At 41.2% G+C, this 144,179-nt stretch overlaps 3 protein-coding genes across 4 annotated transcripts in view; 1 reads left to right on the forward strand and 2 right to left on the reverse strand.

Annotated features, from left to right (window-relative positions):
• Positions 1-26,406: 26,406 nt before the first annotated feature.
• igsf5a (immunoglobulin superfamily, member 5a) lies at positions 26,407-65,843 on the reverse strand. The gene is made up of 7 exons (XM_077547256.1): positions 65,798-65,843; positions 56,593-56,904; positions 55,551-55,841; positions 39,638-39,757; positions 39,434-39,458; positions 29,462-29,556; positions 26,407-26,423 (listed from the first exon to the last, which is right to left on the reverse strand). The coding sequence occupies exons 1-7, from the start codon at positions 65,841-65,843 to the stop codon at positions 26,407-26,409; spliced, it is 906 nt and encodes a 301-aa protein (XP_077403382.1).
• Positions 65,844-113,216: 47,373 nt separating this feature from the next.
• The window catches only part of LOC144036314 (glucose-6-phosphate exchanger SLC37A4-like), a 46,856-nt gene continuing 15,893 nt past the window's right edge, over positions 113,217-144,179 (reverse strand). Inside the window, exons 5-11 of one of the 2 annotated variants that reach the window (XM_077546846.1) lie at positions 120,504-120,656; positions 120,339-120,424; positions 120,148-120,261; positions 117,471-117,536; positions 117,258-117,396; positions 117,102-117,172; positions 113,217-113,742 (exon numbers count right to left, since the gene is read on the reverse strand). In XM_077546846.1, coding sequence (XP_077402972.1) covers positions 113,731-113,742; positions 117,102-117,172; positions 117,258-117,396; positions 117,471-117,536; positions 120,148-120,261; positions 120,339-120,424; positions 120,504-120,656 — 641 coding nt within the window. In that variant the 3' untranslated portion in view covers positions 113,217-113,730. Of the gene's footprint in view, positions 117,173-117,257; positions 117,397-117,470; positions 117,537-120,147; positions 120,262-120,338; positions 120,425-120,503; positions 120,657-144,179 lie in introns of both variants that reach the window. The other variant, XM_077546845.1, reaches the window with a different exon arrangement.
• Positions 140,578-142,191, forward strand: LOC144036315 (uncharacterized). Its single transcript, XM_077546847.1, has 4 exons — positions 140,578-140,845; positions 140,922-140,972; positions 141,059-141,130; positions 141,200-142,191. Exons 1-4 carry the CDS (start codon positions 140,579-140,581, stop codon positions 141,293-141,295), a joined length of 486 nt encoding a protein of 161 aa, XP_077402973.1. The 5' UTR covers position 140,578; the 3' UTR covers positions 141,296-142,191.

A 144,179-nucleotide genomic window follows, 5' to 3' on the forward strand; every position in this document is an offset into this window, starting at 1 on the left:
GTTGATCACACTTAAGTGAGTGCTGTTGTGTGTTGTGCTCTATAAGCGGCCTGTGTTGATCACACAAGGCGTCTGCTGTGTTGAACACCCGTATATTAACGGTGTGTGGTGTAATATTAGCCGTCCGTAAATTTTTACGTTCGAGAGCTGTGTGGTTTAAGCCGCCCGTGAAGATCCTGGATATATTTGTTGAAGTCGCGCAAAAGGTATTTAATATCTGTTTCGTTTTCGTCTTGTTTGTGTTTGTCTGAAAAAAAAAAAAAAGAAAAATATTTTTTTGGGGGGATTAATGAGAATACTTTTGATCTGTTATATCGCAGTATAATAAGTGAGACGTCACTGACTTTATAAATATTAAAAACGACTAATTACTACATATTATGGACGAAAAAATTGACCGTAACTAAGGAGGTTTGCATAGACTTCCGGTCGAGAGTCAGAATTGGTCGCTAAGCGAACAGTGAGTTCATGATGCTGGACGCATTTCCACCACGGCGTCAACGTAAGTATGAAACTCTTTTAAATGTATGAATGCGCACGAATTGTGATCGTGGTTGGTTCTCACCGTTGTAAAATGTGGTGTGTTTGTGGAATTTGATTGTGTAAACAGCGCCAGACGCTGATTACCTCCGTGAAAAACACTTCTATAAGTTTCTTCGAATGGAAGAAAAGTTAGACGGTGTGGGGTCGTGAGCCAAATGTTGGTTTGTGCTAGAATGATTAGCGTTGGATAGCTCTGTGAAAGTTGCGCAGATGGCGGTGTTAAGTGATTTTGAGAATGAGGAAACTGATGCTAAGCTAGCGGCTCTGACAGCGTACGAGTTTTGCGCAGGAGATGAGTTTTTGGTAAGATGCTACCGTACGAATCTGTTTTAAGGCTAAGGATGAGTTAGCTGCGGGCAGCCGCATCTGTTAAGAAATTGGAACATAAATTGGATGAAGTGTTGACTGTGAAAGATGACCCGGGGGGAAATTTTGAACCAAGCGAGAGCTCTTGGCTTAGAAATGAATTGTTGAGTGTACGCGTTTGTTTGTTTGTTAAGCTCCATGGTGTGTTGTGGCCACGCGTTTTTTCGTTGTTTGTTTTAAATTGTGCGCGACGTGTCTGTGTCGCAGCCGTAACGTTGCGATGGATTGTGCGCGAATAAGTCGACATTTGAGCTATAAGTACGTGGTGAAGTTATTATTAGACGAATAAACGGTGTATTTTACAAATGAGTGCGCACTTCGGAGAGGTTTGTGTTCGTCTGTGGTTCAACAACTGAGACGCCACTGAATTAAGTTGAGGAGTTTGTGGTGTGTGTCAGTGTGTTCTGGGTCTAGTTTGGTGAGTTGAAACTATGAATATGTGAAGCATGTGTGAATTGTGAGTTTAAAGGGGGGATTTGATTTCTTCTTGTTTTTGTGTTTTTTCTCCTCAATGCCTTTATGACAAGGGAGAGGAAACTGAAGTTACAGTAAGTGAAAGAAGGACTGAGTTTGTTGGAAGGCAGGTATTTTGTGTCTCCAAAAATGAGCGAGATAAGATAGGATGTATATGAATGGCGTTTTGTAGGAAGAGGAAAAGAGTAGATTTCAATGGAAAAGAGGTGGAAAAAATTTCCTCTCTCTCCAGTTTCTTTGTCCTCAAAAAAGGGTGAAAAAGAATGGTAGCAGGAAATCTGCATATTTTGAAAGGATGGGGGTCGTGAGCTGCTGTTTTAAGAAGGTGGTGATTTGTACTGTTGTCTGTTAAAATTAAATCAAACTAAATAAAAAGGACAGGGGGTGTGATAAATTTAGTCCTCTCTCCCATTGTCTCCATTTGGGAGACTTGTAGTCTGTTGTGTGTGAATAGCAGGGGTCTTCTAATGCTAATCTGTTAAGATCAAATTGGTCCTGCTATGCGGAAGGATATAGAGGTCTAGGTGTTAACTCTTTGACTGCCAGACGTTTTCAGAAAAGGGATGCCGTGGGTGCCAGCCGATTTAAGCATTTTGACTGATCTTTTGACTGATCTTTCAAGGTCCACAGAAAATTATGTGTTTGGACTATGGAAACACCCATACTACCAAATGAAAGATTGGACTCTCATCTTTCATCAGAAAAAAAATGTTTGTTTCTACCTTATTCCGTTTTTGAGTAATCAACAATAGAATATGGTTAGTTTCACCTTTTTTTTGAAACAAACGTTTTTTAACGTCTTTGGCACGCCTCCATAGGATTTTACTAAACGTTATTTAACGTTTTTGGCAGTCAAAGAGTTAACTACAGGCCACTATCATATTATTTTTAAAATCAGATCTGTGTTTTTATAGTTGAATGAGTAATAAAACCAACTTTTAATATAGTTGAATAAGTAATAAAACCAAATTTTAATTGAAATAGACTTTTCATTTTTGATTTTTATATTTCCCCTGCATCTCTGATAACTTATTCATAGGTGTGAAAATGATTTAACCTTTGTCTTTATCTGAGTCCCATTCTAGAAGTCTGGAAAGGACTTCCATCCAAGTGGCCAGGGTGACTGACAGCTGTCACATTTTCTTAAATTTGAGGTAACACGTAATGAAGATGTCTATGGTAGACATATGCGTAAATATAGTACTACTACTTGCTATAGTGTAGTGATCAAATTCAAATAAAACCACAAAATAAATAAATGAATAAATTAGGGGTTTGAAAAACAAAATATTTTGGGGGAATTTTTTATTTTATTTTTTCTTGGAAATTGAATGACAACAAGCAGTGTTCTCTTGCTATGACAACAAGCAGTGTTCTCTTGCTATGATCTCATCTCCCTCTGTCTGTTCCGAGTGTATAAATGTTTCAAGCAGGTTCAATCTTTGACTGAAAGGTGTTTCACTTGGGTGACTCAACCAAAAAGTGCTGGAAATGGAATGAACAGCATTCTCCTGCTATGCTTGATGTTCAGAGTGGACGGCGAACTGAACAATGGTCACTTTCGGGGGGGAAGTGACCACACGGACTGCAAAAAGGATGGTACACTGTAAATCCGCTCGTCCTGTGACTGTTCAATGACTCTTATGCATTGTTTGAGCATAATGTCCAGCAACTTTTTGAGCCGACAGGATTATCATCGATTCTGCCATGATGAACTTTTCCTGAGAACTCCAGTACACAAAGCCCAGTGCCCGCTTTGAACTATGCTCTGCATAAACTGCTATCGACAAGGACAGGAAGGAATATGAACTACAGTTGTGGACTCAAAGTTCTGGAATCATCTGAGTTTGGTGCCTGAGGTCGTATGTTGTATTCTGTTTGTAGACATTTGCACTCTGTACTATGTCAGAGAGGAGATGTGATCTATAGCAACGCAGTTTCGGAAATTGAGAACAGCTTATGTGAATTAGGGAAGTATAAAATTTATTCTAATCCTTAAATACTATATTTTCCGTTGTTCGATGCTTGTTGAATTTGGCCTTCTAGTTTTTTTCCCATTTCTCTTTTATAACTTTGGCTTCTCAGAGTGGACTCAGATATGGAACAATTACGGCGAATTTGCTGGTTAAATTTTTAATTTTTGATTTAGGTCGCAGCACTGATTTTTAATTGGGTCATGATCTGCAAAGTTCCCTGCTGTGTTTTTACAAGCCCCCACTACTCTGTAGAAGAGGTGAGGTTAGTTGGCATTTTAAGAATACTTTTTGGTTGGTGTAAAGTAGGGATTTTGTTTTGTTTTTCTGATTATAACTCGTTTCTTTTACTAGTTGAGATGGCAGATATTTGGAAGATTTGTGACCTGCAATAGATTAATGGGGTTATTTTAAATCTTTTTCTCATCTCTTCCTGACCCTAAAAGTCCTCCGCTGCAGGATCTTAATTTACATCTGCTTAAGTTGGTGGTTTTTCTAATCTACAGGATTCAAATTTACATTACAAACTCTTGCCTCAAAGGCTTTTGTTTTTATGGCTCCTGGCTAGCTCAGCTGGAGATCTTTTTATAGTTCTGGTGTTGGCCAAATTGTCACAATTTGGTTGTTTTTTAATCTACAGGACACAAGGTGTCTGTTTTTCCTCTTTGAAGCAGCAATTTGGAAGCGGCTGCAGTTTTCACATTCAGGTCTGAAATGATCAAAATTGATCTTTATCAGATGGGGGAATGATTGGTCTGTCTGAGTTTGTTGAAAAGGAAGTCTGATGTGAGAATGATTGGTCTGTCTGATGTGAGAATGACTGGTCTGTCTGTGTATCAAAAGGAAGTCTGATGTGAGAATGAAGTTTGGTGTGAGGAATTTACAGGCAGCGAATGGGGAGGATTTGACTTGGAGGAAAGTAAGTTCTACAAAGATGACAAAAGACGACCCTTATAGCAGAAATACGGTAAGTATGTTCCATCTCAGAAACGATTGAAAAGTATAATTTCTAGAGCCCATGGAATATGCCATTTAGGTGTGGAAGGAACATTGACACACCTGGGTGACATTTTTTCATGAGACAAGTTGTTAAAAATGAACTGCAGTGTTTATTTAAGGTTTGAGTATAAATCTCTTCTCAGACTGTTCATGGCCCGGCCGGACATGAATGGTTCTGAGTTAAGATGATGTTGTTTTTAAATGATTTACACTGCTATAATAAGAAACCAGCATTAAAAATACAGAAATTTGATGTACGACAAAGAGCACATTTATGCTAAAATCTACAACAGTAAATATCATGGTAAAATATTTGATTAATCATTATCTACCATCATAAGGGTTTCCTAGGAAGATTGGATCAGACAAACCCACTTGAAAAAACAAAACTTCATAAGATATAGAAAAGGCATTGAGATTAAAACATATTTGATTTAGTATATTATCTCTGATCTCAAGGACATTGAAGAAAAATAGAAATATTAAACAATTGGCCTCATAAAGTTTCAATGGCAACAAGACTTTCATTATTATGCCATTGAATGTACAAATGTCATTAAACGGATTCTGTTTGAATGCCACAACAAAAATAACTTTTTCCGTGTCCAACAGCATGTTTCAGGACCTACAGAACTTAAACAATTAACATTTGCTAAAAAATACCAGGTGCTCTTTTCAAAGTAAAGAATGAAGACTATGTATGTTATGAGTGACTAAATGAAAATGATTTTGCACACAGATTGGTTTGCTGATCATAATGGTGGGGGCCACATCCACCACATGTGAGCCAAGAGGTCCCAGGCTCATCAAATCACATCAATTGAAACCGACTGAGGGGGTTGACTAAGCTGCTGATCTGCGTCCACACCAATTGGAGCCATCTAACGGATCCCACCACACCCGGTTCCAGTGTCTACCTGACAAGCTACCCAAGGACGCGGAGGAAAGAAGATTCATTGGAGTGCCTTTTCCATGGGCAAAGATGGGCACAGTTGATTCGCCTGGAAAAGCTGATCAAGTGTCAATCTGCTGGTGAAAGGGGGAAATCACTCAAATCCTTTTCATCAATTCACAAGGATTGAGTCACACTGGGAATGAAGTCCCGTGACCTTTCCTGCGATCTCTGGCAGTGAGCCAGGGTTCGGAAATAGGCTGACAAACGCCTCTTTTTAAAAAATTGACCAACTGTCGAACGCACTTTTCATTCAACAAGACCTTCACCAGGAGATGGCTTCGAGGGACAGACACATCTGCTATTGCGTCGTGACACTTAACCACATCACATAGTGTTTGTTATGCCTCACATTTATTATGCCCCTTCCACTGAATTTTTTAATGAATCAAACTGAATTTTGACTGCTAAGCCCCTCTATCTATCTTTCTTTCTCTCTCTCTCTCTCTCTCTCTCTCTCTCTCACCTGCTATTCTTATTTCTAAACTCCACACATAAACATTGCTTCATTTTTGCGACGATCAAGATTCGCGCTGGACTTTCTCTCTAGACTATTGTGGGATTAAATGTCCGGTTTTTGAACTTATAGAAGTTCAATGGTAGGACTGAAGACATTTAATATTTTCAATTTGATGTTTTACTGTTTTTGAGTTTACTTATAGGCATATCAATGTGATATAATCATGAGTGTTTAAAATAATACAGTGGAGTAATGATTTTGTGAACTTTATTTTATCCTCTCACCCTCAAAGCTATTGAAGATAGGAATGTGCATGATGTTATTTAGAGCCTTTTGGCATTAGAGACTAAAAGTCTGGGGTTAGATCCTAATTGCATTTCTCCCCCAGTCAAGAAGGGGAACTGAATGTAAATGTCTATTTACTAATAAGATTACACCTTTGTTCAACATGTCTGTATGTAAACTTCTGCTTACTAATAACATCACGTCTGCTTGCTAATAACATCAACATTTGGTCACTAGGAGATGACATGTCTGCCCTTTGTTCAATCAAGAGCCGGGAGGAGGAACCTTTTATCTTTTTTGTATAAATGAGTCGATGTTCTGTAAATTGTCACACACTTGGGATCATATCGTTGCATTCTGATGTGATGTCCTGACTGTGTCTTTAGAGGCCTCTAAATAAATTCTTGCAAGAAAACTTATTCATCAGATCCTGAATACAATTATTTTGGACACGCAAAGATTACACTTAAAATAGTAATCATAAATTCCTTCACTACAAAGGCTGCCCCCATTGCAGGCGCGGGGGGGGGGGGGGGGGGGGGGGTCAGAATTGGCTGAGGTCTGCAGAGGGAGGTGATAGGTCAGATCTTGACAGCGGGGGATGAGCGTGCATTGTTAACGCAGGCGTGTCCGCTCTCTCAACTTGAAGTGTTAATGTCTAATTCTGGGATGCCTTCTCTACTGGATGGTGAAGCGCTAACACGTGATAATTATTTGTCACTTTTTGAAGTATTAGGTGAATTGTTCCCTATTCCAGAAATTGTCATTTCCGATTTGTTGTTCACTCAAAAAATTGATGAGGACGCTGCTACATTCATTGATCGGGCACTTGTCGAATTCTCATTAAAGACTGGACACTTGCCGACCGATACTGTATTGTATTCACAAATTTTTCGGTCTGCAATTTTAAAAGGAGCTCCAAAACCAATTGTGCAAGCTATGGAGGCCAATCCGGACTTGCCAGGCGCCGAGCATGTAAGGTGGTTGAGTCATCTTAACTCTTTTACTGCCAAAGACGTTAAATGACGTTCTGCAAAAACCTACGGAGGAGCGCCAAAGACATTAAAAGACGTCCTCCCTTTTTTTTTTTTTTTTTTTTGAAACGGGTGCTGGGAAGGCTTGCGGAGCTCTCCTGAAAGTTTTAAGCAGGTTTTTTGAGCCTAATGACTATTTTTGGCCCCTAGAGGGCAGCGATGACTCTCTTTTGACAAGATCGGGTGGGCGTCAGTAGAGGCGGAGCTAGAGCGTTGAGCAGGACATCAGAATGGAAAACAAAGGAAAAATGGCGGCCGGTCGCGAGGAGCTAACGCCAGAGCCGTTTTTTTCAAAGACCAAAAGCATCGCTAAAAAAGCACATTGTTGATGACGATGATCATCATCGATGATGAAGATGATGGTGACTCCGTGGTTGGAAAGCATTGACGCGGCAGTAGAAGACGTTAGATGGAGCTAGATGGAGGAGGGAACGGGCAAGCAGCTCTACACTTACAAGACAAAAAGCATCGACCAACGCTAAAATAGTACATTGATGACGATGATGATGAAGGTTAATCCGAGCTTGACGGCGAAATTGGAACCGCTGACGCGGCGGCTATGACGGTGTCGTAACGCGGAGCGCAACCGAGCACGCACAGGCGGACGTTCGATCGGACGACGGAGAGTGCCCCGAGTCCAATGCATATTCATCGGAGGGAGTGTGTACAGTCTGCTACTTGCTTTTTATTCCCCGGAAAAAAAGGCCGTCAAGAAAGTGTAACGTTTGCACGCAAAACGGACCAATGTGAAAGTGAAAGTAAACTGTTGTGCGAGTCCTGGCGTCTCCTTGCACGCAGGAGAGCGTTACAAAAGGAAAAACTGTATTTGAAACATCCACATAATTGTAAGTAGTACCACAGTTGCACACATTTGTAAATAGTTTGCGAAATTGTTTTGTCAAATTGTTACACTGTTGAATGGAAATAAACGGATTTTGCAATCAAAAAACACTTTTTCATTGTTGGTGAAAGCGTTTTACAGAAGTAAAGCACTATTTAGGTGTTTGTGGCATCATTCATGGACAAAAAGAAGTGTACAATTCACTAGAGTGCATGAAATAACATCGTTTCACAAAAAGCTCTTTTTCTCCGTTTTTTGTTTCAAAAGAGAATTTCGGTGAAAGTAACCATTTTCTATTGTTGATTACTGAAGAACGGAATAAGGTAGAAACAAACTTTTTTTTCTGATGAAAGCTGAGAGTCCAATCTTTCATTTGGTAGTATGTGTGTTTCCATAGTCCAAACACAACATTTTCTGTGGACCTTGAAAGATCACTCAAAATGCTTAAATCGGCTGCCACTGGCGACAACCCGTTTTTGAAAACGTCTGGCAGTCAAAGAGTTAAACATCATTTGAGAAGGTATGCAAAAGATATCGAATCAAAAAATGAAAAACGTAAGAATACTGAATTACAATTGGCAATGCTACAATTACAAACTTTGAAGAAAAAAAGAGGATGACTTTGTGAGTTCGGCTTCTGTGAACATGTCATCACCTAATACTGTTGGATCAGATTTGATTATGTTTCAGAATGGAGCATCATATGATCAGAATTATTGTTTCAACTGTGGTCGGCCTGGCCACTGGGCAGACACTTGCCAGGAGGAATCAGGTGTCATCAGGGGCAGAGGTCGGCGTGTGCAGAGTGGAAGGTGGAGAAGCCGTGGCTTCTTTCACCAGAGGGGGCGTGGTGCTACACGTGGCTTGTCATCGCCACAACAACAATATCCCTCTGTTCCTAACCAGGAGTTCCTGCCGCCACCTGGTGGACAATATCCGCAATGACTCAGCCCTGAATCTGCCCTCGGAGAACCAATGATTGATATCACGGTAGGAGGCACGACGTTATCATTTATGGTGGACACAGGAGCACGACATTCTACCATAATGACATTGCCGCCAGAATGCAAGCTCACAGCAAATGGCATTTCGCTGGTTGGATTCAAGGGAGAAAAAACTGACCTGAACTTGACAAGCCCTATACAAACGCAATGTTACACACAAACTTTCCTACATGAGTTCGTCTATGCACCCAATTGTCCTGTGAATCTAATGAGACGGGATCTGCTCATAAAAACTGCGCCATTGATACAGTGTGGATCGAAAGGAGTCTCGCTAAAATTCCCAGATGGAAATACCTTCTACTGCGGCGAAGCTACTACCTCTAAAGTCTCCTCCTAGTTGCCTGTGATACCTCAACACGCCATGTCCTGCGTCTCGGCTGAGATCTACTGGGCAAAGATTGACACTGATTCCTCCGGCTGGAGGGATGCTGAGAATTTTTGGTCAAAGTGGACCGGTTGGGTTAGTAACCTCCGGTCATATGATGTGGTTTCAGATTGTATGCATTGTACTCATTATGGCAGGACGGGAGATGACATGTACAGTGAAGCCTTCCAGAAAGTTGTTGGCGACAAATGGGAATTGCGGGTAGGTGATCTGTTCGCAGTTAGGCCCGGTGTTGCATTTTCTGTGAATCTGATTGAGGAACAAGCTCAATGGTATGTGATGACAGAACCACCTGACAAATCTGTGCTAGCATACCATCCTCATATATCACTGAGGGTGTCATCCCAGCACACAGTGAAAGATTTGGGTCCATTTGTCCTCGCATGCACAAAAGCAACTGATTGGCAATGCTCAATACACTCGGATTTGCTGTATTCAAAATCACTTGATGCCTATTGGATTAAATTTGACATGTTTGCTTCAATGTCTGTGTTAGAGCATCAGCTGTTGGATCGGCATCACAGAAGAGAGACGTCTGACAGTGACTTTGCTGGTGACATGTTAAAAACCTTGCCTGATGCACTCTGGTCCACGGACTCAACTGATGTGGGCTTAAGTGACGTTGCTCCGGTATTTTTTGAAGTGACACCCGACTCCGTTTGGTGCCGCAGTACCAAATGAAGCCTGACGGAAAAGCTGGCATCTCAGAAACAATTGATGGATTGCTAAAAGCGGGAGTTCTTTGCCACATTGATAGGTCTAACTACAATACTCCTATTCTCCCAGTAGAAAAAAAGAATACTGGTAAATTTCGCATGGTGCATGATTTAAGGGCTATTAATTCTAAAGTTTTGACACCTGCCTTACCGGTGCCAAATCCTCATTCTGCGCTGTCACAAATCAGTCCTTTGCACACTCATTTTACCTGCATTGATCTGGCGAATGCATTTTTTTGCATCCCTCTTGACGCGTCTATGCAAAAGTATTTTTCATTTACGTGGAATAACGAGTGTTATTCATATACCCGTCTGCCTCAGGGATTTGTCTCCTGGAATTTTTAATGCTTCCCTAAGACAGCTGCTGTCACATTTACAACTCCCTAATGATGTTCTCTTGGTGCAGTATGTAGACGATCTGCTCCTGGCTGCGCCGTCCGAGGAGTCCTGCCTTCAAGCTACACAGCTCCTTTTGAGCCACCTGGCTAAAGTCGACTTGAAATGCTCCGAGGACAAACTCCAAATTGCCCGACCGCAAGTCGCATTTTTGGGACGTCTCATATCAAAACATGGAACAGGTATTTCTCCATCACACAAAGATGACATCTTGCACCATCCCAAACCGACAAATGTGAAACAAATGTTGTCTTTTTTGGGATTGTGCAATTACTCTCGACATCATGTTCCGGATTTTGCGGAACTGACTCATTCTCTCAGACAGTTGGTGAATGAAAAAGGAATGAGAAACCTGTCACATGTTCTTGATTGGACCCAGGATGCTGAGACTTCTTTTGTCCTGCTAAAACAATTTTTGTCATCAGCCGCGGCTCTTGTCGTTCCTGATTACACTAGGATGTTTTTTTGGGACGTCTCTGAAAAGTCTTCAAGTGTGTCAGCTGTACTTTTCCAGAAAACAGTGGATGGCAACAGACAGGTCTGTCTGTACGCATCAACACCTCTTGAAAAATATGAGAAGCGTCATCATGTGTGTGCGGCGTTTTCTTCCGCATTAGCACGCTTGATTCAGAAAACGTCTCATATTGTGTTACATCATCCGTTAACGGTACGTACATCACATAGTACGGTACAATATGTGACTAGTCAAGCTTTCACGATGACGGGAGGGAGGCAGAGAAAGATTGAGTCCGTTTTGTCATAGCCTCACATTCTGTTTATACACGAAGGAAGAAATATGGCTGATGGTCTTCTCGAAGGTCAACTGCACTGCTGCGCTCAGCGAACTCTTGAAGACAACTCACTGAGGGATGACTTTTACGACATCCCACTAGACAACCCAGACTTGACGTTATTTACGGACGGCTGTTGCTTTAAGGGCGATAAAGGACTTCAATCAGGTATTGCAGTAACGCAGATGACAGGTTCAACTTTTGAACTGAAGGTGGCAAAAAGACTCACAGGACAACAGTCGGCTCAACGTGCAGAAATCATCGCTGTGACTTCGGCATTAAAACTAGCAAAAGATGGAGAAGAGGCAGGGGGAAAGGCTGCGCAGGGGGAAAGGCTGCTTTCTGAGGAGACGCATGCGCGAGATGCTGTGATTATCGCGAGACCTACAGCGAGACCGGGACACCCCAACATGGCAGCGCCCTGCTGCTAAGATAGAACTAGCTCTATTATGCTAAACTAATTCGAGTTTAACCATCATATATCTTGGCTTTTCTCTTTTCTCTTTCATCCGACAGATTTGGAATACCATCCAACGTGGAGGACCTCGAACGCTTCATTGACGGTTATTTTTACAACTGCGCGATGGAGGACTCTTCCGTCGAGAAACCGTCTAAGAAACCCTCTAAAAAGAGAAAGAATGACTCAGCGACGGACACGGACGACCTAACTACTACGGAGGTCTCGGTCAGTATGCTGGAGTCCATAAATAAAAAGTTAGAGGTCCTCTCCCTAATCTGCGAGGAGGTGAAAGGATTTAAGGTAAGTATGGAATTCTTCAGCCAACAAATAAATGATCTCCAACGCAACAATGCCGAGATACACGCTACACTCGTGACTGTTTCAGCCGAGTTAGAAACCATTAAAAAGGAAAATAAAATGCTAAAAGAAACTATTCTGGATGTTCAATCCCGTAGCATGCAGGATAATTTAATATTCTCAGGTATATCCGAGAACACCTCTGACAATCCAGAGGTTGAGATAAAAAAATTTATGACGACATCGTTAAAAATTCCTCAGGAGACAGTAAATAACATCTCCTTTCACCGGGTACATCGGCTTGGAGCCCGTAGGGGCAATAGACCCCGTCCTATTATCGCCAAATTTGAGCATTTTAAACAAAAAGTATTTGTTAAAAGTAAAGGACGGGAGCTTAAAGGGACCTCATTCGGAATGAATGACCAATTCCCTAGAGAGATTAATGAGCGGCGAAAGGTACTGTTTCCTATAATGAAACAAAATAGGCAGGAGGGTAAACGGACTATGATGGTCGTTGATAAACTATACATCGATGGCCAACTATTCCGGAACCCCAACTCCACTCCCTGGCTGTTCTAATTAGCATCGATGGAACTAAACTTTGTTTGATTATTAGATGTATACGTATACATATACATATACATATAATGTATATGTGGTTATAAAACCTAAAATATGAATACTCATTATGTTTACGCTATATTATAAATATAATAATAATACATAACTATATCTAAAAGTAGATTTAAACAAAAAAAAAAAAATCTCGCTTGGGTTACCAGTTACTGGTGTATTATAATGTTGTTTAACTCCCCACTAACGTCCTTCACTTTCACATCCCTACCCGTTTTTTCACTGTTATATTTACTTACACATTTCCTTATATTTTACACAAATTATATAAATCACCTAACTACTTTGATTCTATCCTATAACATGCCAGTATTGACAAATGGCCTATGCAGATATTTACACAGGACTGAGCCTATATTGTTTGTATGCATAAATTAGTTCTGGTTTCCTGGAATGTTTGTGGCGCTCGCTCACAGGCAAAAAGAATAAAAACTTTAGACCATCTCTTAAAATTAAAAGCAGATATTTGCCTCCTGCAAGAAACCCACCTACAAAAATCTGAAGAAAAATTACTTATTGATAAGAATTTTAGCCAAGCATACTCTGCCCCTTATAACAGCAGACAAAGAGGAGTCTGTATACTCATACATAAGAATTTACTCTTTACTCTAAATAATACAATAACAGACCCAGAGGGCCGATACATTATTATTCAGATAACTATATTTAATAAGATATATACACTTGGCAATTTATATGCCCCTAATAATGATGATCCGGCCTTTTTCCATGAATTTTTCTCTCAGCTGTTTGATTTAGCAGCGAACTCTACTATTATTATTGGAGGAGACTTTAACACAGTCTTAAATCCATTAATAGACCGTTCTAATAACACAACATGTATAAGGCGATTACAATCTACTAAAGTAATAGGGGAATATATGGATGATTTTGGCCTCGTCGACAGCTGGAGACTTAAAAACCCAAATAAGAAGGAATTTACCTTCTTTTCCGCTGTACACCGGTCTTTTTCAAGAATTGATTATTTTCTTACAAATAACTCTATTGCTGATAAGACTGTTACAAAAATACATCCTATTATTATTAGCGACCACGCACCAGTCTCACTTTCCCTACAAGTTGATTTTACCTTTAAACCACCACCAACATGGCGTTTTAACATCTCTCTGCTAAACGATGCAGAGTTTGATAAAATTATAAGGAAAGAGTGGGCAGACTTTTTGGAAATAAATGACTCTCCAGGCCTATCGCCATCTCTTCTCTGGGAAGCTGGGAAAGCAGTAATTAGAGGTAAAATTATATCATATTCATCTTATAAAAAGAAACAGGATCAAAAATTTGAAAATGACTTGGAAGATAAAATTAAACAACTGACGGATGAGTACGCAATAAACCCAAATGACCAAATATGGACTGACTTACAAAATACAAAAATACAGTTAGACGATATGCTAACTAAAAAGACAGAGTTTATAATACAACAATTGAGATACAACAACTTTGAATATAATAACAAATCAGGTAAATTTCTTGCAAACCAACTTCAACGCAATCGGGAAAAATCTCTTATAACGGCTATTAAAGGGACAACTGGTGAATGTACACAATCACCAGAAGAAATTAATCAAATTTTTTATAACTATTATCGCAACCTATACTCAGAAACTAACAAACCTAACCCTGAGCATATTGAGGCATTCCTCAGTAGCTTAAATATGCCTCAGTTAACTACTGAATATAAAGATATGTTAGAAGCGCCACTTACTATAAACGAGTTGTACAGTGCTCTAGATAGTATGCCTAATGGCAAGGCACCTGGCCCAGATGGTTATCCGGCTATATTTTTTAAGCACTACTGGTTAATGCTTGCTCCGCTATTCTTAAGAGTAGTAACAGAAATTAAAACTAATGGTTACATACGTCCACACATGAATACAGCAGCAATTAAACTTTTATTAAAGCCAGAAAAAGACCCCACCCTTCCATCAAGTTACCGTCCGATTTCACTAATTAACACTGATATCAAAATTATTACTAAGGCTTTCACATCTAGATTAGAAACAGTAATCTCGACAATTATTCATAACGACCAAACAGGCTTTATTAAAGATCGCCACTCTACTAATAATATTAGGAGGCTCTTTAACCTTATTAGCATGTCACAGCGGCATGATAAGAAGGCAGTTATTATATCGTTGGATGCAGAAAAAGCTTTTGACAAAGTTAACTGGTCCTTCCTCTTTGCTGTTTTAAATAAATTTGGCTTTGGGAAATCATTTATCCACTGGGTGTCAGTATTATATGATTCTCCCAAAGCTACAGTTACTACTAACGGGATTATATCTAAGAGCTTTATTTTACAGAGAGGCACAAGACAGGGATGCCCACCTTTATTATTTGCAATATTTATCGAGCCACTTGCAATAGCCATACGCCAGGAAAGAAGGATTCAAGGAATTCACTCTGGGGTAACAGAACATAAAATTAATCTATATGCCGATGATATTTTACTTTATCTAGAAAACCCGGCGATTTCGTTAGGGGAAGTATTTAACTTAATAACTAAATTCTCACAGTTGTCAGATTATTCTATTAACTGGACAAAATCAACACTTCTACCTATTACAGAAAATTCATGGAACCCTGCAAGCCAGGACCCACATTACTCATTTCCTATAGGTAATTTAAAATACTTAGGCATAAAAATCTCACCTAAATTAACTGATTTAATTCATTTAAATTTTTCTCCACTTCTGGATAACATTCATAGTGACTTGGAACGCTGGAATAATCTTCCTATTTCTTTAATAGGACGAATAGCCACCGTTAAAATGAAAGTTTTACCTAAAATAAACTATTTTTTCTCAATGATTCCATTTAAACCTACGGCTAAATGGTTCCAGTTGTTGGACTCAGCCGTTACAAAATTTTACTGGAAAAAAAAAAAAGCAAAGATTAGTCTATCTACTCTTCAGAAAAGTAAATCCAAAGGTGGCCTAGAGGCACCAAATTTTATGTACTACTATATAGCTAACCAGCTACAATATATCGTTCTATGGGCACAACCCAACAGAGATACTAACTGTTGGCTGGAACTAGAACAGAAGGATTGTAATAACCTCAGACTTCTAGATTTACTCTTTATTACAACATCGATTAAGCGACATAATTGTTTTAAAAACCCAATGATCTCCGCCACCCTGACTGCTTGGTGGAAGGCATTAGAAATTACAAAAGCCCAAGTGGAGCCCTGTGGGCTTTCTCCCCTATGGCATAACCCTGACTTTCGAATTAACAACCAAACGTTTTATTTAGGTGTGTGGGAGCAGAAAGGAATCACACATCTTCACCATCTCTTCTCAGATAATATGTTTATATCATATACATCTTTGCTCCAAAAATACAAAATAACAAACGGAATTTTTTTATTTTATCTGCAAGTTAAAAATATGATAAAGAAACAAATTCCAACACTTCAGGGTACGCTCCAACCGCCTGGCTTAGCTAAAGATATTACCAAGCTTTCTCCGACAACAACAAAAAAACTTTCAAAAATATATAAGTTACTTTCATATACGGATAAAATGTCTTTACCCATCTTAAAATGGGAGACAGACTTGTCTATAGCTCCGGAATCTGACTTTTGGATTCAAGTTTGTGAAAATGCATTTAAAATGACAAAACACACAAATTTACAACTTATCCAATACAAAATAATCCATAGAACATACATTACTCAATATATGATGAAGAAAATGGGCCTCTCCGACTCCGACATTTGTCTCCAGTGTTTACAAAACACTACAGACACTTATTTTCATGCTTTATGGTTATGCACCCCGGTTATGTATTTCTGGACTAAAGTCTTAGAAAAACTTTCCGCTATCTTGGACTATAGGATACCTTTATCTCCAAACTTGTGTTTGCTAGGTGACCTAACAACAACTGACCTACCACATAAACAATTTCAATCTACACTTGTAGCCCTTACTATCGCTAAAAAAACAATTCTTGTTAACTGGAAAAATAAACAAACTCTGAATATCGACCAATGGTCTAACCTCCTCATAAATCACATTTTAATGGAAAAAATATCGGCCTCAAATAAAAAACAAATATCAAAATTCATAGAAATATGGTCTACGTATATAGAATATTTTAACCTAATTCTGGTTATTTAATTCTGCCTGTTAGCGAGAGCCACCACATCGTGATAACTTACATTGATGTCTCTGCATTTGGCAGTTTGTTACTAATGGTTGTGTTTTTATAGTCAGGAACCCAGTTGCTGCCAACAGGATCGAACAGATTCACCTCCAATGGGCACTAAAGGCTAATATTCGGATTCACTGCATGCCAGGGGACTAACGCTACAGGTGCTGTCCCCCCTGGCTGGGCGTGGGCGGGTCTGCCCCTCTGTTGGCTGCTGGGTGGCGGCTGCGTCTTGGTCGTTCCCTGGGTCTCGTGGTGGGTGCTGTGTTGCGGGGCTCTCCCTGGTGTCCGGGGCGGCGCCGCCCCGGCGCGGTCCGTCGCTCTGGGTCCGGCGACGCGGGTCGGGGCCTGTGGGCCGCCGGGGTGCCCCGTGGTTCCCTCTCCCCTCCCACTTCCTCCCCCTTGCTTCCTCTCCCTCTTCACCTCTCCCCGCCCGTCCTCCGCCTCCCTGTCCCTTCTCCCTCGTCGCCCTTCCTCCTCCTCTCCCCCTCTCTCTGCGGCCCTGCTGCTGCCTCCTGCCCTTCCTGTCGTCTCCTTCCCCCGTCCCCTCCCCCTCCCCTGTCCGCCCTCCTCCCCCTCCCCTAGGCCGGGGGTTCCGTCCGTGGCCCGGGTCTCGGCGCTCCGGGGGCCGGGGGAGTGGGCGGGATTGGTGTTGTGCCCGCCCCACTCCGGTGGGCCTCCGGGCACTTCGGGCGGGCCCCGGTATCCGGGGGGCAAGCCCCGCCGGGGTCCCGGTGGGGTGGGTGGGGGTTTTGGTGGGCGGGTGCGCCTCCCCCCCCCCCCGCCCGGTTGGGGGGGGCCCAGCTGGTCGCTCCTCTTAACTCACTGCACTAGTTTTGCACAATACATTTTAGGGCACATAACACACTTTGGGGGGGAGTGGGGTGGGGTGGAGACACCGTCGCGGGGGGAGCGGGGGTTGTGGGCCGGTGGGGTGCCTGGTGGGCCTGCAGTGCCCCGTCCTGCTGCGTTGGGTTGGGGGCGCGGGCCGCGTTGGGGTGGGGGGCGCTCCTGCTCCGGGGTTTGCTCTCCGGCCGGTGGCCCCTGCGGGGCCCGGGGGTCGTCCTTTGGCGCGGCCGCGGCCTGGGGGGCCCTGAGGTGTTGCGCTTGCTCTGTCCTGGCGGGGGTCGACGGCTCCCCTCTTTGGTGGAGATTTTCATGCATGCTAGATCCACCACACCAGCATCTATCGAGACTCAGACACAACTTGTTTCTCCCTCAGGTCATTGATTCGGTGGAGGCTGGTGTCTGTGGATCTCACTCTGCTTCGTCTGTCCTTTCTACCTTTCCTCAGTTTCTCCTTTGGGCCCTTGAGGTTTCCCTGATTTGTTGGAGTTTGGATGTCTTTGGGGTTGGTGAAGGTTAGTGGCCCGGTGGGTGGTGTCTGGTCGGTGCTGGGCTTCGCTTTTCTTTCTTTTCTTTGGTCCCCCTTTGGGTCTCCTGGCGGCCCCACGACTCTGGCTGGATTTTGAAGTGTTCGGTTTAGGTGAACGGTATGGGAATTCTTATTTATTTTTTTTTTTTTTCGCACGCACGCACACACACACGCACGCACACACGCACACACGCACAAACACACATACAAAAAAAAAAAAAAAAAAAAAAGGGAGAACAATGATGATGACATTTCAAATGATCAATACTGAGATCCCCCCAAAAAAAGAAAAAAAAAAAAAAACTAGCAAAAGATAAGACTGTGAACATTTATACTGACTCAGCTTATGCACATGTTGTTTTGCATACTGCCATCAAAGAATGGCTAAGAAATGACTTTATGACTGCGTCCGGGTCCCCTATTAAACACCAACAAGACATTTTTAATTTGATGGATGCATTATTGCTGCCAAAAGCCCTAGCTGTGATCAAATGCAAAAGGCATTCAAAAAATGCTGATTTTGTCTCAGTAGGGAATGATTCCGCAGACAGGGCTGCAAAATACGTGTCCGGATACAGCCCAGAACTTCAACTTATGGTGAGTGAAGGTGAATTAGGAGACAGACAAGAAATAACTCCGGAAACAATTAAGCAGTGGCAGCTGAAAGCAAGCCCAGAAGAGAAGAGTGTTTGGCTTGCAAAAGGAGCGAAACAAGATGATGCAGGTATCTGGCTGAGAGAAGGTAAATATATCCCACCACAGACACAATTAAAAATCCTAATTTCTGAAGCCCACGGAATATGCCATGTTGGTATAGATGAAACTTTGAGGAGACTACAAAATTGGTCACATCCCTACATGAAACAGATCGTGAAAAGTGAACTGCAGGACTGCAGTGTTTGTAATAAATCCAACTGTATGTTTACAACTAAACCTCCTCCTGGCACTCACGATCCAGAAGTGACAGCTCCGGGACAAGTAATCTCAATGGATTTTACTGATATGTTAAAGCCAATAGAAGGTTACCGGTATTTACTGGTAATTGTGGATTCCTTTTCCGGGTGGCCGGAAGCATATCACTGTAAGTCTGAAACAGCAGAGGTTGTGGTAAAACATTTAATTAATCATTACATACCGTCACATGGGTTCCCCAAGAAAATTCAATCGGACAATGGATGTCACTTTAAAAATAAACATCTCCAGGAAGTAGAAAAAGCATTGGGGCTAAAACATACATTTGGCTCTGTTTATCATCCTCAATCACAGGGACAAGTTGAACGAATGAATAGAAATATTAAAGAAAAGTTGGCTAAAGCACTGGCCTCATCAAAATTGAACTGGCTGCAAGCTCTTCCTGTCGGTTTGATGAATGTGCGCATGTCATTAAATTCGGCTAAAGGCTGGACACCTTTTGAGGGTCATAAAAACAGGCCTTTTCCAGCTCCTAATGCTCCGCTGGGAGAGTCACACGTTGCGAGGCCTCCAGTAATTAAGGAGATAGTATCTACATTCTCCAAGCTAAGAACTAACCAAACAGATGTTCCTTCAAAAATAAATGATTGTGAATATGTGTTACTAAACGAAAATGGTGTGCTCCTATGTGGTTGGGACCGTTCAAGGTGAAAGCGTCTACCTGACGAGCTGCCCGCGGAGGAGGTCGCTCAAAGGAGATTCATTCAAGTGCCTTTTCCCTGGGCATCATTTCACAATTGATTCGCCTGGAAAAGCTGATCCAGTGTCAATCTGCTGCCCGAGGAGGAAATCACTCAATGGAGATTGAGTCACGTGCCCTTTTCATCAATTCACAACGATTGAGTCACACTCTGGGAAGATAATCCCGGTGACCAATCCTTGGATCTCTGGCAGTGAGCCAGGGTTCGGAAAGAGGCTGACAACGCCTCTTCTTCTTCTAAAAAAAAAAAATCAACCAACGACTGACAAACGTCCTTCTCCTTCGACAAACAAACTTCTTCTCAAGATGGCTTCGAAGAGGCAATCTGCTACTAATTTCTACATTGCGACGATTTTACTCATATTAATTGTTGTGCCAATCTGATTTTTCATGAAGCCCCTTGACACGAGTTTGAATACAACACACCGTGATAAAAGAAATGTTGTTTCTCCTCGAATTCCATGTATAATGTCCTGGGCTTATAATAACTCAATTGTTCTGACAGTTGCTCCTAACACAAACACGTCTGTTAAACTTCCCATTAAATCTTTGAGGGGATTTAGTGGTGGAGGGCCGACGAAGGGGGGCCTTTGGCTCAAGTACTGGTGGTATTTGACAGGAAGTGTTTTACGACTAGACTGGAGTTCCCTGATTACCACCCAAAGTGGACGATACTGGCCGTCAGGTTCAAGCGTGGAGGCAGTTTTCTTTAGCAAAAGAGTAACATTGCGTAGAATGGGAGGTCAATTTTTGTTCTTCCTGAAGGTAATATGCGGCCACTTAATGTAACCATAAATAATACCTCTTGTTTTGGGCTAATGTTATGGGCATGGTTCTCCGGAACTGATCCCTATTTTCCAATTTTTATTTGCATTGATAAAACTATGAGTAAATCAGAACAACCAAAAATGACTAAATACACAATGGAGCCTGGGGCGGAAGCTTTTAGTTTCCAAATTGATGGTGTAGTTGAATGGTTTCGGGCTACAACAGGTCTGTCTGGTGGCAGTAATAATAGGCTACTGTTAGCAAATGAGGCAGCACGTGCTTCGGGGGAAGATTGCGTCGTATGTGTGGGCCCAAGACCTTTATTGAGGGTAATTCCTGCTAAAATAGAGGATAAATGTGTAATGGAACTTATGAATAAAACTGTCCCCAATGTTAAATGCTCTCAATGGGATAAAGTATATCCACTTGTTGATTGGCAAACAACTAAACCAATATTTTCAAATAAAGTTGTGGATGGTGATTTTTCATGTATTAAAATGTCAGTTACTGGGGAAAAATTAGGAAAACTAAATCACACCACTCACTGCATTTCAGCAACAGATGTGGGTCGTAAATTCCAGCCTCAATCCAGGGCAGACATATGGTGGTGGTCCGGAGACAGCCAGATATTTGATAAGTTACCTCTGAATATGAAGGGATATTGTGCTCCCATCACCCTCCTTCTGCCAGTAGCTATTTTCCCTACATCGGTTGATAACCTTCTGCAAATTGTTAATACTTGTCAACCAGAATTTTCTCATTCTTTTCAGAGGGTCAAAAGATCCACTTGGCAGGATCAAAATGTTCCCACATACATAGATGCGATTGGAGTACCACGTGGGGTCCCTGATGAGTATAAAATAGCTGATCAGGTAGCCTCAGGTTTTGAATCGCTAATTTGCTGGTGGTGCACAATTAACAAAAATGTAGATAGAATTAATTATGTACATTACAATGTTCAAACGCTAGGAAAATGGACTCAATCTGGTTTTGAGGCTGTACACGGCCAGTTGTCTGCCACATCTTTAATGGCATTTCAGAATCGTATCGCACTTGATATGTTGCTTGCAGAAAGGGGTGGTGTTTGTTCAATGTTCGGAGAACAATGTTGTATTTTTATTCCTAATAATACTGCATGGAAGTTTAACCATTGCAATTGAGGGACTCCGAACACGTAATAAAAAAATGAAAGAGCATTCCGGTATCGATACGTCAATTTGGGACCTGGATGGATGCTTTTGGTAGATATAAAACCTTAGTTTCATCAATTCTAATTTCTGTGTCTTTTTTTTTTTTTTAACTACTTGTGGGTGCTGCTGTGTACCGTGTATCAGATCTTTGTGCCAAAGACTTATTACCACAGCCATTGAAAAACAAGATGTTCAAAACAAGTCGTCTTATATGATGGTAGAATCAGTAACTTCTAAAGCTATGACCGCTGTTGCGACACCCGATGTAGATCCCGCTGGAATTTTTCTCTAGACTGTTTTTAAGGGTTAAATGTCTTTACTAGTTCAATTGAGGGCCTGTTGACATTTAACATTTTCAATTTGTATTTTTACTGTTTTTGAATTTACTTATAAGTATATAGATGCCATATAACTATGTGTAGTTAAATGAATAACACTGTGGTAATGTTTTTGTGAAATATATTGGAATCTCTCACTCCCTTCCAGCTCTTGAGATAAGAATGTGTATGTTTTAACTCTTTCACTGCCAGACGTTTTCAGAAACGGGTTGTCGCCATTGCCAGCCTGATCTTTCAAGGTCCACAGAAAATGTTGTGTTTGGACTATGAAAACACACATACTACCAAATGAAAGATTGGACTCTCATCTTTCATCAGAAAAAAAAGTTTGTTTCTACCTTATTCCGTTCTTCAGTAATCAACAATAGAAAATGGTTACTTTCACCGAAATTCTCTGTTTTGAAACAAAAAGCGGAGAAAAAGAGCTTTTTGTGAAACGATGTTATTTCATATACTCTAGTGAATTGTACACTTCTTTTTGTCCATGAATGATGCCACAAACACCTAAATATAGCTTTACTTCTGTAAAACGCTTTCACCAACATTGAAAAAGTGTTTTTAGTTTGCAAAATACGTTTATTTTCATTCAACGGTGTAACAATTTGACAAAACAATTTCGCAAACTATTTACAAATGTGTGCAACTGTGGCACTACTTACAGTTATGTGGATGTTTCAAATACAGTTTTTCTTTTTATAACGCTCTCCTGCGTGCAAGGAGAGGGACCACGATTCGCACAACAGATCAGTTTCACTTTCGCTTTGTCCGTTTCGCGTGCAGACATTACACTTTCTTGACGGCCTTTTTTTCCGGGGAATAAATAGCAAGTAGCAGACTGTGCACACTCCTCTGATGAATATACATTGGACTCGGGGCACTCTTCGTCATGCGTTATGCTCCGTGTTTTCCGGTGTCAGCATCGCTCGCCCGTGAACCTTTATAACGTCGCCATAGCTGCCGCGTCAGCGCTTCCAACTTCGGCGTCAACCTCGGAGTCACCATCATCATCATCGATGATGATCATCGTCGTCATCAATGTGCTCTTTATCGTTGGTCGATGTCTTTGAAAAAAACGGCTCGACCGTGAGCTGCTTGCAAGCGGCCGCCATTATGGCTTCTTCAGCCAATGTCCCCTCAACACTCTAGCCCCGCCTCACGTCTTCTACTGACGCCCACCCAATCTTGTCAAAAGAGAGTCATCGCTGCCCTCTAGGGGCCAAAAATAGTCATTAGGCACAACAGACTTGCTGGAAACTTTCACCACAGATGCGGAAGGGTTCCCTCTACCCGTTTCAAAAACAAAACAAACAAAAAAATTGGATGACGTCTTTTAACGTCATTGGCGGCCCTCCGTAGGTTTTTACTTGACGTCTTTTAACGTCAGTGGCAGTGAAAGAGTTAAAAGTGGTCAAGTTCTCATGTCATTAGTCATTTGGTCGTAAAAACTGAAGGTCCAAGGTCAAAGCCTGTCTACATAATTTCTCCGAGGCTGGTGGGGAGCTGAGATAATCGTATCAGTATCATCATGTCTGCTTATTAAGAACACTAATTCTTTGTCAAGTCTAAGGGCGGAAGTATTCTTTTTACAAGTATAAAGCAACTGTATGTTTTCATATTCGTCACACTGGAAGCTTAACATCACCTTCGAATGTAAGCTATTCTCCTGTGTCTTTAAGAGCTCTTAAATAAACTCCTTAAAGGAACTTTTTCATACGATCTCAATTCTGCAATTTATTTGAACACGCAAAAGATTACACTTAATAAAGTAATCAAATAATGCCTTCACTATATACAGAGACATATAGAGATAGATAGATAGATAGAGAAATAGCTATATAGAGAGACAGACACAGAGAGAGATACCTATATACAGAGACAAGAGACAGACAGACAGAGAGAGAGAGATACACAGAGAGTGAGACAGTAAGCGATAGCTATATAAAGAGAGAGGGAGAGAGAGATTGCTATATAGAGAGGGAGAGAGAGATAGATAGATATATACAGAGACAGAGAGAGAAATAACTATATAGAGACAGATTGAGAGAGAGACAGAGAGACGGATACCTATATACAGAGACAGAGGCCGAGAGAGAGAAATAGCTCTATACAGAGAGAAAGATAGAGAGAGATAACTATATACAGAGAGAGAGAGAGAGAGATAGCTATACAGAGAGGGAGCGTTAGATAGCTATATACAGAGACAAGAGACAGAAAGAGGGATAGCTATATACAGAGAGAGAGAGAGCTATATACAGAGACAGTGAGAGAGAGAGAGCGATAGCTATACAGAAAGGGAGAGAGATAGCTATATACAGAGACAAGAGACAGACAATCAGAGAGAGAGAGAGAGAGCTATATACAGAGAGTGAGACAGAAAGAGATAGCTATATAAAGAGACAGAGAGGGAGACAGTGAGAAATTGCTATATACAGAGAGAGAGATAGATCTATAGAGAGAGGGAGATAGATATATACAGAGAGAGAGAGAGAGCTATATACAGAGACAGACAGAGAGAGATAGATACCTAAATACAGAGAGAGAAGCAAAAAAAGAGAGAGAGATAGCTATATACAAAGAGAGAGAGAGAGCAAGAGAGCTATATCCAAAGAGAGAGTGCTCTATTTACAGAGGGGGGAGAGAGAGACAGACAGACAAAGAGAGAGAGAGAGATAGCTATATACAGAGACAGACAGAGAGAGAGAAAGAGAGAGCTATATACAGAGACAGACAGAGAGAGAGATACCTATATACAGAGACAGACAGAGAGATAGCTATATACAGAGAGAGAGAGAGAGAAATAGCTATATATAGAGACAGATTGAGAGAGAGAGAGAGAGAGAGAGAGAAAGCTATATACAGAAAAATAAAGATTACTATATACGAAGAGATGGAGAGAGAGATAGCTATTTACAAAGAGAAAGAGTGAGAGAGATAATTATATACAGAGAGAGAGAGAGAGAGAGAGAAAGATAGCTATATACAGAGACAGACAGAGAGAAAAAGAGAGATAGGTAAATACAAAGAGAGAGTAAAATAGTTATATACAGAGAGAGAGAGAGCTATATACAAAAAGAGAGATAGTTATATACAGAGAGAGGGAGAGAGAGATAGCTATATATACATATATATAGAGAGAGAGATTACTATATACAGAGATGGATAGAGAGATAGCTATTTACAAAGAGAGAGAGTGAGAGAGGTAGCTATATACAAAGAGAGAGAGACAGAGAGATATAGCTATACAGAGACAGACAGAGAGAGAAAGAGAGAGCTATATACAGAGACAGACAGAGAGAGAGAGATAGCTATTTATTGAGACAGAGAGAGAGCTACAGTATATACAGACACAGACAGATAGAGAGAGTGAGCTATATACAGAGACAGATAGAGATAGATAGATAGATAGATAGATAGATAGATAGATAGATAGATAGATAGATAGATAGATAGATAGATAGATAGATAGATAGATAAATAGCTATATAGAGAGACAGACACAGAGAGAGATACCTATATACAGAGACAAGAGAGAGAGAGAGCTATACACAGAGTGAGACAGAAAGCGATAGCTATATAAAGAGAGAGGGAGAGAGAGATTGCTATATAGAGAGGGAGAGAGAGGGAGATAGATATATACAGAGAGAGAGATAGCTCTATACAGAGAGTGAGATAGAGAGAGAGATAGCTATATACAGAGACAGAGAGAGAAATAACTATATAGAGAGACAGATTGAGAGAGAGAGACAGAGAGACGGATACCTATAAATAGAGACAGAGAGAGAGAGATAGCTCTATACAGAGAGATAGAGAGAGAGATAACTATATACAGAGAGAGAGAGAGAGATAACTATTGTTATACATTATTAACATTTTTAATTCTTTATTTCATATTTTAACCATGTTGAAATGTTTTATAGATGTGTAGAGCAGGTGAAATAATGTTGAACTCAGTATAATTTGACCTTAACCTAGCTGGTACCTTGTTTTGTCTAAGATTCCTTCCCAGTCCTGCGCGAAAACATATTCTGTTCGTGAGAGAGAAAGCACACACACAGTTCCCACAACTATACTTCATTAGGAGCTGTCGAGTTCAATCTGTTTGTGAGATTCTGTTTTGGGAAAAAGTACGAAAAGTACCCTGAGAGTATATTTTGTCTACAAAGGGAACACAGGTGCGAACTGTGTACTAAAATTCTGTTATGTAACATATTGTGTGAGAACCAATCTGTTTTACTTATTCATGATGGGAGGAGAAAAGGCGTTTTACTTTCAAACACGATTCTATAAAGAGCTGTCTTCTGCAAGGGAGGGGACACGCGCACTCTGGAATTCCACTCTTTACGTGATGTTCAGTGTGTGTGACCGGAGATTCTCTGTAATAAATCATCCTTGCAAGGAGTCTTTCTCACAAAGAAGTTTATCTCCAATTTTTGGAACACGCAAAAGATGACAAATTATATCAGCATTTAACACTATACAGAGAGGGAGAGATAGATAGCTATATACAGAGACAAGAAACAGAAAGAGGGATAGCTATATACAGAGAGAGAGAGAGCTATATACAGAGACAGTGAGAGAGAGAGAGCGATAGCTATACAGAAAGGGAGAGAAATAGCTATATACAGAGACAAGAAACAGACAATCAGAGAGAGAGAGAGAGCTATATACAGAGTGAGACAGAAAGAGATAGCTATATAAAGAGACAGAGAGGGAGATAGAGAGAGATTGCTATATACAGAGAGAGAGATAGCTCTATAGAGAGAGGGAGATAGATATATACAGAGAGAGAGAGACAGAGCTATATACAGAGAGAGTGAGCTATCTACAGAGACAGACAGAGAGAGAGAGAGAAAGAGAGAACTATATACAGAGACAGACAGAGAGAGATAGATACCTAAATATAGAGAGAGGCAAAAAAAGAGAGAGATAGCTATATACAAAGAGAGAGAGAGAGCAAGAGAGCTATATCCAAAGAGAGAGTGCTATATACAGAGACAGAGAGAGATCTATTTACAGAGGGGGGAGAGAGAGACAGACAGACAAAGAGATAGAGAGTGAGCTATATAAAGAGACAGACAGACAGAGCGATAGATAGCTATATACAGAGAGAGAGAAATAGAGAGAGCTTTAAGAGAGGGAGAGAGCTATAAATAGAGAGAGATAGCTATTTACAGAGAGCGAGAGAGATAGCTATATACATAGAGAAAGACAGCTATAAACAGAGAGAGAGAGATAGTTATATACAGGGAGCGATACACAGAGAGAGATAGCTATATACAGAGAGAGAGAGATAGCTATATACAGAGAGAGAGAGACAGAGAGAAAAAGAGATCACGTTGGATCTACAATACAACTGTTTGAGAAATATAGCTTTAAAAAAAAAAAAGTGGTTTTGTGGCACAACTTGTCCCCAGTTTAGGGGTAAGTTGTGCCATCAGTCAGAATCCAGTGGGGTAAATTGTGTCATTGATAATTGAAGTAAAAAAAGATCATTTTAATCTTCAAAAACAATAATGCTATATAAATGGAAGACAAATTCAATACAAAATTTTGATTTACAGCTTTCAGAGGCCTTTTTCTTCCTTCATTCTTTTTATTTTCCTGTTGAGCCTTTATAACCTTCTCTTTCTTTGTGAGCCTTCTCCAACTCCACCTTCTCAGGTGTGTCAGTCACAAATCGTGTTTTCTTCTTTTCTTTTTTTACAATTCTGTTATTTCTTTTTGTGGATTTTGGCAAGGCAAAAATTACCTCTGAAGACACTTAACCCAAGTGAGCATAACAACCAGATTTGTCACTTGGTGAGTGCTCGGGAGGGTAAGCCTGAGCCTATTTTTTATATATTTATATTATTTTTATGGCCATCCTTCAAATTATTATCTCCTTTCCAATCAGACGTGTGGTCTTCCCCTCTGTCACTGCTCTTTCCAACTCCTCAAAAGGAATTGAAACCCTGTCTGTCTTCTTTTTGTATCTGGTGACATGATGAATTTTGGTTAAAAATGAAGAATGGCACATACTTCATGTGATAAAATGTACGAATGAAATGTAAGAATACAGTTTACAACAACAATAAAATACAATAAAGTAATATAGAGTAAATAATAATAAATTAGGGTTAAGTTGTGTTACCTTTTGCACAAATTATCCCAAACCCACGATTTTGAGAAAGAAAAAAAATTATCCCCCAGCTGTTTTGAGCCAACATCATGCTAACCATATAGACTCATGATGTAGCTTACTAAAGCACTAAAACATTTTAAAAACGGTTTTCAAAGTTGTTTATTATTGTTCAAACACAGCCATAAAAAAAACCTTAATTATAGAAATGTAACTTTGGAGGGCAAATTATTATTATTTTTTTTAATTTATATGGGCTTAACTCTCAGCCATGTGTCTCCCTTTTTCACCTGATGAGCAAAATGGATCTCTCTTCAAAAATATGTGGTCATCAACTTCTATGGTTTTCTTAATAACAGGGGGTGGAACTACTTGCCCCTTGGGACAAATTACCCCACTCTTCCCTCTATATGGACAGAACTCTGTGGAATAAATAATTAATAAATATCAGTGGAAACGAATTACACCAACACTATACAAGCTCACTGGAACAATTAAAGAAGCAGTTTATACTACATTCACACCAAAATAGGGGGAACCGTTCCGCTGTTGTGCTAAAGTAGCCTAAACTTGCTCTGGAAGATGAACTCTCACAGTATGTGTGAGTTCACAAACTCCCGAGAATACATCTTGTACCAAGCCCGTAGATAACAAAGCAACATTGTGTTTGGGGTGTGATATGCAGCTGTGACGAAACCAGGAAGCGCAGACGCCGGGGAAAACAATCAAACCTAACATGGACGCTGCAATTAATTTTGTTCTTGCAGAATTACTCACCGTTTCCTTTTTGAATGTTGAACAGTAAGAGGTGCTTCATGCTTTTTTAGCTTCTAAAGATATACGTGATTTCGCTGCGCCGCACCATATTTTGGGGAGCAAAGCACCATACCGGATCCTTCCGGCCCCAAATCATATACCGGTACAATAGTACCGGACCATTCCGACCCACTTTCTCCCCTGACTAGTATTGGTACCTACCTCAGAAAAATTGGAGCGAGTTGTCTGGCAATATTCACTGTTTGTCAGGTCACTTGGAGTGACACCTGCGAACCAGTGGAGGTGTGGAAAGAGAGGGAAGGGGGTTGTAGATGTGATTGAACTGTCACACAATGGCAAGTACTACATTTTAAGAAACTCTTGTTGATAATAATACAAATAAAAGTCATGTTTGTGGAAAGTTTGTTTGTGTTTTGTAATCACCAGGCTTAATTGTTTGACCATCTGTCACGTAACCCGCATTGACTGTCACTCGACCTTGTTTCCTTCCAGGTGGTCTCAGACCGCTCAACTGGCTCTGTGTCCTCACTCTTTTACTAGGTACAGAAATGGGAGAAGATATGTCACTATATGTTAGTTGTGCAACTACAGGTGTGCTGTTATAGGACGGTATAGAACAGTGGTCTTTAGGGATGTACAGTAACTAATAAATAATGGCAATATCGTGAACTGCCACAATATCATTGTCACGAATGGAGGACCAAAACTGCTAAAATTAAAAATAAATAATAATAAATAAATGAATGACTATATAAATAAATGATTAGAAGTAAAAATAAAAACGGATGTAAATAATAGAATTCAAAAAAATTAAGTACAAAAAAACTTATATAAATGGAAATAAAAACGACAAAAATATATACATATCCCTAAATAAATAAAGTAAAAAATAAATACAGAAATACAAAAACAGATTCAAAAAAATAAAAATAAAATAAATAAATACGCAAATATATAAATAGAATTAAATATCCGTCCGTCCGTCCGTCTTCAATTCCTCTTATCCGGGGTCGGGTCACGGGGGCAGCAGCTTTAACAGGGAAGCCCAGACTTCCCTCTCCCCAGCCACTTCACCCAGCTCCTCCGACGGGATCCCAAGGCGTTCCCAGGCCAGCCGAGAGACATAGTCTCTCCAGCGTGTCCTGGGTCGTCCCCGGGGGCCTCCCGCCGGTAGGACATCCCCAGGGAGGTGTCCAGGAGGCATCGGAACCAGATGCCCGAGCCACCTCAAATGGTTCCTCTCAACGTGGAGGAGTAGCGGCTCGACGCTGAGTCCCTCCCGGATAACCGAGCTTCTCATCCTATCTCTTTTTTTTTTTTTTTTCCCCAGGAGAGCTCAGTATTGTTCATTTGATTTGACATCATCATTGCTCTCCTTTTTATTTTATTTTATTTTTTTTATTAAAAAACAAATAAATTAAAAAAATTGAATAAATGGTTTTTTTTTGGTTGTTTTTTTTTAAATATATATACATATATATACATACACACACACACATATATATATATATATATATATATATATATTTTTTTTTTTTTGTATGTGGGTGAGTATGTGTATGTGCGTGTGTGTGTGCGTGCGTGCGAGCGGGTGTGTATTCATCAGTTCACCTAAAGCCCATTAAAAAAAATCCCATACTAATAATATAATATAATAATAAATTGCCAAATGCAGAAACATCAATGTAAGTTATCACGATGTAGTGGCTCTCGCTAACAGACAGAATTAAGTAACCAGAATTAGGTTAAAAAATTCTATATATACGTAGACCATGTTTCTATAAATTTTGATATTTGTTTTTTATTTGGGGCAGATATTTTTTCCATTAAAATGTGATTTATGAGGAGGTTAGACCATTGGTCGATATTCAGAGTTTGTTTATTTTTCCAGTTAACAAGAATTGTTTTTTTAGCGATAGTAAGGGCTACAAGTGTAGATTGAAATTGTTTATGTGGTAAGTCAGTTGTTGTTAGGTCACCTAGCAAACACAAGTTTGGAGATAAAGGTATCCTACAGTCCAAAATAGCGGAAAGTTTTTCTAAGACATTAGTCCAGAAATACATAACCGGAGTACATAACCATAAAGCATGAACATAAGTGTCTGTAGTGTTTTGTAAGCATTGGAGACAAATGTCGGAGTCTGAGAGTCCCATTTTCTTCATCATATATTGAGTAATGTATGTTCTGTGAATAATTTTATATTGGATAAGTTGTAAATTTGTGTGTTTAGTCATTTTAAATGCATTTTCACAAACTTGAATCCAAAAGTCAGATTCTGGTGCTATAGACAAGTCTGTCTCCCATTTCGAGATGGGTAAAGACATTTTATCAGTATATGAAAGTAACTAATATATTTTTGAAAGTTTTTTTGTTGTTGTCGGAGAAAGCTTGTTAATATCTTTAGCTAAAACAGGCGGTTGGAGCGTACCCCGAAGTGTTGGAATTTTTTTCTTTATCATATTTTAACTTGTAGATAATGTAAAAAATTTACGTTTTTTATATTGTATTTTTGGAGCAAGGATGTATATGATATAAACATATGATCTGAGAAGAGATGGTGGAGATGTGTAATTCCTTTCTGCTCCCACACAGCTAAATGAAACGGTTGGTTGTTAAGTTGAAAGTCGGGGTTATGCCATAGGGGAGAAAGTCCACAGGGCTCCACTTGGGCTTTTGTCAATTCTAGTGCCTTCCACCAGGCAGTCACGGTGGCGGAAATCATTGGGTTTTTAAAACAATTATGACGCTTAATCGATGCTGTAATAAAGAGTAAATCTCGAAGTCTGAGGTTATTACAATCCTTCTGTTCTAGTTCCAACCAACAGTTAGTGTCTCTGTTGGGTTGTGCCCATAGAACGATATATTGTAGCTGGTTAGCTATATAGTAGTACATAAAATTTGGTGCCTCTAGACCACCTTTGGATTTACTTTTCTGAAGAGTAGATAGACTAATCTTTGCTTTTTTTTTTATTCCAGTAAAATTTTGTAACGGCTGAGTCCAACAACTGGAACCATTTAGCCGTAGGTTTGAATGGAATCATTGAGAAAAAATAGTTTATTTTGGGTAAAACTTTCATTTTAATGGTGGCTATTCATCCTATTAGAGAAATAGGAAGATTATTCCAGCGCTCCAAGTCACTATAAATGTTATCCAGAAGTGGAGAAAAGTTTAAATGAATTAAATCAGTTAATTTAGGTGAGATTTTTATGCCTAAGTATTTTAAATTACCTATAGGAAATGAGTAGTGTGGGTCCTGGCTTGCAGGGTTCCATGAATTTTCTGTAATAGGTAGAAGTGTTGATTTTGTCCAGTTAATAGAATAATCTGATAACTGTGAGAATTTAGTTATTAAGTTAAATACTTCCCCTAGCGAAGTAGCCGGCTTTTCTAAATAAAGTAAGATGTCATCGGCATATAGATTAATTTTATGTTCTGTTACCCCAGAGTGAATTCCTTGAATCCTTCTTTCCTGGCGTATGGCTAATGCAAGTGGCTCAATAAATATTGCAAATAATAAAGGGGATAGTGGGCATCCCTGTCTTGTGCCTCTCTGTAAAGTAAAGCTCTGATATATAATCCCATTAGTAGTAACTGTAGCTTTTGGAGAATCATATAATACTGATACCCAGTGGATAAATGATTTCCCAAAGCCAAATTTATTTAAAACAGCAAAGAGGAAGGACCAGTTAACTTTGTCGAAAGCTTTTTCTGCATCCAATGATATAATAACTGCCTTTTTATCATGCCGCTGTGACATGCTAATAAGGTTAAAGAGTCTCCTAATATTATTAGTAGAGTGCCGATCTTTAATAAAGCCTGTTTGGTCGCTATGAATAATTGTCGAGATTACTGTTTCTAGTCTAGATGTGAAAGCCTTAGTGATAATTTTAATATCAGTGTTAATTAGTGAAATCGGACGGTAACTTGATGGAAGGGTGGGGTCTTTTTCTGGCTTTAATAAAAGTTTAATTGCTGCTGTATTCATGTGTGGGCGTATGTAACCCTTAGTTTTAATTTCTGTTATTACTCTTAAGAATAGTGGAGCAAGCATTAACCAGAAGTGCTTAGAAAATATAGCCGGATAACCATCCGGGCCAGGTGCTTTGCCATTAGGCATACTATCTAGAGCACTGTACAACTCGTTTATAGTAAGTGGCGCATCTAACATGTCTTTATATTCAGTAGTTAACTGAGGTATATTTAAGCTACTGAGGAATGCCTCAATATGCTCAGGGTTAGGCTTGTTAGTTTCTAAGTATGGGTTACGATAATAGTTATAAAAAATGTGATTTATTTCTTCTGGTGATTGTGTGCATTCACCAGTTGTCCCTCTAATAGCCGTTATAGACTTTTCCCGATTGCGTTGAAGTTGGTTTGCAAGAAATTTACCTGATTTGTTATTATAATTAAAGTTGTTATCTCAATTGTTGTATTATAAATTCTGTCTTTTTAATTAGCATATCGTCTAACTGTATTTTTGTATTTTGTAAGTCAGTCCATATTTGGTTATTTGGGTTTATTGCGTACTCATCCGTCAGTTGTTTAATTTTATCTTCCAAGTCTTTTTCTGATTTTTGATCCTGTTTCTTTTTATAAGATGAATATGATATAATTTTACCTCTAATTACTGCTTTCCCAGAGAAGAGATGGCGATAGGTCTGCAGAGTCATTTATTTCCAAAAAGTCTGCCCATTCTTTTCTTATAATTTTGTCAAACTCTGCGTCGTTTAGCAGTGAGATGTTAAAACGCCATGTCGGTGGTGGTTTAAAGGTATAATCAACTTGTAGGGAAAGGGAGACTGGTACATGGTCGCTAATAATAATAGGATGTATTCTCACCCTATCTCTAAGGGAGAGCCCGGCTACCCTGCGGAGGAAACTCATTTCGGCCGCTTGTTCTTTCTGTCACGACCCACAGCTCGTGACCATAGGTGAGGGCAGGAACGTAGATCGACCGGTAAATTGAGAGCTTTGCCTTTCGGCTCAGCTCCTTCTTCACCACAACGGACCGATACAGCGTCCGCATCACTGCAGACGCTGCACCGATCGGCCTGTCGATCTCCCGCTCTAACCTACCCTCACTCGTGAACGAGACCCTAAGATACTTGAACTCCTCCACTTAGGGCAGGATCTCATCCCTGACCCGGAGAGGGCACTCCACCCTTTTCCGACTGAGGACCATGGTCTCGGATTTGGAGGTGCTGATCCTCATCCCAACCGCTTCACACTCGAACCGCTCCAGCGAGAGTTGGAGATCACGGCTTGAAGAAGCCAACAGCACCACATAATCTGCAAAAAGCAGAGATGCAATGTTGAGGCTACCAAACCGGACCCCCCTCAATGATTGACTTTGTAGTCGTGTCATCGGATTTGCGGCCGTATGTGTTTGACACTCGGGTTAAGAGAGGGGCGGAGCTGTCAACTGATCACCACCTGGTGGTGTGTTGGCTCCGATGGCGGGGTAAGATGCCGGTCCGACCAGTCAGGCCCAAACGTATTGTGAGGGTCTGCTGGAAACGTCTGGCAGAATCCCCTGTCAGAAAGAGTTTCAACGCCCATCTCCGGCAGAGCTTCTCCATTGGCCCAGGGGAGGCGGGGAAATTGAGTCCGAGTGGACCATGTTTCCGCGCTTCCATTGTTGAGGCGGCCGATCGGAGCTGTGGCCGTAAGGTGGTTGGTGCCTGTCGTGGCGGCAATCCTCGAACCCGCTGGTAGAATTAAATATCAATCAATAAATAAAAACGGTCTGCTCTCACATTTATTTATTTTATGCTGCAGACACTCTGTCAGGTTGAAATGTTATTCAAATGAGGGAGCGGTCCTAAGCGTGTCTTGGGTTGGGCTGTGCCATTGCAAACTACTTTTCAATGGTCGAGTGAACGGGAAGTCTCGCCGGCTTGCATGGAGAGCTCCAGCAATCGATGACTATCTTGTCCACTGCCACCACGACTTGTTGTCGAGCAACTCAAGTCGCAAGTTGTGGTGACAGTGGACAAGATAGTCGTTCTTTGCTGGAGCTCTCCATGCAAGTCGGCGACGGCGGTGAGACTTCCTTGTTCACCGACCCACTCACTCACTCAGTCTTAATAACTAAATTCTCACAGTTATCAGATTATTCTATTAACTGGACAAAATCAACACTACTACTTATTACAGAATATTCATGGAACCCTGCAAGCCAGGACCCACACTACTCATTTCCTATAGGTAATTTAAAATACTTAGGCATAAAAATCGCACCTAAATTAACTGATTTAATTCATTTAAACTTTACTCCACTTCCGGATAGCATTTATAGTGACTTGGAGCGCTGGAATAATCTTCCTATTTCTCTAATAGAACGAATAGCCACCATTAAAATGAAAGTTTTACCCAAAATAAACAAATTTTTCTCAATGATTCCATTTAAACCTACGGCTAATTGGTTCCAGTTGTCGGACTCGTCCGTTACAAATTTTACTGGAATAAAAAAAAAATGCAAAGATTAGTCTATCTACTCTTCAGAAAAGTAAATCCAAAGGTGGTCTAGAGGCACCAAATTTTATGCACTACTATATAGTAGTGCATAAAATGGTAGCTAACCAGCTACAATATATAATTATATGGGCACAACCCAACAGAGATACTAACTGTTGGCTGGAACTAGAACAGAAGGATTGTAATAACCTCAGACTTCTAGATTTACTCTTTATTACAACATCGATTAAGCGACATAATTGTTTTAAAAACCCAATGATTTCCGCCACCCTGACTGCCTGGTGGAAGGCACTACAAATTACAAAAGCCCAAGTGGAGCCCTGTGGGCTTTCTCCCCTATGGCATAACCCCGACTTTCAACTTAACAACCAATCGTTTTATTTAGGTGTGTGGGAGCAAAAAGGAATTACACATCTCCACCATCTCTTCTCAGATAATATGTTTATATCATGAACAAAAATATAAAAATACAAAATAAAAAACTTAAATTTTTTTACATTATCTGCAAGGTAAAAGTATGATAAAGAAACACATTCAAACACTTTGGGGTACGCTCCAGCCGCCTGTTTTAGGTAAAGATATTACCAAGCTTTCTCTGACAACAACAAAAAACCTCTCAAAAATATTTAAGTTACTTTCATATACTGATAAAATGTCTTTACCCATCTCGAAATGGGAGACAGACTTGTCTATAGCTCCAGAATCTGACTTTTGGATTCAAGTTTGTGAAAACGTATTTGAAATGACAAAACACAAATTTACAACTTATCCAATATAAAATTATTTATAGAACATACATTACTCAACATATGATGAAGAAAATGGGACTCTCAGACTCCGACATTTGTCTTCAGTGTTTACAAAACACTACAGACACTTATTTTCATGCTTTATGGTTATGCACTCATGTCATGTATTTCTGGACTAAAGTCTTAGAAAAACTTTCCGCTATCTTGGACTGTAGGATACCTTTATCTCCAAACTTGTGTTTGCTAGGTGACCTAACAACAACTGACTTACCACATAAACAATTTCAATCTACACTTGTAGCCCTTACTATCGCAAAAAAAACAATTCTTGTTAACTGGAAAAATAAACAAACTCTGAATATCGACCAATGGTCTAACCTCCTCATTAATCACATTTTATTGGAAAAAATATCTGCCTCAAATAAAAACCAAATATCAAAATTGATTGAAACATGGTCTACGTATATAGAATATTTTAACCTAAATCTGGTTACTTAATTCTGCCTGTTAGCAAGAGCCACCACATTGCGATAATTTACATTGATGTTTCTGTATTTGGCAATTTGTAACTAATGGTTGTGTTTTTTACAGTCAAGAACCCAGTTGCTGCCAACAGGATCGAGCAAACTACATCAAACAACACCTTAATCACCAACACCTCAAGATTCACCACCAATGGGCACTAAGGGTTAATATTCGGATTCACTGCATGCCAGTGGGTTAATTCTATAGGTGCTGTCCCCCCCTGGCTGGGAGTGGGCGGCTCTGCCCCTCTGATGGCTGCTGGGTGGCGGCTGCGTCTTGGCCGTTCCTTGGGTCTCTTGGGGGTTGCTGCGTTGCGGGGCTCTCCCTGGTGTCCGGGTCAGCGCCGCCCTGGCGCGGTCCGTCGCTCCGGGCCCGGCGACGCGGTTTGGGGCCTGTGGTTCCCTCTCCCCTCCCCCTTCCTCCCCCTTGCTGCCTCTCCCTCCTCGCCTCTCCCCGCCCGTCCTCCGCCTCCCTGTCCCTTCTACCTCGTCACCCTTCCTCCTCCTCTCTGCCTCTCTCTGCGGCCCTGCAGCTGCCCCTTGCCCTTCTAGTAGTCTCCCTCCCCCGTCCCTTCCCCCTCCCCTGTCCGCCTTCCTCCCTCTCCCCTGGGCCAGGGGCTCCATCTGTGGCCCGGGTCTCGGGGCTCCGGGGGCTGGGCGGGTTGGTTGTTTGGTGTAGTGCCGGTTGGGGCAGACCGCAGTATAGAGCAGTGCTGCGATCCCCGGTCCGTGTCCTGGATGCCCCCCTCTCCCCCTATTTTTTTTTTTTTAATGCACCACTGACATGCCTGGGAGGCAGGTGGATCAGAGCAGGGGGATATCATTTCCCTCTGCTCTGGTTCACCTGCTCCCAATTTTAATGCACCACACACACACACTTGTATATGCACTGGGTGGGGTCACATTCAAGGTGTAGGGGTAGAGTTCGCCAGTTGGCGAGCTGGCGAACTCAGTAACAGGGTCAGCTTTCACTAAGAACGCTGGAGTGACGCCCGGGGCCTTTCCCCGCTGGGCCTGGGGTTCGGGGGTGCCGCCCGTCCCCCGGTTCCCCCATCTCCCCTTCTGCCCTCGTTGTTCCGTCCCTCCACGCGGCGGGAGGTGGCGGGTGCACCTCTCCTCTCGCTGGAGGTGGGGGATGTCTGGGGGTTTGGGGGCCTGGGGGCGGCTGGGGCTGGGTTGGGGTGGGGGTGGGGGTGAGGGGGGTCGCGGGGGCTGTGAACCGGTGGGGGTGCCTGGCGGCCTGCAGTGCCCCATCCTGCTGCATTGGGTTGGGGGCGCGGGCCGTGTTGGGGTGGTGGGCGCTCCTGCTCCTGGGTTTGCTCTCCGGCCGGTGGCCCCTGCGGGGTCCGGGGGTTGTCCCTTGGCGCTGCCGTGGCCTGGGGGGCCCAGAGGTGTTGCGCTTGCTCTGTCCTGGCAGGGGTCGACGGCTCCCCTCTTTGGTGGAGATTTTCATTTTTAGGTGAACTAATGAATACACACTCACACGCACGCACACACACACATGTACATTCACATACTCACCCACATGCAAAATAAAAAAAATAATAATAATAAAAAGAATAATAATAATTTTAAAAAAGAGAGCAATGATGATGACTTGTCAAATCGGTAAAATTACCGAATGAACCATACTGAGCTCTCCAGGAAAAAACAACAACCAAACAATCAGAAGAAAAGTCAACCGACAAGGCTTGGACATGGAAGGCTTGGTAGGTAGAAGTCTCTGCTCGCAAAAAAAGATCAAAGCTGCCCATCTCAACTTTGCCAGTGTGTACCCTCAACTTTGCCAGTGTGTACCTGGACAACACTGTAGCATTTTGGAAGTCCCTTCTGTGGACAGATTAGTCCAAAATGTTTGGTCACAACTAAAACAGTCATGTTTGGTGAAAATACAACACTGCATTCCAGCAAAAGAACCTTCACCCTAGATGGGGTGAGAATGTTAAATTCTGTTCTGGCTTTTCATCTTCAGGACCTGGACAACTCCACATAATCCCGGGAATCATGAATTCAGAGGAATATTGTGAAATCCTGGAAAATAACCTGAAGCCGTCCTTTGTGAAGTTACAGCCTGGTAGATGATGGATCATGCAACATGACAACAATCCAAAGCATTCCAGCAATACAACCACCTGAAGAACAACAAGACTCATGTTCTGGATGTGCCCAGTCAAAATCCTGATTTAGATTCTTTCAAACAACTGTGGCGGGACCTGAAGCGGACTGTTTATGCTAGACGCCCATCTAACCTCTCTCAACTGGCTGCATTTTGCAAGAAAGAGTGGCAAAAATTCCCCGAAACTAGATGTGAAAAACTGATAAATCACTAAAGAAAGTGTTTGGATGAAGTTCTCATTGCAAAATGAGGTGCAACGTCTGATTAAGTAAGATGTTCACATACTTTTGCACCCATGAAATCTGAGTTTTTCTTAAATCAACAACTTTTATTCAAGAATAAATTACAATATTATCATTCTTTTTGTTCAAGTCCATTATTTTCAATGTCAGCATTGTAGATTTGGGTATGACTGAACATTTAATAAGGTTATTATTTTAATATTTTATACATAAAGTCTGACCATGCCTGCAGAGTTGACAAACTTTTGAGCAGCACTGTATATGTAATTTATTTACTGTACAGTAAGTAGAGAGGGTCCTTACGTCATTTCATCTTGGAAGTTGAGCTCTGAAATAAGAAATAGACAATTTTATTTGTAACAGTTAATTTTGCATTGTGATAAAGTGCATGTTTTACCATTGCCTATTTTGTTTCAAAATATACAGTTACAGTATGATCTGCAACTAAGCAAATCAGTTTTTCAGACATCCACTGAGGCCATAAGCATTTTGAAAAGCTTTAAATACCTTTTTCTTTCCTGCATTTGTAGCAAAAGAACATCCCAAAGATGAGTAAAAATAGCAGAGCAAAACCTCCAAAGGAGCAAAGCACAGCTATCAGGACAGTCCAGTCTGGAGGCTTCGGCACTGTCAAAAGGAAATGCCAGAATTAGCACTAAAAAGACTTACAGCTATAAAGTTAATATTTTGTAAAGAGAAGAAAATATGTTGTTTTAGCTTACACCAATCAAAATAAATAACTATTTCACAAAAGTGCAATGTCAGCAATTTCCATAATCAAATGTTTATACTTTAAACACAATCCTCTAGAAAAAGAATATTGTTCTGGGTTGGCAGGCTTTGCTCTCAGGCATTGTTTTGTTTTGCAGTAGCAGACCATCGCATTGATCCGGTCCATCTACGGCTCTGAGGGGACAACGTCAGGTGGAGAGCTCAGCGGCCAGTTCTAGCAGCAGTCCATAGTGTGAGTACTCTGAAGACAGTTCCGAACTGGTCGACCTGATTGCCATTTCAAATGCCAGAGACCTGAACTGCCCGCTGAAATTTCGGGTTTCGGGCACATGGCAAAATTAATGGCATTAATAGACACTGGGGCAGATGATTGTTTTGTCAATCCAGAACTCGTGGGGTTTCTTAAATGTCCTACTTTCACCCTTCGTAAACCTCATCGGGTACTGGATCGTGGACCTCCTGTGGGTGTCATGTTTTGGTTCTGTGGGGTTGGGATTTTGTTTGTTTTTGGGTGTGATTTTTGTCTTTTGTCTGTGGTTAATGTTTTTATGTGTTCTTAGTCCCTCCCCTCGTCTCGTCATGTCCAACCACATCACCTGTGTGTGTTTTCCCCTCCCCGTGTGGTCAACCAATCAGTGCCCTCAGCCACTTGTGTCTTCCCCAGCTGTGTCTTGTCAAGTTTTGCCAAGTCTTGTTAGCGTAGCCACATCTTCAAGTCAAGCTACAGCCAAGCTACAGCCAAGCTACAGCCAAGCTACAGCCAGGCTTCAGCCAAGATACAGCTAAGCCACAGCCAAGCCAGCCAAGTCATAGTCACTCCACAGCCAGACAAACCTCAGCCACTCCTCAGCCAGTCAAGTCAAACCAAGTCGCTCCTCGTTAAGGCAAGTTCGGTCCTGTCAAGCCATGCTTAGTGCAGTCCCGTCCAGTCATGTCAAGTTCAGTCACGTCCAGTCTAGTCAAAGTCTTGGTTTTCCTGCCCATTTGTCTTGTCAATAAATCACCCTACATTTACTCATTACCTCTTTTACCCCTGGTCCTGGCGGCGCATGACTTGCTGCTGTCTCTTGCTCCTGGTCTGGCGGCGCACAACTTGCTGCCATCTCCTGATCCTGGTCCGGCGGCGCACGACCTGCTGCCGCTTTCTCATTATCCTCCGGTGACGCACGACCTGCGGCCATCTTCGTATCCTGCTCTAGCGGCATGAGCACTGGTGTGGCCACTTTCTGCTCTTCGTGCCGGGGTGGCGCGGTCCCTGCCGCAGTTGCCTGCTGCAGTTTGCATTCCAGCAGCGCGGATCCTGACATGTGTCTTCCCCAGCTGTGTCTTGTCAAGCAATTAGCAGAGGTGTATTTAGTTTGTGGGGCTTGTTCAGTTAGTGTGGGTGCTTTGTTGGTGTTACGTGGGTCATGTTGTCTGTCTTGTCTATTAAGTTTTGCCACGTTTATTAAGTTTTGCCTCATCTAGCAAGTTTTGCCACATCTTCTTAGCATAGTCACATCTTCAAGCCAAAGCCACTGCCAAAGCCAAGCTACACCCAAGCTACAACCAAGACACTGCCACCTAAGTCATAGCCACAGCCCCAGGTCGCCAAGTAATAGCCACTCCACAGCAGGCCAAGCCTCAACCACTCCACAGCCAGTCAAGTCAAGCAAAGTAATTCCCTGTTAAGGCAAGTCCGGTCCTTTCACACCACGCTTGGACCAGTCACGTCATGTCCAGTCAAGTCAAAGTCTTGGTTTTCCTGCCCACTTGTCTTGTCAATAAATCACCCTACGTTTTTCATGACCTCTGTCACTGAATCTCCTCGCAGTTCTTGGGTCAACATCTCTCACTCGCCTCAAAACCATATCAAGGGGAACTTGGGAAGTGACTTGGATTACGGCACCTCTTCAAGTTATGCTCTCAGTTAACCACAGTTAAAAGCAACATTTTTTTTAGTTATTCCACCTGTCATTTTGGGTCTACTGTGGCTCAAACTGCACAACCTCGATATAAATTGGGACACTCCCGCCATTGAGAACTGTAGCGTTTTTTGTTTTTTTTTGTCACTTACATTGTCTGAACTGTGTTGACATTTAACATTTTCAATTTATATTTTTACTGTTTTTAAATTTACTTATAAGTATATAGATGCCATAATAACTATGTGTAGTTAAATGAATAACACTGTGATAATGTTTTTGTGAAATATATTGGAATCTCTCACTCCCTTCCAGCTCTTGATAAGAATGTGTATGTTTTAAAAGTTGTCAAGTTCTCATGTCATTAGTCATTTGGTCGTAAAAACTGAAGGTCCAAGGTCAAAGCCTGTCTACATCATTTCTCCGAGGCTGGTGGGGAGCTGAGATAATCGTATCAGTATCATCATGTCTGCTTATTAAGAACACTAATTCTTTGTCAAGTCTAAGGGCGGGAGTATTCTTTTTACAAGTATAAAGCAACTGTGTGTTTTCATGTTCGACACACTGGAAGCTTAACATCACCTTTCGAATGTAAGCTATTCTCCTGTGTCTTAAGAGCTCTTAAATAAACTCCTTGCAAGGAACTTTTTCATACGATCTCAATTCTGCAATTTATTTGAACACGCGAAAGATTACACTTAACTCTTTTACTGCCAAAGACGTTAAATGACGTTCTGCAAAAACCTACGGAGGAGCGGCAAAGACGTCCTCCCATTTTTTAATTTTTTTTTTTGAAACGGGTGCTGGCAAGGCTTGCGGAGCTGTCCTGAAAGTTTCAAGTAGGTCTCGTGGGCCTAATGACTATTTTTGGCCCCTAAAAGGCAGCAATGACTCTCTTTTGACAAGATCGGGTGGGCGTCAGTAGAGGCGGAGCTAGAGCATCGAGCAGGAGACGAGAACGTTAGACAAAGGAAAAATGGCGACCGGCTGTGGCAGCTCACGCCCGAGCCGTTTTTTTCAAATTCGAAAAGCATCGACCAACAATAAAGAGCACATTGATGACGACGATGATCATCATCGATGATGATGATGACTCCGTGGTTGGAAAGCATTGACGCGGCAGTAGGAGACGTGGGGGGGAGAGCTAGGTAGCTGAGGAGGAGCACACGGAGAATGGCGCCCCGTTTGCAAGCAGCTCTACACTTACAAGACTAAAGGCATCGACCAACGCTAAAAGTGCACATTGATGACGACGATGATCATCATCGATGATGATGAAGGTGAATCCGAGCTTGACGGAGAAATTGGAACCGCTGACGCGGCGGCTATGACGGCGTCATAAACGCGGAGCACAATCGAGCACGCACAGGCGGACGTTCAATCGGACGACGGAGAGTGCACCGAGTCCAATGCATATTCATCGGAGGAAAGTGTACAGTCTGCTACTTGCTATTTATTCCCCGGAAAAAAAGGCCGTCAAGAAAGTGTAACGTTTGCACGCGAAACGGACAAATGCGAAAGTGAAAGTAAACTGTTGTGCAAGTCCTGGCGTCTCCTTGCACGCAGGAGAGCGTTTCGAAAAGAAAAACTGTATTTGAAACATCCACATAATTGTAAATAGTACCACAGTTGCACACATTTGTAAATAGTTTGCGAAATTGTTTTGTCAAATTGTTACACTGTTGAATGGAAATAAACGTATTTTGCAATCTAAAAACACTTTTTCATTGTTGGTGAAAGCGTTTTACAGAAGTAAAGCACTATTTAGGTGTTTGTGGCATCATTCATGGACAAAAAGAAGTGTACAATTCACTAGAGTGCATGAAATAACATTGTTTCACAAAAAATTGTTTTTCTCCGTTTTTTGTTTCAAAACAGAGAATTTCGGTGAAAGTAACCATTTTCTATTGTTGATTACTGAAGAACGGAATAAGGTAGAAACAAACTTTTTTTTCTGATGAAAGATGTGAGTCCAATCTTTCATTTGGTAGTATGTGTGTTTCCATAGTCCAAACACAACATTTTCTGTGGACCTTGAAATATCAGTCAAAATGCTTAAATCGGCTGGCACTGGCGACAACCCGTTTCTGAAAACGTCTGGCAGTCAAAGAGTTAATAAAGTAATCAAATAATGCCTTCAAAATGGTGACCTCCGACGGAAACAAATTTGGACATTTTTTGCAAAAGCTGTGACGATCCTGGACGCATTGAATTTCTAAAGGCGCCAAATATTAATAAGGTGAGTGGACAATTATCCACGTAGAGAAATTCTGTTTGTTTGGGATTACTACAGCTGCAATTACGTCTTTACCAAATTGTATTATAGATCTGTGTGAACAAGTATTAGTGGGTTTGAAGTCGTTTTTGTTACGAAGGGACGCAAAAGTCCTCGATTTTGAAAATTACTACGACATTGAACTATGCATAAGAAATGATGCCCGTTGTATACGGAAGTGACGTCAAGTAGGATTTTATTTATTTATTTATTTTATTTTTATTTATTTATTTATTTATTTGTCGCAAAAGCGATATTTCATTTCTGTTTCATTTTTATTTTTTAGTATTTTTTGAGAAAAAAAACTAAATAAATAATAATAATTTTTTGGGGGGACTAATGAGAATAGTTTTGACCTGTTGTATTGTAGTACCATAAGTGAGACGTCACTGACTTTATAAATATTAAAACGACTAATTACTACATATCATGGACGACATATTTGACCGTGATTCCGGTTGGTTTGATTTGCATACACTTCCGGTCCATAGTCAGAAATTGTCGCTAGGCGCACAAGTCGAGGCTGCATCCATTGTGATGGTCGAAGCGCTCCCGGCACGGCGAAGACGTAAGTTGAAGACTCTTTTAAATGAATGGATGCGCTCTAATTGTGATAGTGGTTGGTTTCCACCGTTACTATCTACGACGTGTTTGATTGCATTGATGAAGTCCGTGGAACTTTCTTGTGTAAAAAAGCGGCAGGCGCTGGCTGGATAGCTCCGTAAAAAATACATCTATATTTTCTTCGAAGAAAAGTTAGACGACAATGTAAGGTGGGGGATCGAATGTTGGTTAACGCTAGAATGCTTGCTTTGGGCAGCTCTGTGAAGGTTGCTCGTAAAGCTGTGTTAAGCGAGTCCACTAGCCACGACTTGGTTAACGAACACGAGGGTGATGGCCGCGTGGCTGATGCTAAGCTACCGGCTCCGCCTGCTTATGCTGAAACGAGCGCGGGTGAGGGATTTGGCCCTAAGACCCCGTTTACTGAATCACCGTATAGTACGGCTATTCAGATGCTGCAGGATTTGCAGGCACTTGTTTTAACAGTAAATGGTGGAAATCTCGATGTAAAATGGGATTCGGGAAACTGTGATGAGACGCTAACTGCTGACTCTGTTGTGAAGGCTGCTAATGCGTTAGCTGATGGCGTACATGCTTCTGTGAAACGGCTGGAGTTGCATTTGGATAAACTGTTAGCCATTAGAGATGAACCGCAGGAAAGATTGAACCAGGCGAGAGCTTTCGGATTGGAATTGACTCGGCATGCGGAGATTCCACAGTCAACTCGTTCTAGATGGCGTGCTATTCTGGATCGTGTTGAAAAGGCCGCTGAAGGTGAATTGATTGAACAAAATCGTGTTTTGAGGGCCGAACGTGATGAATTGTTCAGACAACGGGACCGTGAAATGACCGGAGAAGCATCTGTTGTTGCTAATAGCTATCAAATTGAAGAGATACATAGGAAATTGGCAGAGCTAACGTGCGGTGGAAGATGTTTCTGGGTCACGTGACTTCAGCGTGTCAGACAGACTTTTAGACAGTGCTTCTAATCAAATAGCGACTCGCTCTAAGACAAGTTTGCAAGCACCCATGTTGCCTAAAGTTGATCCGGCCACTGGAAATTCTGCCACTCTGTATAAGCCTTATTTGCCTTCCGATCTGAGCGTATTGCTACAAAGGCTGCCCCCATTGCAGGCGGGGGGCAGGATTGGCTGAGGTCTCTGCAGAGGGAGGTGATAGGTCAGATCTTGACAGCGGGGGATGTGCGTGCATTGTTAACGCAGGCGTGTCCGCTCTCTCAACTTGAAGTGTTAATGTCTAATTCTGGGATGCCTTCTCTACTGGATGGTGAAGCGCTGATAATTATTTGTCACTTTTTGAAGTATTAGGTGAATTGTTCCCTATTCCAGAAATTGTCATTTCCGATTCGTTGTTCACTCAAAAAATTGATGAGGACGCTGCTACATTCATTGATCGGGCACTTGTCGAATTCTCATTAAAGACTGGACACTTGCCGACCGATACTGTATTGTATTCACAAATTTTTCGGTCTACAATTTTAAAAGGAGCTCCAAAACCAATTGTGCAAGCTATGGAGGCCAATCCGGACTTGCCAGGCGCCAAGCATGTAAAGTGGTTGAGTCATCTTAAACATCATTTGAGAAGGTATGCAAAAGATATCGAATCAAAAAATGAAAAACGTAAGAATACTGAATTACAATTGGCAATGCTACAATTACAAACTTTGAAGAAAGAAGAGGATGACTTTGTGAGTTCGGCTTCTGTGAACATGTCATCACCTAATACTGTTGGATCAGATTTGATTATGTTTCAGAATGGAGCATCATATGATCGGAATTATTGTTTCAACTGTGGTCAGCCTGGCCACTGGGCAGACACTTGCCAGGAGGAATCAGGTGTCATCAGGGGCAGAGGTCGGCGTGTGCAGAGTGGAAGGCGGAGAAGCCGTGGCTTCTTACACCCGAGGGGGCGAGTTGCTACACGTGGCTTGTCATCGCCACAACAACACTATCCCTCTGTTCCTAACCAGGAGTTCCTGCCGCCACCTGGTGGACAATATCCGCAATGACTCAGCCCTGAATCTGCCCTCGGAGAACCAATGATTGATATCACGGTAGGAGGCACGACGTTATCATTTATGGTGGACACAGGAGCACGACATTCTACCATAATGACATTGCCGCCAGAATGCAAGCTCACAGCAAATGGCATTTCGCTGGTTGGATTCAAGGGAGAAAAAACTGTCCTGAACTTGACAAGCCCTATACAAACGCAATGTTACACACAAACTTTCCTACATGAGTTCGTCTATGCACCCAATTGTTCTGTGAATCTAATGAGACGGGATCTGCTCATAAAAACTGCGCCATTGATACAGTGTGTGATCGAAAGGACTCTCGCTAAAATTCCCAGATGGAAATACCTTCTACTGCGGCGAAGCTACTACCTCTAAAGTCTCCTCCCAGTTGCCAACACGTCAACACGCAATGTCCTGCGTCTCAGCTGAGATCTACTGGGCAAAGATTGACACTGATTCCTCCGGCTGGAGGGATGCTGAGAATTTTTGGTCAAAGTGGACCGGTTGGGTTAGTAACCTCCGGTCATATGATGTGGTTTCCGATTGTATGCATTGTACTCTATATTATGGCAGGACGGGAGATGACATGTACAGTGAAGCCTTCCAGAAAGTTGTTGGCGACAAATGGGAATTGCGGGTAGGTGATCTGTTCGCAGGTAGGCCCGGTGTTGCATTTTCTGTGAATCTGACTGAGGAACAAGCTCAATGGTATGTGATGACAGAACCACCTGACAAATCTGTGCTGGCATGCCATCCTCATATATCACTGAGGGTGTCATCCCAGCACACAGTGAAAGATTTGGGTCCATTTGTCCTCGCATGCACAAAAGCAACTGATTGGCAATGCTCAATACACTCGGATTTGCTGTATTCAAAATCACTTGATGCCTATTGGATTAAATCTGACATGTTTGCTTCAATGTCTGTGTTAGAGCTTCAGCTGTTGGATCGGCATCACAGAAGAGAGACGTCTGACAGCGACTTTGCTGGTGACATGTTAAAAACCTTGCCTGATGCACTCTGGTCCACGGACTCAACTGATGTGGGCTTATGTGACGTTGCTCCGGTATTTTTTGAAGTGACACCCGACTCCGTTTGGTGCCGCAGTACCAAATGAAGCCTGACGGAAAAGCTGGCATCTCAGAAACAATTGATGGATTGCTAAAAGCGGGAGTTCTTTGCAAAATTGATAGGTCTAACTACAATACTCCTATTCTCCCAGTAGAAAAAAAGAATACTGGTAAATTTCGCATGGTGCATGATTTAAGGGCTATTAATTCTAAAGTTTTGACACCTGCCTTACCGGCGCCAAATCCTCATTCTGCGCTGTCACAAATCAGTCCTTTGCACACTCATTTTACCTGCATTGATCTGGCGAATGCATTTTTTTGCATCCCTCTTGACGCGTCTATGCAAAAGTATTTTGCATTTACGTGGAATAACGAGTGTTATTCATATACCCGTCTGCCTCAGGGATTTGTCTCCTGGAGTTTTTAATGCTTCCCTAAGACAGCTGCTGTCACATTTACAACTCCCTAATGATGTTCTCTTGGTGCAGTATGTAGACGATCTGCTCCTGGCTGCGCCGTCCGAGGAGTCCTGCCTTCAAGCTACACAGCTCCTTTTGAGCCACCTGGCTAAAGTCTGCTTGAAATGCTCCAAGGACAAACTCCAAATTGCCCGACCGCAAGTCGCATTTTTGGGACGTTTCATATCAAAACATGGAACAGGTATTTCTCCATCACACAAAGATGACATCTTGCACCATCCCAAACCGACAAATGTGAAACAAATGTTGTCTTTTTTGGGATTGTGCAATTACTCTCGACATCATGTTCCGGATTTTGCGGAACTGACTCATTCTCTGAGACAGTTGGTGTTTAGAAAAAGGAATGAGAAACCTGTCACATGTTCTTGATTGGACCCAGGATGCTGAGACTTCTTTTGTCCTGCTAAAACAATTTTTGTCATCAGCCGCGGCTCTTGTCGTTCCTGATTACACTAGGATGTTTTTTTGGGACGTCTCTGAAAAGTCTTCAAGTGTGTCAGCTGTACTTTTCCAGAAAACAGTGGATGGCAACAGACAGGTCTGTCTGTACGCATCAACACCTCTTGAAAAATATGAGGAGCGTCATCATGTGTGTGCGGCATTTTCTTCCGCATTAGCACGCTTGATTCAGAAAACGTCTCATATTGTGTTACATCATCCGTTAACGGTACGTACATCACATAGTACGGTACAATATGTGACTAGCCAAGCTTTCACGATGACGGGAGGGAGGCAGAGAAAGATTGATTCCGTTTTGACACAGCCTCACATTCTGTTTATACACGAAGGAAGAAATATGGCTGATGGTCTTCTCGAAGTTCAACTGCACTGCTGCGCTCAGCGAACTCTTGAAGACAACTCACTGAGGGATGACTTTTACGACATCCCACTAGACAACCCAGACTTGACGTTATTTACGGACGGCTGTTGCTTTAAGGGCGATAAAGGACTTCAATCAGGTATTGCAGTAACGCAGATGACAGGTTCAACTTTTGAACTGAAGGTGGCAAAAAGACTCACAGGACAACAGTCGGCTCAACGTGCAGAAATCATCGCTGTGACTTCGGCATTAAAACTAGCAAAAGATAAGACTGTGAACATTTATACTGACTCAGCTTATGCACATGTTGTTTTGCATACTGCCATCAAAGAATGGCTAAGAAATGACTTTATGACTGCGTCCGGGTCCCCTATTAAACACCAACAAGACATTTTTAATTTGATGGATGCATTATTGCTGCCAAAACCCCTAGCTGTGATCAAATGCAAAAGGCATTCAAAAAATGCTGATTTTGTCTCAGTAGGGAATGATTCCGCAGACAGGGCTGCAAAATACGTGGCCGGATACAGCCCAGAACTTCAATTTATGGTGAGTGAAGGTGAATTAGGAGACAGACAAGAAATAACTCCGGAAACAATTAAGCTGTGGCAGCTGAAAGCAAGCCCAGAAGAGAAGAGTGTTTGGCTTGCAAAAGGAGCGAAACAAGATGATGCAGGTATCTGGCTGAGAGAAGGTAAATATATCCCACCACAGACCCAATTAAAAATCCTAATTTCTGAAGCCCACGGAATATGCCATGTTGGTATAGATGAAACTTTGAGGAGACTACAAAATTGGTCACATCCCTACATGAAACAGATCGTGAAAAGTTTGTAATAAATCCAACTGTATGCCTACAACTAAACCTCCTCCTGGCACTCACGATCCAGAAGTGACAGCTCCGGGACAAGTAATCTCAATGGATTTTACTGATATGTTAAAGCCAATAGAAGGTTACCGGTATTTACTGGTAATTGTGGATTCCTTTTCCGGGTGGCCGGAAGCATATCACTGTAAGTCTGAAACAGCAGAGGTTGTGGTAAAACATTTAATTAATCATTACATACCGTCACATGGGTTCCCCAAGAAAATTCGATCGGACAATGGATGTCACTTTAAAAATAAACATCTACAGGAAGTAGAAAAAGCATTGGGGCTAAAACATACATTTGGCTCTGTTTATCATCCTCAATCACAGGGACAAGTTGAACGAATGAATAGAAATATTAAAGAAAAGTTGGCTAAAGCACTGGCCTCATCAAAATTGAACTGGCTGCAAGCTCTTCCTGTCGCATTGATGAATGTGCGCATGTCATTAAATTCGGCTAAAGGCTGGACTCCTTTTGAGGGTCATAAAAACAGGCCTTTTCCAGCTCCTAATGCTCCGCTGGGAGAGTCACACGTTCCGAGGCCTCCAGTAATTAAGGAGATAGTATCTACATTCTCCAAGCTAAGAAATAACCAAACAGATGTTCCTTCAAAAATAAATGATTGTGAATATGTGTTACTAAACGAAAATGGTGTGCTCCTACGTGGTTGGGACCGTTCAAGGTGAAAGAGCGTCTACCTGACGAGCTGCCCGCGGAGGAGGTCGCTCAAAGGAGATTCATTCAAGTGCCTTTTCCCTGGGCATTATTTCACAATTGATTCGCCTGGAAAAGCTGATCCAGTGTCAATCTGCTGCCCGAGGAGGAAATCACTCAATGGAGATTGAGTCACGTGCCCTTTTCATCAATTCACAATGATTGAGTCACACTCTGGGAAGATAATCCCGGTGACCAATCCTTGGATCTCTGGCAGTGAGCCAGGGTTCGGAAAGAGGCTGACAACGCCTCTTCTTCTTCTAAAAAAAAAAATCAACCAACGACTGACAAACGTCCTTCTCCTTCGACAAACAAACTTCTTCTCAAGATGGCTTCGAAGAGGCAATCTGCTACTAATTTCTCCATTGCGACGATTTTCCTCATATTAATTGTTGTGCCAATCTGGTTTTTCATGAAGCTCCTTGACGCGAGTTTGAATACAACACACCGTGATAAAAGAAATGTTGTTTCTCCTCGAATTCCATGTATAATGTCCTGGGCTTATAATAACTCAATTGTTCTGACAGTTGCTCCTAACACAAACACGTCTGTTAAACTTCCCATTTAATCTTTGAGGGGATTTAGTGGTGGAGGGCCGACGAAGGGGGGCCTTTGGCTCAAGTACTGGTGGTATTTGACAGGAAGTGTTTTACGACTAGACTGGAGTTACCTGATTACCACCCAAAGTGGACGATACTGGCCGTCAGGTTCAAGCGTGGAGGCAGTTTTCTTTAGCAAAAGAGTAGCATTGCGTAGAATGGGAGGTCAATTTGAATTAACTTTTGTTCTTCCTGAAGGTAATATGCGACCACTTAATGTAACCATAAATAATACCTCTTGTTTTGGGCTAATGTTATGGGCATGGTTCTCCGGAACTGATCCCTATTTTCCAATTTTAATTTGCATTGATAAAACTATGAGTAAATCAGAACAACCAAAAATGACTAAATACACAATGGAGTCTGGGGTGGAAGCTTTTAGTTTCCAAATTGATGGTGTAGTTGAATGGTTTCGGGCTACAACAGGTCTGTCTGGTGGCAGTTATAATTGGCTACTGTTAGCAAATGAGGCAGCACGTGCTTCGGGGGAAGATTGCGTCGTATGTGTGGGCCCAAGACCTTTATTGAGGGTAATTCCTGCTAAAATAGAGGATAAATGTGTAATGGAACTTATGAATAAAACTGTCCCCAATGTTAAATGCTCTCAATGGGATAAAGTGTATCCACTTGTTGATTGGCAAACAACTAAACCAATATTTTCAAATAAAGTTGCGGATGGTGATTTTTCATGTATTAAAATGTCAGGTACTGGGGAACAATTGGGAAAACTAAATCACACCACTCACTGCATTTCAGCAACAGATGTGGGTCGTAAATTCCAGCCTCAATCCAGGACGGACATATGGTGGTGGTGCTGAGACAGCCGGATATTTGATAAGTTACCTCTGAATATGAAGGGATATTGTGCTCCCATCACCCTCCTTCTGCCAGGAGCTATTTTCCCTACATCGGTTGATAACCTTCTGCAAATTGTTAATACTTGGCAACCAGAATTTTCTCATTCTTTTCAGAGGGTCAAAAGATCCACTTGGCAGGATCAAAATGTTCCCACATACATAGATGCGATTGGGGTACCACATGGGGTCCCTGATGAGTATAAAATAGCTGATCAGGTAGCCTCAGGTTTTGAATCGCTAATTTGCTGGTGGTGCACAACTAATAAAAATGTAGATGGAATTAATTATGTACATTACAATGTTCAAAGGCTAGGAAATTGGACTCAATCTGGTTTTGAGGCTGTACACGGCCAGTTGTCTGCCACATCTTTAATGGCATTTCAGAATCGTATCGCACTTGATATGTTGCTTGCAGAAAGGGGTGGTGTTTGTTCAATGTTCGCAGAACAATGTTGTACTTTTATTCCTAATAATACTGCACCAGATGGAAGTTTAACCATTGCAATTGAGGGACTCCGAACACTTAATAAAAAAATGAAAGAGCATTCCGGTATCAATACGTCAATTTGGGATACCTGGATGGATGCTTTTGGTAGATATAAAACCTTGGTTTCATCAATTCTAATTTCTGTGTCTGTATTTGCAGCTTCTTTTTTTTTAACTACTTGTGGGTGCTGCTGTGTACCGTGTATCAGATCTTTGTGCCAAAGACTTATTACCACAGCCATTGAAAAACAAGATGTTCAAAACAAGTCGTCTTATATGATGGTAGAATCAGTAACTTCTAAAGCTATGACCGCTGTTGCGACATCCGATGTAGAGCCCGCTGGAATTTTTCTCTAGACTGTTAAGGGTTAAATGTCTTGTTATGAACTTTTACTAGTTCAATTGAGGGACTGTTGACAGTTAACATTTTCAATTTATATTTTTTACTGTTTTTGAATTTACTCATAAGTATTTAGATGCCATATAACTATGTGTAGTTAAATGAATAACACTGTGATAATGTTTTTGTGAAATATATTGGAATCTCTCACTCCCTTCCAGCTCTTGATAAGAATGTGTATGTTTTAAAAGTTGTCAAGTTCTCATGTCATTAGTCATTTGGTCGTAAAAACTGAAGGTCCAAGGTCAAAGCCTGTCTACATCATTTCTCCGAGGCTGGTGGGGAGCTGAGATAATCGTATCAATATCATCATGTCTGCTTATTAAGAACACTAATTCTTTGTCAAGTCTAAGGGCGGGAGTATTCTTTTTACAAGTATAAAGCAACTGTGTGTTTTCATATTCGACACACTGGAAGCTTAACATCACCTTTCGAATGTAAGCTATTCTCCTGTGTCTTAAGAGCTCTTAAATAAACTCCTTGCAAGGAACTTTTTCATACGATCTCAATTCTGCAATTTATTTGAACACGCAAAAGATTACACTTAATAAAGTAATCAAATAATGCCTTCAACTTCCAACACTTGACTGAAAAAGTCCTGAGTATCATGATGTAAAGAAAGCATTTAGTAAGGCTCGAGCCCAGTCGTTGCCTCTTCCTTATGATTGTGCAATAAACCTTGTCCCGAATACACCCCTAAGTAACTCCAAATTATACCAAACAGCAAGCCCTCCATGAATAAATTTCAAATTTGCTAGCTGCCGACCTGATCCGTCCTTCCTCCTCACCCGTAGGTGCCAGATTATTTTTTATTGATGATATAAAAGACAAGACCATGTGTGGATTGCCGGGGTCTAGACGATATATCCATTAAAGATATATACCCACTACCACTGCTAGATTCTGCTAGAAGTTGGATTTACATAGTGCCTATCACCTGGTGAGAATCAAGGAGGTGGATGAGTTGAAAACCTCGTTTAAGACTCCTCTCAGCCACTTTCAGTACAGTCATTTCTGAACTACAAACCACTACTTTTTTCACTTGCATTCGACCCTGCGGTGAATACAAAGGTGTGGCTTATCCACCAGGGAGCGTACTATAAAGGAAGTGCAAGAGCGTCAGGCAGAGCAAAACAAACCAAGTGAGCTCAAGTACAGTAGGAGAGACAGAATGAAAGCAAGAACATTTGCGCCCTCATTATGGAAAAGAAAGTAGAGGGAACCCGGTACGGTAACATTAAAACACCTTGGCTTACAGTCGGGTGCAGCTAACATGTGTAACAAACTCGAATATTTCCCAAATTTAGCTAGCACGGTTTATAGTAAGGTGCGCCTAGTAGTCCAGAAATTACTGTATCTTGTTATGCCTTTTGGACTTACCAATTGCCCCGCCGTGTCTCAGAGGTTAATTAATGACGTTTTGCAAGATATGTTGAATCATTTCTGTTCCGTCTGTTTAGATGATATCTTAGATGAATTTCTCAAAAGATCTGAACAAACACCGCCACCATGTCCATATGGTTTTACAGCGCCTCCTAGAAAAATGACTTTATGTTAAAGCCGACTGCATGACTTCCATACAGACTCTGCAATTTTTGGGGTTTATTGCAGAAAAGGGCCAACTCTGACCCTACCAAGATTCAGGCCATGGTCGACTGGCCCACCAACCACCAGAAAACAGTTACTACGGTTCTTGGGCTTTGCCAATTTGTCCGTCGGTTTATCCGTAATTACAGCCAGAGGGCGGTTTCACTAACAATTCTTACATCTAACAAGATAGCTTTTAAATGGACCCTGTAAGCTTAAGCAGCTTTTGTAAAACTTAAGCAGTCGTTTACTTGTGCCCCTGTTACGCTACCCTAATACTGAAATGCCTTTTGTTGTCAAAGTGGATGCATCGGACTCTGGAGTGGGAGCCGTTTTGTCTCAGCGCTGCCCAGCTTCACCGCTGTGCCTTCTTTTCTTGCCGCCTTAGCTCAGCCAAAGCCAATTATGATGTTGGAAACCTAAAGTTGCTGGCTATAGTATTGGCCTTAGAGGATTGGCTTACTACTCTCAGGCATTGTTTTGTTTTGTAGCAGCCTGACCTCTGGGTGGCGCCATGGCGACACACTCACCTGAGGCAGCTGAGGAAGAAACCTGTGTTGGACTATTCACTTGCTCTCTTTAGTAGCCCAAGCATAGTTTCAACTCCTCACTCTTGTACCACGTTTGCCTTGTTCCTCGACCATCCTTGCATTTTGTAAGTGGTTTTATATAGGGACTTTGAGTTTCTGTTTACTTGCCCCTTTTTGTGCAAGCTCTTTTTGTTACTGTTACTTCTGCAAATTGTACGTGCGCCTTTTGTTAATCATTTTTCTCCTTGCTGTGTGCAATCAATTTCTGGGATGTAGTCAGTGTAGTGCTTGTATAACAGTTTGGATTTACTGTCCCCTAAAAAATAGCCAAATGTCATTTTGAATATAGCAATACATGGCCATTTCCAGCCATCTATTTTGTTTTTTTTTATAACTTCTTTTTTTTTTTTTTTAAGGGTCACAGGTTAATGAAGCGTATCCCAGCTGGCTTGGGTTTTAGTGTAATAAAACATTTAAACATTGTGAAAGAATTTCTTACCAACTACTAAATGGACCGTGCTGGATAGAGGCTTTGTTAGTGTCTGTACAATCGCCAAACACTCCACGGTCAAATTTTTGATAGCTTTAAACGTCAGGACACTGGAGGAGTTGAAGGAGTCTCCATGAGCCACATGAGTACTGTTGTATAAGCTGTTATCCACAGTGCCACCATTCAGGTTCCAGCTGACTACAGGGCTAGGGAACCAAGCTGAAGTCACGCAGTTGAACTCCACCTCCTCGTCCTGGGCCACCTTTTTATCACCTTCCTGGATCTGGACTGTACCACTCTCTAATTGACAAAAACAGAAGATAACTGAAATCATGTTGGACTCATGCACCTTACAAAGTACAGTGTGCCCTTTAGTCTTTACCTATTTTTCCAGAAGGATGTAGCATTCACTATTGTATGTCTTCATAAAAATATTCATGTACACTCTTTATAATTGTGATTGATTGTGATTTATGTTCGATAGTTGTATAACACGAGACCATTTCAACAGTAACAAGCCACAGGAAGTTAGGAGCTACTTCAGTTGTCTCATGTTACTCAATTAACACGTTTCACTGTATGAATGCACGGGTGCCACAATAACATACTATATTGTTAAAATCCGTCTGTGATTTAAACGAACCAATATTAACTATCAATAAGCCAAATTTAGTATAGAAATCTTAACTTTTTTGCCTTCCAAAAGTCTTTAGTTTAATTGTCCTTCTAAAATGTGAAACATACAGTAACGATCTGTTTTCTATCATTTTGAGCATTTAATCATATTACTAACACTGTGTGTCAATAATCAAAATACTTTTGAGCCCCTGAAAATGTATGCTCATGGCTATAATTGTGCAGTGGTAAATGTTTGTATGTCTAAACTTTGGCTGTTTTAAACCAAATATTGTGATGATAAAGACAAAATCATAATATACTCCAAATATATTGTACTTATGGACTAACATATCTAGTTAATTTGTCTCTAAACACCACACTGCGCAAAATGAATTTCAATCCGAGGTATTAGATATTTGACAATCTACAGTACCTTGAACATGTAGCTGTGCTGACTTCGATCCATAGTCTCCCTGCACAGTACAGATGACCAACCCAGCCTCCCTACGGGAGGTGTTATGGATGGTGAACGTCACGCAGCTGGTGTCCTCGGTGGAGCAGAAAGAGGCAGAAAACTGTTCTGAGGACGAAGATATGTTACCACTTCTGGGAACGGTGAGGACAAGAAAACCTCTGACATTCCAAGTCATGACCTCCCACTTTCCCTGCACAGTGGCATTGAATCGAGCATCCGAGCCTTTTAGAACAGTAGAATCAAGAGGCTCCACTTGGAACTGTCCCATCACTGAAGAAAAAATGACAACCGGAAAAGTGGGAACAAAATTTGCTGAAGAGTTCAGATAACAAAATACTAAACTGCAACTGGATTCTAAGCAGCTCTAACATGATCTACCCTGTATAACATAACATAACATAACATAACATAACATAACATAACATAGCATAGCATAGCATAGCATAGCATAGCATAACATAACATAACATAACATAACATAACATAACATAACATACAATATGTTGTATCATATTTAAAATGACCAACACAATTGATTACTGATTGTTGTGCTTTTGTCATTTAGGTCAGGGGTTTGTAACCTTTTTTAGTAACTAGGGGCCCAACTTTTCCTATAAAAAAGTGGCCCAGGGCCCATTCAGTAATTATGACTGATGTTGACTTATTATTGTTTGTATTTACGGTGGGGTGCCTGCCGGGCCCCGTTCTGCTGTGTTGGGCTTGGGGCGCGGGCCGTGTTACGGTGGGGGGCATCCCTGGCTCCTGAGTTTGCTCTCCGGCCGGTGGCCCATGCGGGGCCCGGGGGTTGTGCCTTGGCGTTGCCATGGCCTGGGGGGCCCTGTGGGTGTGTGCTTGCTCTGTCCTGGCCGGGGTCGACGGCTCCCCTCTCTGGTGGAGGTTTTCATGCATGCCAGATCCACCACACCAGCATCTACCGAAATTCAAACACAATCTGCTTCTTCCTCTGGTTGTTGAATCGGTGGAGGCTGATGTCTGTGGATCTCACTCTGCTTCATCTATCCTTCCTTCCTTTCCTCAGTCTTTTCTTTGGTCTCTTGAGGTCTCCTTAATTTGTTGGAACTGAGATGTTTCTGGGGTTGGTAACCCGGTGGGTAGTAGGTGATGTCTGGTTGGTGCTGGATTTCACTTTCCTTTCTTTTCTTTGATCCTTCCTTGGGTCTCCTGACAGCCTCACGACTCTAGCTGGATTCTGAAGTATTCGGTTTAGGTGAACGGTATGGGATTTTCAATAAGTTTTATGAGAATTAATGTGTACACACTCACACGCACACACACATGCACACACCCACCCGCACATGCACATGCTCGCGCACATACTCCCGCACATACAAAAAAAGAAAAAAAGAGAAAATAAAAAAATAAAAATAAAGAGAGAGCAATGATGATGACATGTCGAATCGGTAAGATTACCGAATGAATAATACTGAGCTTTCTCTAAGGGGGGGGGGGGGGTACAAGATGGATTCTTGTAGTATTTGTGAATAAATACCACAAAATGTCAGCTTGTTGGCAAGGTTAGAGGCAGTGTGGACAGATTTTATTTACTACATGGCAAATGGCAGATATTCTCTACCCTGTTACATGTGTACAAAGCTGTCTCGGCCCTTGCGGCCCAGAGTTACAAAACTAAAATTACTTTGCGGCCCACTGTGGATGGCAAGAAGGTAAGAGAAAAGTGATGGATGATAAACTTTGGCTGAACTTTCCATCATTCAGAACATTCAAAAGCAATGCATGACAGCACTGTTCAATATTTGCTCAAGGTAAACACACTGTGCGTGCGTGTGTGTGTGTTTGCAAAACTCAAACACTTTGTATGTGTTTGGAGTGCTGTTTTTAATAATAATAATTATTATTAATATTATTATTTGGGTTGTTTAATTCTACTTTTATGCCATGACAATGTGCAGATGACGTGCACTCAAAGTGACCCTGATTCACAAACAATTTTCATCTTCCTTGAACACTGCTCAAAGGTTTGACAGACAGTTTATTTGGTCCACTTAAGGAAATAAATGGTCTACATTGTGTTTCTTGCTAAATGTTCATTTTGACAGGTAATCTGTACTGAAACTGAATTGTTTTCTTTATTTCAACAGATGTTACCCACTTCCATTAGTCGCACAGTTAGGGACCAAGCCCAGCCATAAATAGCAAAAAGCTATGACCCCACTTCCAAAAGTTTTAAGATTGCCAATGCGTATAGCATGCCAATGCACGTTAGCACCACCATTTTAGCAGGATAGAAAAGGCGTCCGCTACTTTGCGTAAACGGGCAACGGCACACTTTTACAATGATAGACAGCTGTTGTGGACCAGGTGCCACAACAAGATTAGGGTTGGGTACCGAAAGTCAGTACTAATATGGCACCGGTTCTGATGTAAACGGAAGTAACCGGACCGAATAAAAAACAAAATTTCAGTGTCTCATTTTGGTGCCTGATTTTTCATATTCAGCCATTAAAGTGTTTCAAGAGGTCTTAAGTTGTGACTTAACTAAGACACATTTTTTAGATGTCTAGAGATGTATATTTAAAGCCTGTATCTCACTGAGCGGTGCAGTCTTGGGAGGGTGTGCGCTCGCAGCGAATGTTGCTTTTTGTGCCGGCTTCGTTTCATGTTGTAAAACATTGCAAAGCCTCTTGCCACACTCTCTTAAACCCTCTTTATCCTCTCAAACCCTTTTTGTTGTCGCAGGATTGTTTTTAACATGTTCAAAATTTGATTGCGACAAGAAAAGGGATGTAAGAGGGTTTGAGAGGATAAAAAGGGTTTTAATTAAAACATAAAATTTTTAATTGACACGCCAATAACATTATATAAGATTTTACCACAAAATATCAATAGATCATTATCATATTGTCATCATAACACACCCATTGAAATAAGATAGCTTGACCATTTCTTTGAGATGTCTATATCATGTCTCAAGACATCTTAAGATGTGCAATTTATGTCTTAAGACAGAGGTGGGCAATCTCGGTCCTCGAGGGCCGGAGTCCTGCAGGTTTTGTAGGTTTCTCACTTCCAACACAAGCTGATTCCAATCAACAAGATCGTTATCAGGCTTATGCAGAGCTTGCTGATGAGCTGATCATATATCAGCTGTGTTGGAGAAGGGCAACACGCAAAACCTGCAGGACTGCGGCCCTTGATGCCCACCTCTGTCTTAAGATGTCCTAAGACATTCAGTGTCTTCAAGACACAAAAGTCTGCTTGGGGGCATCCCATGTAACCTGGCATTAGCCAGATTGATAATTGTGATTCACTCAAGGGAGTTCTTCACAATTAAATCTGGGGCTGTGTCCGAATGTCCCCCTTCTCCCTATATAGTGCCCTACTGAGGGGTCACGCCATTTTGTAGGGGTGTCTGAATGTCCAGGGAGCAAAAATGTGTAGGGCACTCAAAATTACCCACAATGCACTCTGAAAAGTAGTGAACATCGATGCTCACTGAACCGGGTTCATTATAGACCACAATGCATTGCAAGTATGAAAAAAGAATGGCGCAAGCAACAGCGCAAGCTGGAGAATAAATGCGATATATTAACTAGATACTGCAGAAATAATTAATTTGTTTTAGTTGAAAATATGTACACAAAGGAAATAAAATACAGTTTAAAAACATTTTTATCACAATAAATAGTTGGAGATTTATTCGTTGTTGCATCATGATAAGTACTCCTGACACTTCATAGGCAACGATAAATAGTAGGCATGGGACAAGACACAAATCCCACGAGATGAGATGTCTCACGAGACTGAGTCCATGAGACGAGATCTCATATTTGCAAAATTTGTAATATAAAAAAATGCCAAATATAAATGTTCCAGTTTTCAAAATGTTTTCCTTTTATTGAGAGAATCGACGATCTAGCTCTGAAGTGGAAATCTAAAGATAAAACAGGAGTCACTTTTGCTACAGGCTCATTTTTCAAATGCTACTGCCATCTGAGATCTTTCCTCTTACGGAAAAATTCTAGGGTTGCATCTATCAAATATTAGGTATTCGGATATCTTACTGAAAATTATATTTAAAAAAATATATATGTTTTGCCTATAAAAAAAATGGAAAAGAAAACAAATATTAGTAATACAGAAGACAAAAAACACGCATTTTACTTAATAATGAGCGACCAATTGGTTTTAATTTTTAGAAAATCAACTTTTTTTTTTAACCTAAATTTCAACTGTTCTTAGTAGCACACTATAGCTTATTACGCTTTAAAAAAAAAAATCTCTCCATAGATTTTGGTCTATGAGACAAAGTGACGTCAAAAACATAGTAGCAATTTTGCCGGCTAAATCAGTAAGCCTGGTTTGTTATAGAATGATCAGTAGTAGTATGCACAGTCATTTATGCCTTTTCACAAGTCATCAAAGAGCCCTTGCACTGGCTGAGCGGTGCTAGCTGTATTAGCCTTAGCGACGCTAGCCACAGCGCCACTAGCAGCATTAGCATTAGAAGCGCTGGAGATGCCGTTAAATGCTGGCAACAGGCACTATTAATACAAAGTCAGCGCAATTACAGTAAGTGGATTTTTCTTTTTTTAGTGTCCGTAATTATCGATTGAAATTGATTTCCACACGACGTGTGCTGACATCAGCGACAAGTCAAGTGGACACGCTGTCGACAACAACTTCAAAATAGGAGCATTCCAAGGCTTTGATGTCCATATTATTATTGGTATAGTAAGGTTTATGTTCAAGTTGGCCTTCTCACCGCGTGTTACCGTCATGAACAAGTGTTGTTGCGACTGTCTCACTGGCAGTGTATGCTAAGTGGATACCCAAGGTATAAAAAATTGATCTTGTGCTTTGCAGGGACTAGAAATCTAGTGGCGTTCTAATCCTGCGAGGTCTCAGTACAATATCCCGTCCCATCGCTAGTAATTAGTGATGGCCAAATGAAGCGTTTGTGAAGCTCCGAACCACTTGGACAAATTGCTTCGAAAATGGGTGCAGTTCGTGAAGCTTCAGTGATAGTACCCTCGAAAAGCAGGACTGCAATGGATTTTAAACGTAATTTGAAATCTTTGATGCGTGCACACACGCTTGCTCTCACACACACGTTTGTTTTACTATCTTTGTGGGGCTATCTCATTGACATAATGCATTTCCTAGCCATCAAAAATGGTTGCCTACCCCCATTCCTTACCCTGACCTCAACCATAACCTATTTCAAACCTAAACTCTAAAACCAAGTCTTGACCCTCAAAAAGAGGTCTAAACTTGTGGGACCTAGCCCCTTAACCCTAACCTTGCCTAATCCTAACCCTTACCCTAACCCTAACCAAAACCCAATTCAAACAAACTCTAAAACCAAGTCTTGACCCTCAAAAAGAGGTCTTGAGTTGTGAGGATCGACCAAAATGTCCCCACAAAGCACCTGTGGTCCCCAAGGTGATTGTAAAAACCCAGAATATGATCCTCACAAGGTTACACAGCCAGGAACACACGGAACAGAGGAACACAGAAGTTGACCACTAGTAAATCAAGACCTAAATTGCTTGCACCACTCGAACGACTCAGTATCATCCGATTGGACCGCGACCATCAGATGGTTCATTCCAGGTAATGAAGAAATTGCTGCTTCATATGTCATATGTCACATGATTTGAAGAAAGCTCCGAAGATGTGTTTCAATGGAAATCCACTTTATTGCTTCAAAGCTTACTTTGAAGCTTCAGTGTCAGCCTGCCACCACTAGGTAAAGTCATCCAATCTGTCCATCTTGTACATGTACATCATGTCTTTTTCATCAACTTGAGTGTGATTTTTTTTGGATGGAAATTTGATGGATAAACACTAGTTCGATCACTGCACCCCCTTGTAAGTAATACACTCCTATCTTCCAGAGGGGGGCGTGTTTGGGGAATAGTCACGGGATGTCTGGAGCTCTATAGAGCACATATGATGTCAGTAAGAGCACTACATGAAGCTCCTCAATTACTTCAACATTTCCTTGGCACCACAATGCCAAAAGATGGCACCAAAGCAATACTTTTAATATCAGATTGGGTTTTGGCCTGAGTGCAAAACAGTGAATTTGAAAGTGTGAATCCAAGAGTAGGGCATTGTGAATATGCATGGTAACACATAATGTATTTTCATATTACTTATTGTGTATTCTATAATTAATTTTAAGGTTTTTATAGAAATAAAGGCATTTTGCGGGAAACTGACTACAATGAGGCCCAAAGAAAACAAGTTTGAAATCTCTGCTGTAGATTATCTTAAATATATTAGGCTCTTGATCACGCTCTGGCCTCCACATTTAAATTGAAGACTGGAGGTAGTCCTGGTTCTTTGTCTATATGTGGGATGACCACCAATGCAGCCTGTACCCTGCCTCTTATCCACAACCACGACCTTAAAAGGAACCCCGATTGTAATGACAAGTTTGCTCCATATGATTTATTTAGTTGTTACTAACATAACTGTGGGATTAATTCTTCAGAAATAATTTCCAGTTTGTTAAATTTTGTAGAAACTGTATTTGCACGTATGCCACCATAGTTGTTTAAGTCGCAAAACATTCTGCGTCTTGACGTATATAGTGACGTATTTGCGCTCTGTCGTGCAAACGGGTATAAAGAAAGCGAGGTAAGCTTAAAGTGTTCCCAAATAAACAATGTGATCGGAAGAGTCACCCTCCCCCACACCGTGCTCTTGTCATTGACTATAATAATAATAATAATAATAATAATAATGGATTTTTTAGATCGCAAGATCTCAAAGGGCTACAAGTAGAGCAGAAAAACGACGTGCATTTTTTTGTTATAAAAACATCTAAGAGGGGGGACCATAGGTTCTGCTAAAAAGAAATGTCTTAAGAGTTCTTTTAAAACAGTCAATAGATTGTGGTGACCTCAGTGTGTCAGGGACAGACGTGGGGCAGCAGCACGGAAGGCCCTATCTCCCATGGTCTTCAATTTGGTCCTGGGTGTGTGGAGGAGGTTTAAGTGGGTAGAGCGGTGGGAACGTGTTGTGCTTTGCGGACTGAGGAGTTCTTTGAGATAGAGGGGGCATGACCATAAAGGCATTGGTGAGTGAGGAGGGAAACCTTGTATTCCATCCTGGTGGAGACGCAAAGCCAATGGAGTCAGCTAAGGATGGAGGTAATGTGCTAATATATGAATACTCTCATCAGGATCCTATCTATGTTTGCATGCAGGCAATAACCCTTTTAAAACCCGAATATTGGCAATATTCGGGTTTTGTAAGGCCATTTAAACGTGTGCAATAACCTGAATATGCTCTTCTTTGGGTTTTTAAAAACGCGAATAAGACCCCTGGGTTACCACTTTCAATACCCGAATTGTTGCTCATATAAATACGCATTCGGAATAACTCGATTGAACGGTGCATTGTTTTTTGCTGTGTGCATGCTCTCCATTTTCTTCTTTTCTTCTTCTTCGCTTCTTTTAATTCACAAGGAATCTTGGTCTTTGTAGTAACAACTTGTATGCGCAGCTCCGTCCCACTCCCTAAAGGAGCCTTGCTTGAATACATTGATTTCTCTGCAGTGATTTCACATTATTTGTGTCTCTAAGGTGAAAACGCCACAGTTTGTGCCTATTAGTAATTGTATATAGTATACTAGTCTATAAATCCGTGCTTCTGGTGTGTAATCAACCGGAAATTCTCAAGCCGGTCTAAACAAACATGACGCTCGCAGCAAAGAACCACTTCTGGAGCTTTTATTCAACATAGTAAGTTAAGAGCGGAAATGATGATACGTAATGTCCACACATCGCGGTCCGAACAGGATATTCCAGTCAATCCCAAATGACCACGTAAACGAGAGTAACTCCGTCCACCACGCAGGTTACATCGATTGTTTCACAAACCGAAATTCTGACCTTAAACTGAATCTGGAGTGCATGTAAACTAGTCACTGACCACACACGTTCAAAGACTTTGATCGCCAAAGTCTCTTGTGACACAGGTGACTCTCCCGATCGCATGTTGTTTCTTACCTTACTTTCTTTATAGGCTACCCATTTGGTTTTGCTCGGCAGAGAGCGAGCGGCCATTATACATCATTACACAGAATGCGTTACGACGTAAACAACAAGAGCGGCGTATGTACAAATAAAGTTTCTACAAAATGTATTCACTAGAAATGATTTTTGAAAAATGGATTACATAGTTATGTTAGTGAAAACCAAATAAATCATATGGAGCTAACTTGTCAATACAGTCAGGATTCCTTTTTTGTGTATTCAGTATAGAAAATGGATGAATACTGTAGTGTCAATTCCTTACAGTATCCAAAGCATTAGAACGATCTATTGCAGAGTTGAGATCAGTGTTGAAGTCGCCGGTCAATATATTGTTTGTTGCGTCACATAGAAAGGGTAAAAAATTATGGGGGGAAAAAAGTAGGATCGTCCTTGTTAGGTCCATAAACATTAGCTAGGGTGAAGGTGATCTGATTGAGAGTTACATTAATAATAATAAATCTACCTTCTGGATCAATGACAGATAAATTGCAGTAAATATTTTTGCCAATATTGAGACACCTCTTTTTGTACTATTATAAGTTGATGAGAATATTTGATTGTATTCTTTACTATTGAGATAGTGTTATTCTGATTTGCTATGTGAGTTTCTTGTATGAAACATATGTTAGCCTTTAACTTAGTTTTTCTCAGTTGCTAAACTACTAAACCCTATTCTCTGAACCAAATTCTCAATTTCCAAGACTAATTTCTCGAATGAAACACTTTTTCAGCCAAACCTTACACTCAATTCTCAAAACTTAGCCACTCTTTTTTGATAAACCTTAAACACATTTCACACAACACAACTCCAACACAGTTGTCATCTTTCAAACACAACAACCCTGAATTGAGCCTTAAACCAGGGCAAATTTACTGGAGGCAATGGAACAGGCCTGTGATGATCTACAGTACCTGTGGAGTCACACCAGAGCATTTTTTCCCTTGTTGCCTAGCAAGGGGGAATATTACCTGTAGATGGATGGAATTTTTTGTGGAATATTATGTTTATTTTCATTAATATAATCCTAGATTCAAAACGGTTCCTGAACTGCCCAACAACCTTTACCAGACTACTTTAAAAGTTTACAAAATAGCATCAAACAACTTTCCTCAAGCAAACTTAATATACTGACCTCCAGGTGCAGACAGTATTAGCCAGATGCACATTCCTAGGTCCATGTTTTATTCAACCTGAAAGATGCCAATGGAAATCATGTGAATGATTGTAGGGAATTACATTATTCTTTGAAGCATAAAATAGTACAAAGACAGTTTGAAACCCCCACTCAATAAACATTCCCTTTGTTTTCGACCCAAACTGTGAAACAGGCATTAAAGTGTAAATCAACAGGAAATCAGTCTCTTGCTCGACCCCTCACTAATATTTGAAAACGGTGCTCAAAGGAGATGTTGCCTGGAGAATCGTTAGGCTTGCGAATGGGGACAGGGTTGGGCGTAGTCTGGCTGTGATTGACAGCAGCAGTGAAAACTATGATCTACATCTTTTCTATTCTACGACAAGCTATGATAAATAAACTAACTAAACACGATGCTAATAAATCACTAATCCGAAAATCTGTATAAATATGTTTGCTACTCCAACTCACTAAGGAGGCGTTTAAGGAGGCATTAGACTGAGCCGGTGGGTGGCAGAGTGAGTATGTCATAGTGTACAAGTGACATAGTAAATCACTTCTTGTCCAATGAGAGAACAAACAGCCGAATTGTGTTTATCCCAGTGTTTAACCTGAAAATGGCGCAACACACACACACGAGTTTTTTCAAAATCAAGCTTTCAACAAACATGCACTAAAATGTAAAAAATAATGACCAGGACGTGTAGGTGACATAGTAGACACCAGTTTATACAGTTCATCAGCAAAAAATAAATAAATAAAAATTCTAACAGATATGTATATTTTTTTACTGTTCAGTACATGTTGATATACGACACTAACTATAAATATATACAGTAAAAAAAATGTTTTTTCTAATTTACTGGTGACTGCTGCAGAGGTAGCCCATGTCTATCACACTGCAAGCATGGCTTGAGCTATAACTCAGCTGACTGTGCTCTAAAGCTGAACACTGAATGGCAATGATGAAATATAAATGGCAAAATAGGCTGTCTCCACATAATGTGGGATTAGGCTATTCATAAATTACAGGATTAATGTTCTGCTTAATATGTATTGTTTAATATTAATTTATACAATTAAGGTAAGCAGGAAAGGTTTTGGCCTTTCCGTCCGGCGGTCTCGAGGAAGCTCCTTCAGAAGCTGGAGGTCGGCACCGTGTCCAAAATGCGGAGGGCAGCACGGCCGAAGCTTTTCGGGTGAACTGATGATCGGTAGCAGCCAGGAGCCAACAGAGTCCAGGATAACCCACAATGGAGTACATCCATGCGTTCGGGAACGAGAAGGGGACGAAGCTTGTTCCAGCGCCTGTTTTCGCTTCACCAGCTGGCCGCCGCGTTTACCCCGGCGCCGCTGTCAACACCGGTATGAGTTGTTTATGTTTTTATATTCCGCCCCCGTAAAGAGGTTGCTGGTTGCCTTTAGAAATAATGACTACCGCCGCCGGTGGAACGGAGGGGAATTACTTCTCGCGCATGCGCTGAAGGTACGTAATAGTCGGTGCGGTGTGTACGTCATTTTTCTACGCGACGTGCCGACGTCTGGGCCGACGCCACAGGGGGTGGTAGGCATGGATCACATTTCACATTCATGTCGGATTGGTTTATCTAGGCCTTAAGGCTTCTTAGGGTATGAGCTGAGCTCATTCACACATGTAGAGGGAGTAATAACGAGATAAACGTTACCCTATCCATATTAAATGTGAATTATGACACCTCTCTCTCCTATGTCTATCAAATAAGACTTATTTAATAATTTCATATTTTATTTTTATTATTGTCATTTGATCTGAGAGGTGTTTTCCAACCTGTGGAACCAAGGATTTATTTTGCATAAGAAAAACCTCATGGTAAAACAGCAAAAAAAAAAAAAGTTTTCAAACTGAAATAATGATCTCAACTCAGTTTAGTCACAAAAGTACTTAGTGTGAAATCTGGGTTTGTATAGTTGAACACAAAGCTGATATATTTGCAGGTAACCATGACTTAAGTATGTTGTATGAATGGCACAGACTGATACACACAGGTTGGTTTTACACTTTTTGACATCCAACTGAAGAGCAGTTATTTGTTATGCCTAACAAATAGTATAGTGGCGGGCATTTGTTATGCCTGCCACTTTATGCCACTGGCATAAATAGAATAATAATTTAAATGATAATACAATGATAATAATAATAATAATAGTTAGCATTAGAATAATATACACTCACTTTTTACTCCAAGACATAATAAATTTTTCTAAAACTGCATCAGGAACTGAACCGAAAACCGTGTGCACAAAACCGTACCAAACTGTGGAATTTGTGAACCGTTCCACCCCTACAAGTACCAACTAGAAGTTACCAAGATCACGTAAACATGAACAATTTAGAACAGTTGTATTTCATGGTAGAATTTGATTTTGTCTTGTGGAATAACATCTGTGATATGATGAATTTAAAAAAAAATACAAATTTCTCATACACTGTACTTTATCATATTTCCATCAAGAATATATTCACACAACAGATACACTTTAAATAGAAACTTTAGCATTTTTATCTTAACTGCACCTCTGTATAACTAATGAACACTTACCTGTAATAAGTTCCTTTGGAGTGTACCATGGAGCTAAGCTTCATTTCCTGAAACACCAGCAGGTGAGCTTGCAGCTGCAACTCTCTTGCTGGGTACAAGGGTCATTTGCCCTTGAAACCCAGCCCTTATTTGTCAATAGCGACTGCTATATACTTAAGTTCTCGACCGCCGTCAGACTGTGGTGTGTGAGGATGGCATTTCAGAATGCCCTACCCAGAGCTTGATTCTATACCTTATGAGTCAGTTAAGGTATATTACGTATGTATGCATGTAACCATTGAGGTACTAAATTTTACTAACCATGTAACTATGTTTCAAAAATTGTTGACAAATACTGCTGTGGTCAACAAGCATCAGAAAACTTAAGTCTCATCACACGACTGTGGAATATAATGCCATATACTGATAGAGATGTATCATACTTTAATCACATGCTTTTTCATTTTGATTACTTGTTTTCGCTAGCGTGGAATGCCACTGCATAATATAGCATTGTTTATAATGTAAACCTCGTATGTGGTACAATTAAGTTAGTATGTCATACACATCTACAAATACAATCTAGATCACCTTTATAGTGACAAATAAAGTGGCCTGATCTGACTTAATAAACACCCCTGTGTTATATCAATCAAATATATATTTTTATTGATTTATTTTTTTATGGCATAAAATGACATAAAATTGACATAAATGAGAAACAGATCTGTGTCAAAACTCCACAGAAACAAAATATCAGTGGCGTTGTACTGATGTTGAGCTGAGCGTGTAAGCGGGCGGGGACTATGAGAATGTGTGAGTGGGAAAAGTCCTATTAGTAGTTAGTGGTTAACTCATTTGCGCCCCAAAACGTATAAAAATGTTCTATTAAAAACATATTTATTCATTGTTTATGTTTATTTTTTATTCACCCCTAGTAATTTTATTTATACTGTGTATTTGTACTTTGCACTGTAAAGCACTTTTTGACTCAGTGAAAGCGCTCTCTAAATACAAATTACTTTGTTGTACCGCAACTTTTTCAAAAGTAAACTGTGTTTTTGAGTGATGGTATTCAAGTAAGGAAAAACGAATGAACTTGATCAGTAGGCCTAACAGCAACATGAACACAGCAAACGAGATTGTTTTTCTTTTGTAGCTAATCTTCTGTGCCTTATAGCTATATGATTGACAAAACACTTATTTCATACATTCGAGACGCTAAAATTAATAACTCTTGCTTTTTATAGATTTAAGCTTTGTATCTAGTGCTATTACTGCTTATGGTATGAAATTTTAACTGTACTAATACAACTACTACTTTCATTTATTGTACAGTATCATCACTACCAATACTGTTTGTGGCTGTAATAATTGCATGACATGACTGCAATGTTTCACTACTACTACTAATGTGGTTATACAAACCCAATTCCAAAAAAGTTGGGACACTATACAAATTGTGAATAAAAACTGAATGCAATTATGTGGTGCCAAATTGTAATATTTTATTAAGAATAGAACATAGAGAACATGTCAAAAGTTTAAACTGAGAAAATGTATCATTTTAAGGGAAAACTATGTTGATTTTAAATTTCATGGTGTCAACAAATCTCAAAAAAGGTGGGACAAGGCCATTTTCACCGCTGTGAGGCATCCCCTCTTCTTCTTACAACAGTCTGCAAACGTCTGGGGATCAAGGAGACAAGTTTCTCAAGTTTAAAAATAGGAGTGCTGTCCCATTCTTGTCTAACGAGCGTCTCTCTAACTGTTCAACTGTCTTGGGCTTTCTTTGTTGCACCTTCCCCTCTATGATGCGCCAAATGTGCTCTATACGTGAAAGAAGTGGACTGCATGCTGGCCATTTCAATACCTGGATCCTTTTCCTACGCAGCCATGATGTTGTAATTGGTGCTGCATGTGGTCTGGCTTTATCGTGTTGAGAAATGCAAGATTTTCTCTGAAAGTGGTGATGCCTGGATGGTAGCATATGTTGATCTTGAATCTGAATATACCTTTCTGCATCGACGACGCCTTTCCAGATGTGGAAGCTGCCCATGCCACACGCACTCATGTAACCCTATACGATCACAGATGTAGGCTTATAAACTGAGTGCTGATAACAATTTGGGTTGTCCTTGTCCTCTTTAGTCAGAATGATATAGCGCCCCAGTTTTCCACAAAGAACTTCGAATCGTGATTCGTCTGACCACAAAACAGGTTTCCACTTTGCCACACTCCATTTTAAATAACCCTTGGCCCAGAGAAACGCCTGCGCTTCTTGGTCTGTTTTAGAAATGGCTTCTTCTTTGTACTCTAGAGTTTCATCTGACAACGGTGGCTGGCACGGTGGATTGTGTTCACCCACAATGTTATCTGGAAGTATTGCTGAGCCCTTTCTTTGATTTTCCTTACAGTAAGCATTCCTGTTTGTGGTGCAGTGCCGTTTAAGGGCCCGAAGATCATGGGCATCCAGTATGATTTTTCGGCCTTGACCCTTACACACAGAGATTGTTCCAGATTCTCTGAATGTTTGGATGATTTTATGCACTGTAGATGATGATTACTTCAACCTGTTTGCAATTTTTCCCTGGTAAATACCTTTCTGATATTTCTCCACTATCTTTCTGCGCATCATTGGAGGAATTGGTGATTCTCTACCCATCTTTGCTTCTGAGAGACACTGCCACTCCGAGAAGCTCTTTTTATACTCCAATCAAGTTGCCAATGGATCTCATTAGTGGTAACTGGTCTTCCAGCTGGGTTTTTTTTTTTGTGTGCAATTGACTTTTCCAGCCTCTTATTGCTACCTGTCCCAACTTTTTTGAGATTTGTTGGCACCATGAGATTTACAATCAACATATTTTCCCCTGAAAATTATACATTTTCTCAGTTTACACTTTTGACCTGTCATCTATGTTCTATTCTGAACAAAATATTGAAATTTGGCACTTCCGCATAATTGCATTCATATTTTATTCACAATTTGCATAGTGTCCCAACTTTTTTGGAATTGGGTTTGTAGTATTTTGAATGACATGTCTTTTATAGTGCAGTATTATCAATATCATTACTACTACTACTACAACAGTTTGGCGTTATAGTATTGTTACTGACGACTGCAACTTTCATTTATTGTACAGTAATACTACCAGCAACCAGCAAGGCACAATATTGCCTTCGTAAGAACCGGGGAGAAGCCACACCAACGCCGGAGCCAACCCGGGAGGCTGCTCGTAACAGCACAGGACTGGCAGTTAGTTGCATGACCTAGGAAGACAACTCAAATTTCCAGAAAACAACACAGTGACCACACTCAGTCCAGACATTGTCCTGGTGTCAGAAACATAAAGTGGTCTTGCTGGAGTTGATTGTCCCTTGGGAAAACCGGATGGAGGAGGTGAATGTCGAAGTAGAGGGTAGGGGACCTGGTGCAATCCTATTGACGTGGGATGCAGATGATTTGTTGGCCAGTCACTCATTAGAGCCCTCAAGACCCGTGGAGTGAAGGACTGCATATTAGGAAAGCCATCAGGAACATCATGGATGCTGCTGAAAAGGCGTCAAGATGGCTCTGGATCAAATGTGGAATCCATGGATCACACAAGCTACTCAGACACAAGTCAGGGCCTGATCAACCCTGGCTGGGTCACCTTGGCGAGGGTGTACGATGCTGTACGACCCGAAACACCCAAAAAACCCAGGATACATCCCTGAGGAGTTGCACTACAAGTGTATGTTAAGAACAAGTAATATTACAATTACTAACTACTACTACTACTAATAATAATGAATACTACTACTACTGCCATGGATCACAAAACTTCAGGTAACCTAGAGTAATTCAAAATGTATAATCATGGCAGCGTTTCAGTGAACAAATTTGTTTGGTTGGTTGTATTCTGAACATGCAAATAATACACGCCACATACACGAAAACAAAAGAGAAAAGGATATTAGTGCTACATGTGCAGTCAAAACAACATAATAAGAATTTGAACTTATTTTCCTATGTAAGACTCAAGTTTTGAACTTCGAGTTTCTGAGGAGAGCAGTGACTCTGGAGAATGGAGAGCGAGAGGGGAAGCGAGAAGGGGAGTTAGAGGGGCGAGACGAGCAAGAAGGCCAGGCAGGTGTTTACGTAGGTTATAAAGATTTCAGGGTCAACTTATGCCATTTTTTGTAATTGTTATAATAAACATGGCTGTTACCAAGCACCTGTTACAATGTTCTCTTCTATAATTTATAGACTTGTCTATTTTACATTTATAAAAAATAAAGTTGTTGTGTCCTCTTTGGATTGCTGTCAGCCTCTGTTTATAGACCAGATATCAAGTCCTGGAGAAAACAAAAACATAGACGTCATTTTGACAGTTGCGTTACTTTTTGAGTGTAACCAAAAATTTAACACACGTTATTTGGATGTAAATAAATAAATACAATTGTAACATGATTCAGTTGTATTTTTGTCATAGTACAGGGTGATTAAAAAAGAATACGGCAAATAATCTTGCAATAATTCAAAAAATAAATAAATAGAAATCTCAGGCTTGGACATGTATTGTACATACCTTCGAGTTTTTATCTCATGTTTAACAAGTGCTGAATGCGGCCACCACCGTCAGCATGGACAACATCAAGCCGATTTGAGCAATCCCCCTTTATTCCCTTGTCGGCTTGATGTTGTGTGCTGCCAGTGGTGGCCACATGGAGCACTTATAAAACATGAAATAAAAACTTGAAGGTATGTACAACACATGTGTCCAAGCTAGAGTGATTTTGGTGCATTCTTTTTTAATCGCCCTGTAAATTTGAATGAAGCACTAATAGTAGCATGTAGTAATATAGTGGATTAGAGTATTTGTTGTTAGCACAAAACGTCTGCATTACGCACTTGGGTAATATGCAATACCTGTCCATTTAATTTCATTACATTAGGTGTAGAAAAGGTAACAAACAGTAGAACATACTTGGATAAAAAATATTTGGTGATTACTTTATAATTGATGGTAAACGTTTAAACAAACCATAAATTTGCCTCTTATGCTTGTGTGCTCGCAACCAAACCAAAAGTGGTTTATTATGTCCTTGATCCATCTGACAAATGTTTTTTCACCAGTAAACACCCCAGCCAGTTGGAAGACAACAATAATAGGACCCCGAATAATAATACATAAATAAAAATATTATCCGTATGTCTGCCTTTCTCTGGATCTTTAGAAAGGAAGAAAAAAAATAGAATCTGAACTACAATTCTAAAGGAGAAAAGCAAATAATATAACCTGATTATGACCTGATCTGCCTCATCACAGTCAATATCCAAAACTGATTCTTCCAGCTCAATACAAGGGAGTGTACACATTGTACTCTGTAATGCACCAGTAAATTAAAAACAAAATTATGATTTCAATCATCTCATGAAAAGTTAGAGATGTAAGGAATTACAATTTGAAAACGTACCGCAATGAGATAGTTGGCACATAGTCAGAATTATATGCATCAGAGGCCAGTTCTCCGTCAAATTCTATTCTGGAAATAAAACAGGAAAGCAGCACATGTAAATACTTACTGATCTATAAGTACGGAATTATGAAGGGAAATAATTGGTGACTTACACAGTGTTCTCCAGACTGTTTGCATTTTCCTCATCAAAAATGGCATCCTGTAGCTCTACAGATTTTATGCTTCAAAGAAAAGAAAGCACAAACAAACAAATGTTATACTCAAATTTTAAAATACATAATTGTTTACCTTTCTTGTAGCAACTCTAGTGCTTGTTCTTCATCCAAAGGTTTCACCTCTATTAAAAAAAAAAAAAAAAAGATTGTCACGTAATAAGTAACACATAATTTGCCTTCACAAGTTCGAAATATTAAACTAAAAAGTCACATAAAATTTCAAAATTTAAACTTACCTATCCGATTTCCCAGCACTCACTGAACTGGGGAAATGTGTACATGTACAGTATATACAGTATGAGTATATGGGCCATGTCCTTTCAGGCTTTTCATAGCTACAAAGACGCATAGTTACAATGCAGGTTACATGTATGCAAAGGTTGTAGCAGTGGAAGTACATTTTCAGATGCGATTTGATTAGCACCTTATTTTTTACAGTTTGCAATGTTTTAAATTATTCCCGACTGTTTTTACATTGGAGCAAGTTATGGTTCGGTTTGGCATATTGCATGGAATGGAAAACATCAAGAAAGATTTGGGAAGTGGCTTTTGTTTCACCAGGTGAGAAATTACTAAATCACAACAGACGCTTGCACATTCAAATAGGCCCTAATACTAGGGATGGAGAAACCGAGGCTTTCCAAATCAATGAACCACTCTTTAGACAACTGCCTTAAAGTGATACACTGCTTCGAGGCTTTTGACACACTGCAATTGTTATGATTGGTGTCCTGTCTTGCTTGTTAGGTTTTGTTTGCACCTGTACTCGTCATCCTGTTCCCTTGTGTCATCCAATCATCTCCCCCAGCCACTTGTGTCTTGTCCAGGTGTGTCTCGTTGTCTCGTCATTTGGCTTGTATTTAGTTTCCTGGTTTCGTTCAGTCTTTGTTGGATCATTGTCACCACTCATGTGTTTGTTGTTATTTAGATTTTTGGTCTTTTCCTTTTTTTATTTATGTATTTTATTTATTTACTTTTCTTCTTTTGTTTTTTTAGAGCTCAATATTGTTCATTCTGTAATTTTACCGATTTAACATGTCATCATCATTGCTCTCTTTTTTTTTTCTCTTTTTATTTAATTTTTATTTTGTATGTGCGTGTGTGCGTGCGTGAGAGTGTGTACTCATTAGTTCAGAATCCAGCTAGAGTCGTGAGGTTGTCAGGAGACCCGAGGAAGGATCAAAGAAAATAAGTGAAATCCAGCACCGACCAGACATTACCTACTACCCACCGGGTTACCAACCAGAGTCTTTCACCAACCCCAGAAACATCTAAATTCCAACAAATTAGGGAGACCTCAAGAGACCAAAGGAAAGACTGAAGAAAGGAAGGAAGGATAGATGAAGCAGAGTGAGATCCACAGACATCAGCCTCCACCGATTCAACGACCAGAGGAAGAAGCAGATTGTGTTTGAATTTCAATAGATGCTGGTGTGGTGGATCTGGCATAGATGAAAACCTCCACCAAAGAGGGGAGCCGTCGACCCCGGCCAGGACAGAGCAAGCACAACCCCTCAGGCCACAGCAGTGCCAAGGGACAACCCCGGGGCCCCACAGGGGCCACCGGCCGGAGAGCAAACTCAGGAGCCAAGAACGCCCCCGCCCCAATGATGATTTCTGGTATTTTCCGAACTTTGTTGGTTTTGTTTATTTAGAGTTGCCTCCCTGCATTTAGGTCCTCCAGTCCCACCATGACAGAATGATCCAACCAACCAAAAACGGACCCAGCAGAGCAAGAGGCAGGTACCAGTTCCAGTTTCCGGCGGCGCATGTCAGAGCGGGGGGTTTGGGGTTGTGATAGGTCGCTTGTTGTGGTTTTGGGGTATATCCTGCTCCAAAAATCGCATGAGAAGTCGAGTAAACCGAATGTAATAAAAGCTATGCAAAGGAGAAGGACTTAAAATATAAACATATCCCAACCCTTATTTATGAGGAATGGTACTTTTTTTGATACAACAGATTCTCAACATATGCATTGACAGTACAGTATGCATGTTTCTGCAGTAAACCAGCTCCCCACAGTTTACAGTGAGAATTAACAAAAAATGGACCTTTGACTTGTTTTTGAAATGTTCTTTGAAATTAAACGCACAACATGTAAACGATATGAACAGACATTAACTTAATACAGAATGTTTTTTTTGACTATATATTACTTGTCTGTACTGTTATAAAAAAAACATACATAACATACACATCAAACAAGAAATGTGAATCTACTAAATAATATTAATAATGCATGTACAAGTCTGTGTATGGGTGAAGTGCAGACATATATAAAACATATTAACAAAACAAATTGACTTCATCACTAGTCTCTCTCTGCCTTTTTACATCTTGTCTTTAATACAAATACTTCAAAATTGAGCTTTTGTTTGTTGAAAAACAATCTTATGTCTATGACTTAATCCACGAGGCTACTTTTTTCTGTGCACACACACACATGCACGCCACAAACGTTAGTAAGTTTCCCTCATTTGGAACTTAGGAAGTAGCAACATGAATGAGGAGCATAAAAGCAAACGAGTAATGAAAATAATGTGTTGAGTAGTTTAAGGTAAAAAACTTTTCACATATCCTGGTGTAAGTAGAATAGACTGAGGACAACATGCTCCGCTCGTCTGCAGGAGAGGAAGGGTCGAGGTGGATCAAACCATTTTCAATCAAATGGGGGGTGTACTGTATTTTTGTTGTTTAAATATTACTTTTAAACTCTATGGTTTATATATATTAGAGCTATAAGTTTCTAGCTTGTTAAAAAGAACATACAGTAAAATATATCTATATATATGCTATATACGCGTCTGAAGTAGACCATACGTATTAGCTTTTCATTGTGAAGAAGAAAAACAAACCATACAAAATAGTGGTGTACCTGTGAGGTAGATGGTGTCGCTCAATCCAATTTCATGATTCCAGCACATTCTTGAATAATAATAATCGTGAAACAGCTTCTTGACTATGCATTTGGTTTCCAAATGCTATTGTTTTAAATTGTGGGTCCAGAACTGTCGCCATGGCCAGTATTTTGATACTTTCAACACTGCACCTAGTCCCGAATAGTTGCTGAAGGTTCTGGAGTATGTTATGTCCAATTATTGGGAGGAGGCAGAAACAGTTCTCTCAGCTGACAATTCTGTTGAGGCCAGACTGAATGGTCCAATAACCTCTAAACATTCACATTGTGTCAAATTCTGTGCATGACATGAGTGGGATGTCAGTCCTTAGGACAGCTAAGGCTGCACCGACTGGCTCACACTGTTCATACAGCCGCTGCAGCATGAAGTTCCACCGTGTTTCTACTTTTTGGAGTAGTTTGTGGGGAGATTGGTTGAAGTGCTGTTGTGGAGGAAATCTTTTCCTCCGCGTGTTTGTTTTCTTTCGGGTAGTGAGAATGTTGATTATCTGGATACAGGCTGGAGATCGATGAACAGTTCCTTCGAAGCTTTTATTTCTACAGAATATTTCGGGCACAAGTGAGTTACAGACAATGGCTGTAGCCTCTCACAAGTGCGAAGATTACAGAGGATTTACCATATTCTTATACTATCTTGAAGGACGGTACCACACAGTTTCCAGTAAACAGTTCACTGGACGTACAGAGATACATTCAAGGACACTATTCACAAAACAAAAGCCCATTTGAGGAATAGAGGAGATTTTTCAGTCATGACTGCACCTGGCAGAAATTGCGATAACACTCACAAAGATACATCCGCAGAACAAAGCTCTACTGAGGAAATAAGGAAATTAAAACAGTTATGACTAAATCTGGGCAGAAGACCCTCTTCAGTGCTCATTTGTGCTTGTCTTAAAATAGGTTACTATTTTCCTGGCTTTTGTTCTTTGTTACGGCCTGTGGCATGTATGTGTGTATGCAGGGTTGGGAGGGTTACTTTTAAAATGTAATCCGTTACAGTTCCAAGTTACCTGCTAAAAAAATTAGTTAGTAATGTAATCCAAGTACCATAATATCAAAGTAATGTAATATTGAGTATGCTCATGAAGACAAAATTTTAAAAAGTATCACCACAATATATATTCTATACAATGTGCCCCTGCTATTTGCGGGTGATAGGGACCCGGGCAGCCTACAAATAGCAGAAATCCTTGTGTAATTAAAAAGCATGTATGCTATTGATTGAATGATTGATTGAAGGCCATATGCTGTTTTCGAACTGTCACTGAAAGGAACAACACCTCACAGTTTGATAGATAGATAGATAGATAGATAGATAGATAGATAGATAGATAGATAGATAGATAGATAGATAGATAGATAGATAGATAGATAGATAGATAGATAGATAGATAGATAGATAGATAGATAGATAGATAGATAGATAGATAGATAGATAGATAGATAGATAGATGCGTGACATCAACTGAAAGATGAACTTTTATCCCAGTCCAAGTGTAGCCGTGTATATGTTGTGCAAGATGTTTAAATAGTGAATTGGTGGGCGGAAGATTTGTTTGGAAGGTGTAACTCACATTATGGTTGTAGGCTAGCGGGCTAGCTAGCAAAAAGCTACACCTCTCAAAGACATATTCGCTGCATTATCTGTCACAATGCAGTGAACCTTTTGCCTCAAGCCCCATTGGTTTAATTTCATGTCCAGTGCGTCTTTTATATGTTCTGCTGTATGAGACAGCGGGAAGTGTTCAACACCTAGCAAGACACTTTCTAGCTCCATATTATCATTTATGAAGTGGTAGGTGATGCCAAGGTAGGCATCCATGTCGATGAAAGTCCACATATCAGAAGTCAGGCTGACTGACTCAACCTTCTCCAATTTCTTCATGGCCTTCTCCTTGGCATCTTAATATTTTTGTTGGATTAGCACTTTCACTGCCTGTCGAGTGAGCAGGACATAGGTGGGGTTAAGCTTCTCCACAAATGCTCTAAAGACTTTGTCCTCAACAATACTGAATGGCTGAGCATATGCGAATATCATTTCAACTATTGCTTCATCCAATTCAGCTTGGCGACCTTAAAAGTTAACACATACAAATTTTGTGAATGAAGATCAAATTTCAGTTCATAATTTTTAAATACTGCACTACTTTGTTTGGATGTGTATTCAAACCAAGGACCTAACTAACAGCTACTTTACCTTGTCTTGTTGCTGCACCAGCAGATGCAGAAGCAGCTTCTTCATTTGATGTGGTCTCAGAGTGTTTAGCACGTAAATGACGCAGCATTGAGAAGGTATTATGACTATAAGTCAGCTCCTGAGCACAGATATGGCACTTGACTTTGTTGGGGCAGAATAAATCAAAGTGCTCCCATGCATAGGACCTTGCTCTTTTGCGTGGCACTTGATCCATATTGAAGTAGTCGGGCTGCACAACACGACTCTCAATTACTGTCACTAAGCTAATAGTGTCGGGGCACCTGTTTGTGTATGTGTGTGTATGTGTGTAGTGTGTGTGTGTGTGTGTGTGTGTGTGTGTGTGCGCATGCGTGCGTGCGTGTGTACGTTGTAACTATTCTTAACTTATATCAGTGATTATAGTGTAACTATGTGAATGAATGTAATAATGATGTGTGTTTTGCAATGAAAGTATTCTATTCTGTCTTGAAAATGTCAAATAAGCGCTCGCAAATCTCCTCCTCTCAAAAAACCCACGATTTACCGAGTGATTCTGCAACTTTTTATTGCGTTTCCAACGAATGGAATGAGCCTGAGTGGCGCACACACCGAGTTTGAATTTCGTGTGAAGCAGTGTGATTTCCTGACACGTCTGTGACATTCGAGGCCTTGTTTGCAGCGGTCACGCGATTTCCGGCAAGTCCGACGCAGTTGTTGGAACAGTGCTTCAACACGCCTCCGCTTTATTTGCTCGAATCGGATTCGAGCAGGCAGATTCAAGCGTAACATCTCTAGCTAATACACGACAGGCTTATTCAAAATACACAATACAGGTCTGCTACTTTTCCCCCCCACAAAATAATTCTATAGAGAGTAGCAATACACTCAATTGATGATCGTTCACGGAGCTACCATAACAAACAACGCTATATCAATTGTTAGCAATGCTACCTTTAGCACACTGTGTGTCTAGTTTTAGTTATTTTCTGGTCGATTTTTAAATAGTGCTTACCTTTCAAGCCAATTGTGGGTAATTTTTCATACCCAGAGCAGCTCTAAGCGTTCTCCATTGCAGGTCTTGTTTATTGCCGACGTCTATCAGTCTCCACTTTGTCTTTTTGTTGCACTCGAATACACTCTTCTTATTTTTTCTGTTTTCTTGCGGTCTGAGTTGGAGTTTGGGCTGTGCTCGAAGCTGGTTTCTTCTTGTTTGTGGTAGTAATTTCCATCCCACCTGTAAAAAGTTAAAGGTGCTCATGCACGCAGTGTCGTACGCTAGCTAACACCATAGGCTAACGCTATGTTTGGGACTCCGCAGGGACGCGCATGACATCACCCTCCACCACTCCATCCCTCCCCTCCCCAAAGAAGCTGTGGAGTGTGCGGACCCGCACAATCTACTATAAAGGGAAGATAAAAGTTGATAGGTGCAGTCAGAGTAAAAACAGTCAGGGTCTTCGTACTCATCTAGGCATTCATGACCTGAAGCGAGCAGTTTATGCTAGACGCCTATCATTCATGGTTTCATGAAGGCAAAAGTGTATCACCTGTTCCAAAATAAACCGGTGATCACCTTTAACGTCATCCACAAATGATTTATATAAATGGACATAACAACCAATAAGTCACAAACACCATAATGTGCCCCTCAGCACAAAATCAAACAGAAGCCAGACATATGTACAGCCGTGTTGAATATCAAGATGCACATCTATGCGGCACTATCCCGTAATCCCGTCATAATTTATCGGAATTTGTCATCAGGCATGTCGGCAAAGTTCTTCCGTGGTCCCATTAAAAAATTCACTTTGACGTCCATATACTATGTGAGAGAGCGTTTGTCTTCAGTTGGAGCGCGCTCTGTTTGGAGAAGTTCGGTTCTTCCTGTTTGCGCACTCGTCTGAGTGGCCGCGGCAACATCGGCCAGCCCTTGCAGTACAACAGCATCTTCTTTAAAAGTGGAAATTGGATGGATGTTCAATTCTTCAATAAACATTGAAAGAAAACGGCTCCTTCGCCGCAAGAAATCGTAGTAAAGGAAGAAGGATGTAGAAGAAGAAGAAAAAAAGAAGCCCTGCATAGGACACAAACCCGGGACTTAATGCTTACAGGGTGAGCACGCTAACGACTACATCATATGTTCATATTTGATACACAATGGCACAGAGTTTTTACTTGTAGTTTACACAAGTGCGAGTCGCAGCACATGGAACCTTTCTGGGAATTTAAGACGGTGCGGGGGTGGGTCTGCACCTGATGACGTCAAAGATTGAGTACCCTCTCGTTTTCTCAGTTTGGGAGGGACTGGTGCTTGGAGAGCAGAATGACTTAGAATTTCTCATAGGCGAATGGAGGAAAACACCACTTTGGTGATGTTTTTTGTGAGGAATTAGAATTTTATCATGGCTAAAAGCTCCAAAAAGTTGATTTTTAACATTACTGACCGTATAAATGGATACTTGACTCATTGAGCCATTTTCAACAGTACTAAAAAGTTAACATTTTGTCCAGAACTAATTTGATAACGTCATTATTTTAAAAATAAAAAACGTATTACCTTTAAAAACACATTTTTGCACTTTCTGTCGACTGAAGATGACATCACCTGTGCTGAGGAAATAGGTGACGACCAATCACGGTTCACCTGTTTTCGACAGCAAGCGGCAAAATTAGTTTTTAAAGGTATTACTTGTTCATAAAAAATAATTAAGTTATCACATTAATTCTAGACAAAACATTATCTTCTTACTGATGAAAATGGCTCAATGAGTCAAGTAACCCTTTAATTTATGTATTGTCCAGTTGTCATGATAGCAAACTTAACAAACACTACAAGCGCCTACTTACCTTTGGATGAATTCCAGGGTGCTTGCAGCTTGCATCTGGTACACCAGATTGCAGTTGTAGTAGCACGAAAACAGCACTGCCATTCCTGCTGAAAAGTTGGGGTGTGTAGACAAAACCACCTGCCCCTCGATGCTCAGCATCCACTCCTTTGATGTGAGCAATTAACCTAAACATAAACAAACATATGCTTTATATGTTATAGAATATATAATATGTTGTTTAATCTCGTTGATTTCCACAGAAGCATATCCACAAAATGTTTTCTTAATGTGTCCTATATATTGTCTTTGTCTTTGCAATACTTTACCAAATTTATGTTCCTTTTTTTGTGTTGATATGATTGGCCAGTAAAGCTGGCTGATACAACGCTAAGTGGTCTCCATTACAGAAAGCAATGTTTTAGATGTGGATGCTGCTAAAATGTGGATATTTCACAAACATCATCCACTCAACAGTAATGAAAGATCTATACTATTAGCACAGCTTCAAAGTGGGCAGTGGGCATCCAAGATTAGAGTGGCACATTTCTGACCAAATGTGAAATAGATAGATTTTAAAATATTTTAATATTCAAATTGTTCAAATTTCAATCTAATTTCAATACTCAAAATGTATATTTCCCCTCACTTAGTTCTGGAGATATGGTATCCAGTCAATGCTGTTCAGTCAAACAAACACCCTAGTGTGTAGGCATTAAAAATGCTGTATAGCACACCTTGATACCTAAGACAATTCTCTAAATCTTGGAGAGTCAGGAAGCAGCAGTGTTCTTTCGACGTCAGCAGCGGTTCCCAACACCCAAAAACAAAACAAAACAGAAAACAAAAAATGTTACTTTCATTTCACTTTTGAGTGTATCATCATAACGTCCCAATACAATTCATTATCACACCTCTAAAATCAAGTGAAAGAGGAGGGTGAGAGAAAAGAGTAGCAGAAATGTCTTTCATATGGTCACACTTTTTAGTTTTATAGTAGGTCATTCCACTAGAGTAAAGAACATGTGTACTTCTGTACTTTTTTGAAGTGTGCCATAAAGCAGGAGGATCACACATGGGAATGGATCACACTTGTCTTCGTTGTTGTACTTGATCCGGATGCGCTCCTTCTTGTCTGCGTGAGGCTCTGCTGGCTTTTTCTCAGAAAACTTGAGGATAAGCTTCCCTTTGTCTTCTATGGCTGGCTCCATTTTATGCAGTTTGTCAATGTCAGTAAGCAGTTGGAAATGACTGTAAAGCTTTTTGGAAGATGTGGCCACTTAATTTTCAGCTCAGTGATCGAAGGGGGCAATCTGGCATTGATAGCCTGTGGCTCTAACTTCCATTGTTATGAAGTGTTTCGAGAGGCTGATGGTGACTCGGCTCAGGGGGGAGGTGGATGCACACTTAGACTCCCTTCAGTTTGCCTACAAGCGGGGTCGCGACACTGACGATGCTATCAACAGCATCACACACCTGGTCAGCAAACATCTGGACGTCCCTAAAGCTTATGCACGTGTTGTTCGTTGACTTTAGCTCAGCGTTCAACACAATGCAGCCGCACCTGCTTTTGGGTAAACTGAAGGAGATGAATGTGAACCCGTACATCTCGAGGTGGTATCACTCCTTCCTGACACAGTGCACACAGCAAGTCAGGGTCAAAAGCTCCCTCTCGAAACCCAGATTGATAAGCACAGGCGCCCCACAGGGCTGCGTCAGCTCCCCGGTCCTCTTCACATTGTACACAAATGATTGTGTGACATCACACCCTGAGAACTTTATCATTAAGTTCTCTGATGACACAGCTATCGTCAGCTTGCTGCAGGCCGGCGGTAGCCCAGTGGACTATTTCTCAGAAATAGAGAAATTTGTCCAGTGGTGTGACCGGAATCATCTTGTGCTCAATGTGGGGAAGACAGAGGAGGTGATATTTGATCCAAAAACTGTGGGTGACCACGGGCCAGTCGTCATTAAAAACAATCACATTTGAGAGTTTGAGAAAGAAGTGTGGCCACAGGTTGACAGGAGGAGACGCATGCGCGAGATGCTGTGATTATCGCGAGACCTACAGCGAGACCGGGACACCCCAACATGGCAGCGCCCTGCTGCTAAGATAGAACTAGCTCTATTATGCTAAACTAATTCGAGTTTAACCATCATATATCTTGGCTTTTCTCTTTTCTCTTTCATCCGACAGATCTGGAATACCATCCAACGTGGAGGATCTCGAACGCTTCATTGACGGTTATTTTTACAACTGCGCGATGGAGGACTCTTCCGTCGAGAAACCGTCTAAGAAACCCTCTAAAAAAAGAAAGAATGACTCAGCGACGGACACGGACGACCTAACTACTACGGAGGTCTTGGTCAGTATGCTGGAGTCCATAAATAAAAAGTTAGAGGTCCTCTCCCTAATCTGCGAGGAGGTGAAAGGATTTAAGGTAAGTATGGAATTCCTCAGCCAACAAATAAATGATCTCCAACGCAACAATGCCGAGATACACGCTACACTCGTGACTGTTTCAGCCGAGTTAGAAACCATTAAAAAGGAAAATAAAATGCTAAAAGAAACTATTCTGGATGTTCAATCCCGTAGCATGCAGGATAATTTAATATTCTCAGGTATATCCGAGAACACCTCTGACAATCCAGAGGTTGAGATAAAAAAAATTATGACGACATCGTTAAAAATTCCTCAGGAGACGGTAAATAACATCTCCTTTCACCGGGTACATCGGCTTGGAGCCCGTAGGGGCAATAGACCCCGTCCTATTATCGCCAAATTTGAGCATTTTAAACAAAAAGTATTTGTTAAAAGTAAAGGACGGGAGCTTAAAGGGACCTCATTCGGAATGAATGACCAATTCCCTAGAGAGATTAATGAGCGGCGAAAGGTACTGTTTCCTATAATGAAACAAAATAGACAGGAGGGTAAACGGACTATGATGGTCGTTGATAAACTATACATCGATGGCCAACTATTCCGGAACCCCAACTCCACTCCCTGGCTGTTCTAATTAGCATCGATGGAACTAAACTTTGTTTGATTATTAGATGTATACGTATACATATACATATACATATAATGTATATGTGGTTATAAAACCTAAAATATGAATACTCATTATGTTTACGCTATATTATAAATATAATAATAATACATAACTATATCTAAAAGTAGATTTAAACAAAAAAAAAAAATCTCGCTTGGGTTACCAGTTACTGGTGTATTATAATGTTGTTTAACTCCCCACTAACGTCCTTCACTTTCACATCCCTACCCGTTTTTTCACTGTTATATTTACTTACACATTTCCTTATATTTTACACAAATTATATAAATCACCTAACTACTTTGATTCTATCCTATAACATGCCAGTATTGACAAATGGCCTATGCAGATATTTACACAGGACTGAGCCTATATTGTTTGTATGCATAAATTAGTTCTGGTTTCCTGGAATGTTTGTGGCGCTCGCTCACAGGCAAAAAGAATAAAAACTTTAGACCATCTCTTAAAATTAAAAGCAGATATTTGCCTCCTGCAAGAAACCCACCTACAAAAATCTGAAGAAAAATTACTTATTGATAAGAATTTTAGCCAAGCATACTCTGCCCCTTATAACAGCAGACAAAGAGGAGTCTGTATACTCATACATAAGAATTTACTCTTTACTCTAAATAATACAATAACAGACCCAGAGGGCCGATACATTATTATTCAGATAACTATATTTAATAAGATATATACACTTGGCAATTTATATGCCCCTAATAATGATGATCCGGCCTTTTTCCATGAATTTTTCTCTCAGCTGTTTGATTTAGCAGCGAACTCTACTATTATTATTGGAGGAGACTTTAACACAGTCTTAAATCCATTAATAGACCGTTCTAATAACACAACATGTATAAGGCGATTACAATCTACTAAAGTAATAGGGGAATATATGGATGATTTTGGCCTCGTTGACAGCTGGAGACTTAAAAACCCAAATAAGAAGGAATTTACCTTCTTTTCCGCTGTGCACCGGTCTTTTTCAAGAATTGATTATTTTCTTACAAATAACTCTATTGCTGATAAAACTGTTACAAAAATACATCCTATTATTATTAGCGACCACGCACCAGTCTCACTTTCCCTACAAGTTGATTATACCTTTAAACCACCACCAACATGGCGTTTTAACATCTCTCTGCTAAACGATGCAGAGTTTGATAAAATTATAAGGAAAGAGTGGGCAGACTTTTTGGAAATAAATGACTCTCCAGGCCTATCGCCATCTCTTCTCTGGGAAGCTGGGAAAGCAGTAATTAGAGGTAAAATTATATCATATTCATCTTAAGAAATTAAAACTAATGGTTACATACGTCCACACATGAAAACAGCAGCAATTAAACTTTTATTAAAGCCAGAAAAAGACCCCACCCTTCCATCAAGTTACCGTCCGATTTCACTAATTAACACTGATATCAAAATTATTACTAAGGCTTTCACATCTAGATTAGAAACAGTAATCTCGACAATTATTCATAGCGACCAAACAGGCTTTATTAAAGATCGTCACTCTACTAATAATATTAGGAGGCTCTTTAACCTTATTAGCATGTCACAGCGGCATGATAAGAAGGCAGTTATTATATCGTTGGATGCAGAAAAAGCTTTTGACAAAGTTAACTGGTCCTTCCTCTTTGCTGTTTTAAATAAATTTGGCTTTGGGAAATCATTTATCCACTGGGTGTCAGTATTATATGATTCTCCCAAAGCTACAGTTACTACTAACGGGATTATATCTAAGAGCTTTATTTTACAGAGAGGCACAAGACAGGGATGCCCACTATCCCCTTTATTATTTGCAATATTTATCGAGCCACTTGCAATAGCCATACGCCAGGAAAGAAGGATTCAAGGAATTCACTCTGGGGTAACAGAACATAAAATTAATCTATATGCCGATGATATTTTACTTTATCTAGAAAACCCGGCGATTTCGTTAGGGGAAGTATTTAACTTAATAACTAAATTCTCACAGTTGTCAGATTATTCTATTAACTGGACAAAATCAACACTTCTACCTATTACAGAAAATTCATGGAACCCTGCAAGCCAGGACCCACATTACTCATTTCCTATAGGTAATTTAAAATACTTAGGCATAAAAATCTCACCTAAATTAACTGATTTAATTCATTTAAATCTTTCTCCACTTCTGGATAACATTCATAGTGACTTGGAACGCTGGAATAATCTTCCTATTTCTTTAATAGGACGAATAGCCACCATTAAAATGAAAGTTTTACCTAAAATAAACTATTTTTTCTCAATGATTCCATTTAAACCTACGGCTAAATGGTTCCAGTTGTTGGACTCAGCCGTTACAAAATTTTACTGGAAAAAAAAAAGAAGCAAAGATTAGTCTATCTACTCTTCAGAAAAGTAAATCCAAAGGTGGCCTAGAGGCACCAAATTTTATGTACTACTATATAGCTAACCAGCTACAATATATCGTTCTATGGGCACAACCCAACAGAGATACTAACTGTTGGCTGGAACTAGAACAGAAGGATTGTAATAACCTCAGACTTCTAGATTTACTCTTTATTACAACATCGATTAAGCGACATAATTGTTTTAAAAACCCAATGATCTCCGCCACCCTGACTGCTTGGTGGAAGGCACTAGAAATTACAAAAGCCCAAGTGGAGCCCTGTGGGCTTTCTCCCCTATGGCATAACCCTGACTTTCGAATTAACAACCAAACGTTTTATTTAGGTGTGTGGGAGCAGAAAGGAATCACACATCTTCACCATCTCTTCTCAGATAATATGTTTATATCATATACTTTCCTTTGCTCCAAAAATACAAAATAACAAACGGAAATTTTTTACATTATCTGCAAGTTAAAAATATGATAAACTATAGGATACCTTTATCTCCAAACTTGTGTTTGCTAGGTGACCTAACAACAACTGACCTACCACATAAACAAGTTCAATCTACACTTGTAGCCCTTACTATCGCTAAAAAAACAATTCTTGTTAACTGGAAAAATAAACAAACTCTGAATATCGACCAATGGTCTAACCTCCTCATAAATCACATTTTAATGGAAAAAATATCGGCCTCAAATAAAAAACAAATATCAAAATTCATAGAAATATGGTCTACGTATATAGAATATTTTAACCTAATTCTGGTTATTTAATTCTGCCTGTTAGCGAGAGCCACCACATCATGATAACTTACATTGATGTCTCTGCATTTGGCAGTTTGTTACTAATGGTTGTGTTTTTATAGTCAGGAACCCAGTTGCTGCCAACAGGATCGAACAGATTCACCTCCAATGGGCACTAAAGGCTAATATTCGGATTCACTGCATGCCAGGGGACTAACTCTACAGGTGCTGTCCCCCCTGGCTGGGCGTGGGCGGGTCTGCCCCTCTGTTGGCTGCTGGGTGGCGGCTGCGTCTTGGTCGTTCCCTGGGTCTCGTGGTGGGTGCTGTGTTGCGGGGCTCTCCCTGGTGTCCGGGGCGGCGCCGCCCCGGCGCGGTCCGTCGCTCTGGGTCCGGCGACGCGGGTCGGGGCCTGTGGGCCGCCGGGGTGCCCCGTGGTTCCCTCTCCCCTCCCCCTTCCCCCCCCTTGCGTCCTCTCCCTCTTCACCTCTCCCCGCCCGTCCTCCGCCTCCCTGTCCCTTCTCCCTCGTCGCCCTTCCTCCTCCTCTCCCCCTCTCTCTGCGGCCCTGCTGCTGCCTCCTGCCCTTCCTGTCGTCTCCTTCCCCCGTCCCCTCCCCCTCCCCTGTCCGCCCTCCTCCCCCTCCCCTAGGCCGGGGGTTCCGTCCGTGGCCCGGGTCTCGGCGCTCCGGGGGCCGGGGGAGTGGGCGGGGTTGGTGTTGTGCCCGCCCCGCTCCGGTGGGCCTCCGGGCACTTCGGGCGGGCCCCGGTATCCGGGGGGCAAGCCCCGCCGGGGTCCCGGTGGGGTGGGTGGAGGTTTTGGTGGGCGGGTGCGCCTCCCCCCCCTCGCCCGGTTGGGGGGGGCCCAGCTAGTCGCTCCTCTTAACTCACTGCACTAGTTTTGCACAATACATTTTAGGGCACATAACACACTTTGGGGGGGAGTGGGGTGGGGGGGAGTGGGGTGGGGTGGAGACACCGTCTCCGCCCTGCAGCTCCCCTCCAGATTTTAATGCACCACACAACTGGGGGGGGGGGAGGGGCATCGGTTGGGGCGGCCGCGGTATGAAGCAGTGCTGCGGTCGCCTGTCCGTGTGCGCCCCCCCCCCCATTAATTTATTTTAATGCACCACATACGCTCATTGACATGCCTGGGGGGCGGGTGGATCGGAGCAGGGGGGGATATCATTTCCCTCTGCTCCGGTTCACCTGCCCCCAATTTTAATGCACCACACACACACACTTATGTATATACACTGGGTGGGGTCACACACACGGTTTAGGGGTAGAGTTCGCCAGTCGGCGAGCTGGCGAACTTAGTAACAGGGTTAGTTTTTCACTTAGATCGTTGGGGTGACGACCGGGGCCTCTCCCCGCTGGGCCTGGGGTTCGGGGATGCCGCCCGTCCTCCGGTGCCCCCATCTCCCCTTCTGCCCCTGGTGTTCCGTCCCTCCGCGTGGTGGGGTGGGCGCGGGTGCCCTCTCCGCTCCGCTGCCCGGCCCCCTCTTCGGCGCGGATGCCTGGGTGCGGTGTGTCCCCGGGGTCTGGGGTCGGGGGCTGGGGGGCTGTCGGTTGGTGGGGGTGGGGGCGGGGGCGGCTTGGTTGGTGGGGGGGTGGTGGTGGGGGTGCCGGGGTGGGGGGTGCTGGGGTGGGGGGGGGGGTGTATGGGGATTTGGGGACCTGGGGGCGGTTGGGGCTGGGTTGGGGTGGGTGGCGGGGGGGGGGTCGCGGGGGGAGCGGGGGTTGTGGGCCGGTGGGGTGCCTGGTGGGCCTGCAGTGCCCCGTCCTGTTGCGTTGGGTTGGGTGCGCGGGCCGCGTTGGGGTGGGGGGCGCTCCTGCAGGTTTGCTCTCCGGCCGGTGGCCCCTGCGGGGCCCGGGGGTCGTCCTTTGGCGCGGCCGCGGCCTGGGGGGCCCTGAGGTGCTGCGCTTGCTCTGTCCTGGCGGGGGTCGACGGCTCCCCTCTTTGGTGGAGATTTTCATGCATGCTAGATCCACCACACCAGCATCTATCGAGACTCAGACACAATTTGTTTCTCCCTCAGGTCATTGATTCGGTGGAGGCTGGTGTCTGTGGATCTCACTCTGCTTCGTCTGTCCTTTCTACCTTTCCTCAGTTTCTCCTTTGGGCCCTTGAGGTTTCCCTGATTTGTTGGAGTTTGGATGTCTTTGGGGTTGGTGAAGGTTAGTGGCCCGGTGGGTGGTGTCTGGTCGGTGCTGGGCTTCGCTTTTCTTTCTTTTCTTTGGTCCCCCTTTGGGTCTCCTGGCGGCCCCACGACTCTGGCTGGATTTTGAAGTGTTCGGTTTAGGTGAACGGTATGGGAATTCTTATTTATTTATTTTATTTTTTTTCCGCACGCACGCACGCACACACACACACGCACAAACACACATACAAAAAAAAAAAAAAAAAAAAAAGGGAGAACAATGATGATGACATTTCAAATGATCAATACTGAGATCTCCCAGAAAAAGAAAAAAAAAAAACAATCACATCAGCCAGGTGGGTTCATACAGGTATCTGGGGGTCCACATTGACAACATACTCAGCTGGAGGGTACATGTTGGAAGTCTCTGCTCCAAACTCCAACAGCGTCTCTATTTCCTACGCAGACTGAGGGTCTATGGAGTGGAGCAGAGGATTATGCTGTTGTTCTACCGGGCTGCATTGTAAAGTATCATCAGATACGGCATTGCGGCCTGGTACGGCAACCTGACTATGCAGTCAAGGTCACAGATTGCCGGTCTGGTGCGGACTGCCATGAAGATCATGGGGGTCGGGAATCATCCTTCCCTACAGATGCTTTATGAGCAGTCCGTCACCAGACTGGCACAGAAAATTGTTACTGACCCGACTCACATTCTGCATCATGAGTTCCAGCTATTGCCTTCCGGCAGGAGATTCAGGGCCCCCAGAACCAGGCTGAACCGCTACAAGAACTCATTCCTGCCGACATCCATCAAATTATTTAATAACCGACATTAACTAAGTGGTGCAATATATATATATATATATATATATATAGGAGTGTGTGTTTATTATTTATTTTAATTATCTCTCTCTATTCTGTTGTTTTTCTCACTGTAAACTACTGCTGCACTTCTTATTTAATTTTGATTTTATCTCTTTCTATTCTGTTGTTTTTTCCTTACTGTAAACTGCAGCTGGACGGAGTCCAGGAAAAAGTTCCCCACGGGGAAAATAAAAGTATATCGTATCGTATCGTAGTTCTTCTTTGTAAGTAGTAGGTCGCTTTCATCAAGTGAGCCAAATGTCCTCTCTCTGCACCAGATAGCCCCTCAGAGTTGTAGATGTCTTTCATTTTTTTCTGTTTATCTTTGAGACTTTCCTCAGTTTTGTCCGCTGGACAATCATCACTCTTGTCAGACTTATATCTTTTATGATCTCTGTATAAATGAGACTTGAAAGCTGCAAATTTTCGGCTATGTACACCACAATTGAAAGGGCAGTTTGCTGCATTACTGGGGAGTTTCATATGATTAGTGTTGTAAGATTTTTTTATGGTTACTCTAGGCTACCGTACTTGAAAACGTCATAGTAACGTAGCAGGAAGTATAATAATAATATTTGCTTAGATTTATATAGCGCTTTTTTGGAAGCGCTTCACAGTAGTTGCATTATTCATGCGCTCACACATTCACACTATGGTGGCGGTAAGCTACTTAAGTAGCCACAGCTGCCCTGGGGCAGGCTGAGGGAAGCGTGGCTGCCAGTGTGCGCCTACAGCCCCTCCGACCACCACCAAACATTTGCACCTTCCATACACCAGTGTGAGTAGCACTGGAGGCAATGTATGTTTAGTGCCTTGCCCAAGGACACAACAACACATGACTTGGGAGAGCGGGGATTGAACAGCCAACCTTCTGGTTACTGAACGACTGTATCTACACCCTGAGCCACGGCCGCCAAGTATGTGAGTAGTAAGAGCCTGTTTGTGAACGTGTTTGTGTTGTTGCTGCACTGAGCTGGAATAAAGACTGTGTTAAACTCAACAAGGCCACGCTCCTTTGTCATGAAAATTAGTAAAACCTATTAAAATGTTACTCTTATGGGCACACTGTTAGCGTTTTGTCACCTAGCAAAATAAAAGAGAGAAAGAGAGAGAACACTCTATTTAATAACGATTACACAATATTTGCCTTGATATTTGCCAGATGATTAAAAAACACATTGAATTCTATCATTGAGGAGACTCAATCATGGTTTATGCCCAAAAGACACATAATATCAGGCTTGTTCAGGACGTTTTGGATTATTCTAATTCTAGTTCATAATAGTTTGATTTTGTTTTTAGACTTCTATAAAGCATGTGATACAGTGGAGCATCAGTTCATAATACATTCTTTAAATAAATTTGGTTTTGGTGACTATTTTTTGCTCTGCTATGGAAACACTCTATAAGAATGGCAATAACTCTATTAAATTATCTGGTGGCACTTCTCCTAGATTTGAGTTCTCTAGATAAGACAGGGCTGTCCTGAATCCCTTACCTTTTTTAGATAGTAGCATAAATTATGTTTTATCATATTAAAACAAGTGCAGTTGAAGGCAAGAATTAATCCTGACGCAATTAGCAGATGACTCAACGTATTTTTAAAAAAATGAAAGGCAAATCCCTGTGGCCATCAAAGCAATTCAGGCGTTCACAAGGGCTTCCGGTTTATGTTTGAATATTAACAAATGTGAATTAATCGCTATTAAGGAATAAGGACTGATAAATCTGAATTGTATACCATTCCCATAAGAGCTGAAAACAGATGGAAAATCCAGGTCCAAAAATTAAAACCTTGCCACAGTTTGGCTTAAGCCCCAGATGCTAGTTTGCGAGCTCCCTAGCTAGCTCGCCGGGTGCCCGGTTACCTGCTAGGGAGCTATGTGTATTGAAGACATTTAACATTTTCTATGCATATTTTTACTGTTTATGAATTTACTTATAGTATATAGATGCCATATAACTGTGATAATGTTTGTGTGAAATATATTGGACATATAACTGTAGTGTAATGAATAACACTTTTCACTCCCTTCCAGCTGGTGAGATAGGAATGCACATGGGAGGCAAGTTGATAACACTGTGGGTCTGAGGGAGTCTAGGTCGCATACCTGTCTAATCATATATATATTTTAAATTGGGACGTTTTTGCAACAGCTGTGATGATCTTGGACAACTGAATTTCTAAATGCGCAAATATTAACAAGGTGAGTGGACAAATTATCCACGTAGAGAAATTCTGTTTGTTTGGGATTACTCAGAGCTGCATTACGTCCGTACCAAATTGTATTTGAGATCTGTGAACAAGTTAGGGGGGGTTTTGAAGTCGTATTTGTTACGGAGGGACGCGAAAGTCCTCGATTTTGACAATTACTACGACATTGAACCATGCATGGGTTGGCCCGTTGAATACCGAAGTGACGTCAAGTGGGAGCGCTCCGCCGTTCGGAAACGGCATATGAGATTGGTTCCGCGGTGGAATAGGCTGTCTTGTTTTTATTTTTATTTTGGTATGAATAAGCCCTCCGAATAATTTTACGGAGTGAGCGGAGAGGATAAGCCGCCCGTGTGGTATTATTCACACGGTGTGTGTGCTGTGGGTTATTATTAAAAACCGTGGGACATAATTCCGCGGGGTGTGTGTGTTGTGTCGAATTAAGCCGCTCGTGTGATATAATTCACATTGGAAGTGAGAGCTATGAAGAAGCCGCTCGTGTGATATAATTCACATTGGAAGTGAGCGCTATGAAGAAGCCGCCCGCGAAGATCCGGATAAGTATTTATTAAGTCGCGCAAAAAGATATTTAATTTCTGTTTCGTTTTTTATTTTTATTTTTATTTTTCTAAAAAAAAAAAATATATATAAATATATATATAATAATTTTTTGGGGGGATTAATGAGAATAGTTTTGATCTGTTGTATTGTAGTATCATAAGTGAGACGTCACTGACTTTATAAATATTATAAACGACTAAATTATTACATATAATGGACGACATTTTTGACCGAGACTCAGGGTGGTTTGATTTGCGTAAACTTCCGGTCCATACTCAAAGCTTGTCGCTAAGCGAACAAGTCACGGCCGCAACGCTCATCATGGCTGAAGCGCTGCCACCACGGCGACGGCGGAAGATGAAAAATCTTTTAAATGAATGGATGCGGACTAATTGTGATAAAGGTTGGTTCCCACCGTTAAAATCTGAGACATGTCTGATTGCATTAATGAAGTCTGTAGAAGTTGATTGTGTAAACAGCGCCAAACGCTGATTGACTCCGTGAAAAACACATCTAGACAATGTAAGGTCGTGGACCAAATGTTGGTTAACGCTAGAATGCTTGCTTTGGGCAGCTCTGTGGAAGTTGCTCGTAAAGCTGTGTTGAGCGAGTTCGCTAGCCACGGCTCGGCTAACGGCAACGTGTTTGATGAACGCATGGCGAATGCTAGGCTAAAATCTCCGCCGGATTATGCTGAAGCTAGTGCGAGTGATGGATTTGGCCCTAAGAACCCGTTTACTGAATTACCGTATAGTACGGCTACTCAAATGCTGCAGGATTTGCAAGCGCCTGTTTTGACAGTAAATGGTGGTAATCTCGATGTAAATTGGGATTCGAGGAATCGTGATGAGACGCTAACTAGCGACTCCGTTGTGAAGGCGGCTAGTGCATTAGCTGCTGGCGTAAATGCTTCTGTCAAGCGGCTGCAATGGCATTTGGATAAGTTGTTAGAAATGAGAGGTGACCCGGAGAACAGATTAAATAAAGCAAGAGTTTTCAGATTGGAATTGGCTCGGCATGCGGAGATTCCACAGTCTATTCGTTCTAGATGGCATATTAATTTGGAGCGTTTTGAAAAGGCCGCTGGAGATGATTTGACTGTACAAAAGTGTGCTTTGAGGGCCGAACGTGAGGAATTGATCCGACAGCGAGAACATGAGATGACCGGAGAAGCATCTGTTAGCTATCAAATTGAAGATATACATAGAAAATTTGCAAAACTAACATGTGCGGTGGAGAATGTTTCTGGGTCATGTGACCTCAGCAAGCCAGACGGACTTTCAGACAGGGCTTCTAATGAAAGAGTGACTCGCTCTAAGACAAGTTTGCAAGCACCCAGAAGGTATGCAAACGATATCGAATCAAAAAATGAAAAACGTAAGAATACTGAATTAAAATTGACAATACTACAATTACAAACTTTGAGGAAAAAAGAGGAGGACTTTGTGAGTTCGGCTTCTGCGGACATGCCATCCCCTAATACTGTTGAATCAGATTTGATTATGTTTCAGAATGGGGCATCATATCATCGGAGTCGTTGCTATAATTGTGGAAGAACAGGCCACTGGGCAGACACTTGCCAGGAGGAATCAGTTGTCAGAAGCAGAGGCCGGCGTATGCAAAAAGGACGGCAGAATGAAAGGCGGAGAGGCCGTGTGCTATTGTTTTAGGAGGTCAAGGTGTCATTTCTTGGGACAAGCAAGATCTGATTGCAATCCTGTGAGTGTGTGTGATAAGTTTATTCCTCTCTCCCATTGTCTCCATTTGGGGGACTTGTAGTCTGTTGTGTGTGAATAGCAGGGATCTTCTAATGCTAATCTGTTAAAATCAAATTGTTCCTGTTAAGCAGAAAGATATAGAGGTCTAGATGATAACTACAGGCCACTATCATATTATTTTAAAATCAGATCTGTGTTTTTTATAAATTTTAATATAGTTGAATAAGTAATAAAACCAAATTTTAATTGAAATAGACTTTTCATTTTTGATTTCCCCTGCATCTCTGATAACTCATTCGTAGGTGTGAAAATGATTTAACCTTTGTCCTTATCTGAGTCCCATTCTAGAAGTCTGGAAAGGACTTTCCTCCAAGTGGCCAGGGTGACTGACAGCTGTCACATTTTCTTAAATTTGAGGTAACATGTAATGAAGAAGAAGTCTATGGTAGACATATGCGTAAATATAGTAATACTACTTGCTATAATGTAGAACACATTTAGATGAAACTACAAAATACATCTTTTTTGAGAAAATTATTATTTTTTTAATTATAACAAGCATATAAATCTCTTGCTGTGATCTCATCTCCCTCTGTCTGTTCCGAGTGTATAGGTGTTTCAGGCAGGTTCAATCTTTGACGAGAGGTGTTGTTCTTGGGTGTCTCCAACGTGCTGGAATAACCTGTTGGGCACAGAGTGGACGGCGAACTGAACAATGGTCACTTTCGGGGGGGGGAAGTGATCACACGGACTGCGAAAAGGATGGTATACTGCAAATCCGCTCGCCATGAGACTGTTCAATGACTCTTATGAATTATCTGAGCAAAATGTCCATCAACTCTTTGAGCAGACATCTCAAACTCTCATCACAGCCGTCCTGATGAAACTGTCAGGGGTCTCCAGTGACAGCTAAGGCCTGCTTTGATTTTTGCCCTGCATAAACTGCTATCAACAAGGACAGGAAGGAATATGAACTCCAGTGTGGACTCAAAGTTCGAGTCATCTGAGATCGGCCTTTAAGTCATATTTTGGTCTGTTTTGAGTACAGTTTGCACTCTGTACTGTGTCGGAAAAGGAGATGTGATCTATAGCAACGCAGTTTCGGAAATTGAGAACGGCTTATGTGAATTAGGGTAGTATAAAATGTATTCTAATCTTTAATACTATATTTTTCGTTGTTTGATGCTTGTTGAATTTGGTCTTCTAATTTTTTTGCCCATTTTCCTTTTAAATTTTAGCTCCTGGATTGGACTCAGATGTGGAACACTTACGGCAAAATTGCTGGTTAAAATTTTTTAATTTTTGATTAAGGTCGCAGCACTGATTTTAATTGGGTCATGATCTGCAAAGTTGCCTACTGTGTTGTACAAGCCCCACTACTCTGTAAAAGAGGTGAGGATAATTAGCATTTTAAGATTACTTTTTGGTTTATTTGAAGTAGATATTCTGATCTTTTATCTTATTTTATAGTTAGTTTGCTTTTTCCTCACTCTGTGTTGCCTGGACAGGATTCAAATTTGCGCCTCAAGGGCTTTTGTTTTTAGGAATTGTTGTTGCAAGACTAAGCAGGATCTGCTCCTGTAGTCTTGGTGTTGGCCAAATTGCCCCAATTTGGTTTTTATTATCAACAGGACACAAGGTGTCAGTTTTTTTTCCCTTTTTGAAGCAGCAATTTGTAAGCGGCTGCAGTTTTCACATTCAGGTCTGAAATGATCAAAATTGATCTTTATCAGATGAGGGAGTCAGTTACTGGTCTGTCTGTGTGTGTCACGAAGGAAGGTATGCACACAAACAGTTCATGTTGAATTAAATCAATATAGGACTATAGGTTAGTCTGAATGAGGTGATACTTCTATAGTATGTGAGTGAATTAATTCACAGATGGAGAATGGAGAGGATTTGACTTGGAGGGAAGTAAGTTCTACAAAGATGACAAAAGACAACCCGAATAGCAGAAAATAAGGTAAGTATATTCAATTTCAGAAACAATTGAAAAGTATAATTTCTAGAGCCCATGGAATTTGCCATTTAGGTGTGGAAGGAACATTGGGACACCTGGTGGACATTATTTTATGAGACAAGTTGTAAAAATGAACTGTAGGACTGCAGTGTTTATTAAAGGTATAAATTTATATATAAATCTCTTCTCAGACTGTTTATGGCCCGGCCGGACATGAATAGTTCTGAGTTAAGATGATGTTGTTTTTAAGTGATTTACACTGCTATAATAAAAACCAGCGTAAAAAATACAGAAATTTGATGTATGATAAAAAGTACATTTATGCTAAATCTACAATAGTAAATATCATGGTAAAATATTTGATTAATCATTATCTACTATAATAAGGGCTTCTTAGGAATATTGGATTAGACGAACCCATTTGAAAAAACAAAAACTTCATAAGATCTAAAAAGGCTGGACTCCTTTTGAGGGTCATAAAAACAGGCTGTTTCCCGCCCCCAATGTTCCGCTGGGGAGTCACTCGTTGAGAGGCCCCCGGTAATTAAAGAGATAGTGTCTACATTCTCTAAGCTAACAGATAACCAACCAGAAGTTCCTTCAAAAATAAATGATTGTGAATATGTGTGGTTGAAAGTAACTAAACGGAAATGGTCTTGTCCTCGTTGGCTAGGTCCATTTAAGGTCAAGGAGCGTACATCCTGTGCGGTGCGCTTGTATCGAAAAGGGGATACTTGGTATCACCTCTCATCTACAAGGCCGGCTGGTTCTGGTTCAACACTGCCACCAAGGGCAACCATCTGATGATCTACGCCCACACCAGTTGAACCATCTGACGGATCCATAACACGCCGTTTCCAGTGTCTACCTGACAAGCTGTCCAAGGAGGGAAGCTGCAGCGTAGGAGGTCCTGGAAGGAGATTCATTGTAGTGCCTTTTCTATGGGCAAAGCTGACCAAGTGTCAATCTGCTGTTTGAAAGGGAGAAATCACTCAATGGTGATTTGAGTCACATGCCCCTTTTCATCAATTCACAAGGATAGAGTCACACTGGGAATGAAGTCCCGTGACCTTTCCTGCGATCTCTGGCAGTGAGCCAGGGTTCGGAAAAAGGCTGACAACGCCTCTAAAAAAAAAAAAAAAAAAATCAACCAACGACTGACAAACATCCTTCTCCTTCGATAAAAGAACTTCTTCTCAAGATGGCTTCGATGAAGAACTCTGCTACTAATTGCTGCATTGTGACGGTTTTTCTCTTGTTAATTGTTGTGCCATTTTGGTTTTTCATGAAACCCCTTGACGTGAGTTTGAATACAACACACCGGTAAAAGAAATGTTATTTCTACCCAAATTCCAATGGATAATGAACTGGGCGTATAATAACTCAATTGTCCTGACCGTTGCTCCTAACACAAACACATCTGTCAAACTCCCCATTAAATCTTTGAAGGGATTTAGTAGTGGGGGGGGCGATGAAGGGGGGGCCTTTGGCTCAAGTACTGGTGGTATTTGACAGGTAGTGTTTTACGACTGGACTGGAGTACCTTCATTACCACCCAAAGTGGCCGATACTGGCCGTCAGGTTCCAGTGGAGAGGCAGTTTACTTTAGCAAGTGAGTAACATTGAGTAGAATGGGAAATCAATTCAAATTAATTTTTGTTCTTCCTGAAGGTAATATCCGGCCACCTAATGTAACCATAAATAACACCTTTTGTTATGGCCTAATGTTGTGGGCATGGTTCTCTGGAACTGATCCCTATTTTCCAATTTTAATTTGCATTGATAAAACTATGAGTAAGACAGAACAACCTAAAATGACTAAATTAGAATCGTATAGCCCTTGATATGTTACTTGCAGAAAGGGGTGGTGTTTGTTCAATGTTCGCAGAACAATGTTGTACTTTTATTCCTAATAACACTGCACCGGATGGAAGTTTAACCAATGCCATTGAGGGACTCCGAACACTTAAAAAAATAAAAATAAAATGAAAGAGCAGTCCGGTATCGATACGTCAATTTGGGATAACTGGATGGATGTTTTTGGAAGATATAAAAATTTGGTTTCAGCTTTTTTGACAACTTGCGGTTGTTGCTGTATTCCTTGTTTGAGATCGTTGTGCACGCGGCTTATTGCCACAGCCATTGAAAAGCAAGATGTACAAAACAAGTCGTCTTATATGATGGTAGAATCTGTAACTTCTAAAGCTATGACCGCGGTGGCGACATCAGATGAAGATCCGGCTGGAATTTTTCTCTAGACTATTTCTAAGGGGTTTAATGTCTTATTTTGAACAAATATATTTTGTTCATTGAGGGACTGAAGACATTTAACATTTTCTATGCATATTTTTACTGTTTATGAATTTACTTATAGTATATAGATGCCATATAACTGTGATAATGTTTGTGTTAAATATATTGGACATATAACTGTAGTGTAATGAATAACACTTTTCACTCCCTTCCAGCTGGTGAGATAGGAATGCACATGGGAGGCATGTTCTCAAGTTCTCAAGTTGATAACACTGTGGGTCTGAGGGAGTCTAGGTCGCATACCTGTCTAATCATATATTTCCGGCTTTGGACGAAACTGGCGTAAACATGTCAGTAAATCTCTTGTCTGTCTATTATAATTGCTAACCCTTTGTCCAGCCTCAGAGGAGGAGTATGCTTTTTTCATCTATAAAGCGACTGTGTGTTTTGAGATGGACACACTCGAGGCTTAACATCACCTTTGAATGTAAGCATGTCTTGTGTCTTTTAGGAGCTCCTAAAATAAATCTTTTGCAAAAGAAGCTTCTTCATCAGATCTCATTTTTCAATTATTTTTGAACACGCAAAGATTACACTTAATATAGTAATCAAATAATACCTTCAGTATGGACGACGTGGTGACAGTAGACAAGATAGTTGTCTATTGCTGGAGCTCTCCATGCAAGCCGGCGAGACTTCCTTTTTCGCTGACCCGCCCACGCGACCATTGAAAGGCAGTTTGTAACCTAACCTGAAGCCGTCCTTTGTGAAGTTACAGCCTGGTAGACGATGGATTATGCAACATGACAATAATCCAAAGCATTCCAGCAATACAACCCAGGAATGGCTGAAGAATAACAAGATTCATGTTCTGGATGTGCCCAGTGAAAATCCTGACTTAAATTCTTTCAAAATACTGTGGAGGGACCTGAAGCGAGCAGTTTATGCTAGATGACTATCCAACCTCTCTCAACTGGCTGCATTTTGCAAGGAAGAGTGGCAAAAATTCCCCCAAAGTAGATGTGAAAAACTGATAAATCACTAAAGAAAGTGTTTGGATGAAGTTCTCATTGCAAAATGAGGTGCAATGTCTGATTAAGTTCCCACTACACATTGGCGGTAGCGTTGTACACACAGCGAGATTAGGTTGCACAAGAGCACAATTAATCTGTCGCCATTTTCCCAAGATTAATACAAAAGACTTGGCTGCAAAAGTACCCACCCCTCTCTCAATACACAACCAATATATTGATATTGCCACAATCGCTGGGTGGGGCACAGTAATCCAAAAACCTCACACATGCTGCCCCAAACGACGGCCAACAGTAAACAGAACCCCGCGGCGAAAGCAAATGGCAGAAAGACAACCACCGCTTCGAAATATTTGATTGACGTGTGAGCTATCCACTCAAGAAGTAGCACAAGTTTGTATAAATATAATAATATATATAATATATAATATAAATAAAGTCAAGCCCATTGTGTCTCGGGTATTTCGTTTAATGGCCATGCCAGCTTGGGCGACATATTTTATTGATCGCTTTTGTTGAATATAAACGCTATTAGCCATTAGCTGAGGTGAAAACGCAGCTGTTTGGATGTCGTGTCAGCAGGTCCGCTCAGGGAGGTTATGTAATGGCGAGCCTCCGTCAGCACAACGCTGCTGGGGGTGTGTTCTTATCAATTCTGTTAGCCGAGCGACACTGGCAGAAGACCTTTTAAAATTAATGGCGGGAACACTCACTTCCCTGCTCTCTTTTCTCTATGGAGGTAAATATGATGCAAAACTAACTTGTAAAAAAAATTTGTACCTGTAGAAAAAAGTCAAAATTTGTATCTGTAAAAGTCGTGATTTGTACCTGTAAAAAAAATGTGTACCTGTAAAAAAAAAAATTGTATCTGTAAAAACAAATTTGTACCTGTAAAAGTCATGATTTGTACCAAAAATGTTTTTGTACCTGTACAAAAAGTGTAAATTTGTATCTGTAAAAGTTGTGATTTGTACCTGTAGAAATGACAACTTGTAGTCAAAGAAGTCGCCACTAGGAGTCAAGTGTTTTTTCTGCTGCTGTCCAGTCACGTGAGTTTTGCACCATATATCTCGCTACAAAAGGTGCAAAACTGATTCGTACTTGTAGAGCGCCGTGATTTGTACTCGTAGAAGAAGAGGGCGGGCTCTGGAGGATTTGGGCGGGCTAAAGCTCAACCTCATTGGTTGAGCGAACGACAGTGGGTTGAACTCAAATGACGCCCATGCACAAGTCTGCAATTCCAAACAAACAGAGTAGCCACACCAGTTTACGCGTCATTTTGGAAGAAGAGGACGTCCCAGGCGTGAAAATTTCAACATGATTCAATATACAAACACCGTGTGGAAAAGTTTAAACGTTGGTTGACATACAGAGCACTCCAAGTGTGCAGAAAGAAAGAAGTTTTAGTATGAAGGTAAGATTTATTGTACGAACATAGTTCGTAATCCGGTGCTAGCTAGCTAGCTCATCTCATGTTGTTGTCACGAAAACTGAACACATTGAAGTCACAATTTTTATTTCAAGATTTGAAGCCTACCAGTGTAAACATACGATCAATAGCTTGTACCTGTAAAAAAAATAATAACCTGTAAAAAAAATAATAATCTAAAAAAAATACCTTATAAACTGCTGCTTAGTGCTTAGATGTGAAAATTACTATAGAGCTACAGAGCCCTATTGAATGTTTTTGAAGATAACCTAAACCTATAACCAAAAGTGGACAGTACTCAGCTACTGTACTCTTACTATCATAATAAAATGAAAACAAAACATTTTTAGAGTGGATCTTTAAACCGCTACAGGTATTTTAACCTCAAACCTTTATCCTCTGTATTTAATCATTTTATTTTAAATATTACAATTTATTGATACATGTCAGTATTTTGCATACCTGTCAACCTCTGCCGATAACTGCCCTTATAAATGATTATGATTCCCCTTACAAACCCCAAAAAAACCTTACAAACACCGTACGACGCATGTTTACTCGCGGTAACCAGACAGTGTAATAGAAATAACAAAGGTAATTTGCATACAAAGTCTTTTATTCAATTTAAAAAGTTTACAATGCAATAAACTGTGCCTTCAGTGCTTCCTATTGTAAGCCAATGTGCATGATTTAGCAGACTTTATCTGCTCTAATGAGGGTCTCACTTGTGAGCAACAGTTGTCACAGTTCAATTTCATCTGTAATAAAGAAGTAAGAGTGTCTGTTCCCATTGTCTTTCTGTACTCTGTATGAATTTTCCTCACATGGCTGAAAACCCGCTCGCTATCAGCATTACTGTGAGGAAGGCTGAGTAAAATTAGATACATCTTTCTCATCAGTGGAAAGCGATCCAGCCCCAAACCAGTTTTCATTTTGAACACATGAGGCCAAAATGTCTCTGGACGAATTGGTTGTCCATCCTGACTTTTCTGAGGGAGAAGATCATCAGGTATTAGTTGATAGTCTTCCCATTCATCTTTTAATTGTTCCTGATCAAAGTCTGGTGTAAACCTGTTTGCAAGCTTAACAATACTTGTGTAATCCAACATCTCTCTCTTTCTTGGGTCCAACACCACCAAGTCACTCAGTATTGTATTCTCAAATGGAAATTTTTGTATCATTTTAGTTACAACAGCCTCGTAGAAGGAGCGAACAGAGGGAAAAAAAGTTGCTTGCATGGCTGGTGTGATGCTTTGCCTGATTTCATCCTCCTCATTGGTGTCTTGGAAGAGGGCCCTGGTGCCCAAGCCAACAGCAAGCCTGCTATCTTCATGCTACAGGCATCTGTTTGTATAATCAACTGCCAGCAGGCTATCAGCAGATTTGACATGTTCCATTTGTACAAATTTCACCAAGAGTTTCTTTAAGAGTCTTTCCATTTCTGGTAGCAAATCTCCAATCATACATGCCTCTGTTTGGAACACAATATTGAATTGATTTATTTGAGGCAGGATGAAGCTGAGGAAGTGGAGTGTGAGGAGAGTAACAGGGTCTTGAAGTCAATCATGGATGCTTTTCACTTTACCTGCCCTTTCAACATCCGCATGGCTAGCGAAGTAGCTTTTGAGTGCTTCGTACTGAGACAATGTTCTTTCAACCACTTTTTGCAGAGACAACCATCGTGTCGGACAATGCTTTAGGATTTTTTCTTGCTTGGAATTTGTAAAGTCCTGAAACTCTTTAAAATCCTCAATTCGTTTGGAACTATTTTTAAAAAAATAAAATATATCCACCAGCAAGTCATCTATGTTTACTGGCAATGTCTTCAGTCCATCTTTGACACACAGATTGCCAAGATGACAAATGCATCCAACACTAAAAACAGCCCCATTTTTTTCTTTTATCCTAGACAAGACAGAGTTTTTCTTTCCAACCATGGTGTTGCAATTGTCGCTTGCAAATCCCACAACGTTACTCCATGGAATGTCATTTTCTTGTAAAATGTTGTCAATAACGGCAAAGATTGATGCTTCTGTGCCTGATGCCAACTCTGGTAAATCGAGGAGTCTGGTACTTGTGTTCTCCCCATCAAAGAAGTGAGCTAACACAACAAGTCGCTTTTTGGTAGTACGATCATTGCTTTCATCAATCATGAGGGTAAATGGGTGAGTTCTGCAGTACTGAATGACGTCTTGGGTGTAGCCACGTGCAAGGCTCTCCTTAACAATCATCGTAGCCTTGGTCCTCCGACATGCAAACTCCTGCAAAAATATAATATTAAAATATAAAATTTTAATTTTTGACACGGTGCCATAAATGCTGATTCATTGTAGATATGAATGATAATAATAATAATAAATTACCTTAGCTGTCTGTCTGTGAATCCGGAAACATAACTTTCACCAAATCCGAGAAGTGGTCCGCAGCTGTGAAAGCAATGTTGTGCTCAGCAAGAAAATGGCAGAAGAGAATTTCCGCATTTGTCGTTTTGTGGGATGCTGCAGGATTTGCGGTAGAGACGAAGTGCTTGGTTAATGGGACATGTGAATTTTTTTTTTTCACATTCTCCACGTGTCCGGCAGTTTTAAAGTGGCTCTTCAGATCGTAAAATCCACTCGCAGCAACTTTCACGTCTTTATTGCAAGGGACACAGAATGAGAATTGAGTGCCTCTTCCACGATATTTACTCTATGTATATCTACGCATGCGCATGTCAGCGCATTTTTTTTTCCCCGTACAAAAGTCGGTGTACGGCGCACATGATTTGAAATGGTAAAAAAACGTATAAAATACGTATAAAACGTACAAGTTGACAGGTATGATTTTGCAATGTATGCTTTGCAAACAGTTTTTTTTAGTACTAAACTTTTTTTTACAGGTACAAATCACGACTTTTACAGATACAAATTTAGACTTTATTCTACAGGTACAATTTATTTTTACAAGTTAGTTTTGCACCATATTTACCTCCATATTTCTCCTCCCCACAACAACCAACAACCCACAATGCTGGTGTGGTGGATCTGGCATGCATGAAAATCTCCACCAAAGAGGGGAGCCGTCGACCCCTGCCAGGACAGAGCAAGCGCAGCACCTCAGGGCCACCCAGGCCGCGGCAGCGCCAAAGGACGACCCCCGGGCCCCGCAGGGGCCACCGGCCGGAGAGCAAACCCAGGAGCGCCCCCCCACCCCAACGTGGCCCGCGCCCCCACCCCAACGCGGCCCGTGCCCCCAACCCAATGCAGCAGGATGGGGCACTGCAGGCCCGCCAGGCACCCCACCGGTCCACAGCCCCCCATCCATTGAACATTGTGATACTTAACAAAAACGGTCACGAATGAAAACAATTAAATGAAAAAACATTGTAGGACTTAACATTTCAATAAAGTGGCTTCGAGCACTCACCTTCTCTGTTTCTTTGAGAAAGTGTTTTTTTGTTTTCGAAGCAATAGGCGTCGACTGACGAGAAGTTTACGCGTCCCCCGATGACTCTTGTTTGCACAGTTGCAACTGTACTTCCTTCATGTCGACCGGAAGTTTAAGCGCGTTGCTGCATCCGAGTGGTGGGGAGGTGTTATAGACCCGCTGACTGTACAGTATGCCCCATATGGCTGCTTTTATTCGTGAATCGTGCGGTCTGGCATTTTGTTTCAAACTGATGATCCTGTTGTGCAGTTATTTATTTACTTATTTCGTCAATACACATTATTCAATACATTCCATTCAATCGTCTGGATGTACACACAACCTAAAGTTACGGGTTGTTCGGAAAAAAAAAAAAACATAGACCAACATAAATCAAACATAAACGTGAGAAATATGACACAAATTCAACTACTAGTAACACAAATACATCTGACAAGGATTAACGGCCTTATAACTACATTAGCTACGCCACACAATGCATTCTGGGAACAATGTATATGCAAAACAGGTAAATAACATAACACACCCTAAACTCATATAGGCAAAGTGTTGTCAAGTACCATACCATTTGCATATTTTTTTTTTTGGGCGCAATATTTTTACAGTAGATCCCCGCAATTTAGGGCTGGCCAACAAATAGTGAAAATCTGTGTATAATTGACACCAATTGTTTTTAAGTTACAGTGTTCCCTCGCTATAATGTGGTTCACTTTTCACGGCCTCGCTGTTTCACAGATTTTTTGGGGGGTGCAATTTTGCATGCATTTTTTTTTACAGTAATGTATCTATTTTATAACAATTTTATGAAGGTTTTAACATTGAGAATTTTTAAACGAGAGAAATGTGGCAAAATGTAAATGCATCGATGAGAAAAGTGTATAAACTGTGGTGAGGCGTTTTAGAGCCTTAAAACATTTATAATAAATGTAAACTACTTTGCGGATTTCATTTATTGCAAGTATTTTTTGGAACTTAACCCCAGCGAAAAATGAGGGAACACTATATATACCATGACTTTACCGATCCAGAACACCTCCATGTGGCCCCTGAGCTAAAATGAGTTTGACACCCCTGCTCTAAATGTATACATGCATGAATTTGATTGCCCTCGGAACAGGAATAGATTACGTACCAAAACCGCCCGAAAACACCCACTTTAAGTTGGATATCTACAGGGAGTCCTCGAGTTGCGTCGTACGCGACCTCCGGGTTTTCAACTTTACGCCGCCCGTGCCTCGTCCGTAGTACCTCCTTTTTTCGGTAATTTCCCCCAGTAATCACGCCCATTTTTAAGTTATTTTAAGTTGTGTTGTTACCTCCAGCAACGGATGTCCACCAGGCGCGTCACATTTCCACGTTTAAGTTTCCATTAGCTCCACTTTGCCAACCATCAGCAATGACTCTCCGTGTGGAAACACGAAATATTGGTTTCTGGCATCTTCCGGTTAGTGCAAATATATTTTTTTAAATTACTGTACAAAGTATTTTTATGTAAATATCGACATTAACATCGACATCCAACTTAAGTATAAATTCAGGTTACATCGCCAGCGTAGGAACGTAACTCGTCCGTAACTCGAGGACTCCCTGTACTTATTAGGTATTACAGATAGCTACTTTTTTCATCTAGTGATGGAAACTAAATTAATTTATCACATTGGCAATACTCACGTACATCCACTCATATTAATAATATTAAAGACAACCAACTAGGTAGAAACAAACACAAGAGCAGCAATGAGGAGAAACTGCAATATATTTATAAGGTGAAAATAATTAAGACTTTGCATGTTGGTAAATCCTAGGCAAAAACTTTCTAATTATACTACAATAATATTTGTACAAAGTAGGAAGTACAGTATAATATTGACAGTGATTTGTGTTTAATTATATGTAACATGTGATGTGTCAAATTATATCAAACTGTATATTTTATTTTTGCAGGAAGATTCAGCGGCACTTGAAACAGTGGTAAGGAATATTCTATCTATCTATCTATCTATCTATCTATCTTTCTGCGAGGTGTGGTTGCTTTCAGTGACAGTTCGAAAACAGCATATGGCCATCAATCAATCAATGATCATCTATCTATCTATCTATCTATCTATCTAAATAAATAGGTGTTAGTCGAATAAAAATTTTAATCGTAGTTAATCGCATGACTTCAATAACTGACGATTAATCGCATCTATCTATCTATCTATCTATCTTTCTGTGAGGTGTGGTTGCTTTCAGTGACAGTTCAAAAACAGCATACGGCCATCAATCAATCAATGATTATCTATCTATCTATCTATATAAATAAATAGGTGTCAGTTGATTAAAAGTTTTAATCGTAATTAATCGCATGACTTCAATAACTGACGATTAATCACATCTATCTATCTATCTATCTATCTATCTATCTATCTATCTATCTATGAGGTGTGGTTGCTTTCAGTTACAGTATATATATTATATATATATAAATATGTTACATATATATATATATTATATATATATATATATATATATATATATATATGTGTGTGTGACTGATTTGTGTTGGTCATTTTTCTGACACTACATGGCATAATTGCATTTGTAAGACAATGGTGACAGCTCAGAGCATTTTTCTTTTCATATTAAGAGCTGATTAATTTTTAACATGAAGTAACTTATGAAATGGGCTGATTAGTTTTCACGTTGACTGTTATTTACAGTTACTGACCCTAGTCAGACCCTATATATATATATATATATATATATATATATATATATATATATATATATATACTCAACAAAAATATAACCACAACACTCAGCACTGTATTTTAATTTTTTTTATTGAATTGTTATGAAATTACTGTATCAATGACTAAAAAATGCAACCATATTTAACTCTTTGACTGCCAGACGTTTTCAGAAACGGGATGTCGCCAGTGCCAGCTGATCTTGACTGATCTTTCAAGGTCCACAGAAAATGTTGTGTTTGGACTATGGAAACACACATCCTACCAAATGAAAGATTGAACTCTCATCTTTCATGATGAGAGTTCAATCATTCAGAGTTTGTTTCTACCTTATTCCGTTCTTCAGTAATCAACAATAGAAAATGGTTACTTTCACCGAAATTCTGTTTTGAAACAAAAAGCGGAGAAAAAGAGCTTTTTGTGAAACGATGTTATTTCATGCACTCTAATGAATTGTACACTTCTTTTTGTCCATGAATGATGCCACAAACACCTATAAATAGTGCTTTACTTCTGTAAAACGCTATCACCAACAATGAAAATGTGTTTTTTGGTTGCAAAATACATTTATTTCCATTCAACAGTGTAAAATTTGACAAAACAATTTCGCAAACAATTTACAAATGTGTGCAACTGTGGTACTATTTACAATTATGTGGATGTTTCAAATACAGTTTTTCTTTTTGAAACGTTCCCATGCATGCAAGGAGACGCAGCAGGATTTGCACAACAGATTAGTTTCACTTGCAATGGCTCCTTTCGCGTGCAGACGTTACACTTTCTTGACGGCCTTTTTTTCCGGGGAATAGCAAGTAGCAGACTGTACCCACCCCTCCGATGAATATGCATAGGACTCGGGGCACTCTTCGTCGTCCGATTGAACGTCCGCCTGAGCGTGCTCGGTTGTGCTCCGCGTTTTCCGGTGTTAGCATCGCTAGCCGGTGAACCTTTATGACGTCGTCATAGCCGCCGCGTCAATGCTTGCAACTTCAGCGTCAACCTCGAAGTCACCATCATCATCATCGATGATGGTCATCGTCGTCATCAATGTGCTCTTTAGCGTTGGTCGATTCCTTTCATCTTTGAAAAAAATTCCCAAGTGTGAGCTGCTTGCAACCGGTCGCCATTGTTCACTTCTTCAGCCATCCAGCTCCGCCTCACGTCTTCTACTGCCGCGTCAATGCTTCCAACCTCGGAGTCACCATCATCATCATCGATGATGATCATTGTCGTCATCAATGTGCTCTTTAGCGTTGGTCGATGCTTTTCGTCTTTGAAAAAAACTGCTCGAGCGTGAGCTGCTTGCAACCGGTCGCCATGTTCTCCTCCAATCCCCAGCCATTGTCCCCTCTAGCTCCGCCTCACGTCTTCTACTGACGCCTACCCAATCTTGTCAAAAGAGAGTCATTGCTGCCATCTAGGGGCCAAAAATAGTCATTAGGCTAACTAGATCTGCTTGAAACTTTCACCACAGCTGGCCAAGGCTTTCCCTCACCCGTTTCAAAAAAAATAAAATAAAAAATTGGATGACGTCTTAACGTCATTGGCGGCCCTCCGTAGGTTTTTACTTGATGTCTTTTAACATCCATGACAGTCAAAGAGTTAAATTAGGGGGAAACAATTTGTGCATTTTATTGTAAATTTTGATATATATTGAAATATAACATTTGGATTAATGTGCGATTAATCGTCAGTTATTGAAGTCATGCGATTAATTACGATTAAAAAATGTAATCGACTGACACCTATTTATTTATATATATATATATATATATGGGGTCAATAACTGTAAATAACAGTCAATGTGAAAACTAATCAGCCCGTTTGTTTTTTCTCACCATGCAGCCCAAGAGGAGATCTAACAGATTGGTTGTAAGTACAGTACATCAACTTCATTGCATATAAGTATAGTTGACTGTTTACACTTTTCCCCACAACTCAATAAAAAAATACACATTCATTTTTACAGAAAACCACATCTGCAAAGCCAGAACCCGACCCCAAGCCAAAGGCAAGTTACATTGCGGGTAGAAACCTTGTAATTTACAATTTGGCAGATTTAATATTTTTTCAAAAATGTATACTTTTGGTCAGTCCACACCTGTGGATGTCATTTTTACGAATTGTTGACCAATAAGTGTTGAAAATGGTTTGTTCCCTTTGATGATGTTAATGGTTGAAAAAGCATGTCATTTTTGGGGTCTCCTGAAAAGTGCCGATTTTGGAGGTAGCTTTTGGCCAGACGCCAGCGATATAGAGGTGCAACAATTAATCGATAAGCGACAAATTGAATTGATCATTATTTTTGATACTCAATTAATCATTTATATGCCTTTTTTAATTTGAATGTATCCAAATTATCTGAATTTTAACTTTCGAAAATTAAATATTTTCTGATTTCTGTAGTTCTCCATGAAAGCAGACTGATTATCTTTGTGTTGAATCAAAGAAAAACATTTGCTTTTACTTTGGAAAACAATGAGCAGCATTTTGCCTATTTTCCTACTTATCATGGATCATAATAGATTTTTGTTTGTGGATTTTCTGTCTATTTGAAATAGCATCCTATTTTTAAATAAAGGGATGGAACATTTTTATACGTTTCATTACATAAATTATCATTATTATAATTATAATATTATATAACTTGGCACTCTTTTTTCCTAGCAAAAGCACAAGAACAGCTACCCTTTACTTCCACATAAGGGGCATAACATAAGCAATTCACTTTTCAATGTACATAAAAACACCGCTACTTCAATTTGTGTAATAAGTAATCTTGAGTTTTGTCATTACAGTATATGACACATGTTGGATATCTGGCTGGAGATTTCAATCAGTTGGAACTCAAGGCAGTGCTTCCAAAGTTCATATACTTTCCCACCATAGACAATAATATAACATTCTGGACCCAGGTTTACTGCAATATTCCAGGAGCATACAAGGCAGCAACTGCTCATCACCTGGACCTGTCAGACCACTCCCTGTGGAGCTGATTCCAACATACAAACCTCTGATCTGCAGGACAAGATCAACTACCAGAACAGTTCAGATATGGACTGAGGAGGCGTCTTCAGCATTACAAAACTGTTTTGAACTCATGGATTGGGAAGTGTTCAAAGATGGCTCAGAATAGCAGGCCTACACATGACCTGTCCTGAATTATGTGCAGTTCTGTACCCATAAAGTCCATCAAGGTTTTTCCAAACCAAAAACCATGGTGTGAAAGCACAGTGCGGTCTCTGCTCAAAGCTCGGGATACAGCCAACAGGTCAGGTGACAGGCTGGCCTTCAGCAGGGCCCGGACAGAATTGAGGAAGGGCATCCAGCAGGCCAAGCGCAGTTACAGACAGCGCTTTGAGGGGCACTTCACTGACAACAACCCACGGGAAATGTGAAGATGCATCAGAACCATCACAGAGTACAAGAGCAGCAACAAGCAGGTCAGCCATGACTCTACACTGCCTGATACCTTAAACAGTTTCTTTGCACGCTTCGATGCATCTGTCAGCAGGGAGGCTGTTCATCTCTCTCAGTCAGAGGAGCGACCTCAGCCTCTCGTTCTGCAGCAATTCTCCACCTAGAGGAGGATCACTACCAACAAGGCAGCAGGACCAGATAAGGTGTCAGGTCCGATGCTGAAGATGTGTGTACACCAGCTGGCTGGAGTTTTCCTGGACATTTTCAACCTGTCTCTAAAGCTCTCTTCAGTCAATTTATTGTTTCTAATGAAGAACAGTGTTTTAGAATGTTTGCAAGCTTTGTCCTAATGATAACTCTTGTACTCATGTAGTTTTCTTATAAAATTGGATCAATAAATTTAAAGTCCCTTGTAGTGGAGCTCTCCCTACCCTAACTCATGTACAGTATCTTGTGTTGGTTCCATCCCTGTTCTGTGATAGCATTGCAATTAAAGATAGATAGGCCGATTATCAGAGCCGACATTGGGCATTTTGACAAATATCCATATCAGCCTTTTAAAATCTGATGGCCGATATATAGTAAATCTAAAACCATTTCAATCTCAGGGAGCTATTGATTTAAAATTTCAGTTAACTTTACAAGAGATGCAACTGACCCTGGGAACCTTCTGAACCTTTTGTTTTTGTCCGACATTAATACTAAGAAATGTGAAAGTTTAAGATTTCAAGTGTTTTTAAATTTTGGGAAAAAATATTTACTGTAGAAAACTATAGAGAGCTATGGTAAGTTTCCATTTAACTTTTTAAGACATACTGATAACCATGGGAGCTCCCTGAACGTTTTGTTAGAAATTTAAAAGGATGTCAATTGTCTAAGATAATAAAAAAAACTTCTACATTTTGAAATGTCTGAAAACATTGTTCAATAAAATACTTTAAGACATTACAACAGTCAAGATTGGCAAAAATTGATGCCTATATCCCCCCGCCCCTTTTTTTTTTTTTTTTACTGAAACTGAATATCGGCTTCAAATATCGGCTATTGGCCTCCTTCACTACTAATAATCGGCATTGGTATTGACCTTGAAAAAAACTATATCGATCTAGCTCTAATTGCAATTAATTAGTATAGCTGCTGTGAAAAAGGGTTTGCAATCTGTATGGTATATTGTACGGATGGAAAAAAATGGAATTTGCTTTCTTAGCCAAGCTATGAGGTATGTTAAGTGTAAAGGAAAAAAACACATCTGGTCGGACAGCAGACGACCTATACATTTATTTGTGATGGCCAACGCATACCAACAGTAGCAATAATCACAAGAGGCTTAGGTAAGAGTGCAAGTGTGCAGTTTATTTTTGTTTATAGATGTACCTGTGCAATAATTATCAACAAACCAATAAAGCTCAGTTGGTAGTAGACAAGGGAAAATATGCTTCAGCAAAATTATGAGCTGAACTGAGGCGAGTGTTATATGGTTGGGGGGGACCGTCAAAAAGAATTGTGTTCATAATTTAAATTGGGAAAAGTGGGGATGTGATGTCATTGGATCTAAATACACACATGCCCACAGTTGACAAATGTTAACGACATCCCAAATGTGTAAAAAAAAAAAAACTTCCAAGATGACCAGGCTGCAAAACCAACAATTTACACAGTATGTGAGGGTAAACTAAACAATATTAACTAGAATAGTGCTAAAGTCCATTTAGGAAGTTGAAGCACTGCAAGAAGACGCCATCAGGGAAGTGGGTCCTTATCCAAACCAGGCCCAGTTGGTCGGTGCAGAAATCTCCATGGCAGCAACACCTGGGTGATAGTCTGCTTCAGATCTCAACCCGGTCCATTAGTGTAGAATCTGTAAAACAGCATCCAATTCGCTCATTGACACAAACTCCCTCTCCAAGGGAGAAGGGAGTAAAAAAAAGAGGGTAGTGGCTGTCACCAAGCCCACATATTTCAGCCAAATGTGAGAATAAAAATGAGTCTTAAAATGCGATTTAAACGTTTCTATGGAGGTAGCTGGCTCTGACCTCCGAGGGTAAGGCATTCCAGAGAACTGGAGCCCGAATCGAAAACGCTCTTGAATCTGCTGACTTTTTTGGGCTCTTGGGATCACCAAAAGGCCAGTGTGTTGGGAATGAAGGTTTCATGTTGGAACATACGGTACTATTAAGTCGATAGGAAGGCGCTAAGCCATGTAATATTTTATATTTAAGTAACAAAACCTCAAAATCGCATCTCAAAAGTCAAGACAAACCAATGCAAGTTGGTTTGTATTGAGGTATGATTTAATTTTCTTGTCCGCGTCAAAAGTCTAGCTGTAACGCAATATTTGTGGACCGTATATATTCTCCGGCTTGATGCTGGTGTCCCGACAAAACAGCATACCTGTCGGAGTAGCATACCTTGCACTTTTGTGCATGCACTGTAGGAATGGGTTGGTTGTTGTTGGGTTGAGTTTAGGTTGAGGCTACAGATAGAGGCATCTATGGGGCATGCTGATCTGACGAAGTATGCTGATCTGCATTGCATTCTCTATTTTATCCTCTATTTTAGCAAGAGAAGACTTCAACCTCTTACTGCTCTTTTTCCGCCACTTTACACGTTAAGCTTTTTTTTTTTTATATATATATATAGTGAGCGTTATAGGGAGGAAGGCTTAATGCCAATATAATCCAAAATACTGTGGTGATTGTTTTATATTTTTAGAGGTTGAACCGGGCATAAGACGTAGGGATGTATGGTTGAATGTTGGTGACTATTCATAAATGTTTTCTGACCTTCGGCGACATACAAGCGCATGAAGCGTTTTAGATGGTCCTCTTTTCGATGAGTTTTGCATGGAAAAATGTACACCTTTTCTTCATTCACCTTTTTCCTGATGGAGTTTTCATGTACAATGCTAGTTTCTACATCGGCAAAAGTGATTTGGGCCAAATGCTTGAGATACAATACAAGTACAATATACTCTGCGATCTATCTTGCTTCTAGCGCTTAATTTTATGGAGGACAAAAAGTGCCAAAACAAAAAATAAATAAATGAAAAAAATAAATGACTACAAGTGAAAATAAAAACGGATATAAAAATATTCAAAAATTAAGTACAAAAACTAAATATAAATGGAAATAAAAACAATATATAGCGCATGGATTGTTTTTCCTGACAATAATTGAACTGCCCTAGGTAGTCCAACCCAAGACACGCTTGGCACCCCCCTCATTAGTATTATTGTATTGCTGCAATGTATGCTAAAACAAAAAACCTTGTCATTTTGCTGTTAGATTTTTTTTCCCGATGAGCCATAGGAAATCTGGGCGAAAGCTATATGTTACGATTGGAAGTGAACCTTGTGTCATTACATTTTTAAGTAGATGTAAGTCTCAAATTGCTTTACTGTCTTGAAATGAAACATCCATATTGTATTCTTGATTGTTTTCATTAGGGTCACGGGTGAACTGGAGTTTATCCTAGCTGACTGCGGGCAAGGTGCAACCTGGTTTTGTGTGTACAAAATCAAGAAATGTAATTTTAACTCCTTTCATTGCCATTAAGTATCCAGGCAATTAGTCTCCATTTTACAATAATCAAAAGAACAAATTCTTTCAGTGTGCTGCATTTCAAACTATCCACAAGTCACATTTATTAGGTCTCAGTTGTTAAATTCTGTCAGACTAAAGCTGTTCCCTATTGGCACAGTTTATTCTCATTATTAATTGACAAAACACACTAGAGATGCTGTAGGAAGGAGAAATGAGATGACAATTCTTAGAGCCCATGACTTATGGGCCTACAAAATACAGTAGTATTTTCAGTATGTGGCACACCTGAGACACACAGATTAAAAAAAAAAAGTCTAGTGTTCAAACCTACAATGTGAGTGACAAAATACTACAAAAATAATTGATAATCAACTCTTTTAACAGTTCATACATCCTGCATTTTAGCTGACTGCATCAAAATATTAATCTGTATTTTGTCATGTGAATAAGTGTATAAAACTATCAGTAACTTTTCTTATGACATCTTATTTCTAATCATTGATGACAATGATTGGTGCTACTAACAAATGCAAATATGTATTCGGTCTAGATTCTAGACCGGGGTGGGCAAACTTGGTCCTTGAGGGCCGGAGGTTTTGTATGTTTTCCTCTTCCAACATAAGCTGATTCCAATCAACAGGACCGTTATCAGGCTCATGCAGAGCTTGCTAATGAGCTGATCATATACCAGCTATGATGGAGACCGGAATAATCCAAAACCTGCAGGACTCCGGCTCTCGAGGACCCACTGTTTTAGACTATACAGACAAACCCATTAGAAAACGTTCAGTATTGTAAATTTGCTACTATAACATCAAGGCCTGCACCAATAACTGACACAATTGTTTTCAGTTTACAGCTATCATTTGGCATTATAAAGTTCTGTTTTTATAAATAGCAGTGGTGGCAAATCCAGGTCCACAAAGTAGCCCCAGATGCTAGTTAGCTGGCTAGCTCTCTAGCTAGCTCCCATGGTGCTTCTTTACCTGCTAGGGAGCTAGCTAGCATCGGGGGTTAAAGCCAAACTATGGCAGGGTTTTACTTTCTGGTGCTAGCTAGCTAGCTCCCATGGTGCTCGTTTACCTGCCAGAGAGGGAGCTACCTAGCTAGCATCAGGGGCTAAAGCCAAAGTGTGGCAGAGTTTTTAGTTTCTGGACCTGGATTTGACACCCCTGATGAACAGTGTAATACGCTTCTGCTTTTCTGGAAATATTTTGACATGACTTTGAATTGCATCTTTGGCAGTTGTCCATTCATCCAAATGAATATTTATTTTATTGGTTACTGCGTTGAACAAGTCTTGTTGTAATTTAGCCCAAAGGTAAGTGGGACTGAAGCCAGAGCTCTTCAAGAAGAAACCAATCCAAGCATGCCTTGATTTACTTCTTTGAGCACTGTGGCACAGGCAGTCTGTGTTCATGTGTGTCTGTATAATGTTTAAGTCTCACAGAGAATTTGTTATTCCGTACTTGCTCTGAGTATCTATGACTAAATTGGCTTTTGGATAGTTGGTAATAAATTATTAGGTATGCACTGCAGCAACTTTTTAACATCAGAGTGACACTGTTGTAAGAACAAAAATCAGTCAATTTTTTCTCTTCTTCCCATCTTGGTGCGCATGTTGCGAATGAGGAAGAAGGAAACTGTGGTGATGGCCATTAAGACTTCAGCTACCCAAAATGCCATGTCCCAGTTGTGTTGTTTGGCAACAGTACTGAAGGGAAGTCCAGCCATAAAAGCCCCAACTGTAACAAAAAAAAATGTATTTGTATCATTCACATGACTGTGTCATCATGGTACAGCAGCAGTATTTTGTACTGGTAGATGTACCATTAGCCATCAGTGCTACAATAGCATGTGAAGTTCCACAAAAATTGGAAGGAGCACTTTCACTTGCAATCACCCCAAACAAGGCAATCGGCCCATAAGAGGAAAATCCAAACATAGCGCCAAGAAAGAGAATCCAGATCTGCAAATGACAAGAGAAACTTTGGATCCTTTTCTATCGTTTTCAGAAATGAAATGGCTGAGTAAAATTGTTACCTCTTTTTCTGAGACACCAAGGAGCACAGAGAAAGGATGGATGACTTGGACCCAAAGAGGGGTCTCCTGAAGTGAATGGAAAAAAATCTGTATTTACTACATACACTATATAACACAACGCAGTTGTGTTAGCACAGTTGTGCTCATAGGTTTACATACTGCAGTTTACATACACTAGTAGACTGCCAACAAACTCACGATATGATACGTATCACGATACAGGGGTCACGTTACGATACGTATCGCGAAACATATGTATCCCAATACATGCTCTTCAAGGCAGTAAGTATCCCAATATTTTAAATTACTTTGCAGAGCAAGGTGCCACTTTCACAGACACACCGGGAAACTTCACAAATAGGCATGAGCCAATATGAGTAAAAATATCAATGTATTAAAATTACAGCTCTAAAATAATATTTATTTTAAAATATTTGAAATATATATATTTTTTCCATTCATCACATTCTGTTTTTTTAAACAAAATATAGGAAAATTGGTACATTAACAAACATGTACCATGTTAATTTTAAATAAAAAAATAAAAATAAATGTTGATAGTCTTCCTCTGTTTTAATTTTTCTTAGCAAGACACAGTGTCCAATCACTGGTGAGCTATTTTTAGAACAGACTTGAGTTTGTGGGACACCTACATATGTACACTTTTTGTTTTTAAAGTAAACTGTCGACAAGGCACCAGTATCCCTTTTCTCCGCTACCCCCACTGTCTCCTGCTGCTTTGCAATTAACTTGCACACACACTTAATTGAGGCAATAAACTTCAGAGGCTGCTGCTGCACAGCCTTGCAAGCAACGAGTGGTTAACTGCCTATTTTAAAATTAATGTGCAATATCGATTCTGACGCCTGCGTATCGATACGTGTATTGTAAAGAGGCCCGCAACAATATATATTGCCATATCGATTTTTTGAGCACACCCCTAACTAGCAGTATGTCAACTTATGAGCACAACTGTTTGTCTGCCAACAACTGGTGAATTATGATATATACAGTTGTGCTCATAAGTTTACATGGGTCTAGGGTAGGGGTGTCCAAACTTTTTCCTTTGAGGGCAAACACACAAAAACTAATAACAATAACTAATAATGTATTATAGTTTATTTTGAAACAGGACAGTTTGGGATTTTTCTTGATTTTGGGGTGGCCCACACCCCTGTATCACACAAGAATAGATCCACCCCAGCCCTGAACCAATCTCCACATTTAGAACAAAAGGAAGAGTAATTGGTAATTAAATGACAATTCTTACAGCAGGGTTTACTTGAGGATCTTACTTAATCATTAGTTTGATATATTTACAAATTAGACCTTGACACGGACAGCAGAACATGGGAGAAAAATGTTTTGCTTCTGGAAATATCTGACTTAATTAAATTACAAAGATAAATATTTCAGTTTTAGATTTAAATAGTTATTTTGCATATCTAGAAACGCAAGCGGTGTTAAAAGTAATTTTTTGTATATACTGAGCGCCGCTAGAAAATGGATGGCGGGCCGCCAATGGCCCCCTGGCCGTAGTTTGGATACCTTTGGTCTAGGGTATGTAAACGTATAAGCATAACTATACAAACAGACAGACAGCATGGATAACATTTGATACAATGTATGAGTTAATCACATTACAAAATAATAGTGCTCAGTTTTGGGTTGTTTGCAATGGCAGAAATTAACTACATCTTAGTGAGACATGTTTCAAGCAGTACAAATATTACAATTACTCATTTAACATTAAAGAAGACAGTAGTTTTTTTCACAATTTGACAGTCACTGTTGTCCTACATTGTTAATAATTCTGATGGTTTGGGCCTCATTTAGGTCGAAACCTGCAATGTCAAGTTAACGTCAGCAACTGATGTCCGGCCTATTTACTTATACGACCTGATCTTGAGTCATGGGCAAGGCTGTGGCGTAATTATAGCTTTATATTTAAAGTCTGGATGTGTGTTTTTTAGACAATAATGAGTGAAATGAGTGAGGTTAAATTAATTCGGGTAGACTTGTTTTGTTAAAATTGATTGCTCTAATGCTTCGCTGCAGATAGAATCTGTATAAGCTGTCCCAAAATCCATAGAGGTAATATAATACACGAGGTTTGTCAGCTCATTGTTTTATTTATTGACTCACTCATGGCTTTTGAAAAAGAAGTTTGGGAAGACCACATTTTGTGAAGGTAAGTTTTTGTACAGTCCGCCCTCCAGCGACAAATTTGTAAGATACGAGTAGACACTGGTGCTTTACATTGTAGAACATTCCTTTGTCCAAACCACTATGCAACGACCATGGTCTCAAGTTCTGCCGCTGACGTCACACCAAGATGTGGTGGTGTATCGATTTTGGCAACGTAATTGGGGCAATTCGTTTTTTACCAGTTGAAAAAAATCACTGCCAATTTCTTTTATTTCTTTCAGCAAAAAATACATACTGTAAAGAGAACGTGTTAGTGAAATATAGGAAATCTGTCTGCGATAGGTCCTTTAATTAAACAAAGAACAAAAATTAGAGCATATTTTGTCATTCTTCTGGTCTTGTTAAAAGCATCTAATTTGAGACCTTTATTTGTTTTTAAGACAGAATTTCTGATACAGCATATGTATTGGATCTAACTACATACATCTAACTACTGCGCTTTCGATAAGTCAATCCTAGATATTTTTACCTTTGGGATTTCAGGTGTGATGGTGACCCTGAAAAGGTACATGGAGATGTACATACCAGCCATCATGACAATAAGCAGGCCGTGGCGAGGGTTGCCATGTGTGCCCAAGCCAGACTATAGAAAGTCAGGCAGCATGTCAAATAAACAAGCATGTCAAATAAAATTCAAAAGTCTTTTGGTCTGCTACTTACTCGAGCAACAGCTCTGTCAGAGATTAAACCAGATGCAAGACTGCCTACAAAGCCGCCCACCTCCAAGACGCTCATGTAAGTACTGCCTGTGAGAAACACAGCTCAAGTTAGCACCATTACACACACACTCTTTAGAATAATTTTAAGTAATAATAAAATGCATACCCATAAGTGCAGTCTGGCCTTTCTCCTGCATGAGAAAAAGTTGGCCCCAGTCAGTTGCTGCCGTTTTCACGCCAAACACCACTAAGTAACCCAGGGACAGCACCCAAAGAAATGGGGAGAGGAGGAACTCACTCAGGGTGCTCTCATTGTTGCCTGGTGAAGTGCAAGAGTACACATAACACAAATCTTTATTTAACTAAAATCAACAACAAATTCTGTGTCATACTCACATGATGTGGTACCCAATGTAGCCATTGAGCGACTTAACCATCGCTCCATCCATTGTTTGTTTATATTAATAGTGGTTGTTAAAGCCACAGTGTAATCTTTAGTGCCATCTAGTGGTGAACTAATTATTCATTCAATTTAAAAACTCACTATTGATTTTAATAGTATGCATTATATATATATATATATATATATATATATATATATATAGTAATCACTAATTATATTACATGGCTGGAGTCCCACCTTACATGAGGCTGACATGTTTCTCTGCCATTAGAGCTGTCAAAATTAATTGATAAGTAATCAATTTGCTAACCGAGTAATCGCTTGGAGCCTTTTTTTTTTTTCATTTAAAGTTGTCCAAATCCTCTGATTTCAGTATATCAACAGTAATTGTTCAATGATTTCTGTAGTCCGTCATGAAAGAAGACTGATTATCTTCGGTGGTTAATTAAAATAAGACATTTGCAAATATCAGTTTTTACTTTTGAAAACAATGACCAAACCGGTATCAAAGTAAAACAACAATACCACTCCCCACCTTTTTTATTTTTTAACTATACGAATATGAAGTACGAAATAAACACCAATGACAAAAAAATCTTCTTTTTTTTTTTTACGACGGCGTATTAGGGCCACGTTTTTTTTTTTAAGAGGGCGGGGGCGATATTTAGAGAGAAAAATTTGCAAATTTACCACTTTAAAAACTCGTTAATTTGAGACTTCATAAAGTGGCAAATTTGCAGGAAAAAAAACCCTCAGAAACTTATGACAAATACACGTAGCATGGCAATAGTCTATTCAATGGTAGTTAATGGGACACCGTTTATAAAAGAAAAGGCAGAATGGAGACAGATTCATTATTAATTGAAACTATGGGATCTGCACACAGGAGGCGACGTTGCTCACTCTCAAATAATTTCCTATGGAAACAGGGCAACAAGGCAAAAATTGCCTTCCCCTCGGCAACACACAACATTCGTGCATGTGGTACACGTAGACGTGCACGCGTAGAAAGTTGAAATGGGCTCGACACACGGGAGGCAACAAGCGACAGCGAATTGCGTACCTCGTCGCCTCCCATGTCAAACTCGACACAAGGGAGGCGACAAACGTCAGCAAAATACGTACCTCGTCGCTTCGCAGGTCTCAACACATGGGGCGCGATAAGCAGCCGCGACGTCGGCAGCAACATACGTCACTCTTGTGTTACAACAGATTTGATTGTCTATTAAAATTGGAGGGAATCTAAACGTTTTCATTATAATGTAAACACAGAAGTTTCACTACAGTACGTAATTCCAGTATGAAGATCCAACCATTTCCTATTTTTATTATTATTATTGACTGTTACAAAAAATGGTAAAGAAAACTTACTGGACAAATGAATCCTGTACCAACAAGCTCTCATGCACCGGCCTTTTTTGTTGACACCACGGAAATGATTGCGTGAATCGTACAAAATGATATATATATATATATATTTTTTAACTCTTTGACTGCCATGGACGTTAAAAGACGTCAAGTAAAAACCTATGGAGGGCCGCCAATGACGTTAAAAGACGTCATCCAATTATTTTTTTTTGAAACGGGTGGAGGAAAGCCTTGGCCAGCTGTGGTGAAAGTTTCAAGCAGATCTAGTTAGCCTAATGACTATTTTTGGCCCCTAGAATGGCAGCAATGACTCTCTTTTGACAAGATTGGGTAGGCGTCAGTAGAAGACGTGAGGCGGAGCTAGAGGGGACAATGGCTGGGGAAGGGTAGAGAACATGGTGACCGGTTGCAAGCAGCTCACGCTCGAGCAGTTTTTTTCAAAGACGAAAAGCATCGACCAACGCTAAAGAGCACATTGATGACGACGATGATCATCATCGATGATGATGATGGTGACTCCGAGGTTGACGCTGAAGTTGCAAGCGTTGACGCGGCGGCTATGACGACGTCATAAAGGTTCACCGGCTAGCGATGCTAACACCGGAAAACGCGGAGCACAACCGAGCACGCACAGGCGGACATTCAATCGGACGACGAAGAGTGCCCCGAGTCCAATGCATATTCATCGGAGGAGTAGGTCCAGTCTGCTACTTGCTATTCCCCGGAAAAAAAGGCCGTCAAGAAAGTGTAACGTCTGCACGTGAAAGGAGCCATCGCAAGTGAAACTAATCTGTTGTGCAAATCCTGCTGTGTCTCCTTGCATACATGGGAGCGTTACAAAAAGAAAAACTGTATTTGAAACATCCACATAATTGTAAATAGTACCACAGCTGCACATATTTGTAAATAGTTTGCAAAATTGTTTTGTCAAATTGTTACACTGTTGAATGGAAATAAACGTATTTTGCAACCAAAAAACACTTTTTCATTGTTGGTGATAGCGTTTTACAGAAGTAAAGCACTATTTAGGTGTTTGTGGCATCATTCATGGACAAAAAGAAGTGTACAATTCACTAGAGTGCATGAAATAACATCGTTTCACAAAAAGCTCTTTTTCTCCGCTTTTTGTTTCAAAACAGAGCATTTCGGTGAAACTAACCATTTTCTATTGTTGATTACTGAAGAACGGAATAAGGTAGAAACAAACTTTTTTTTCTGATGAAAGATGAGAGTTCAATCTTTCATTTGGTAGTATGTGTGTTTCCATAGTCCAAACACAACATTTTCTGTGGACCTTGAAAGATCAGTCAAAATGCTTAAATCGGCTAGCACTGGCGACATCCCGTTTCTGAAAACGTCTGGCAGTCAAAGAGTTAATGATAAACGTTGCTAAAATTATCTCATCCATTTTGTTGGAAAGCCCACTGTGTAGCATGCCCTGCGTTCATTGGCTTATCAATGAAACCTTCACTGATTGGTTGAAGCCCCGGCAAAATTTTTTAGTATCACGTCGCAGGCCTACGCGTGCACGTCTACACAAGCAATTTTTCACATGCATGAATGTCGCATGTTGCCGAGGGGGAGGGGGGAAAGCAATTCTTTCGCCTTGTCGCCCTGCTTGCATAGGAAATTAATTGAAAGCGAGCGACATCGCCTCCCATGTGCAGAGCCCAAAACATGTTAAACTTTTGTCGCTGTCGGCTGGGCTTCAACCAATCAGCGAATGTTTCATTGATGAGCCAATGAATGCACGGCATGCTACACAGTGGGCTATTCAGCAAAAATGGATGAGATAATTTTAGCAGCGTTTATCATTTTGTAAAACAAAAAACAAAGGAGGGTCCTGTTTGGTGGCCTCAGCATTGCATCTCTGCTTTTTGCAGATGACATGGTGCTGTTGGCTTCATCAAGCCGTGATCTCCAACTCTCACTGGAGCGGTTCGCAGCCGAGTGTGAAGCGGTTGGGATGAAAATCAGCATCTCCAAATCTGAGACCATGGTCCTCAGTCGGAAAAGGGTGGCGTGCTTCTCTCTGGGATGAGATCCTTCGCCAAGTGGAGAAGTTCAAGTATCTTGGGGTCTTGTTCACGAGTGAGGGCAGGATGGAGCGGGAGATCGACAGAGCGGATCGGTGCTGTGTTTGCAGTGATGCGGACTCTGTATCGGTCCGTTGTGGCGAAGAAGGAGCTGAGCCGAAAGGTGAAGCTCTCGATTTACCAATCGATCCACGTTCCTACCCTTACCAACGACCCACAGCTCGTGACCGAAACAACAAGATCCTGGAAACAAGCAGCCAAAATGAGTTTCCTCATGAGAAGGTGAGAAGCTTGGTCATCTGGGAGGGACTCAGGGTCGAGCCGCTACTCCTCCGCGTTGAAAGGAGCCAACTGAGGTGGCCCGGGCATCTGGTTCGGATGCCTCCTGAACACCTCCCAGGACATGTCCCACCGGCGGGAGGCCCCGGGGACAACCCAGGACACGCTGGAGAGACTATGTCTCTCGGCTGGCCCAGGAACGCCTTGGAATCGCACAGGAGGAGCTGGTTGAAGTGGCTTGGAGAGGGAAGTCTGGGCATCCCTCCTAAAGCTGCTGCCCTGCGACCCAACCTCGGATAAACGGTAGAAGATGGATGGATGGAAAAAAACAAAAAACATGGATGATACAATTTAAGCAGGCGTTTATCATTAAAAAAAAACATTTTGTACGATACTTCACGCAATTATTTCCGTGACGTCAACAAAAAGGCCGGTGCATGTGATCTTGTTGGTACCGTTTTTGTAACAGTTAATAATAATAATAATAATAGTAATAATAATAGTAGTAATAATAATAATAAACAATACTACTAATAATCTCCGTGAGTCATCACCTTATCGTGGTGGAGGGGTTTGCGTGTCCCAATGAGCCTAGGAGCCATGTTGTCTGGGGCTTCATGCCCCTGGTAGGGTCACCCATGGCAAACAGGTCCTAGGTGAGGGACCAGACAAAGCATGGCTCAAAAGACCCCAATGATGAATGCAACCTTTGGATTGTGGTTTCCCTTGCCCGGATGTGGGTCACCGGGGCACCCCTCTAGAGCCAGGCCTGGAGGGCGAACGTCTGGTGGCCGGGCCTAAACCCATGGAGCCCGGCCGGGCACAGCCCGAAAAGGCAACGTGGTTCCCCTTCCCAATGGGCTCACCACAGGTAGGAGGGGCCAAAGGGGTCGGGTGCGCAGTGAGTTGGGTGGCAGCCAAAGGCGGGGGCCTTGGCGGTCTGACCACTGGCTACTGAAGCTAGCTCTGTGGACATGGAATGTCATCTCTTTGGCAGGGAAGGAGCCCGAGCTGGTGTGTGAGGCTGAGAAGTTCCGACAAGATATAGTCAGACTCGCCTCCACACACAGCTTGGGTTCTGGTACCAATCCTCTCAAGAGGGGCTGGACTCTTTTCCACTCTGGTGTTGCCCACGGTGAGTGGCGCAGAGTAGGTGTGGGTATACTCATTGCCCCCAGCTAGGTGCCTGTACCAGGGGTTTACCCCGGAGAACGAGAGGGTAGCCTCCCTCCGCCTTCGGGTGGGTGGACGGGTCCTGACTGTTGTTTGTGCTTATGCACCGAACAGCAGCTCTGAGTACCCACCCTTTTTGGAGTCCTTGGAGGGTGTGCTGGAGAGCGCTCCCCTTGGGGACTACCTCGTTCTGCTGTGGGACTTAAACGCTCATGTGGGTAATGGCAGTGAGACCTGGAGGGGCGTGATTGGGAGGAACGGCCCCCCTGATCAGAACCCGAGCGGTGTTTTGTTATTGGACTTATGTGCTCACACGGACTGACCATAACGAACACCATGTTCAAACACAAGGGTGTCCATACAGTATGTGCACTTGGCACCAGGACACCCTAGGCTGCAGTTCGATGATCGACTTTGTAGTCGTGTCATCAGATTTGCAGCCGCATGTGTTGGACACTCGGGTTAAGACAGTGGCTCAGCTGTCAACTGATCACCACCTGGTGGTGTGTTGGCTCCGATGGCGGGGTATGATGCTGGTCCGACCGGGCAGACTCAAACATATTGTGAGGGTCTGCTGGGAACGTCTGGCAGAATCCCCTGTCAGAAAGAGTTTCAACACCCACCTCCGGCAGAACTTCTCCCTTATCCCGAGGGAAGCGGGGGACATTGAGTCTGAGTGGACCATGTTCCGCGCTTCCATTGTTGAGGTGGCCGATCGGAGCTGTGGCCGTAAGGTGGTTGGTGCCTGTCGTGGCGGCACACCTCAAATCCGCTGGTGGACATCAGTGGTAAGGGATGCCCTCAAGCTGAAGAAGGAGTCCTATTGAGCCTTTTTGGCCTGTGGGACTCCGGAGGCTGCTGATAGGTACCGGCTGGCCAAGCGGAATGCGGCTTCGCTTAGGCAATAACTCGGACATGGGAGGAGTTCAGTGAGGCCATGGAAAACAACTTTGGGACGGCTTCGAAGAAGTTCTGGTCCACCATCCGGCGTCTCAGGAGAGGAAAGCAGTGCGCCATTAACACTGTGTATAGTGGAGATGGGGTGCTGCTGACCTCGGCACTGGATGTTGTGGGCCTTTCGTTGTTGACACGCCTCTACAACATCACGTGGACATCGAGGACAGTGCCTCTAGATTGGCAGACCGGGGTGGTGGTCCCCCTTTTTAAGAAGGGGGACCGGAGGGTGTTCCAACTATGGAGGGATCACACTCCTCAGGCTCCCTGGTAAGGTCTATTCAGGGGTGCTGAAGAGGGTCCGTCGGGAAGTCGAATCTCGGATTCAGGAGGAGCAGTGTGGTTTTCGTCCCGGCCGTGGAACAGTGGACCAGCTCTACACCCTCGGCAGGGTCCTCGAGGGTGCATGGGAGTTTGCTCAACAAGTCCACATGTGCTTGGTGGACTTGGAGAAGGCATTTGACAGTGTCCCTCGGGGAGTCCTGTAGGGGGTGCTTTGGGAGTACGGGGTACCAAGCCCCCTGATACGGGCTATTCGTCCCTGTATGACCGATGTCAGAGTTTGGTCCGCATTGCCGGCAGCAAGTCGAGTTAGTTTCCAGTGAGGGTTGGGCTCCGTCAAGGTTGCCCTTTGTCACAGATTCTGTTCATAACTTTTATTGACATAATTTCTAGGCTCAGCCGAGGCGTTGAGGGGGTAAGGTTTGGTGGCCTCAACATTGCATCTTTGCTTTTTGCAGATGATGTGGTGCTGTTGGCTTCTTCAAGCCGTGATCTCCAACTCTCACTGGAGCGGTTCGCGGCCAAGTGTGAAGCGGTTGGGATGAAAATCAGCACCTCCAAATCCAAGACCATGGTCCTCAGTCGGAAAAGGGTGGAGTACCCTCTCAGGGTCGGGGATGAGATCCTGCCCCAAGTGAAGGAGTTCAAGTATCTTGGAGTCTTGTTCACGAGTGAGGGTAGGTTGGAGCGGGAGATCGACAGGCGGATTGGTGCAGCGTCTGCAGTGATGCGGACTCTGTATCGGTCCGTTGTGGTAAAGAAGGAGTTGAGCCGAAAGGCAAAGCTCTCGATTTACCGGTCGATCTATGTTCCTACCCTTACCTATGGTCACGAGCTGTGGGTCGAAAGAACAAGATCCCGGATACAAGCGGCCGAAATGAGTTTCCTCCGCAGGGTATCTGGGCTCTCCCTTAGAGATAGGGTGAGAAGCTCGGTCATCCGGGAGGGACTCGGTGTCGAGCCGCTACTCCTCCGCGTTGAGAGGAACCAGTTGAGGTGGCTTGGGCATCTGGTTCGGATGCCTTCTGGACGCCAACCTGGGAAGGTGTTCCGGGCATGTCCCACTGGCGGGAGGCCCCGGGGACGACCCAGGACACGCTGGAGAGACTACGTCTCTCGGCTGGACTGGGAATGCCTTGGGATCCCATTGGAGGAGCTGGCTCAAGTGGCTGCGGAGAGGGAAGCCTGGGCTTCCCTGCTAAAGCTGCTGCCCCCGCGACCCGACCACGGATAAGCGGTAGATGATGGATGGATGGACTACTACTAATAATAGGAAATGGATGGATCTTCATACTGGAATTACGTACCGTAGTGAAACTTCTGTGTTCACATTACAACGAAAACGTTAAGACTCCCTCCAATTTTAATGGACAATTAAATCTGTTGTAACAGGAGAGTGACGTATGTTGCAGTCGCCGTCACGGCTGCTTATCGGGTCCCATGTGTTGAGACCTGCGAAGCGACGAGGTACGTATTTCGCTGTCGTTTGTCGCCTCCATTGAGTCAAATTTGACATGGGAGGTGACGAGGTACGTAATTCACTCTCGCTTGTCGCCTCCCATGTGTCGAGCCCATAATGGGCTCTGCACACAGGAGGCGATGCGCTCTCAATTAATTTCCTATGGAGGCAGGGCGACAAGGCGAAAATCGCCCCCCCCCCTTCTCCCTCGTCGACAAGCGACATTTGTGCATGTGAAAAATCGCACGCGTACACGTAGGCCCGTGACGCGATACTAGAAAGTTGAAACATGTTTAACTTTTGACGCTGTCACCGGGGCTTCAACCAATCAGCGAACGTTTCATTGATGAGCCAATTAACGGCGGGCATGCTAGACAGTGCGATACATGGCAAAATGGAGGATCTAATTTTAGCAGGTAAAATAACATTAGCATCCAACTTTGTTTAGTGTACAGCCCATCGTAACTTTTTGAATTGTGTTTCTAAACTGTGTAGTGTGTGATTTAATCAAACATTGGACAAGTATATACAACAATATATAATACAATACACAACTGTGTTTATTTAGTGCATTTGCAGAAAAAACACATGAAATGAAACATACGTAGGGATTCCATTAGTTAATTGCACAACACTCATATTACAATAAAGGCTCCTTGAACAGATCATGTGGAATCACTTTTGTGAACAAACTTTCAGTGACTGCCCATACAACAAATGAGAATGGTAAAAGTCCTTAAAGTCCACACTTGGGGAAACTTAAAAAAAATAAAAAATATAATAAAATGTTGACACCCATTTATACTATTTGATGTGACACCTCACCAGCTGGTGTGTTGAAGTAATGGCAGTATTTTCCTCTGATCAAAGCTGCCTCTCTGCTTCAGTTGTTTGACCCAGTCTGGGCGATGGACTCCACACCAGTATCAACCAGGTTTTCAGTGGGTGATTGAGACTGTGCTATCCCCGTCTCTACTCCTCCATTTTCCTGGATGTAATTCTGAAGAACACATGTTGCTTTGACTATAGAATCAACTTTTCTTAGAAGATACCCAGAACATGGCGGTACATGCGCCACTGGGTTGAAAGAATGCCAAAAGCATTTTGTACTATTCTTCATGCACGAGTGAAGCGGTAAATGTAGACCCTCTGTGTTCTTTGTAGCTGTCTCCCTGGATATGGCCTCATTATGTGTCCTTGGAGATGGAAGGCTTCATCTGCTACAAGTACATGTGGCATTGGCCCGAGGCCGCCTTCTCCTTCTAGTGGGATGTCTTCTGGTATTCCCAGTGTACCTGCCCTCAAACGTTTCCCGAGGGGAGACTCTGACAGGATGTTGTCATCACTGTTCCTTCCGTATCCTCCCACATCAATAACCCTAAACATGTAGTTGACATCAACTGCAGCTTAAAGGACTATAGAATGGGAGCCTTTATAGTTATAATATTTTAAGCTAGAGGATGGTGGAGCTTGCAGCACAACATGTTTCCCATAGACCAATGCAATTTGGGAAATTCCATCTTGTTTTAAAGCCCTCTGCAATGGCTTTCCAGTCCTCTGTTGTTGGCGCAGCCATATACTCGGGTTGCAGCACATCCCAAATGGCCTCTGAAACTTCATTCACAATTTTGCCAACTGTTGAGCTTCCTACATGGTAGTTGAACCCAATAGTAGCAAATGAATGTCCTGTTGCTAGGAACCTGGATGAAATGTATAAAAGAATTAATCCAAAATTATGGCAGGTAATAACACAAATACAATCCAAATTAAACGTTATCCATCTCATTCCACGTCCATAATGAATATTATATATATATCTATGTAATATATGTTAAGTTTGGTATTGACTTTTTACACGGGTGAAAAAGCCAAGAAGCGTTGGGAATACCTGAGAGACACGTTCATCAAGACAAGACACTGAAAAATGAAAAAAAGTGGCACAGCAGCGAAATTATGTCCTTTTGGGAGCCACACATAAAGGAGTGACACAAGTGGCAACTTGAGTGACAACAAACCGCAAGAGAGGGAGGTGGTAACATTGACTTTGGAGCCTGTAGCAGGAAATGATGTTGATGAAGCTGCTGAGCTGCTACACTGTGCCACTAGTGACACTACTGGTGAGTGTAGCAGCCTTGAACAATCTACTAATCCAACACCACAAACATCTCAACACAGGTCCAGACCAGGTAAACGCAAGAAGGCTGGCCACCAGGCCACTTTTGAGGAGTACATCCTCAGCAGGGTGGACAGTATCAGGGCACAAATTCAACATACAGCGGAAGATGAAGATGACCTGTACCTGCTAAGCTTGAAGCCAATTCTGAAGCGACCTACAGGAGCTAGGAAATCTGAGGCCAAGATGGAGATAATGAAAGTGCTCCACAAGTATGAGTTTGGAGAAGATTGAGAATCTCCTATGTTAAGTGTTCTATTTGTTTTTGTTAATAGGAATACTGCATTTTGCACAGCAAGTGATTATATTATATTGCACACAAAGGGAAAAAAACACTTAATTATACATTTACTTTTGTTTACATTTTTTGGTTTGTTTACATTTTACAAATGCAGCTTAATGTTAAGTGCAATAAAACTCTCCATCTTAAGGTGTTCATTATTTATATATTTTTTTGCTTTATTATGACAAACACAATGTTATATGTATACATTTTTGGGCCAACTAATGATGATGATGAAGATAAACAGATAACTTACCGCAGACAGATGGCAAGTCTTTCTTCAGAACTGATTGGTTCCCTCATGTTGGTGTGTATCTTTACCATTGTAAGAAGATGTGAAAAAAGTTCGGGGCTGAGGCGAAAATAGGCTCTGAATTTATCAGATCACGTTTCAAGTCTGCCATCAAATGATATTCACCATATTTCTTTTTGTTTGCAATATGGGATGGACCCAATATTCTCATTTTCTTTTGTACAGGATAGTTAGCAACAATAGTTCTGTTAATTCCAGTAATATATTGTGAATTTTCATCCTCGAACTATGTAGTGAAACTTCCATTTACAATGATTTCCTCTAATTTAATAGCCAATCAAATCTGCTGCCAACAAGCTGTGCTAAAGGGTGACATCAGTCGCTGCCGCCATCGCAACTGCTTGTCGCCTCTCGTGTGTTGAGACCTGGCGACGAGGTACCTATTTTGCAGTCGTTTGTCGCCTCCTGTTTGCGGAGCCCTTAACACTAGCCAATCAGAAGCAAGCATACTTTAGGTAAATGCAAGTGAATGACGGAGAGGACCAGATTTGACACATCAACTGAGCTACTTGTACAAAAAAATAACAAAATGAATGAATGTGTAAATAATAATTCTGGAAACATAAATGTACAAGTAAATATACATTTTAACAAGTTAACTTAAATGCTTGATCCTCAATGTGTGGACCACCGCAAAGCAAGGCGTCTTGGTCACAGACAGTACCCAACACTTCAAAGAGCAAATGCTTAACACGATATGGTTAAAGCCATTACTATCTCCTTATTTGAAAACCCAACCGAAAAGTATTGGCACAAACAGCTGAGTAGTACACTATGTGTATTTCTCGTAAGTTTCTGAGTGATTTTCTCGCAAATCTGCCACTTTATAAACTCGCAAATTTGCCACTTTATAAAGTGCCAAACTTTATAAAGTGCCGTTTTTTTTTTATCTGAATATTGCCAGCGCCCTATATTTATACGTGGCCCTAATACCCCATCATACTTATGTAATACACTTTAATGCAAAATTTAAATGAATCTGATTAGCCGATTAATCAATTGAATTATCGATAGATTAATCGATTCAAAAAATAATCGATAGTGACAGCACTAGTCGCCATCTTACTGCTACGGATGCCCAAAGGACAACTTCGTGATGGTGCTTGCATCTAGTGTCAGAGCCAATGGGTCGACCGCCTCTTACCTTCCACAGCTGGGGCCTGCAGGTGGTCGGCGCTGAGTCCGGTCATTCGGGCTCCCGTCGCTTTTCACATTCTGCTTTGCTATCGCAAGCTTTTATCAGCTTTTCTTTTTTTTACCAGCTTCTCCTGCTAGCCCCTCATTAGCCACTCTAGCCTATGGCTCCGACTAACTCTCACTAGCTGCTCTGGCTAAATGCTCATTTTTTTGGGCGTTGCTTGCTTCACACCGGCTGCCAAGTCACCGTCGCTCAATGAGATGCTCGTTTGCTGTCGCAAATTAAGAATTGGCAGTAGGCTTGCGGCGCGTGTTCTCTCTAAGCCACAGTAGTGTGCGTGCTTCTTAATGCATGCGCTTCGGCTGCATTCTATGATATAGCGACATCTAGTGGTCACTTATTACAGACTGTGCCGCTAAGGAAACAAAACTATCAAGAAGTGTAGATGTTCAGATTTAATTTAAGAGATTTTCATAAATATTAGTAAGGATTACATAGTAATTCAATTTACAGTAAGCATGAAGTATTCGTGACGTGACATACATACATACATACATACATACATACAGTAGCTGACTTACTGTATATTGCAGACACCAGTTCCAGTGAAGTTTGTTATGTAAAATACAAATCTTTTTCAACCAATATTTGATTAAATTTACTACAAAGACAAGATATTTAACGTTCAAGCATTTTAAAAAAATATATATACCTGCGAAACGTTCCAAGAAAGCTGCAAGTTTACCATTGTATTACATCATCTTTCCTTTCAACAATTATATTACAAACAATAAGTGTTTGGGAAAAGAGGACACTAACAGATGAAGCTTTGTAGGTAGAATTGTTTTCATTCTTGCTTGATGTACAACTTCAGTTAATCAACAGTTCGGGCTCAGTTTTTGTATTTTCTACTTTATAATTTACCATTCCTTTTCAATGGGAGACATGTCTGAACTGTAGGCCAGTCTAGTACTTAACACATGCAGAATATGGCTTGGCATTGTCCTGCTGAAAAAAGTTGTGACACCCCTAAAAAAAGACTTTGCTTGGATGGCAGCATATGTTGCTCCAAAACCTGTCCGTACCTTTCAGCATTAACTCTTTTACTGCCAAAGACGTTAAATGACGTTCTGCAAAAACCTACGGAGGAGCGCCAAAGACGTTAAAAGACGTCCTCCCATTTTTTTTTTTTTTTTTTTTGAAACGGGTGCTGGGAAGGCTTGCGGAGCTCTCCTGAAAGTTTTAAGCAGGTTTTTTTAGCCTAATGACTATTTTTGGCCCCTAGAGGGCAGCGATGACTCTCTTTTGACAAGATCGGGTGGGCGTCAGTAGAGGCGGAGCTAGAGCGTTGAGCAGGAGATCAGAATGGAAAACAAAGGAAAAATGGCGGCCGGTCGCGAGGAGCTAACGCCAGAGCCGTTTTTTTCAAAGACCAAAAGCATCGCTAAAAAAGCACATTGTTGATGACGATGATGAAGATGATGGTGACTCCGTGGTTGGAAAGCATTGACGCGGCAGTAGAAGACGTTAGATGGAGCTAGATGGAGGAGGGAACGGGCAATGGCGAGCGTTTGCAAGCAGCTCTACACTTACAAGACGAAAGGCATCGACCAACGCTAAAATAGTACATTGATATCGATGATGATGAAGGTGAATCCGAGCTTGACGGCGAAATTGGAACCGCTGATGCGGCGACTATGACGGTGTCGTAACGCGGAGCGCAACCGAGCACGCACAGGCGGACGTTCGATCGGACGACGGAGAGTGCCCCGAGTCCAATGCATATTCATCGGAGGAAGTGTGTACAGTCTGCTACTTGCTTTTTATTCCCCGGAAAAAAAGGCCGTCAAGAAAGTGTAACGTTTGCACGCAAAACGGACCAATGTGAAAGTGAAAGTAAACTGTTGTGCGAGTCCTGGCGTCTCCTTGCACGCAGGAGAGCGTTACAAAAGGAAAAACTGTATTTGAAACATCCACATAATTGTAAGTAGTACCACAGTTGCACACATTTGTAAATAGTTTGCGAAATTGTTTTGTCAAATTGTTACACTGTTGAATGGAAATAAACGGATTTTGCAATCAAAAAACACTTTTTCATTGTTGGTGAAAGCGTTTTACAGAAGTAAAGCACTATTTAGGTGTTTGTGGCATCATTCATGGACAAAAAGAAGTGTACAATTCACTAGAGTGCATGAAATAACATCGTTTCACAAAAAGCTCTTTTTCTCCGTTTTTTGTTTCAAAAGAGAGAATTTCGGTGAAAGTAACCATTTTCTATTGTTGATTACTGAAGAACGGAATAAGGTAGAAACAAACTTTTTTTTTCTGATGAAAGCTGATAGTCCAATCTTTCATTTGGTAGTATGTGTGTTTCCATAGTCCAAACACAACATTTTCTGTGGACCTTGAAAGATCACTCAAAATGCTTAAATCGGCTGGCACTGGCGACAACCCGTTTTTGAAAACGTCTGGCAGTCAAAGAGTTAATGTGCTTTCACAGATGTGAAATTTAATCATGCCATGGGCACTAACACACCCCATACCATCATAGATGTTGGCTTTTAGAATTCGCACTGATAACAGTTCCTCTTTGGCCCAGAGGACATGATTTCTCAAAGCACTTTAAAAAGTGGTTTACACACTGATGCCAGTTTTTAATGCAGTGTCGCCTGAGGGATCAACGTTCATCATGAGCACTTAATGTTAGTTTTCAGCCTTATGCAGATATGTCTCCAGTTTCTCTGAATCTTTTGATACTATTGACCATAGATGATTAAAACCCCAAATTCCTTGCAATTGTCCATCCATCCATCATCCATCTTCTACTGCTTATCAGAGGTCGGTTGCGGGGGCAGCAGCTTTAGGAGGAAAGCCCAGACTTCCCTCTCCCCAGCCACTTTAAAATGCTCCTCCGGGGGGATCCCAAAGCCTTCCCGGGCCAGCCGAGAGACATAGTCTCTCCAGTGTGTCCTGGGTCGTCCCCGGGGCCTCCCGCCTGTGGGACATGCCCGGAACACCTCTCCAGGGAAGGCGTCCAGGAGGCATCCGAACCAGATGCCCGAGCCACCTCAACTGTTTCCTTTCAACGCGGAGTAGCGGCTCGACACTGAGTCCCTCCCGGATGACCGAGCTTCTCACCCTATCGCTAAGGGAGAGCCCGGATACCCTGCGGAGGAAACTAATTTCAGTCACTTGTATCCGGGATCCTGTTCTTTCGGTAAGGGTAGGAACGTAGATCAACCGGTAAATCGAGAACTTCCCCTTTTGGCTAAGCTCCTTCTTCACTACTACAGACCGATATAGAGACGCTGCACCGATCCGCCTGTCCATCTCCCGCTCCATCCTGCCCTCACTCGTGAACAAGACCCCAAGATACTCCTCCACTTGGGGAAGGATTTCATCCCCGGCCTGGAGAGAGCACGCCACCCTTTTCTGACTGAGGACCATGGTCTCGGATTTGGAGGTGCTGACTTCATCCCAACCGCTTCACACTCGGCTGCGACTCGCTTCAGTGAGAGTTGGAGATCACGGCTTGATGAAGCCAACAGCACCACGTCATCTGCAAAAAGCAGAGATGCAATGCTGAGGCCAACCAAACCGGACCCCTCAACGCCTTGGCTGCGCTTAGAAATTATGTCCATAAAAGTTATGAACAGAATCTGTGACAAAGGGCAGCCCTCTCTGGAAACAAATCGGACTTACTGCCGGCAATGCGGATCAAGCTCTGGCACCAGTCATACAGGGACCGCACAGCCCATATCAAGGGGCTCTGTACCCCGTACTCCCGAAGCACCCCCCACAGGACTCCCCCGAGGGACCCGGTCGAACACCTTCTCCAAATCCACAAAACACATGTAGACTGGTTGGGCAAACTCCCACACACCCTCGAGGACTCTCCTTGTAATTGTTTGTTGAGAAAAGTTCTTGAACTGTTGGACTATTTTCTTATGCAGTTTTTCAGAAAGTGGGGAGCCTCGCCCGAGCCTAGCTTTTGAACCTGAGCCTTTTGGGATGCTCCTTTCATACTCAATTACTCACTTGTTAGTGTGGATTTTTCCAAATGTGTATTTTGAGCATTTCTTAAATTTCCTTGTCTTTTGATGCCCCTGTCCCAGCATTTTTAGAACGTGTTTCGGGCGTCTAATATTAAATGAGAAACTATTTGGAAACAAAAAAATATCTTTGCATTCTATTTTTATTTACACACAACTTATACAGGAATTGGGGGTTGTAAATTGCAACTGCATTGTACTGTGTAAATGCAAAATCATAACATTATTGTGATATTTATAGACCTAACATGTACAGTACAGGTCAAAAGTTTGGACACACCTTCTCATTAAATACATTTGCTTTATTCTCACGACTATGTACATTAGTGATGCGCCGACTATTCGACCACCGAAAATTCAAGCCGAAAGAATATGGCCAAAAGAGGATTTTGTGGTGACGCAAAAAAAAAACAAAAAAAAACGCTGCAAGCAAGTGTTTGTTTGAATTAAACACCAAACACGGGAGTAAGTGTCCGCCTTGCTGCTTGCTGGCGTTTGTGAGTACCGGCAGCTTCATTGTGAACACCGGAGAAGGAGAGGGGTGTCGCTTGGTACTGCACTACAGGTGAGCCACTCTTTCTCCCGCAGCGCCTTCCTTTTTTTCTTTGATGAGACCCCATCGAGCGGTTCCACTTTTTCACTTGCATTCTGGTGGCCGTGCTAAATACTTTAGCTAATGTTAGCACTATTGCTATTGAAGTAAATATTCTGTTTCAATTTAATTATAACTGTTTTGATTTAGTTATAACTATTTAGAATTGGACAAAATTGCTTTGATTTACTCAGTATAGTTTTGTGTGGGAATTCAAATGATGTGAGGGGGTTAATTCTTTGTTCTCTCCTTAGAACATATGAGATGGGGGAAAAACTAATGTGTTAATTAGATCCCTTTGTTTATGCTAGGCGCCAGCAAGTCTCCTCTGAAAAACAACGTCAACTCTTATCTGATCTCTGTGTAACATCTTGCAACTGCGTGGGGGAAAAAGAGAAGGGGGAGCATTTGGTGACTTGTATTGAGGTATCATGTGACTGTCTGGGAGGAGAGCAGAGAGAGGGGAGGAACTTCTAGGACGGATGGATATTAGTGACGAGCGGAGGAAGAAACGACACAGATGGGGAAGAACAATGGCGGCGTTTGGCCGCTCTCTGTCGGTCTCAAAAGCTTTTGAAAATAAAACCTTAAGGAAATATCTCTTTTCACAGATCTCATTGTATGTTTTGTTAATCAACGACATGAACACGCAAATAGTAAGAATCCTTCGTCCTTCACTATCAACAGTTTTAAACAAGTAAACACTTACCACTAACTCCGAGTGACTACAGATCTGTACAGGACGCCATGTGTGACTTTGCAGTCTGTTCCCAAAGCCGATTGGCTGGTGTGAAGAATTATTTTTATTTATTTTTGTAACTTGCATTTTATTGTGTTTTTATTATTATTTTATTTTTATTTTTTTTACTTTTTTCGTTTTAAACAACAAAACATTTAAACAATACAGTGTTAGGGCAGATGATAAAAATGCAAATGAACAATGTCCATACATCGAATCCTTATTGTCCAGTGGCTCGTTTATTTTCTTCTTATAGTCCATCCATGTTTCCCATTTATCCTCAAACTGTCTCTCTTGTAGTCTTAATTTGTGCGTTAATCTCTCCATTACAAATAGATCATCCACAGTGTACATCCACTGCTCCACGTTCGGTGATTCTATTTTATACCATAACCTTGTACTTTTGTAATTGCTGTCAAGAGCACTTTGACAAGGTATTCATACTCCTTCTGCACTCCAGGTAAAGTACCTTGCATGTTTTTGGTATTCCATAACCCCCAATTATTTTTTAAAGCACACCATATCCGGTCCCAATACTCGTGTAACCTTTGGCAAAACCCCAAAACATGTGCATGATTCACATCCACGTGTCCACATACTCTCCAGCATGGTTGCTGGACCGCTACCATTCCTCTTTTAATTTTGGGGGTAACAAAGAATCTGACCATGTTCTTCCAAATGAACTCCCTCCAGATCCTGGAGTTAGTGGATGTGCACCGCGTTTCACAAATACTCCACCATTCGTCCTCAGTTATTGGCTGTTTTAGCTCTTCTCCCATTTTTCCTTGATGTAAAGGGATGAATGCCTCTGAAGCGACATCAAGCTTTTATACATATCTGAAATTGCTCTGCAATTTTTCCCCTCATATAGCTTCTTAAATATCCCAACGACCTTATATTCTGTAGTGGATTTGACCTCTTTTTCAAAATAGTCTTTTAGCTGCAGGTACCAAAAATAGTCATGTCCCTGCAATCCAAACCTGTCCTTTAACTCTACAAAACACTGCAGCTTGCCTTGCTCCACTATCATGCACAGTGCTGTTATTCCTTTGTTCGCCTATTGCTTGAACCCTTTATCATTCACCCCAGGAATGAACCTTCCAACTCATATCTTTCCACAACCATGTTCCATATTTCCAGTGTAGTTTTGATTATTCCACTCAGTTGATTACTTGATTTTTTTTAGTAAACCCTTGTGTGCTATTAAATTCTGTACCTCAGTGTTTGCCTTCCCCAATTCTATACTTTTCCATTTTGCAACATAACCCTCCTTACACCATTAAATCAAGGGTCTAATTTGTGCCGCATAGAAATATTCTTGGAGGCTTGGTAAAGCCAAGCCCCCTCTCTCTTTAGGAAGCTGCAGAGTTTTGTATCTTATTCTGTGTTTCTTCCCTCCCCATATGAACCTCGATATCCACCTATCCCACTCCATAAATAGTTTTTTGGGAACCAGCACTGGTAGAGACTGAAATAAGTATAACAGCTTTGGCAAAATATTTGTCTTAACCACCTCTATCCTTGAGCTCATATCCAGAATTATATTTGGCCATCTCTCCAAGTCACTCCTAATTTCTTGATTTAGAATAGTTTGCCTCAAATAGTTTATACATTTCTTTCACAATCTTTACACCTAAATAATCTATCGATCTACTCTTACAATTCATTTTATATGCATCCTTTAATTTCTTAGATGGAACATAATTTATTGGCAGAATCTGTGTTTTCGTGACATTGGCTTTGTAACCCGAGTAGTTACCATACGTTTCTAAAAGCGTCATGAATCTTGGGAAGCTTGTATCCGGTTGAGTTAAATATATCAATATATCGCCAGCAAACAACCCTATGTTGTGTTCCTCCCCTCCTATAGTTACCGCTTTCACCTCTTTTTCTTGCCTAAATTGCGCTAAAGGCTCAATGAACAATGCAAAGAGGCTTGGGGAGAGCCCACACCCGTCTTGTACCTCTTTCCAATTTAAATCGTCCAGTCAACTACCATTTATTTTGATCCTTGCCTGTGGATCCTGATATAAGGATTTAACGCAATTCACTGATTCATCACTAAATCCAAACCTTCTAAGTATTTTATAGAGAAATGTCCAGTTTACACTGTCAAAAGCCTTTTCTGCATCTATACTAACCAAAATTGCACTCTCTCCTTTATCATGTAAATTTTCTATAACATGGAGTCTCCGTCTTATATTGGCTTGTGTTTGTCTTTCTTTAATGAAGCCTGTCTGATCCTCTTCAATCAAATCCTGAGTAAATGTCTCTAACCGTTAAGCTATAATAGAAGTATAAAGTTTATAGTCCACATTTAGAAGCGATTGATTGGTTGATAGTTGTGGCACTGTTCTTTATCTTTCCCTTCTTTCAGAATAACAGTAATGATGGTCTCTTTCCATGAGGGGGGAATCTTTCCCGACCTAAGACTATAGTTAACTCTTTTACTGCCAAAGACGTTAAATGACGTTCTGCAAAAACCTACGGAGGAGCGCCAAAGACGTTAAAAAACGTCCTCCCATTTTTTTTTTTTTTTTTTTTGAAACGGGTGCTGTGAAGGCTTGCGGAGCTCTCCTGAAAGTTTCAAGCAGGTTTCTTGAGCCTAATGACTATTTTTGGCCCCTAGAGGGCAGCGATGACTCTCTTTTGACAAGATCGGGTGGGCGTCAGTAGTATAAAAGGCAAGGCGGGGCGAGAGCGTCGAGGAGGAGATGAGAATTGAGGAGAAACAAAAAATGGCGACCGATGGTAAGAAGCAGCTCACGCTTGATCGGTTTTTTCAAAAAGGAGAAGCATCAACCAGTGCTAAAGTGCACGTTTGTGACGACGGGGATGATGATGGTGACAACGAGGTTGACGCCGAAGCTGCAGCGTTGACGCGGCGGCAGCTTCGATCACGTCCTAAGGCCTCAGAGGCTAGCGGTGCTAGCGCCGGAAAACGTCATGCACGACCGAGCACTTCTGCACGCGAGGACGTTAAATCGGATGACGACGATGATGATGATGGTGACAACGAGGTTGATGCCGAAGTTGCAGCGTACACGCGGCGGCAGCTTCGACCACGTTTTAAGGCCTCAGAGGCTAGCGGTGCTAGCTCCGGAAAACGTGGTGCACAACCGAGCACTTCTCCGCACGAGGACGTTGATTCGGACGACGACGAAGAGTATCCTGAGTCCGATGGATATTCTTCGGAGGAGTGGGTACAATCTGACCACGGAGAAAGTGATACGGACAGTCTTTTATCCGCAGAAGACTGCGAAGGTAAGCACAAACTTGCTATGAGATACTTTTCCGGCACGCTGTTAGCACCTCGTGTAACGTGAATGTGCATTCATAGATCGCGGATCGTGCTCACAACGACGTCCCTCTGCAAAGACGACAAAGAGAGGTATAAAAAAAAGTGTTTTCAATACACCGTAACAACAAAAGAAAACGGTCTTTCGATATTATTGTAATTGTATATATTTCTTTCAGCTGCAGCTCAGAGTGACACTCCTCAGAGTGAGCAAAATAAAGGTCCAAGGACCAGTGGATCCCAGAAAAAAGGTAAACACATATATAGCATCACACTGATCTAAAATGAATATTATATGATATTGAAATGTATATTTGCAGATCCCAAAAATTCTGGCTGGCATGAAGCAGGCTGGCAGCCAAACTCATTCCCCTTTACTGCGGAGCCAGGACCGAGAGGTGCCGCAGCAGAGCTGAATTCGACCCGGCCAGTTGACTTCCTGCAACTCTTCATCACGGACGAGCTTCTGCAGCACATTGCTGATCAGACAAACTTATATGCACGCCAGTCTATGCAAAAACGGGCTGAAAGTCTGCCACACTGCAGGAGTCATGCTTGGAAGCCAGTGTCTGTGTCCGAACTCAAAACTTTTTTTGCACTGCAATTTCTTACTGGTTATATAAACAAGCCCAGTATAGAAATGTATTGGACTCAGGATGAAATAGAGACGACACCATTTTTCAGTCGCGCGATGCCTCGAAACCGCTTCCAGCTCATCTGGAGTTTCCTGCATTTCAATGACACCGAGACACACAGTTCAGACGACAAACTATTTAAAATTCGTCCTGTGTTCAATCACGTTGTAAGCAAATTCAAGGAACTGTTTCAACCGGGCAGGAATATCTGCATTGATGAGGGAATGATGAGTTTCCAGGGACGTCTTTCGTTCAAGGTGTACAACCCCCAAAAGCCGGTCAAATATGGTATCAAATCATACATTTTGTGTGACTCCCAAACCGGCTATTGTTTTAATATGCAACCCTATGTTGGTATTAGTTGTTCTCTCCCTGACACAGTGTTCAACTTACTGGATCGTCTGCCAGGAAATGGGTACACACTATTTATGGACAATTTTTATAATTCGATTGCTTTGTGTGAACGTCTCCTGGCAGCACGTACCAATGTTTGTGGAACGCTGAGGAAAAACAGGGGTGAACCCAGTGAGATCACATGCCTAACCAACACTGGCCTTGGGGTGGGGGGGAAACTGGTAAGGCACAACACAAATGTTTTGATTGTGGCATGGCAGGACAAACGTTTGTTGAGGATGGTGACAACGTTTCATGAAGATGAAATGCGGACAGTGGAGGTGTGGCGGAAGGCACAAAAAAAAAAGTGCCTTTCCAAAAACCCATTTATGTTGTGGACTACAATTCCAAGATGAATGGAGTGGACAAGATGGATCGAAACATCTCATACCACCCATTCACACGTAAAACTTTGAAGTGGCACAAAAAGTTTGTTGCATATATGTTCCAGATATGCATGTTCAATGCATACATATTGCACAAAGCAAAAAATCCTGGGAAGTGTCAACATTTTTTGGAATTCATCCAGCAGGTGGTGAGAGGGTGGCTGTTGCCACAAGACCAGGAGGAAGTTGGGATGGAAGGACATGAAGCCAGACAAAACACCAGGTCACCACATAATGATCCTGAAAGCCGACTTGATGGCAACATGGCCAAACACACGCTGCAACACATTCCTGCTACTCCCCGGAAAAAAAAGCCAGCAAGAAAGTGTAGGGTCTGCACACGAAAGGGCATTCGCAGTGAAACAAACCTGTGGTGCAAATCCTGCTGTATCCCCTTGCACCCAGGGGAGTGTTTCACTGTATACCACACAAAAAGAAAAATTGTGTAGTTCAAACTCCACACAATTGTAAATAGTCACACATGCACACCTTTGTAAATACTTTGTCAAATTGTTACGCTGTTCTGTAAATAAACTGTTACGCTGTTCTGTAAATAAACTGGTTATTTTGCAAACTAAAAACACTTTTTCATTGTTGGTGGTGGTGTATTACAGAAGTAAAGCACTATTTAGGTGTTTGTGGCATCATTTATGGACAAAAAGAAGTGTAGAATTCACTGGAGTGCATGAAATAACATCGTTTCACAAAAAGCTCTTTTTCTCCGCTTTTTGTTTCAAAACAGAGCATTTCGGTGAAACTAACCTATTTTCTATTGTTGATTGCTGAAGAACGGAATAAGGTAGAAACAAACTTTTTTTTCTGATGAAAGATGAGTCTCCAATCTTTCATTTGGTAGTATGTGTGTTTCCATAGTCCAAACACAACATTTTCTGTGGACCTTGAAAGATCAGTCAAAATGCTTAAATCGGCTGGCACTGGGGACAACCCGTTTTTGAAAACGTCTGGCAGTCAAAGAGTTAAATGAATCCCTTAAAAAATGGAATTAATTCACCCTTAAATGTTTTATAAAATGAGGCACCAAAGCCATCCAATCCCGGCGATTTCGCAGATTTCATTCGATTGATGGCTTTTTGAATCTCTTTCGCTGAGATTTCTGTTGTCAACCCTTCATTTTGTTGCAGACCTATACTTGGCAAATCCAAAGTGTCTAAAAATTCCATCATGCTTTCCTCACTCACAGATGGCGATTGTGAATATAATTCGCTATAATACTTCTCAAATACCCTTTCTATTTCCAATGGTTGAAATTAGATCATATTAGTCAATGGGTCCCTTATTTTGTCTATAGCAGTTAAGGCTTGTTGCCTCCTTATGCGTCTCGCCAAAACTTTTATGGCCCTAAATCCTCCCTCATAGTAAGTTTGTTTCGTAAACCTTGCTTTTTTTCCCACCTCCTCCAAAAGAAAATCATTAATACCTTTCCGAACATCATTAATCTGGTCAAAAATTCCCGAATCATTTGTCCGTTTATGCTGCTGTTCCAGTTGTCTTGATTTTGTAGTCTGTGTCTGATATTTTTTCAATCTAACTTTATTAGCGTAAGCGGTGTATGAGATCAGTTTGCCTCTAATCACCACCTTCAGGGTGTCCCATAAAATGGTTGGATCCACCTCTCCGTTATAATAAGTATAAATAAGTATTTCTCCTTTCAGTTCTCCAACTAGGTCTTTATTGTTCAGTACACCTTCATTAAGTCTGCATTTTGTTTATTTTTTCATAGAATTTAGATGACATTTTAGGTAGACTGCGCTATGATCTGCGATATCAGCCACTCCTATTCTACAATCTTTAACCCTATGTACATCATCCTTAGACATCAGAAAGTAATCAATTTTGGAATACACAGTGTAAACATCAGAGTAGTG

Source organism: Vanacampus margaritifer, chromosome 16, assembly GCF_051991255.1.
Source record: "Vanacampus margaritifer isolate UIUO_Vmar chromosome 16, RoL_Vmar_1.0, whole genome shotgun sequence".
NCBI lineage: Eukaryota > Metazoa > Chordata > Actinopteri > Syngnathiformes > Syngnathidae > Vanacampus > Vanacampus margaritifer.

Excerpts from the sequence above, each read along its gene's own strand:
- igsf5a (XM_077547256.1), bottom strand. The coding sequence starts at position 65,843 with ATGGACCTAGGAATGTGCATCTGGCTAATACTGTCTGCACCTGGAG. Across the intron at positions 56,905-65,797 it reads AATACTGTCTGCACCTGGAG|TGATGGGACAGTTCCAAGTG; the intron begins GTCAGTATATTA and ends TTTTTTCTTCAG. Across the intron at positions 55,842-56,592 it reads AGCACAGCTACATGTTCAAG|AGAGTGGTACAGTCCAGATC; the intron begins GTACTGTAGATT and ends TTTGTCAATTAG.
- LOC144036315 (XM_077546847.1), top strand. The coding sequence starts at position 140,579 with ATGATGATGATGGTGACAACGAGGTTGATGCCGAAGTTGCAGCGTACA. Across the intron at positions 140,846-140,921 it reads ATCCGCAGAAGACTGCGAAG|ATCGCGGATCGTGCTCACAA; the intron begins GTAAGCACAAAC and ends GTGCATTCATAG. Across the intron at positions 141,131-141,199 it reads CAGTGGATCCCAGAAAAAAG|ATCCCAAAAATTCTGGCTGG; the intron begins GTAAACACATAT and ends GTATATTTGCAG.